Consider the following 144,179-nt stretch of genomic DNA (forward strand, 5'->3'; position numbering starts at 1 on the left):
GGTTTTCCGTTTTGGAAACTGGTGAGGGCATTGATCCCTTAGAGGAGTGCAGTCAGAGCCAAGTGTGTGGTACCACAAGCGGCTCGGCTGTACAAGATGGGAGGGAGAAGAGTGGAAGAGCAATAGTGATACGGGATTTGTTAGTTAGGGGAACAGACAGGAGTTTCTGTGGTTGTAGACGTGACTCCAGGATGGTATGTTGCCTCCCTGGTGCAGGGTCAAGGATGTCATCGAGTGGCTGCAGGACATTCTTCTGGGGGAGGGTGAACAGCCGGAGGTCGTGGTCCACATTGGTACCAATGACTTGGGTAGGAAGGGGGATGTGGTCCTGTGATCAGAATTTAGGGTGCAAGGTTGAAAATTAGTAAGCAGGACCTCAAATGTAGTCATCTCCAGGTTACTCCCAGTGCCACGTGCCAGTGAGTACAGAAATAGAAGGATAAGGCAGATGAATGTGTGGCTGGAAAGATGGTGCAGGAGATTCCTGGGACAGTGGGACTGGCTCTGGGGAAGATGGCACCTGTACAAGCTGAACAGGTTGCACCTGAACAGAGCCAGGACTGAGTTCCTTGTGGGATGTTTTCCTAGTGCTGTTGCGAGGGCTTTAAACTAACTCGCCAGTGGTGTGAGAACCAGGATAGAGTATTAAAGAGGAATACCAAGGTGCACAAAATACTGGGAGAGATAGATAGCACTAGTATAGAGAATAGTAAGTTAATAGTTGGAGTCGGAGTAAGGGAAAAAGCCATGAAGTCTAAATCAGGGTTACTGTGCATGTATGTGAATGCATGGAGTATGGTAAATAAGATTGGAGAGTTACAAGCACAGATTGCCCTGTGGAAATATGGTGTTGTGGCGATAACAGATACCTGGCTCAAGGAAGGGCAGGACTGGGTGTTAAATATTCCTGGGTACAAGGTATTCTGAAAAGATAGGAAGGGAAGAAAAGGGGGAAGGGTGGAGGTATTGGTTAAGGAGAGCATTGCAGTGCTGGGGAAAGAGGATGTCCCAGAGGGTTCAAGGACAGAATCAATTTGGCTAGAGCTAAGGAACAAAAAAAGTGCAATTACATTGCTCGGTGTAGTCTATCGACAGCCAACTAGTGGGAAGGATGTAGAGGAACAAATCTGCAGGGAAATTACAGAGAGATGCAAACATTATACAGCAGTTATAATGGCTGACTTTAATTACCGAATGTATACTTGGACAGTGGTAATGTAAAGGGTGGAGAGGGGCAAGAGTTTCTAAAGTATGTTCAAGAGAATTTCCTACAGCAGTATGTGTTAATCCAACAAGAAAGGATGCACTGTTGGACCTGGTTTTTGGAAATGAGGTGGGCCAGTGGGGAACATTTAGGAGACAGTGATCATTGTATCATAAGGTTTAGGATAGCGGTAGAAAAGGACAATGTGCAATTCCAAGTAAGAATAATTAACTGGGGGAGAGCCGACTTCAATGGGGCAAGAACAGAGCTGGGCCGGATAGACTGGAACCAAAGGTTGGCGGGAAAAACAGTAGCTGAGCAATGGGCTACCTTCAAAGAAGAAATGGTTCAGGTACAGTGAAGGTATATTCCCTCAAAATGTAGGGAAAAATAGGGAAAACAAATCCAGAGCTTCCTGGATGAAAAAGGAGATAGAAAGTAAGATAAAGAAAAAGTGTGCTTATGACAGGTGTTAGGTAGAAAATACAATCGAGAACGAAGCGGAATATAGGAGGTTCAGAGGGGAGGTTAAAAAGCAAATAAGAAAAGCAAAGAGAGATTATGAGAAAAGACTGGCAGCTACCATAAAGGGGAATCCCAAAGTCTTCTATTGGGACATAAATAGTAAGTCAGTGGTAAAAGGAGTAGGGCCGATTAGGGACCAAAAAGGGGATTTACACATGGAGGCAGGAGGCATGTCTGAGGTGTTAAATGAATACTTTGCATCTGTCTTTACCAAGTAAGCAAATGCTACCGAGGCCATGGTGACAGAGGAGGAAACTCTGCCACTAAAACGGTTAAAATTGATAAGGACGGAATGTTGGATAAATTGTCAGTACTTAAGGTTGATAAGGCATGTGACCGGATGAGATGCATCCTCAAAAGTTGAAGGAAGCAAGAGAGGAAATTGCAGGGGCACGGAGCCAGCATGGACTTCTAAAGGGTATAGTGTGTTTAACTAACTTGCTAGACATTTTTGAGGAGGTAACAGGGGGTTGATGAGGTTAATGCTGTTGATGTGGTGTACATGGACTTTCAAAAGACATTCGACACAATGCCACACAGCAGACCTGTGAGAAAAGTTATAGGTCATGGAATAAAAGGGACAGTAGCAACATGGATACAAAATTGCCTGAGTAATGGGAAAGAGGGGGTAATGGTCAATGGATATTTTTCGGGCTGGAAGAAGGTTTGTTAGCAGAGTTTCCGAGGGGTTGGTATTGGGACCCTTGCTTTTCCTAATATACATTAATGACCTAGACCTTGGTGTGCAGTGACAATTTCAAAGTTTGCATATGATACGAAACTTGGAAGCATTATAAACTGTGACTAGGACAGTATTGAACTTCAAAAGGACATAGACAAGTTGGTTGAGTGGGCAGATAGGAGGCAGATGAAGTTCAATGCAGAGAAGTGTGAGGTGATTCATTTTGGTAGTAATAACTTTGAGAGAAAACAGTAAATAAGGGGTACAAATCTTAAGGATGTGCAGGAGCAGAGGAACCTGGATATATATGTGCATAGATCATTGAAGGTGGCAGGACAGGTGGAAAGAGCGGTTAATAAAGCATACATTATCCTGGGCTTTATTAATCAGGGCATAGAATACAAGCGCAGGGAGGTTATGCTGAGTTTATATAAGGCACTAGTTAGACCTCAGCTGGAATACTGTGTACAGTTCTGGGTGCCACACGATAGGAAGGATAGAACCATAGAACACTACAGCACATAAAACAGGCCATTTGGCCCTTCTAGTCTGTGCCGAAATATTATTCCGCTAGTCCCATTGACCTGCACCTAGTCCATAACCCTCCAGACCTCTCCCATCCATGTATCTAATTTATTCTTAAAACTTAAGAGTGAGCCCGCATTTACCACGTCAGATGGTAGCTCGATCCATACTCTCACCACTCTCTGAGTGAAGAAGTTCCCCCTAATGTTCCCCCTAAACCTTTCCCCTTTCACTCTAAGGCCATGTCCTCTCATGTTTATTTCTCCAAATCTAAGTGGAAAGAGCCTACTCGCATTTACTCTGTCTATACCCCTCACAATTTTGTAAACTTCTATCAAATCTCCCCTCATTCTTCTACGCTCCAAGGAATAAAGTCCTAACCTGTTTAATCTTTCCCTGTAACTCAACTCCTTAAGACCCGGCAACATCCTAGTAAATCTTGTCTGCACTCTCTCAATCTTACTGATATCCTTCCTGTAGTTAGGCGACCAGAACTGCACACAATACTCCAAAGTTGGCCTCACCAATGTCTTATACAACCTCACCATAACATCCCAACTCCTATACTCAATACTTTGATTTATGAAGGCCAGTATGCCAAAAGCTTTCTTTACAACCTTGTCTACCTGTGATGCCACTTTCAGGGAATTATGTATCTGAACTCCCAGATCCCTTTGTTCCTCCGCACTCCTCAGTGCCCTACCATTTACTGTGTATGTCCTACCTTGGTTTGACCTTCCAAAATGTAACACCTCACACTTTTCCGCATTAAATTCCATCTGCCATTTTCTGGCCCATTTTTCCAGTTGGTCCAGATCTCTCTGCAAGCTTTGAAAGCCTTCCTCACTGTCCACAACGCCTCCAATCTTAGTGTCATCAGCAAACTTGCTGATCCAATTCACCACATTATCATCCAAATCATTGATATAGACAACAAACAACAATGGTCCCAGCACAGATCCCTGAGGCACACCACTAGTCACAGACCTCCAGTCTGAGAAACAATCATCCACTACCACTCTCTGTCTTCTCCCACACAGCCAATTTCGAATCCAGTTTACAACCTCTCCATGGATACCAAGTATCTGAACCTTCTGAACTAACCTCCCATGGATGAGAGGATTCTCTGCTCCTCCAACAATACCAGCTCATGCAACTCCCTCATACGTGGAATTCCTAGGGATCTTATCCCTCAGTTGTTCTGCTTCAGCTGCTCAAACTGGATGTAGGTTTGTGTGGGTTCCTTACGAACTGTCTGGAATTGCTGCCAATAGGCCTCCAAGACAAACTCATAGGCACTTAGGATGGCAGCCTTGGTCTGCTCATAATTCAGGGACACTTCAGGAGGCAGCATGGAGTAGACCTCTAAGTGCTCTCCGATTGCCTGGTCTCTCTCTCTCTCCCTTTGAGCTTTTAGCTCTATTTCCAATTCTCAGAGCTGAAATTCTCTTTCCCTTTCTCGTTCCCTTGCTCTCGCCTTCTCTCGTTCCCTTTTTCTTTTTCCCCGTTCTGAAATTCGAGCTTTTCCAGCTCAAAATTGGCTTGGGGAGGGGATTCAGAGTCACAGCTGAGCTCTACCTCCAGCTACTCTGCCAGTAACGTGAAATCCAAATGTTCCACCAACAACTGGACCAGTTCACTTCATTCGCTGAGCAATTTTAACTGTACCTCCCTCCCCACAGCTTTCAATTGTTCTGTGTTAAGGGCCGCCAATGTTTCACCATTTAAATGCCCTTGCTGGAACAAACATCTAGGCATCAAAAGTAACCATTTTCTTAGTGTTAGGGGAAAAGGGATTCGCTGTGTTAAGTTAATTGTGTTTTAAAATTTGTTCCAGCCACCGAGTTTTCCCTTTTTTGGCTTCCAAGTGACTCTTTTGTATCTGACGTGGCTGATCTCTTAACTTGGACTCTGGTCAAATTCAAATTGGGTCTTCCCAGACTTGAGCTCCCAATTTCTGTTACTGACAAGACAGGGTTTTAAACAGCCCTGATTTCACCTCTCACCACCCGTAAACAGAAGGGTGTTTTGATTTTGATTATCCTCCCTTACAAGTGGTGGCATATTTCCCAACCCCTTGATTTTAGTGAGAGTGAGAGCCAATTTTGATTAAAAACCCCACAGCAAACTCAAGATAGGATAAAAATCAGAGGGTTAATATATTTGCGCACACTCAAAAATTTGGAGAGGGTGGATGTGCTGTCACTACATAGCCCCTGCTACATTCATACACTAAAAGAGGGATAGAGAAAGAGGTACAAGCCAAAGACCACAGAATAAAGAAATATTATTGTTTCACAACAGTTCAGAGTCCAGAATCAAAAGTCCAATAGTGTATTCTGCCACAGAGTCGGCAGGTTGAAGACTGATGCTGGATAATTTTCCAGTAGTGATCACTTCCACGATGACAATGGGCACATCAAGATGATTTAGTCTTCTAGGCATTGGTACAGAAGTTCTAGTAGAAAAATGTAGATGAGGACCAGGCATTTACCTGGATCACCCTTGTTCTGAGTTGTTGCTTGGTTACTGGAAAGAGGCAGTCTGCTTTGTAGTTCCACAGAGCAGGGTAACTGATTCTCCCAGCTGGGCAGGCAGGGGGGTGTGTGTGTCATGTGATATGTCCCCTTGAGTTTTTGTAGCAATGGCATTTAATCAGGTGGGGTGGTGGTGCAGGAGGGCTTCGCCATCTTTCCACCTCCATCAAGTCTGTGGTAGTAAGCCCTGTGGATGACCTTCTGTCAATTAATGCCCACTAAAGGATCCCATCCCCTGCACTGCTGGTCCTACAGGGAGCACGATAAAGGTGAGGGGGTAGGAAGGTGGTGGTGGAGCCCTCATTCAAAGGCACTTAGGTACCTGATTGAGAGACCTGGCCTCTGAAGAGGAGGGGGGGTGGGGGTGGGGAGAGAGGGGGCTCATAGAGCCACCCCTGGCCCTTGCTGCTGACCCACTCACCTGCAGCCCTCACCCCGTGACCCTCTTCCCACCATCAACCACTTGTACCTGGGTACCCCCACCCCCCGCGATCTAAGGCCTCTTGTCAGCGTAGTACCAGCAGCAGCCACCAGTGACACTGGTGAGTACAGAAGAGTTGCTGGCCTCAGAATGGCTAGCAGCCCTTGACAGGCAGGACTTCTGCCCCTGGCTCCCTGATCCTAGGGGGAAGGTCCTGTTGGCCTGTCAAAGTGCCTGAGTGGCACATGGTGCGGCCGGGATTCCTTAAGAGAAGCAGCATGGTCTCTCCAGCCCTCGGCAAAGACCCTCATCACCTCCACAAGACTCCGGCCATTAGGATAATGGTTAATGTTTCAACCATTAACAATTTCAATAATGACCAAAAGCTCATTCAGAAAGAAGGTTTTAAGAAGTCTCTTTAAAAATTAAGAGGTGGCAGGATAAAGGGAAGAAAGTCCAGAGCTTAGAACTCCAATACAATTTGATTGCTCTATAAGCTAATTAGGATATAATGACAAACATTGTCTAGGTTTTGTTTTGTGTTTTCTCGTCCATGCAAGTTCATGCAACTCAAAAAATTACTGGAGGACAGGACTTCAAAGAAATAGGTTTCCTAGTTTAGATCACTCCGAGTAAGCATAGATTTTTCCTTTTTCAATTTCATCACTGCTCAATTTTCCAGGGGGAGTACATGAATACTAACGTGGTTAAAACCTTCAGTGCCGTGCTCACGATAGCTTCAATGATGCCATTAATTACCAGAATCAACAGGTTTGGGAACAGTTGTGTGTTTCCCCAGAGGACCACAAGTAAATGCGTCAGCAGAGAATGCTTTTCAACAGGGACATATCCTTCTAACGTGTTTTCAGTATGTGCATTCTCCAAGCCCAATTCATCCAAGGGATACGGGGGATAGTGCAGGCAAATGGCGTTGAAGTAGATGATCAGCCTACTCCTGTTACTATATTTTCCATCTTAATAGCATTGTGCTTGCTGGAAAAAAAAACGATTGAGAGGATTTGGCGTGTATGCTTTTCTAAGCCTTGAACTTGGGACATCAACAGGAGGATTATACAGTTTCTTCGTTACAACAATGACAACCATTCCCTAGCTACCGACTCCATTCTTCTCTCTGGCAACCTAGGGGCTGAACCAGAATGTCACAGTCTTGGCGTCATACTTGACTCTGATATGTGGTCGAAAGCTCATATCAATGCAATCACTAGACTTCCTATTTCCACTACCGTAACATCACCTGATTTATACGTAAAATCTGAATTATTGCACAAGAATTTAAAACTAACACATTCAAAAATAAGCACAAGAGCACAGTGGATTAGTTCAATCAAACTCATGTTTATAAAGCTAGAAAATATTTTGCTTTGGGACTTAAGTGAATTCAGGCATCATTTATTCAAAATTAAGATCGCTCACAAAATTAGCAAAAACGGCAGGTCTAGAACGAGTGTAGTGCAATAAAACCAGTTTAATGCTTGATAAACAAAGTACTGAAAAAGGCAACTTTTATTATAAAAACCCAAACCCATTCATGATTCAGCAAATATAGTTTCAAGCAGACTACTGAGACTCCATCAAGGGGAGGGAAAAATAACTATTAAAAAAAAGTTAATTGATTTTACCATTAGTAAGTGGCCAAAGTATCAGTATTGCCAACTAACCACATGGCTGAGAGTAAGGATTAGGCTGGGTAATGATATACAACCGGTTCCATTTCAGTTAAAGTTTAAACTTGGTCAACAAGAAGCGATTGGTCTTATTTTGTCGGAAGCACCCACCCATAGACTTAAGTCAGCTCTCCCCCACACAATTGCCACATTGGTTCAAACCACTAGGGGTTCTCTTCAATTAGAAAGTGCATTTTACTTTATATACGAAAGCACACTAACACACCCTTTCTTCCAAAGGCGCGTCGAATATTAACTTGAAGCTCTTTTCCCCGGTGCGTCTGAAGACTGGATATTATGCAATGTATAATTGCAACTCAAGAGAAAAAGAAAACTTTATTCCCGATACTGAACACAATTCATGCTGTACTAAATTGGAATTGTGCATTCTGACGTTCTGTTTAAACCAGTGGTCTGAGCACTTCACTGTTTCAGTTCGACGTAGTTAGCAGGAAAGAGACCATATCTGCCTCGGCATTCCCCTCGCCACCATCCTTCGTCAATCATTTCGATATTGGTGATGGTGTCATCCGGATCAAATGAAATTTCATCATCGCCATCTGAAAAATGTATTTGCGTGCATTTTACACAAAGATAATACTTTGAGTTATACACAATTTGCATCATAGAAACAGGCCATTCAGCCTCAACCCCCATACGTCATCCATCTCTCTCCTGTTTACATAGCCTCCCCTTAAAAGCATCCAAGTTATTCACCTCAACCAATCCATATGGTAGCAAATTTCACATTCTTACCATTCTCTGGCTAGAGTTTCTTATCAATTCCTATTGGATTTTTTTTTAAGTGACTGTCTTATATTTATGTTCCCTAATTCCCTGCGTATCGAGGCTGCCAAGCACTAATAGTCTCCACCTTCTCTGAGGCACATCTGCCTTATTGCCCTCAGGCAACCTTGACCCGAAGCCAGCGCTGGGAGTACCTCGGATGAGGACCCCGAGGGCAGCACTGTTGAAGGCCCATCACGGCGCTCAGCCACATTCTCCACCAGCGCAGCGACACACACCTCGGTGGGACCTAGATATAGAGCAACCTCAGGATAGTGAGCACAGCACACAATCTGTTCCACAGCAGGTGGAGGCAGGGGCATCGGAGGTCACCAGCACTTGAAGGACTGCTGGAGGCAAGGAATCTGCTGAGTCCGAGTCAGAGTCAGAGCCTCTGGACTCGGTCCTCAATCAGTTGCTGCACCTGCAAAGACAATCACGGAAACATCAGGAAGGGATGTCTGGTGCACTCCTCAGATTGAAAGGCACGATGGGGGAAATCTGTCCATCTTCAGTCTGAGGTGATAGCGCTGGCATGCTGATGCACCGAGGACAACACTTGTAGGATAGCAGCTGCCATGGAGACCCTGGTCCAGGACATTTGTCCTTCACTGCTGCGCAGGCTGATCTCCATCGCTGATGCCATAGTTAGCCTCCAACAGTGTCAATGCAAGAGGAGTGCGGGGCAGCTCAATCTCACTCCAGCTTCCCCTTCTCCTCAAGCAGTCAGCCAGGGGCCCTCGGGCACTCATAGGGAGGACCACCAGCAGTTCTACATCCACCCGGGTGATTCTGGGATTGTCCGGCCGATCCAAATCCCCTCTTCCTGTGACCCCATAATCTCCTGCTCCACAGGCCGAGGAGGGTGCACCTGGCCCACAGCAGGATACCCAAAGTGGGCCAGGGCCCGCTAGAGGATGCCCACCAAAGTCATCATAGACAACAAGGTGTAGCAGTCAGCAGGCTGCCCCCACCTCCTTTGTGGATGTCAGGGGAGCACCAAGATGTAGCGGCAGGGTTAGGAAGGTTAAGAAAATGTAGCTACGTAACCTGTGCACAGGTGTTAATCACTTGTACTTAAGTGTTTACGATTTCAAATAAACTCAAGAATGTCTCCTTGCCAATGGCTCCTTGTTATGATGAGCAGTGTTCGTGTCACTCAGATGTGAAACCTTGGCTTCTGCACCAGATAAAGGCAGGTGTCTCAGTCCAGGGCCTCTTCCTTGTGCAGTGTGTAACCTTCAGACCAAAGCGATGATCTGGCCTCTCAATCCCAGGACACGTTACTGATTCCTGCACCTCAGTGGTGCTTGTCATTGCTGCTAAAATGTCATTGGCAGGTGTCACAGGCTTCCACCATTCTCTCTGTGTGCTCTCAGCACCTTTGAGGTGTGGTTGGCCCTCATCTCTTCAGTATCTGTGACCGGTGATGCTGTGCTCCTGAAGGGGACAGGTGCTGAAGGCTGCCAAAGGATCAGGTGCGTTTAAAGTTTCATGGCTGTGTCTCCATTATATGACCCTAATCACAGAACGCAAGTGAGCTGCCGTCAGTCAGACAGGATTCAAACATTCACAGAGGCTATGTGAAGATCTATGGAGTGTCCTCACTGCATGTCGTCATCATCCTCCTGGAATCTAATGAATATTAGGGCCTCCGCTGTGTCTCCATGACATGAGCCTGAGCACTAAGGGTATGTGCACTGCCATCAGCCACACAGGAGTCAAACATTCAAAAGGTGCAAGGCGAGGATGTCAGGACTGTCCTTGCTGCATCTCGTCATCATCCTCCGTGAATCTGGTGGCTCTTAAGGTCTCCCGTGTGTGCCTGCCTTAACTGGCCAATGCAATGGCCTCATCTCCGGCAACCTCGCCTTCGAGGGCCTCATCATCCTCAGCCTCTTCGACATCCTCATCGGAGGATACATGCAGCTCTTCCATATCCTCAGCCAGGTCCTTCCCCCATTGCAGCGCCAGGTTGTGTAGCGTGCAGCAAGTTACAATGATGTGCGACACCTTCTGGGGACTGTATCGCAGCCTGTGTGTACCCTGGAAGATGTCAGGGACCTGAGACCTGTTAAGGATATAGGAGTCGTGGACGCTCCCTGGGAATCATGCACAGACCTGTAGGATGCATTTGTGGTGGTCACAGACCAGCTGAACATTCAGCAAGCGGCACCCCTTGTGGTTGACGTAGTGACCGTTTGTTGTCACGGAGATCTAAGCGCCATGTGAGTGCAGTCGATGGCACCCTGCACCTGTGCAAAAGCAGAGACTGACACAAATCTCAGCGCTCTTGTTTCCTGGCTTGCCTGATCCCAGTCAAAATTGCACCAAGTTCTGTGCCTTTGTGAAGATGATATCCGTGACCTCCTGGATGCACTTGTGGGCGGAGATTTGCGAGACCCAGCAAGGGTCACCTGCAGAGTTCTGGACTGAGCCACCAGCCTAAAAATTGAGCGCCACTGGTCACTTTCACGGCCACTGGCAGTGGATGCCCTCCATGTCCCCGTGGCTCCAAATCCTACAGCAGGTGGCATATGTGACCGATCAGTTCCCTAGACATGCGCAGTCTTTGGCAACATCAGTTCTTAGTCATCTGCAGGAATGAAAGGTGCTGTCTATAGTCCCTGGGTTTAGTGAGGTGCCTACGAGCAACAGCTTGCTGTGGATCCTCAGCTGCATGCGCAAGAGGCCCTGCCGCCCCTTCATCTTGAGGGCAGCGCCCCTCCCATTGGCAAGCCAGGCACGCTCTTCTCCTCTGCTCTCTGTAAGCCATGAGGTATACCACTAGACTTCATGACCCTGATGTTCTCCTCCTGCAGGATCAAAGAGAGAGATGCGTGGGTTAGCGCATGTGTACTAAAGACCCTCTCTTGGTTAAGTCTCAGACCCCTTCATGCATGGAGAGTGCTGGCCACCACTTGGATGGCCAGTGTGTAGTGTGCTTCATAGCTGTCTGAAACCCCACCCATCCCCACCCCACTCTACTTGACCGATTGGCAGCAGCTCATGCTACTCGACTGTACGCTGTGCTCTCAGCTCCGGCATTCTCCTAACCCGCACTGCAAGGCTGCGCTATTAGCTTGAACCATGATGGATGCTAGTCCACACCTGAATGAAGACATTGCAAGGGGCTGTTAGCGCCTCCACCCCTGACTGCTCCATGGCCACCTTTCGCAAGGGCATTCTACAACTTGCCCAGTTGTTGAATTGTTCTGCTGCTCCTAAAACACACGTTAATTTGCAGTCTGCACCCGAGGGCTGAAAGGCTCTGGAGCATTTGGTGGCACTTTCATGCTTTTGTGTTGCTTGAGTGAGCAGAAAAGCTTCGGAGGCCCGGCTCCAAGCATGTCAATGGAACTGCTGCTGAGCAGTCTCAGCTGTGGAAGAATGCTCACTTTTGACAAGCTTTTTCCAAGCGCATGGCCACTTCCCTCACCCTCACCCCCAGCACGTGCTTGTTACTTCCTTCAGTCTGTGCTGCCTTGCGCCTTCCCTCACCTGCACTGGAGCCCTTGCCCCAGCAACGCACTGAAAGCCAGCTGGGAAAAAGCGACTTGCCTGTGCCAACTCTGCCACCCACCCCCGCCCCAGAACGCGTGGCGCCTCTTCCTTGATGTCCTACGGACGATCCTCACGAGCGCTGCACAAGTCGGGTGCACTCACCTCAGGGTTCCCCTCGAAGTTCAGCTCGCCAGGTGCACGCCTTTTAAAGGCGGTCGTAAATCAGGCCGTTCTGAAGTCACGCCAACGTGGGAGGTAAATTTGAAGTAGGTGGACAATTCCATTAGCGAGATGCAAATCAGGCCAACCTTCAGCAAGATTCGCGATCTGCCACGGCAGACACCATCAGATGACACCGCTGTGATTTCACACCCGCGTGAATCCGATTCCTGCCCTGACACCCACCACCAACAACGGGAGCGGGAGATTCCGGCCCTAGTCTATTCTGATTGTTATAACCTCACTCTTCTGGTATTATTCCTGCAATGCTTTGTGCACCTTCTCCAATGGCCCCTCTCTCCCTCTGGAGACCAGAACTGTGCACACAGCACTGAGGGTTTGCTTAGAAGAATGGCTCCTGTAACACAATTTGGGCTGCATTAAGGGAAGCTGCTGAGATGGGGACCAAAATTTAGAGTAACACTGCACTTACCAGCCTGGTAGTCATACAAAGCCACTGCTGTGATTCCGTACTCATTTCCATATTCTGCATAAGTGGGCTCATCTAGAAAGGAAGACACAGGGCTGCATGGTAAATGGCTTGAATAAAAATATCAAAACAGTTTTAAAAAGGACCTCCTATTAAATAGATTTTCTTCCCTTTTAAAGCACAAAACGTTCCAATATTAAATCATTTACAGTTGGATACCACAAACTTATTGCTTTTTTCGGGTTTATTTTTTTATTACTCTTCGCTCATGGGATGTGGCAGCACTGACTAGGCCAGCATTTAGCCCATCCCCAATGACCCTTGTTCAGAGGGCATCTTTAAGAGTCAACCACATTGCTGTGGGTCTGGAGTCACGTGTAGGCCAGACCAGGTAAGGGCAGCAGATTTCCTTCCCTAAAGGACATTAGTGAACCAGACAATGGTTTCATGGTCATCATCAATATAAAGTGTAACCGATATAATTCCAGATTTTTATTGGATTCAAATTCCACCATCAGCCATGGTGGGATTTGAACCCAGGTCCCCAGAGCATTACCCCGAGTCTCTGGATTACTAGTGACAATACCACTACGCAATCATTTCCCCCCCAAGGTACTTGAAAGGCAATGGTTAAAGCTGCATTTTAGACATTACCTCTTTGATAATCTTGAGTTTCATCAGGCATCTGGTAAACTGCTTCTTGTTCATATGTTGCTTCCTGGTAGTGTGGTTCATCAGGGCTATAGCTGGGCTCTGCTTCGTAGATGCCCGAATATTGGTTCTCCTGGTGATTCTCCACTTCATGCACCGGTGGCTCCTACAAAATTGGGAATATTTGAAACTTGCTTCACCTTGCTTCCCACATTCAATCCTTCCCATTGAATTCACTAACCGCCCTGGAGTCTAAAGGTTTATCATCAGAACACTGCTGCAAGCAACCAGGGAAAAAGATCATCATAGCAATACAAGTCTGTATTTCAATTTTTATGAGTTACAAAATTATTGGTGAAGGATAAAATAAAAAGGCTGCTTTTCCAGGGTAGGTCGGCTGGAGGCCAGGGGTCACATTAGGAAATGTGGCAGGAATACGTCTAACCAGAGCTGGCACCCTAATCTGCTCCAGTCTTTACTCTTTGAATGAAACACACCCTCCATAGTATAGGAGTGACTTGGTAAGTCTCGAGGGAAATCAGGGTCAGAACAATTAGACAAGAACATCATGCTGCTACAGACAGGCAGTGACATGCAAGACAGTTCCACTGCCCAGTTTGTCATTGTTCAGAGACTAGTTCCAAAGTCAGACTTACTATCTATCATTTCAATGGTCTGATGGATATGCTGGACTACTTTTATCGTCTATTTGACTTGAGCTCATTCCCACGCAGATGGAAATCCCATCCATTCAATCTTGAATATACTCAACAACTGAGCATCCACAGCTCTCCAGGGTAAGAGAATTCATAACCCTCTAAATGGTTGACCCCTTATCCCAAGATTAGGATCCTAGTTCTAGACTCTCCAGTCAGGAGAATCACCCTCTCAGCATCTACCCTTTTACACTTGCTGCTATGGAAAAATCTGTTGAAGGGAACTGCTTTGGAAGATGCTATCCTGGGCTGAAGCGTGGTCAATTCTTACTGGTTGGCAAAGAACCATTGGCTGAGCAAGTCTCAGTAAAGTGGTCACATTCTATGGTGGGTACTGGGATTCAAAAAAGATGGCAGGCACCATTAGGCTTAGCATTCTTAAGTGACCTCTTACTGGGATCCATGAACTTTTCACGAAAGGATCTGTTAGATCAGACTAATGTCAACCGGTGAGAAGGCAGAAATAAAAAATCTCTCTTGGATTGAGCAGCATAATGGCCTTTGGAGATATTCACCTCTACTTGAATTGTTGCCGGTCTTCTAATAATTGGACTGTGAATTCTGGTCTTAACACTCTAGCTCCCATGAAAGAAACTAACTGCAGCCACATCCTGTGCTCAGCAGAACTAGTCACTTATAATGATTGACAATCTGATTATACTTTGGCTGTAAAAATTTGTAAACTTAGTGCAACCACGGTGCTTGAAATCTTAAAAGTCTTCCTGCATTATGGATTACCCAACCCATGAGAGGACCTGAAGTAGAACTGAGTCTCAGGGAAAACTGGTTTATTTTAGTGTGTATTTTATAACAGTGGACCAGATTCATCCACAGACTCATGGCAGTGAGGAACCCTGTTAAAACTGGCTGTGGTTTTCATGAAAATTAGAGCGTATATTCCATTTAAGACCCTTAAACCTGGCTCACTGAGGTATTGGTTGAGACTCCTATTAAGTACCTCTATTTGCAGCTCTGATCTGACAAATTCAAAATGTTAACCATCTCCATTCTCATTTCCACACCTCCCTGTTCCTCAAGAGAGTCCTGCTCCCAATCACAAGGGGAAGTTCTGGACTCTGATCCTCCATTGGTCGCAGGTTCCTATTCTGCTCCACAATGAATCACAGTGTGACTCTTAAGAGTGGATGATTGGTTTTATAGCCATGCTAGTAAACTTGGATGCATTTGCCCAGCAGGCTAGGAACATGAGCCAATCTAAGTGTCATTTTCTTGGATTATGGTTTGAGAAGCCTGCCAATATCCCTTATCCATATTCTCACCTTGTCTTGACTGTCCCTGAAGGAAAGCAAACTACAGCAGTGGGTGTTTGATAACAAAAACCTCTAAGTCAACAAAAGTGCGAGTGTACAAAATTGTCATCACCATGCTCCTGTAATGCAGCAAGACCTGAAGTGTGCATCACTGACGCATAAAAGTGCTAGAGAAATTCCATCATCAATACCTCCGCCACATCCAGCAAAGGGCCGCCAAAACATTGATAAAAAGAGAAAAAATAGAATGAGAGTAAACTAGCCCAGAAATATAAAAACAGATTGTAATAGCTTTTATAAAGTACATAAAAAAGGAAGAGAGTAGCTAAAGTAAACATTGGTCCCTTAGAAGCTGAGACAAGAGAAATTATCATAGGGAATAAGGAAAAGCCAGAGGCATTGAACAAATAATTTGTGTTTGTCTCCACAGTAGAAGATGCTAGGTTCATTCGGGAAATATCTAGCGGCTAAACAGAGTGAGGAAATTAATATCAGCAGAGAAAGGGTATTGGAGAAACTTATGGGAGTAAAATCTGATAAATCCCCAAGACCTGATGGCTTACACATTAGGGTTCTAAAAGAGATAGTTGCAGTGATAATGGATGCTCTAGCTAGGATTTTCCAAAATTCCTTAGATTCAAGAACGATCCTATCATATCGGAAGTTGGCAAATGTTACACTGCTTTTCAAGAAAGGAGAGAGAAAAATGAACTACATGCCAGGTAGCCTAGCAACACTCATTGGGAAAACACTGGAATCTATTATTGAACAAGCCTTAACATTGTACTTAGAAAAGTATAGTATCATTAGAACAAGTCAACTTGGTTTTACTAAAGGGAAATCCTGTTTGACAAATTTATTAGAGCTTTTTGAGGATGTAATTAGTAGGGTAGATAGAAGGGAACCAGTAGATGTTTTATATCTGGATTTTCAAGAGGCATTCAATACGGTGCCATACAAAAAGGTCAATAGGCAAGATAAGGGCTCATGGAGTTGAGGGTAACATATTAGCATGGACAGAAGATTGGTTAGTGGACAGAAAGCAGAGGGTGGGCGTTAACAGGGCTTATCAAGTTGGCAGACAGTGGATAATGGAGTGCCACAGGGATCAGGGACTCAGCTATTTACAATCTATATTGCTGACTTAGATGAAGGGACAGAGAGTAATGTATCTAAGTTTGCTGATGATACAAAGCTAGGTGGAAAGGTAAATTGTGGGAGGACACAGAGAGGCTGCAAAGAGATTTAAACAGGTTAAGTGAATGGGTAACAAGATGACAGATGCAGTAAAATGTAGCGAAGTAATTCACTTTGGCTGTAAGAATAGAAAAGCCAAATATTTTTAAAAGGAGTGAAACTTTTCAGTGTTGATGTTCAAAGGGGCTTGTCCAAGGAACGCAGAAAGTTAGCATGCAGGTCCAGCAAGCAATTAAGAAGGCAAATGCCACATTGGCCTTTATTGCAAGGGGATTGGAGTACAGGAATAAAGAAGTCTGGCTGTAACCGTGCAGGGTTTTGGTGAGACCACATCTGGAACACTGTGTGCAATTTTGGTCTCCACATTTAAGAAAGGAAATACTTGCATTGGAGGCAGTACAGCTAGGTTTCACCAAGTTGCCCTCTGGAATGAGGGGGTTGTCCTATGATGAGAGGCTGAGTAAATTGAGCTTATATTCTCTGGAGTTTAGAAGAATGAGAGGACATCTCATTGAAACCTCCAAAATTGTAAAGGGACTTGATAGAGTAGACACCATGACTGTTTCCTCTGGTTGGGGAATCTGAAACATGGGCACAGAGTTTCAGGATAAGGGGCCGATCATTTAGGGCTGAGATGAGGAGAAATTACTTCACTCAAAGGGTTGTGAATCTTTGGAATTCACTGCTTCAGAGGGTTGTAGATGCTCCATCGTTGAGCACATTTAAGGTTGGGCTAGACAGATTTTGGGTCTCTCAGGGAATCAAGAGGTATGAGGAGTAGGCAGGAAAATGGAGTTGAAGCCCAAAATCAGCTATGCTTTTATATCAGCCATGGTCATATTGAATGGTGGGTAAGGCTCGACAGGTCATCTGGGCTTTTCCTGCTCTTATTTCTTGTATCCTCCAGATCCTGTGGGAGGACTGTCGAACAAACACTTGTGCCCTTCTTGAAGCCAGCTCCACAAGCATTCAGGCAAAACTTCTGCAAAATCAACTTTGATTGACTGAACAATGCGCGCAGATGGTCAAAAACTGTCTCCTCTGCCAGATCCTGTCCTTTCAACTCTCCATCTCCAGGGAGAGGACAAAGAAAACACTTCAAAAACACAAACACTCCTTGAAGCATGTTGGCATTGAGCTTAATGACTGGGAGCAGCTTACTGCCAATCATTCAGAATGGTGACAACTTGTCCATCAAGCTGCATCACATGAGACCTAATGTCTTAGTGGTGAGGCAGAGCAGCAGCAGAGGAAGAAAAGGAAATAAATCCTGCACTCCGAATCCCATTACCATATGGGACATCCTGTTCCATGTGCCCAAAGCTCTGCGGGGCGAGTATCGACCCACGGCAGAAACTCGCGACCCTGAGTAGACATCACCCTCGAATGGAGGGACAGCCGATGACAACAATGGCCCAGGGTCACCTGACACCCGCCAGCATCAGAATAGTTTTGAATGTGATTCGAGGTGTTGCCTGGGCTTCTGAGCCGACGTTCCCCCGAGGGGATCCAACGTCAGGAGGTTTTAGTTATCTTCCTGGTGTACTCAGTCAGTAATCATTTCGTTTTTAGGAAACAGAATTCAGAGTCAACTAAGAGCAATGATTATTCATGAATTAGTTTAAAATTAAAAGTTACTGACGTCCTAAATATTAGTCGAATGTTTAGGCACAACTTACCTCATAAACTGGGCTAGGAGATCTCCGTTCGTTAACAGGTGCTGGAGCTGGAGCAGGTTCATGAGCTGGAGCAGGTTCTTGCACTGCGGCAGGGTCGCGAACTGCGGCAGGGTCGCGAACTGCGGCAGGGTCGCGAACTGCGGCAGGGTCGCGAGCCGGAGCAGGGTCACGAGCCGGAGCAGGGTCACGAGCCGGAGCAGGGTCACGAGCCGGAGCAGGGTCACGAGCTGGAGCAGATGCAGCAGCTTGTTTCTTTGCCAATTCTTGCTCCTGTTTCCCCAAAACAAAAAATATTTTGTATTATTGTACTTATCAAGCGTATATAACAGTTTTAGAAATTCACTGCAAAATGAACTTATTCGGCTTACTAACAGCACTAAAATTAAACAAATTCAGGAAATCATCCCAAATATGTTCATGGTTTTTTTTTTGAGATGGCAAAGGTTCTAATGAGTGATTCTCTTTGTTTTTAGCTTTAATACTACAATCCTCCTTCACTTACTAAAGACATTTTCAACTTGATCTAGGTATAGATTATAGCTCGACTCATCAAGAGGTATATGGATTATAACCTCCATTTCACAACTAACCTTCAAATAGTCCAAAGCTAAAATCCCAGCCTGACCCCTTTGGTAACACTCATCGTAGAGTCAGAAGGCTGTAAGCTCAGGTCTCAATGTGCATTTTAACACAAACCCCCAAGAGTAACACTTCAGAGTGCTGCTTCAGCAATACAGGGTTACTGCATAGTCAGAAATACTGTCTTTTGGGTAGGACGTTAAATTGAGAGTGGGTCGCTCTACTCATGGTGTAAAGGATCAGGTGGTGTGATTGGAAGATGAGCAGAGAGCTTGGCAGGTGGCCAACCCCAACATGGCTCCTTCAGCCACACTGGCAAAATAGGTTAGTTGGCCATTCACTGATTTATTTGGGGGATCTACAGCTGCGATGTGCCAATGGTTTTACCTCTAGCAGCATGGGGAGGATTGGGTGAAAAGACCTTGCATTTCTACAGCAACTTTCATCAGCTCTGCATATCCCAAAGTGCTTTCCAACCAATTGGGTATTTTTGAAGTGTAGTTACTGCTGTAACGTAGATGGATCTTGTTAACAAGCCAGGGACCCATAATCGTGGAAAATGTCACCAATGTTCTTTTGACAGGAGAAGTAATCAGTTACTTTCCACAAACGTTTTATGTACACGTTCATTTAAAAATCATGTTGCAGCTGTTCTTATCCTGAAACTTTTCATCGTTTAATCTAACGAGCGCAGTATCCTAGTCCCCCTGTCCCACCCTATGCCTGAAACTAGCTGCCCAGAGTCTTTTCATTCAACTGAATGTATGACAATAAGCAGCTAAACCCAGATGGGAAAAAATGTCTGTAGAAAAAAATGCAGTTTTAAAAAAAAAGCAATGCTAATCAATTTAATACTGACATCAATATTATGTTGCTACTTTTCATGTTCCAAGTGCTTCACACAAAGCAATTTCCCATGAACAGTAATTGGGATGACTAATCAGTTAATAAGAACAGCAGTAGGCCATTCTGACCCTGAATCCCCATCTGTCAGATCCTGGGTGTCAACTCCACCCACCTGCCTTGCCTCCATATCCTTTTACACCCGTGTCTATCAAAAATCCATCCCGGTGAATCATAGTGATTGGAGAGTCATAGAGACATGATACAGAGACCATTCGGCCCATCCGAGCCCATGCCAGCATAAATCTCCAATTTGAAATTATGAGTTAATCTCGTATTTCTTTTGGGGGAGTTCCACACTTTTACCATCCTTTGCGTGATGAAATATTTGCTAACTTCTCTTCTGAATAGCCCGACTCTGAGTTAAGGTCATGTCCCCTTGTCCTTTGCTTCCCGACTAGTGGAAAAAAAATTCTCTATCTAACCCAGGGGTGGGAGACCCCTGGCCCGGAGGCCGGGCCTGACCTGCTGCGCATTTTCACCTGGCCCGCAAGGAGATTTCCAACTCCGGCCCCTGCGTGCCTCCCCGCCCAACCCCACACGCTGCATTCTGGACAAGCCGCTGCCATTGTTCTATGCCTGAGCCTCGGCCGCAGTCACCAGAAGCCCAGGCTGTGGGCACAGAGCAAGGCCTGAGATACAGGCGCAGGGCAGCGTCAGGAAGCTGCCAGTTGCTGAACGGGTGGTGAAGTGCAAGTACCTGGGCAGCCACGGCCACTCAAGAGCCTTAATGGGAAAGATCTGAGGACAGATCTCCAGGTCAACCATGACTAGGCTGGTCAGAATGGTGTGCGCTGTAGGGGAAGTGGAGAGTAAAGGAGGACAGGAAAAATTGCTTCTATGCCATTGAACAGAGAGAAGGCAAACAACTGCTTTCGTATTCTTTATCCACTTCTAATGACTTCCTATTATGCTATCTACTTTTCCAAAGGACAGTCAGTGTACTAAATGCTCAAGTCTCAACTCAGAACTTCATTTCCCAGAAGGATCTGATAACAGGGATACAATCCTTTCCGGGATAGAGGAACTTGTTCGGACAGCGCAGAAATTAGAAGTTCCACACTCTAAACTTTATAGTGAGTAACCCGGAGTGGGGGAGAAAGGGAGCAGGACACCCAGCTGCACTGATGGCTCACCCCCCCACTTCCCCTAATGTCAGAGGACAGGGGCTCAGCCCCTGCAGATCAAGGGAGAGGCCCAGGCTCAGCCTCAGACTGGGAGTTGGCCAGAGCCTTGAGTTGTTCCAGTCACTGTCCTGGGCTGGTTTGGGGGTGAGACAGGGTGTGAATGGAGAGGTGGGGAGAAGAGGAGAGAGAGAAAGAAAAAGAGAGAGAGAAAGAAAAAGAGAGAAAAAGAAAAAAGAAAAAGAAAAAGAGAGGGAGAGAGAAAGAGGGAGAGAAAAAGAGAAAGAGAAAAAGAGAAAGAGAGAATGGGAAAGGAAAGCAAGCAAAAGGTTGAGCTGAATTTCAGGATTGCTGTGATTGGGGCACAGAAGCTGTGCTACTCATTAAGGAAAGCAAACTCAGACATCACATTAAAGCAGTGGGTGAGTTGAAAGTTTCTGTACTCTCTCAAGAACAATAATTAAGTTGGTTTTTGTGTGTGTGTGTGTGTGTGTGTGTGTGGCCTGCGACTGATTTTGTCTATGTGCGAGTGGCCCTGGATAAGAAAAAGGCTCCCCATCCCTGATCTAACCCATCAATTTCTTTCAAAATCCGAGAAACTGCAACCATATCAGCCCTTAACCTCCTATATTCTAGAAAATAATCTGTTACAGATGATATTGGTTGAAGGAATATTGGCTAGAAGACCTCCTTGCCCTTGTTTAAATTGTGCCACAGGATCTTTTCCATTCATCTGAACAAGCAGGTGTCTCAAAGACAAGTTGAGAAGAACAAATGAATGAAAGTAGAAGAAAAACAGCTGGAAAAACTCAGCAGGTCTGACAGCATCTGCGGAGAGGAACACAGTTAACGTTTCAAGTCCGTATGACTCTTCAACAGAACTAAGGAAAAATAGAAATGAGATGAAATATAAGCTGGTTGATGGGGATGGGATAGGTAAAGCTGGATAGAGGGCCAGTGATCGGTGAGATTGCCAAAGATGTCATAGATAAAAAGACAAAGGGGTGTTGACGGTGCTGATATTAGCTATGGATTGTGCTAATGGTGACATTAAGGGTAGAAAGCAGTACGAGCAAGTGACAGATAGCCCTAGGGATCAAAATGGGCTAAAAGGTGGAGATAAAACAATGAATGGAAATACATTTAAAAATACCTCTCTCTCTTTATTAAAAATAAAAAAAGGAGATGCTGTTCTATATCCCATACAACAAATGAGGGGGCTGCACTGTACCAGCTAACACAACAGGCCTGTGAAACTTCCAATCACGCAACCTCCACTGCCCAGAAGGGCAGACGGCACCTGGGGACAGCACCACCTCCAAATTCCTCTCCAAGATACACACAGCATCCTGACTGAGAAGTATATCGCCATTCCACATTGCCCACGGGTCAAAATCCTGGAATCCCCTCCCTAACGTTATTGTGGGCGTATATACATCACATTGATGGCTGTAGTTCAAATGGTGGCTCACCTGTCCCGGGAACAAAGTTTAAAAAAAAACACCTTAGCTTTTGAAGGAAAGTCTCACTGAATAAGATTTCCTGTAAAGCCAGGAGACGATAGGCAGCAGCAGTATATTATCCCATTAAAATATTGTGGCAGTAAATCCATTCAACATCAACTATCTATTTTTCCTTTTAACCACATAAACTACATGACATTTGCTCATCCTACAGCGGGTTAGATTAAACAACACTGTTATGGCCGCAGCCAATGTTACTCGCTGAGCAAGCCAATTCCCAGAGGGAAACTTGCCTTACTGATCATAACCTTGTCTTTTGCATTTTGAAAACAAGGAGAAAACTACTGATCCTAGAAGCATAGAACCCCAGTAACACTTTTAGGGTTTTAAAATTAAAAGATTTATTAACAAGAAAAAAAAAACAAGCACACAAGGTTAAAACAATCTTACAAAACATTCCCCAAAAGACCCAGCTCCCTTACTGGATTTTTATGGTTTAAAAATCTATAATGTTACCAAGGCTAAAACTGCTGCTTCTTTAGCAAAGCATGCCACAGCTTCTCTCTCTCTCCTCCACAATGTTGTGGAAATCCAAAGGAAGTTCAAAAACAGGCTGCTTTTTGAAAACAGACTTTTCTGGTTTGAAACTGGATGGCTGCTTCAAATTCACAACTTTTCTCAGCACAGAGCTGGTCTCAGGACATCTCCCCCACACAGCCAACACAACTCAACTGAGCATCTTCCCTTAAATACCTTTTGTCCCCTTTCATCTTAGACTCCATTGTCCTAAGCACCTCTTTGAACTCAACATTTCCAAAATTTATTTAAAAATCTTTCATGTTTTCTTATTACCTCCACTTTTGGGTTAAATAAGATCTAATAACCTTCCCTTGTTTACTTATAAAACCTTTAAATTGCAAAAGTCCCTTAAACTCCCTTTGAAATTTAACAGCTGAAAAGTCAAATCCCTACCGATCACCTAAGGCAAATTTTAAAATCCAACCTATTGTAATTCCAACTTCACCATAGCCTCCCATTATAAATACATACATCTAGCTTCTTTACCTTTCATTTCTCAGTTCCCATAGACAAGTTGTCTCTTTGAACCTTCCCCCAGACACACAGCCTTCTTTACAGAATACCACCACATTCCCAAAAATAGTTTTTAAAAAATTCATCATCATACCTCCCTCAACAGAAAAATTGAAATGTCATAATTTTTAAGAGATGTTTTCATTATCTCAACCCACTTTGTATTACTTACTATATTTATCTATATACAAAACTATTACACTTTTACATGCATCAACCATGATTATATATACAATTCTTTTGTAAGAATAAAGTTCATTCCCGTTCATTCTCGGTTTCCCAATATCAAAGTCCTTTTGAATTTAAGCTCTTGACAAAGCATCTGTAATTAAATTCTGTTGTTCAGCCACATGCATAATTTTTAAATTGAACTGCTGCATTAACAAACGCCACCCGAACAGTCTGGCATCTTTATCTCAAATCTTTTCTAGAAACTTCAAAGGATTGTGGTCTGTATACACAACTGTCTCTGAAGATTTGTTTGCAACATGCACTTCAAAATGCTGCAAAGCTAAAAACAAACTTAAAGTCTCTCTTTCTATAGAGAAATATTTCTTCTGATGCACACTCAACTTCTGTGAGGAAATACCCCACTGGTTTCTCAAGTCCCAGTTCATCTTCCTGCATAAACACAGCACCAACACCCACATCATTGGCATCAGCAGCCATTTTAAACCACTTTGTATAACCAGGTATTGCTAGAACAGTTGCAGTGGTTAGTACAGCTATCAAGCTGTCAAATGCAGTCTGACACTCCAACGTCCATTGGAATCTCCTGTTCTTTTCCAATAATTCAGTCAGTAGAGCAACTACACTGCTGTAATTCAGCAGGAATTTCCGATAAAATCCATTCATGCACAGAATTCTCAAAACTTCCTGTTTTGTCATAGGCACTGGGAACTCTACAATAGCTTTTACTTTTGCATCTCATGGGGCCACTTGACCATGCCCAGTGTGGCCTAACTATGTAACGTTTGCATTTGCAAATTCACTTTTAGCCAAATTTACAACCAAATTGGCTTCCTGTAGTCGGTCAAACAGTTCCTTTAAATGTTGTAGATGTTCCTCCCAGTATTGACTGAATACCGCTATGTCATCAATACAGACAGCACAATTGCTTAGCCCTTCAATCACTTTGTTGGTTCGGCTCTGAAATGTTGCGGGTGCATTTTTCATACCAAAGGGTATTATTCTGCATTGATATAAATCATCCGGTGTCATAAAAGCCAATATCTCTTTTGCCCTTTCTGATAAGGGTACTTGCCAATATCCTCGCATAAGTCAATTTTTGTGATAAACGCTGATTGTCCCACTCACTCAATACAATCCTCCAATCGTGGAATAGGATAGGAATCAGCCTTAGTTACTGTGTTTACTTTGCGGTAATCAATACATAGTCTTTAGTGATCCATCCAGTTTTGACACCATTATAATGGGTGTACTCCAATTACTGTGACTGGGCTCTAGGATGTCATTTTCAAGCATAAATTAAATTTCTTTCCACACTTGAACAATTTTACTGGATTTAATCTATATGGGCGCTGCTTTATTGAAACTGAATCCCCCATGTCAACATCATACAAAGCCAAATTTGTATATTTCCACTAATTGCTGGGTGTGACTGCAATAGTTCTTGTAAATCAATTCGACAGTTTTCTGGAAGGTAACTTAATACCACATTTAGATGCATAAGTACTTCCTCATTGCCCAATTTAATCAGAGGAAGGTCAATTTCAGAATCTTCAATTTGTATTTCCTCCTCCTTACCTACAACTACCAGTATCTCCTTTTGTTTATCCTCTCTGTTAGAGTACCCTTTTAGCATGTTTACATGGCACACTCGTTGACTCTTTATTCTATCTGGGGTGTTCACTACATAGTTTACGTCACTCGGTCTCTTTCTGATCTGGTGAGGTCCACTAAACCTTGCCTTTAATGGTTCACCTGACACTGGAAACAATACTAACACCTTTACCCCAGCCACAAAACAGCCTTTACCCTTTTATCTGTATTTGCCTTCATCACTTGCTGAGATATCTTTAAATGTTCCCTTGCTAGCGCATATGCCCTACTCAATCTCTCTGAATTTCACCACATAATCCAGGAGAGTTCTTTCAGAACTTTGACTCCTGAATCAGTTTGAGTGGTCCCCTTACTTCATGACCATAAATTAACTCAAAAGGACCAAACCCTGTTAACTCATTAGCAATGCCCCTAATGGCAAACAACAAGAAGGGAATCCCTCACCCCAATCATGTGGGTAGTTTTGACTATACGCTCGAATCATAGTCTTTAAAGTTTGATGCCACCTTTCTAAAGCACCTTGTGGTGATTCAGGGTGATAAGCTGACAACCTAAATTTCTTTATTCCTAGGCTGTTCATTATCTCTTTAAATAGCTGTGACATGATATTTTAACCCTGATCCGACTATTTCTTTCGGTAACCCATATCTTGTAAAGAATTTAGTCAACTCTTCTATAAATCACCTTTGCTTTGATTTTCCTTAAAGGTATTGTTTCTGGAAATCTTGTGGACACATCCATGATTGTCAGTAAACACTGATTTCATATTTTAGTCTTAAGGAGGGTTCCTACACAATCAATCAACACCCTGTCAAAAGGTTCCTCAAATGCTGGAATTGGAATTAAAGGTGCAGGTTTAATTACTGCTCGAGGTTTTCCTATCATTTGACATGTGTGGCATGTTTGACAGAATTTAACTACATCTTTATGTAGTCTAGGCCAACAGAAATGTTTTTGTATTTTAGCTCGAGTTCTTCCAGTTCCTAAATGTGTAGCCATTGGGATTTCATGAGCTACTCGCAAAATTTCATTCTGGTACCCAGATGGTATCACTACTTAGTGCACTAAGTAGTGATACCATTTAGTGCACCAAGTAGTGATACCATTTAGTGCACCAAGTAGTGATACCATTTAGTGCACCATCAGTCACTTTTCATCTGCCAGAACATGAGGCAGTCTCCACTTCCTCATTAACACATTGCTCTTAACGGAATAACACTTTGGAATATATTCTGCTTCTGGTACTGAATAAGCTGTCTGGTATAACGGCTTTAAGTCTGGATCCTGCTGTAACTCCACTAACTTCAAAAAACTAAACACCTCAACCTCATCCTCTCTAATCTTCTCTTCCTGAGTAATCTTTTCAAAGATTGATCCAGCCAACTGAGATTCAGTATCCTCCCCCTGCCTTTTAGATTCTTCCTCTCCCAGTTTAAGTTTGTGTCTCTGTGACCTCGGTACCACAAAATCTGGAAACAATCCAGGATACAGCTTTTTTGTAAAACCTCTGCTGATTGCATCTCAACAGGTTCCTCTACTACAGTAGGCATAGTCAATATTTGCGAACCAGCTATATCATTTTCTAGAATAAATTGAACCCCTGCAATAGGCAATTTCTCCACCACAACAATCACCTCTCCTGTTTTGAAATCACTAAATTTATTTTGTATAACAAAATAGGCTTGAACCCTCAATGAATTCCACTAACTAACACTTTCCCCTGCAATAACCCTTCTGGACAGAAGATGGCACTATCCCATAGCACTAATGGCTTAACAGTCTTTCCTGCTCTTCCCAGAACACATGGATATACTTTCCCTTTGCATATAAAATCTTAAAATGCCTCTAACTTGTCCTTTAGAACTTCCTTGGGTAGGTTGTAAACACATTCCCACCTCTGTGGCTAATACTGACTCTTTTTCACCTGTACAAAGGCTACTGGTCTGTCTTGCATTTGAGTCTCAGAGTCCACCGCACTTTCACTTACAGAATGCTCTCGAGTTCCTATCGCTGCAATCCATTTCTCATTTATCCTCCAACAATCTGATCTTGCATGGGCAGCCTTGTTACAATGGTAACGCACTTCTTTTCTTCCTCCACCTTTGCCTCCTACCTTTCCATCTTAAACAGACTGGTGTCCTTCAACTGGCTCCTTGTTACTAACACTTTTACCATTGCTAGGTTTTCTAAACCTCCAATTCCTTTGCTGACTTCCATAATGGTCCTTTTCCTACACTCAAATGTCTGCATGAAATATCATAAGTAGCGGCTAAATCAGTAGCTTTCCTGATCTTTTTACTTTGTCTTTCACCTAAATATGTCTTGAAGTTACTAGAATACTATTTCTAAATTCTTCCATAATCATAATTTATCTTACATTTTCAAAAGTCTTGTCTAACTTCAATGCCCTAAACCACTGATCCCAGACAGTTTCTTTTTCTCTTGCAAACTCTACAAATGTCTGATTAGGTATCTTTCTTATTCATTTGTTTTACATGAACATACTTCAACTGATAAGCTTCGGGGACAAGCTCTAAAGCATTTAGCTTTGCTGCTTTAACTACCCTGTGGTTTGCAGATTGCTTCTCTGATAAGCTAGCACACACATTCATTGTTGTGCCTGACAAAACACTAACGTTATAGTAGAAGAATCGCTTGGCCAATTCAGTTTTATAGCTTACCTTTTCAAATGAGGTGAAATCTCTTTCAACTTTAAATTTAGGCACTAACCAAAGATTTTTTGTTAAATCAAATTCCTCAAAGGAATCAAAGTCACCATCTGAATCACTATCTCTCCTTTCTTCCTTTATTCTATGCTTCATTTTAGACAATTCATACTGTCTGGCTTCTTTGTCTCCTTGAAGCTCTCTACCTCTTTCCTCAATTGCTAACAGTTGAAGTTCAAGCTTTCGCGTTTCTATTTCTTGCAATCTTTCTTTTCCTTTTCTTGCTCCTCTTTTTCCCCATGCAAGCTTTTTTAAATGTTTTATTTCTTTTAATATGTCCTTTTCTTTTTCAAGTTCTTTTTTCCATTTCTTTATTTTTCTTCCAATTCAAGTTTCTACCTTTCCCCATCTCTTTCTGTATCAAGCTGCTTCACCTGCAACCGAAGTCTTATTACCTTCAGCTGTGACACATAAGTTTCAGGCGTCGCCTCCTCTAACTTTAAATTCTGAGTAAGTACTTTGACCATATCAGCCTTATGAAATTCTGCTTTTATTTCTATCTGCACTTCATCTGCTAACTCTCTCAGCCAAGTTTTAGTCAAAGAATTCAAATACTCCACAGTCACATCTTCCACTCCCAGAAAAGTCTTAGCAACTACCAAGAGCCATTTTACAGACCAACCACTTTAAAAGCCTTCAACACAAAACTCCTGAATTCAGTACTATTATCCTTTAAATTCACAAATCCAAATTTAATCAAGGAATTTTAAATCCTGGACGAGGCCCCAAATTTGTTACAACTGCAGCCGATGTTATTGGCTGAGCAAGTCAAATCCCAGAGGGAAACTTGTCTTACTGAGCAAAACTTTTTTCTGTATTTTGAAAACAGGGAGAAAACTATTGATCCCAGAAGCATAAAACCCTAAAAGTGTTACTGGGATTATAAAATTAAAAGATTTAAGAAAAAACTTAAGCACACAAGATTAAAATTACACAGTGAAAACAAAGAGTCAAAACATTTCCCCCAAAACCAAATCCACTTGGCCAGAACACACGAGTAAACTGCTTGACAACAGCTCCCTATGAACCTTGCGCGCACACACTTCTTTACAGAATACCATCATACGCCCAAAAATATTAAAAAAGGTAATATCCATCTTCACAACGCAGAATACTGACTTAACAGCACCTAAACACAGATTATCTGGTCATTATCACATTGCTGTTTGTGGAAGTTTGCTGTGTGCAAATTGGCCGCTGTGCTTTCTGTAAGTGCTTTGGGATGCCCTGAGGTGCTATAGAACTGCTAGCTTTTCTTCAAGTGTCTACAAAGCTATTGCCACAGAGCAAGGAAACCAAACAAATTCCATAACTGCACCCACTACATCCCATGAAGTTAATAACTTGACTCCTGTCATCACTTTGGCTGCACTCAGTTACCAACTACAAAGCAGGAATGGTCACCTGGTCAATGCTTATTTCTTTGTCCTATTTGAAGAGCAGGGGAGTTCTCCCTGGCCGATATTTGCCCCTCAGCCACCATCACCAAAGTGATCTGGTCATTTGCTCATTGCTGTTTGTGGGAGCTTGCTGTGTGCAAATTGGCTGTGATAGTTCCTACATTGCAGCAATGGCTACACCTCAAAAATACTTCATTTACTGCAAAGCGCTTTGGAACATCCTAAGGTTGTGAAAAGTGTTATATAAATACAAGTCTTTGTTTTAAATACCAGGTGGGTGCTCCAACTGCAACCAAAAGCAACAACAGGACACCAAGTGTGAGACACCAAAACCCAGCCACCAACATGACCCCGTGATGCTTCGCGACCAATCATCTCCCTGAAACTCATACTGTACTCTCAGACACATTTCACCCCCAGCTCCACTGGCAGAGACCCTCCTCTCTGCGGAAGATAGCTGCAGTCAAACAAAGAGTAAATGCATCAGGGCAGAGGAACGCTGCTCATTGCATAGCAAGTTCACATACAGGAAGAGTTGGTCAAACTTTTGAACAGCCCTGGGTTTGTCACGTTTCTGGGTTTTAGAATGCTGGAACATCAGAATCATTGATCAGGTGCCACTCCTGCGACAGCAATAAGACTTGCAATAGTACACCCTAAATCGGAAGTTTATGCTGCATTATAACTTAGAAAGGCATGCCTTTAGCACTGAAGATTCTCCACCAACCTCCAATTTCCTCTTGGCTTCCTCCTGCTCCAGCTTCTCACTGGCGCGACGGCGAGCTCTCTCTTCTTCAGCCTTCTTTCTATCCTCCTCCTCTTTCGCTTTGGCTATGTTCTCAAACTTGGAACGGATGCTGCTCGCACTTGCACTGGCTGCAAAATGAAGAGAATGAACTAAAGTCATGAAGCTGTGGCAACTTCCCTCCCGGAGCACCAAACCACAGTGAGGAATTGTTCCCACTCAGAGTAAGAAGTTCCAAGGATTTAAAAATAAAATTAGTCATTACACTTAAAATCAGTCACCTGCCACACAAGCTGGACAGAGGTAAATGTCTCCATAATCAGTAAAAGAAATTTGGTGATTAGATGGGATTGGGGGAATCATTCACAAGGAAGTCGCGACTTCAGCAACAGACTGCACAAAATGGGTGAACAGAATCATAATTATTCCTTGAAGTTCATACATACCAGCTTCCACTGGCTTGGTCTTCTGATAAGCTGGTGCCAACCGCTCAATATCATCAAAGGACGCTGCACTCTGTAATCAAGAAGTCAGGCGTTGGAAACAGCTTTCCTCAATACTGTTAATGCCCTCATTTGTTATTGCTGCCTTTTCAATGACATTCTCTCTCTAGCTGTGCGTCAACTAGGAGTTTTTAATAATGTCACCAGGCACCTTGTTGGAGGCACTCAGTCGGGAAAAAGCTGGCCTCGTTAATTTATAGCAGACAAAAATAATACGGATTTGGTATAAATATTAGCAGACTCAGATGTATCAAATGGAAAACTGTTGCAGTTTTACAGAGGATAGCATTCATCACAATGCTCAGAACAGTTTCCTGGCAAAAGCTGGAAAGGCTAATCAGACAAGAACACGAAAGCATCTATTAGGTGCCTAGGATTTATTTAGAAGAATCTCTATGGGGATGCTCCCACATCCAAAAGCAAATACATTAAAGCAGTTTCCAAGAGCTCCCATTGGGCGCAAAAGTGTGCTAAGACTATTTCGGTCACTATTTTTCTGAACACTGGTCACTGTTTCAAAGTCTAGACGGTGAGGGGGCAGGGGGAAAAGCAAAAGTGAAATGGAAATGGGAGAGAAAGAAAAATAAAATATAGATAGACGTAAACATTAAATCTACTTTTGATGACTTTCAACTTGGAAACCAAGAAAATGGAGATGTCTTTTTTTTGTTAATCACTTGTGATTATCTCATGCACATTCAGGGAGCATGACAACTTACATTTTTATCGCAACTTTAACATAACAAAGCACCCAAGGCACTTCACAAGGGCATTATAAAACAAACTAAGATATCAAGCCGTATGAGGAGATTTATTTCCAGATTGCTTCCAGAGATGGGGATTTGAATTACAAGGTTAGGTTAGAGAAACTAGGGGGTTGTTCTCCTTGAAGCAAAGAAGATTGAGGGAGGTTTGATAGAGGTGTACAAGATTATGGCAGGTTTGAATAAAGTAGACAAGGAAAATGTATTCCCATTACCTGACAGTACAAGGGCTGGGGGGGTCACAGACTTAAGGTTTTGGGCAAGAAATGAAGGGGAAAAGTGAGCAAGAACTTTTTTTGCACGTTGACTGGTAATGGGCTGGAACTTGGGGGAGGCGGTGTCATGAGGGTGGTGGAAGCAGAGATCAACAATTTCAAAAGGAAATTGGATGGACACCTGAACGAAATAAACTTGCAGGGCCACAGGGTAGAGCGGGGGAAAAGGACTGACTGCATTGCTGTATGGAGAGCCAGCATACTTGACGGGCCAAATGGCCTCATTCTGTGTCATAAATGACTATGAGACACTAGTGCAGATGACTAGAAGCTTGGACAATGGGGTAGGTTTTAAGGAACGTCTTAAAGGAGGGGCGCAAGGTAAGGGGTGGAGAGGCTTTTTATATTTTAATATCAAACTGACAGCCATTGAAAAAAGGTGAATATAGGTTCTCTCGAAAGATACTAGAGATAAGGGATCTGAAAGACTTGCTCAATGCACTGAAACTGGTTATTAGAACTGAAAGCATTAAAAAGAGAGATTATTTCTCAATGGTGGTGACTCAATAACTGGAGATTTAAACTCAGCAATATTAAAGCGATATGGAATTCATTACCACAAATGACTATTGAAGCCAAGGCAGTCGTAACATTTAGAGAGAGATTTTAAAAAGTACTTGAGAAAGCAAACTATTAAAAGGGAATGTAGGGAAAATAGGATTAGAGTTGACAACAGCTGTAGCATTCCTTCTATAGCAGGATACCCTAACGGCCAAAATGCCATCTGCATCTAATTGAATTGAATGCGAGATTGCTTTATGGTATATTTATATTGTTTTAATATTTATCCATATAAAACTGCATTTGGCTCCTATCCCCCCACTCTGAGCCTCGGCACGATGGCCCAAATAGCCTGCTCCAGTGCTTTAAATTTCTATAGTTCTATTAGGGTCACATCTTCAACTCCATACATCTTCAACAAAATCAGAAAATGCTTATAAAACTCAGCAGGTCTAGCAGCATCCATAGAGAGAGAAACAGTTAACATTTCAAGTCCATATGACCCTTCTTCAGAGCTCTGATGAAGGGTCGTGCGGACTCAAAACATTAACTCTGTTTTCCTCTCCACAGATGCTGCTAGACTTGCTGAGTTTTCCCAACATTTTCTGTTTTTGTTTCAGATTTCCAGCATCCGCAGCATTTTGCCTTTATCCACACATCTTCACTTGCATGTTAAAGAATCTTAACGTTTACCATCTGTTCTTATTCTAAAATCACCATCCATCCACAAGTTCAGCTGCAAGATATCACAGATAAACTGTTCCAACATTAAAGAAGTTATATTTTTTTTAAAATATAGATACTGCAAAACAATGGGGCCAAGGTAATCTCCTGCACTAGTTTATATCACAGAGAGGAATTTCCCCAGATGCTTCCACTCCCAAATTGGCCTGTTTTTAAAAAAATCTGGTACAATTCTAAGGGGCTTCAGGAGGAGGGGGATATGTAGGCATATATGTGCATAAGTCATTGAAGATGGCAGATAGAGAGTTAATAAAGCATACAGCATCTTAGGCTTTATTAAAAAGGGCATAGAGTACAAAAGCAAGGTTATGTTAAACTTGTATAAAACACTGGTTTGGCCTCAACTAGGGTATTATGTCCAATTCTGGGCACCACATTTTCGGAAAGATGTGAAGGCATTAGAGTGTAGAAAGGATTCACAAAAATGGTTTCAGGGATGAGGAACTTCAGTTATCTAGATAGATTGGAGAAGTTGGAACCGTTTTCCTTGGAGAAGGTTGACAGATTATTTAATAATAAAATTGATTTAATAATTAATTCAAAACCATGAAGGGTTAGACAGGGCAGATAAGGAGAAACTGTTCCCATCGGTGGAAGAATTGAGAACTAGAGGGCACAGCTTTAAGGTAATTGGTGAAAGCAATAATGGAGATACAAGGAAAACCTTTTTCAGGCAGCGAGTGGTTGGGATCTGAAATGCACCAAGTTAGCGGTGGAGGCAGGTTCAATTGAGGCATTCAAGAGGAAATTGGATTATTACCTGAGAAGGAAGAATGTGCAGGCTACAGAGAGAAGACCAGGGAGTGACATTCGGTAGCCTGTTCCTTTGGATAGCCAGCACAGACATGAGGGGCCAAATGGTTACAGCACAGAGGGAGGCCATTCTGGTTTTTTTTCCCCTTTTCCAGGATATCAGTTTTCAGTGGGATGGAAAGTGTCTATATTACGATGCAAAAGTTATCACAATTTGTTTGGAACAGGACTGATGAACCAGAAGGTCTTGTCCTGTCCATAATTGCTTGTAAGTTTGTGTAAGTAGCTGTGTGGATTATACATATATAAAAAAATAGTTCCTTGCAGTCTTGTGGCTACAAGAGCAGGTCAGAGGCTGGGAATTCTTCAGCGAGTAACTCACCTCCTTACTCCCCAAAGCCTGTCCACCATCTGCAAGGCACAAGCCAGGAGTGTGATGGAATACTCCCCACTTGCCTGGATGAGTGCAGCTCCAACAAAACTCAAGAAGCTCAACACCATCCAGGACAAAGCAGCCCACTTGATTGCCACCTCATCCACCACCTTAAACATTCACTCCAACAGAGTGTGGTGCAGTGCGTACCATTTACACGATGCACTGCAGCAACTCACCAAGGCTCCTTCGACAGCACTGTTCAAACCTGCAGCCTCTACCACCTCGAAAGTTAAGTACGGCAGATGCATGGGAACACCACCACCTGCAGGCTCCCCTCCAAGCCTCACACCATCCTGACTTGGGACGACATTGCTGTTTCTTCACTGTCAAAATCCTGGAATTCCCTCCCTAACAGCACTGTGGGTGTACCTGCAGCAGATGGACTGCAGCAGTTCAAGGCAGCGGCTCACCACCACCTTCTCAAGGGCAATTAGGGATGGGCAACAAATGCTGGCCCAGCCAGCGACACCCAAATCCTGTGAATACAAAAATATATTAAAAAAAACACTCACCTTATCCATTCGGTCTTTTTGAACTCCATATTTGCCACCAAATCCCTTTGAATAGTCTGAAATAGGAGGATGAGAGTGTAAGTTTCAGCTGGGAGAAAGGTATGCAGATGAGAGCAGAATGACCATGCAGCATTCAATGAAGGCAGCCAAACTGAATACAAAAAGCCTGTCATTTTAACTGACAGCCAAGATTGGATTAGGCTCAATTAGATTTGTCAGGAGGAAGAGGAAAATTACACTGACGCAGGTTACTAATTTGGCCTTTTGTTTTTGCGCCTTTGGAAATTGATAAGCAGAGTTTGTAACAAGAAAGTAAATGAGATGCTGGAATGAATGACCTGACTACTTCAGGCATGCTAAAGACAGACTTTCAGGCAAGAGAGATGATCAGCTTGATTGAGGTAAATGTACAAGCAGAAATAAAGTCTACAGATCAGACAGGACAATAACAAATAAATGCACCAGTTTGCAGCACAGACCTTTGACGCACTTAGCTGAAATATTACCCTTATGCCCCATTTGGCCTGAGATCAGGAAATAACTGGATAATCCAGGAAACATCATTCTCCATCTATCCCAGTTCCAGAACACTCTTTTCCAACCTCTTCTCCCCCAAATAAAACTGGGCTTCTTTGGAGTGATGTTGTGTATAACCCCTGATACCATCGCTTCAATTGTAAAGTGAATGCAGTCGAGAGCACTGCTGTAATCTATTTCCCCAGGAGTCAGGTAACCTGTAGACACACACTGCCTAAAGTCTGGACATTTAGATTAGCCATCTTGATAGTTTATTTACTGGCGGTTTGGCTACCTGGAGCATGTAGCTAATATTTCTATAAACCTGATCATGAGGAAGATGTCACTCAATGTTCTTTATGCATAACATTGAATTGGGGATTCAAATCAGAGTATTAATTGGGATAATCTTAAGTGTTTGGCATTTGAGTAAACATTCACAGCTAGCTGAAGATCGGATCTAAAACTGTAACATCTCAGTGTGCTTTACTAGAACATAACAAAAGCAGCCACAAGTCAGACTTCATTTTGAGACTGCAGTCTGAAACTTATATGAAATTTTTGCTGTGGTACGAGATCCCATGTATTGAAAACACCACATTCAATGATGTCAGCTGGGGAAGGCAGAATAGGGCATGGGGGATGGCAGACTGCTTGCTGCTGGGTCGATGTCCATCAAGAGCTGTTGGGAGAACGCTGTATCTAGGCACTGGAGGAGAAAATTGGACAGCTCTCAGAAGCTTGTAGCCAGCCTATGTCTGACACAAAGTGAAGGGGACCATGTGGGGAAAAGGCAACAGGCTTTTTCTGCCACTTACAGACCCCTAAGGACGAGCCACTGTTTCCAGGAGAGAAGGGAAGAAACTTGGGGAGAAAGCCGCTTTTAATACCCATTGCAAAACATTTTTTAAAAAGTAAGCCGCTGAAAGGGTCTGTGCTTAAATTTAATGCATCTTAAGAAACCAGAGTGGGGCCTGGCATCAGACTCTGCCTTGTTGAGACTCGTGCTTGGCCAGCTTTTCCTTGTAATCGAACCCCACCGCAGATTTGTCCTGGTTTTCTGTCTCAACACCATATTTCCCGCCGAAACCTCTCTTATAGTCTGCAAATACACAAGCAACCAAGACAAAGACAACGATAAGAAAAGAAAACAAGCCAAGTTATGTCAAGCATGTAATAAGAAGTTAATAAAACAAAAAAAAGACAAAAAAAGCCAACAGTACGATATCGTACAAACAAACTGTACAAACGAACTACTTCAAAACACAACACAATTTAGTGAGGTTTCTTTTGTTAAGAACAATTGGATTCTTGTTAAACGGTGTTAACTGTAAATACCAGTTAGTTCTAACCAAGCTGTTTTGGACGTAGCTTTAACCCAGTGCCCAAGACAAAGAGTCAACACCAACATGATTAGGTGGTTAAAGATCAGCAACACAAACAAGTTCCTTTTCCCCATTGGATAGAAAGTTGCAGAAACCCTTTCAAATGCCAATGAAACCCAACACCAATAGAAATTGTGTCATGAAAATATTATAGTTTTCATAATATTATTGTGATTTATTGTAAAGGTAGGTTAACAGTGGGGTTTGGATTAGTTTCTGTGTGTGTGGATGTGGGGGGGGCGGGGCGGTTAATTGAATTGCACACAACTAGTCTGGAGCTTTTGAGTTATCAGAAGAGTGGCTAGGTTTGAAATACTAAATACATAAACATGGCTAAGTTTCAGAATGTGAGCTGTGAGGAACATTGGCATTTTTAGATAAACCAGAGTGAATTTCAAAGAGATGGTAACGGTGTTACACCTAGCCAACAGAGGCTAAGCCGAACAGTGCGTTTATTTTTCCAAAGATTACTGATAATATGAATACTATGGAAGATTTATATTATGGAAAAAGTAAAGTTGCAAAGACACACTGAGACAATAAAATTTACATTAAAAAGGAAGGAACCTGCAAAAAGATGATGAGGTGGTGTGTAAGGAGAAGGCATTCTAAGACTTAACAAGTGTGAAAAGCCTTCAGCTTCTATGCATCAAGCTGCTGTCTACAGGAACTGAAGCTACGAAAACTCATTATGAACATTCCTGCCGAGGGTATTGTGTGCTTTGCCTGTGTTTGTTGCAATCTATCTTGTTTTATTGTCACCTTAACAGGGGTGTAACTGGGAGCTAGATTAATTAGGAGATTTGGCAGTTATTATAGTCATAACTTGTGGACCTATGTGTTTAAAATCCTTTTTCTTACATTAATAAATGTTCAATTTAGTTTTGTAAAAACCTTTAAGTCTTGGTGGGCTCATTACTACTGAATTTAAAGGCACACACCTCGAAATAAAGTACAAATTGCAAACAGTTGTGGCAGCTGTTTCAAGTTTCCCTCTGGGATTTGACCAGCTCAGCATTTACCACCCGCTGTGCCATAACAATTATGAGTTAGAAATAACAATTCTTGAGTGGTATCAATACAAATATTAAATTACATATGATTTGCAAACTTGCTTTTTTTCAATAAAAAGAAAAAGGTCATCCTTCTTGTACATATGAGCAAGCTATCATACAAACAAAAAGCAATATTTCAGAACGGTGTCCATTAATCTTTTCATTTCGCACCAGCCTCAGATCAGAAAATTGGTCTTCTACCTAGTTAACTTAAGAGGACTAGACACTGACAAATCCTGATTTAACAGATTGAGACAATTCTTTGGAGTCCACACCAATAGCAATTGTATGGAATTTAGAGAGGTCCTTTACACTATAGGTCACAGGATAGTCACTAACTTGTCTAATGGCCATCTGTTTTTTCATTGGCTAATAAGCACCCCAAACACAATTTATGACCCATTATCCCATAGCTTATTTATAGATAACTAAAAAAAAAAATTATTTAACTAGAGTTTATTTTTAACTTATTTATTCATGGGATCTGGGCGTCACAGAGAACAACAGCATTTATTGTCCATTCCGAGTTGCTCTTAGATGATGCAGGTCACAGGTTTTGGAGGTGCTATCAAAGGAATGTGAATCTAGCACTGAAGAATATGGCAAGTCAAGACTCCACCAGCAAAGTGGCATTTCCTCTCCAACTGAGGCAGTTTTAGGTAGTATCGTTCAACTACCACGCGCAGTAACAATGAGTTAGAGAGAGACACACACACACACACACACACACACACACACACACACACACACAAAATGCAGTTACGGCTGCTTGGTTTAAAAAAAGAAACAATTCTATTCTGATTAATATTGAAGAGACGCGGGTGGAATTTTATGGCCGCATCGTGACAGGAGTGGGGCGTAGACTTCGGCAGGACCGTAAAATCCCGCCAGCATAAAATTTCACCCGTAGTCTAAAAATTAGAGTCAGGCCTTTCAGGAGTGAAATTAGGAAACACTTCGTCATACACAAGGTGGTAGAAGTTTGGGGCTCTCTTCCTCAATTGGCATTGATGCTCGATCAATTGTTGTTGATGCTAGATCAATTGTTGACGTTATATCTGAGATTGAAAGGTTTTTCTTATCCAAACATATTAAAGGGACATGGGGCAAAGGCTGGAGTTAGATTACAGATCAGTCCTGATCACATTGAATGGCCTACTCCTATTCCTATGTTCCTCTTAGGGATAACGTGAAAATAGAACAAAGAATGGAATAGGAATGAGAATGTGGGAAAGTAAACTTAAAGTGCTTAAAATTTTCTTTGACTTAAAATTGTTTAAATGTACATAATTAAACTACAATAACAAAGCAACTGATAATTGAGTCATATGCTTGCTTCAGAATGATAGCACATGTCCATAAACTGAAAACTCGCTATTCAAGCTGAACCTGTTGAAAGTCTTTGAGGTGAGGAGTGAAATTCCATTACATTTTACAGCTCTCTCATTAAGCAAGCTAAATCAAATGATGGTTTATGTTTAGGTATTGACATTACCTGATCCATGACTTTTAAGCATTCACTTCCTCCACCATTAGTGCACGTGGCTGCAGTGTACACCATCCACAAGGTGCACTGAAGCAACTCACCAACACCTTCTTCAAAAACACTTCTCGAACCCATGACCTCTGGCCCCTAGAAGAACAAGGGCAGCAGGCACACAGGAACACCCCCACCTGCAAGTTCCCCTCCAAGTCACAGCATTCTGATTTGGAAATATATCGCTGTTCCTTCAGTCACTGGGTCAAAATCCTGGAACTCCCTCCCTAACAACACTGTGGATGTACCAACACCACATGGACTGCAGTGGTTCAACAAGGTGGTGGTCAAGGGCAATAATGGATGGGTAGTAAATGCTGGCCTTGCCAACAATGCCCACACCTCGAACAAATCAAATAATACTTACAGAACATGCTTTTGCGAAATAGGCCCAAAAGAAAAGAGTTGTGGTAAAGTATGTTGCTAGATTACATTTTTATATAAGGGTTGTTACTGCATGGCATATCCTACCAGACAGGGGAGTGGAAGCGGAGTTTATCATAAAAGGGAGGTGGTTAAATGTTTGAAAAAGAAAAATTGAAGGGAATGGGCAAAAGACAAGGCAACGAGACAGCATATAGCTGAGAGCTGGCACAGGTTTGATCATTTGAATAACCTTTTGTAGTGGACAATTCTATACATCTATTTATCAAATCTAGTGAACGTTTAATAGAATGCTTTTCTAATACTGAGGATCACTGAGTCAGTGTTTTTTTTTTAAAATGCAGATCTTGAGAACAGGACATGTGGGCAGCAACAAGTACACTGATATTCTGAAGAAACCTGGCTTTCCAGGAAGATAGCACAGGTGTATACTAGTGGAAATGCAAAGTGCTTTCAAAATGAAGTTAATGGTGCAACTTGTATAGTTATCTCAGCACAGACAAAGAACCGCCCTCCCCCTCCGCCACCTCACCCCATCACTTTCAGGGGAGTGGGATGGAAGTTGTTCAATTCCATACAATGGCAAACAATTGTGAGAACAGTGGTAGTGGGCTTCTTTTGAAATAAAAGGAGCCTCGTGTAGCCCTGCAGGGTGATTGGAAAGGCACAACTACATGTATGCTTCTGGAACTGCTCAAACAGACTGCAATTGATGCAGTAACACCATACAAAAGATGAGGGGACAGCAGAGTTGTGTGTGTTTTTTCTTTATTGTCCTTAACTAATACCGTTATTGTCAAATCACTGTGGGTTGCATCTCTGCTACCAACTATTGACAACCTACACCAGCTCCTTTGTCATCAGTTGTGCTGACAATCTCTAGCATTGACAATGGGGCAATGTCAGCTGCGAGCTTTATGTGAAGAATCAAATTATGTCAGCATAGCGCAGGAAATCCTGACAATTGATAGAAATCTAAACTTGCTGACTACTCTAACAGTGGGTGCTTTACTAAACAAAAAACAAGTATTCAATTTGATAATACCAAGCTCATTCTCCTGTTGAAAAAACTCCCAACCAGCTCATACTATAATGGGTCGTGTTTGTCAATGGCAATTAATGCCCAAATATTGCACAGAACACGTTCAGAAGAAAACCATTGGGTATCTGCTCATGTATCAGGTGGAGAATTACACTTACAAAGATTCTTATGGAGCCAGTCAGCCATTACAGCATAGGAGGAGGCCATTCAGCCCAAGTCCATGCCTGCTCTCTGTAGAGAAATCCAGTCAGTCCCATTCCCCCACTCTACCCCTGTATCTCTGTACGTTTATTCCCTTTCTGTGCCCATCCAGCTTCCTTTTGAAATCACTCATCATCTCGGCTTCTATCGCCCTTGTATTATAAGTATTTCAATGATCATCTATCATGACTGTATGAGAATTATGTTCCTATCTCCATTTTTAGAAGTAATGCCACGGCAAAGGATCGTAATAACTTCTTTACCCGAAGAGCGGTTAGAATGTGAAACATGTTATCAGAAGGGATAGTTAAGGTGAATAACAGAGAAACATTTAAAGGAAACTAGATCTTTAAGATTATGATGGGGTTTTATAGGGTAGATAGAGATGTTCCCACTTATGGGGAGACCAGAACAAGGGGCCATAGATACAATATACTAAAAGTCAATAAAAAATCCAATAGGGAACTCAAGAGAAACTTCTTTACCTAATGTGAGGTTATTTCGAGGAATTTGTTACCACAAAGCAGTCGGTAATTGAAGTGAATAGCATAGATGCATTTAAGGGGAAGCCAGATAAGTACTGAGGGAGAAAGGAAGAATATAGTGATAGGGTTCAATGAACAAGGGTGGGAGTAGGCTTGTGTGGGATATAAACACCAACACAGACCTGTTGGGCTGAATGGCCTGTTTCTGAGCTGAAGCCGGAATATGATTCTAAATAATTTATATCATCAATATCTAGTGGGTAGTACAATTGGGTGTTCCATCTTAAATTGGAAAAAAAAGTCATTGAATGCTCTTCAAAAAATATAGATTGCTTTGGGACTGAGGACCAGAAGTTGCCAAATAAACACAGATTCTTCCTTAATTCTATTATTAAATTGGATCTGTATTTTTGTTAAATAAGTTGTCTTCCAAATTTTTTTCAATGAAATGTTTGCATTGATAACATCTCTGGAAAACAGGTTATGAAAGTTTGGCCCAACATCAGGGCCACCTGTTGATTGGGAAAGCCGTTTCCATCCAGGCCAATAATGCATGAAGCCCATTTCACTTTCCTTTTCAGCATCCTGAAGCATGTTCATATGACTTGGGGAGACAGTGGGGTAGTGGTAATGTCACTGGACCAGTAACCCAGAGGCCCAGGCTAATGCTCTGGAGGCATGGGTTCAAATCCCACCATGGCAGCTGGTGGAATTTAAATTCAATTAATAAATCTGGAATATAAAGCTAGTCTCAGTAATGGTGGCCATGAAACTTCTACTGATTGTTGTAAAAACCCATCTGGTTCACTCATCCTTACCCAGTCTGACCTACATGTAACTCCAGGCCCACTGCAAGGTTGCCTTTGAAATGGCCCAGCAAGCCAATCAGCTCCAGGGCAAGTAGGGATGGGCAACAAATGCTGGCCTTGCCAGTGACGCCCACATCTCAGGAAAGAAACAAAAAGCACTTCCTATACTGGAAAGAGCCAACCAGAACTATAAATTGGACACTTAACTAACTGTTTGGTGCAGGAACATCCTCTTCGGTGGCCTTCATATATCCTCCAGCAGAAAGCATTCTGCTTCCAGCTATTGGGACAAACTTCTCATTGCCCTTTTGCCTATTCTCTTCTTCCCGAATTAAACCAGTCTGGATCTAGCATGTGTGTGAGCTGCTGAGTCCAGATACTGAAAGATTCCATCAATCAAAGCTTTCCTTAAGCTATTTCCCAACATCAATTTCAACCCTCTTCATCTTTTTACTTCAAACATATGAATGAGCAGGAGGCAGCCATTCAGCCCCTCGAGCCTGCTCTGCCATTTAATAAGATAATGGCTCTTCTGATTGTAACCTCAACTCCACATTCCTAGCTATCCCCAATAACCTTTCAAGAATCCAACTACCCCTACCTTAAAATTACTCAACTCCACTTCCACCATCTTTTGAGGAAGAGTTCCAAAGACTTTCAACCCTCAGAAAAAATTTTTCCTCATCTGTGTCTTAAATGGGCAACTCATTTTTAAACAGTGACCCCTCGTTCTAGATTCTCCCACAAGAGGAACCATCCTCTCCACATCCACCCTGTCAAGACCCCTTAGGATCTTATATGTTTCAACCAAGTCACCTCTTACTCTTCTAAACTCCAGCAGGTACAAGTTTAGCCTTTCTAACCTTTCCACATAAGGCAACCGGTCCATTCCAAGTATTAGTCTAGTAAACATTCTCTGAACTGCTTCCAACATATTTATATCCTCCCTTAAATAAGACGACCAGTACTGTATACAGCACTTGATGTGCTGTCACCAATGCCCTGTATAACTGAAGCATAACCTCCCTACTTTTGTATTCGATTCCACTTGCAATAAACAATAACATTCTATTAGCTTTCCTAATTACTTACTGTACCTGCATACTAACCTTTTGTGATTCATGCACTAGGACACCCAGATCCCTCTGCATCTCAGAGCTCTGCAATCTCTCACCATTTAGATAATATGCTCCGTTTTTATTTTTCCTGCCAAAATGGACAATTTCACATTTGCACACATTATACTCCATTTGCCAGATCTTTGCCCACTCACCTAACCTATCTATATCCCTTTGTAGCCTACTCATGTCCTCTTCACATTTTACTTTCCTACCTACCCTTGTGTCATCAGCAAATTTAGCAACCATACCTTCGGACCCTTCATCCAGGTCATTCATATAAATTGTAAAAAGTTAAGGCCCCAGTACTGATCTCTGGTGACACACCACTCGTCACATCTTGCCAGCTTTACCTCAGTTTTGACCTCAGGCAAATTCTTTCATTCCCCTCCCTCTGCGCTTCGTGAATCACAAATATTTTGTGCTGTTCTAGCCAGCTAGTCCCTGGCTACAGCTATCCCCATTTCCAATGCTCAATAATTCCTACCGATTTGCTGCTTATCTGCAGCCCATCACAAAGTTCCCGACCACTTACCTTTCTGAGATTCATGAAGTTGCGTCGTTTCTTGGTGATCCCAGCCCAAGGCGTTCTTGTCCTGTCGATCTGTCTGGACGCCAAACTTACCACCAAAGCCTTTGACATAGTCTAGTTAAATCAAACACCATCAATTAGTTTGGAAGTGAACAGTGGTATTATCCCAAGGATAAAAACTACTGCAAAAGGAGGAAGACTGTGGGGAATAACGGAAGGGAATCTGGGGTTTTGAATTGATCCGAGACAAATGGAATGAATACACCCTGCACTCGAAGCCTAGTTAAACAAGTTGCCACTTCCATCTCAATTCCAAGTGGGGTTGGGTCCACAATACAAAATATTAATGAGCAATTAATGTAATTCAGAGAATATAGGAGATAGAGTAGGCCATTCAGTCCCTTGAGCTAATTCTGATATTCAATTAAATCATGGCTGATCTGTATCTTAACTCCGTCTGCTATATGTGGTTCCTTAACCTTTAATACACTGGCCTCACCAAAATCTATCAATCTCAGTTCAGAAATTTTCAAGGGTTCATCAGGTTGGGAAACAGATATGTGGCACAGGTTCATTTAAAGCAGGGTGCTGATACAATGTAAAACGAGATATATCCTGCACCCTCTGAACTACATTACACCTCATTTGATGCTACCTGCATGAAACAGGAATCTTTCAGTGATTCATAGAAACATAGAAAATAGGAGGAGTAGGCCATTCGGCCCTTCGAGCCTGCTCCGCCATTCATTATGATCATGGCTGATCATCCAACTCAATAGCCTCCTCCTGCTTTCTCCCCTTATCCTTAAATCCCTTTTGCCCCAAAGCTATAACTAGCTCCTTCTTGAAAACATACAATGTGTTGGCCTCAACTACTTTCTGTGGTAACGAATTCCATAGGCTCACCACTCTCTGGGTGAAGAAATTTCTCCTCATCTCAGTCCTAAATGGTCTACACCATATCCTCAGGCTGTGACCCCTGGTTCTGGACTCCCCCACCATCGGGAACATCCTTCCTGCATCTACCCTGTCTAGTCCTGTTGGAATTTTATAGGTTTCTATGAGATCCCCCCTCAGTCTTCTGAACTCCAGCGAATATAATCCTAACTGACTCAATCTCTCCTCATATGTCAGTACCCCCATCCCAGGAATTAGTCTGGTAAACCTTCGCTGCACTCCCTATATAGCAAGAACATCCTTCCTCAGATGAGACGACCAAAATTGCACACAATATTCCAGGTGTGGTCTCACCAAGGCCCTGTATAATTGTAGCAACACATCCCTGCTCCTGTACTCGAATACTCTTGCTATGAAGGCCAACATACCATTTGCCTTCTTTACCGCCTGCTGCACCTGCATGCTTACCTTCAGCGAGTGGTGTACAAGGACACTCAGGTCTCGTTGCACATACTCCTCTCTCAATTTACAGCCATTCAGATAATAATCTGCCCTCCTGTTTTTGCTAACAAAGTGGATAACCTCACATTTATCCACATTATACTGCATCTGCCATGCATTTGCCCACTCACTCAACTTGTCCAAATCACACTGAAGCATCTCTGCATCCTCCTCACAGCTCACCCTCCCACCCAGCTTTGTGTCATCTGCAAATTTGGAGATATTGCATTTAGGTCCCTCATCTAAATCATCAATATATATTGTGAATAGCTGGGGTCCCAGCACCAATCCCTGCGGTACCCCAATAGTCACTGCCTGCCATTCGGAAAAAGACCCGTTTATTCCTACTTTGTTTCCTGTCTGCCAAACAGTTTTCTATCCATCTCAATAGACTACCCCCAATCCCATGCGCTTTAATTTTACACACTAATCTCTTACGTGGGACTTTGTTGAAAGCCTTCTGAAAGTCCAAATAAACCACATCCACTGGCTCCCCCTCATCAACCCTACTAGTTACATCCTCAAAAAATTCCAGTAGATTTGTCAAGCATGATTTCCCTTTTGTAAATCCATGCTGACTCTGTCTGATTCTGCCACTGTTTTCCAAGTGCTTAGGCTATTAAATCTTTTATAATGGACTCTAGAATTTTCTCTACTTCCAATGTCAGGCTGACCGGTTTATAATTCCCTGTTTTCTCTCTACCTCCCTTTTTAAATAGTGGGGTTACATTAGCTATCCTCCAATCTGTAGGAACTGTTCCAGAGTCTATAGAATCTCGGAAGATGACCACCAATGCATCCACTATTTCTAGGGCCACTTCCTTAAGTACTCTGGGATGTAGATTAACAGGCCCTGGGGATTTATCGGCCTTCAATCCCATCAATTTCCCCAACACCATTTCCCTGCTAATACTGATTTCTTTCAGTTCCTCCCTCTCACTAAACCCTGTGTTCCCCAACATATCTGGTATGTTATTTGTGTCCTCCTTTGTGAAGACAGAACCAAAGTATGTATTTAGTTGGTCAGCCATTTCTTTGTTCCCCGTTATAAATTCCCCTGTTTCTGACTGTAAAGGGACCTACATTTGTCTTTACCAATCTTTTTCTCTTCACATACCGATCGAAACTTTTAGAGTCAGTTTTTGTGTTCCCCGCAAGCTTACTCTTGTACTCTATTTTCCCCTTCTTAATCAATCCCTTGGTCCTCCTTTGCTGAATTCTAAAGTGCTCCCAATCCTCAGGTCTGTTGTTTTTTCTGGCCAATTTGTATGCCTCGTCCTTGGATCTAATATTATCTCTAATTTCCCCTGTAAGCCATGGTTTGGCCACCTTTCCTGTTTTACTTTTGTGCCAGACAGGAATAAACAATTCAGCAGATCTGGCAGCATCTGCGGAGAGGAACACAGTTAACGTTTCGAGTCCGTATGACTCTTCAACAGAACTAAGTAAAAATAGTTTTACTTAGTTCTGTTGAAGAGTCATACGGACTCGAAACGTTAACTGTGCTCCTCTCCGCCGATGCTGCCAGGCCTGCTGAGTTTTTCCAGGTATTTTTATTTTTGTTTTGGATTTCCAGCATCCGCAGTTTTTTGCTTTTATCTTAGGAATAAACAATTGTTGCAGTTCACCCATGCGCTCTTTGAATGTTTGTCATTGCCTATCCACCTTCATCCCTTTGAGTAGCGTCAAAACCAACATATCCCACCTGCATAAGCACAAAAGAATACACCAGACAAAAGCACTCAAGTTTCCCCCTGAACTTCATCTTAAAACATGCTGCTATTAAATGGAAGAGGCAGCCAACTTTCTAAACCAACATCGTAAATCAGTGTACCAGTACCGACATTCTTCAGATTCCTTGCAATCTATGCAGACGGTCAATACACACTTGAAGCAATTCCAATTCAGGTTGCAATAAGCAAGTCACCACATTATCCAAATCAGCAATATTGTTGCATCTTAACGGAAACTTAGGTAACCAACCTTTTTGAGATTCATGCTTTTCAGTTTTTCCTTGGTATTCAAAGCCAACAGCACTTTTGTCCACTTTGTCCTTTTCCACTCCATACTTGCCACCAAATCCTTTGGAATAATCTACATCAAACCAAATTGTACTTTTAAATTAAGGCTGAAGAATTTTACTTAATAGAAAAGACACCTTCCAGTCTGCTGCTAAACAAAAGTTTGTTTATGGTGTACCTGAACGGTATCAATGTTGGTGCATCCACAGCTAAACACAAAAAGTTACCTTACTAATCCCTCAGACCAGGAATGACATTCAATCAACAGCTAAAGACAGTATTATAATGGCTGGCTAATACAAGCCATGTCTCACCTCTGCACTCTTCTCTACAAAATGAATTTAATTCACAAATGCAACATGGCATCAGAAAATAAATCAATCAATCAGAAGCTACCAGAATGCATTAAAAAGGAGTCAACAGGGGGGGAAATAAAGGAGAAGGAATACCAATGAAGAGAATTTTAAATCAGGCAAACAGTTTCCTACAATATGTGCTTTCAGTGAAATAGTCTAAACTTGTAAGATCTAGGTATGTACTGTAATATTTTTGTTTCATTGCACCCTATTCGGAGAGACAGAAATTTGCCACAACATAATTTGAAATAGAAAATTAAAATGGTAAGCACAGTTATTGCTTAATTTTGTCAACATATCTAAAATATAGCATTTTCTGCATAATAAGGCACAGATTATGTAACCAACAACTGGAAAATCTTTGCAAGAACTTGGAACAATGACAAGGTCACATTACAGCAACCAAAAGATGTCAAGAGTGCTACATTTGTAACCATTACAGAAAGAGAGTTGTTGAAAAGCTGCTTGAGGAAAATGAAGACAAATCTGATAGGTGCTGTTCTCAGCAAGATTCAGCAACTTGACAGTGGAGACACCAACTAGGGTTGTGGGGCTGGAGGAAATTGCAAATAAAGATGGGTGAGGCCATGGAGGGATTTGATTACAAGGAAGTAATTTTGCTGAATAAATTTAAGGAGGAGATAGACGAGTTTTTAATTAGTAATGAGTCAAAAGGTTATGGGGAGAGGGCAGGAAATTGGAGTTGAGGCCGAAATGAGATCAGCCATGATCGTAATGAATGGCGGGACAGACTCGAGGGGCTGAATTGCCTACTCCTGCTCCTTGTTCTTATGTTCTAACTATGAATTGCATATACTCAATAATCGAGATAATGGTTCCAGAAGGCAGTCTAATCGGAAACAAAATAAATCACCGGGCAGTTTGCCATAAACACTAAAACGGAAATTGAAAGCTAGAGCTGGTGTATGTAAAACTAGAGAATCATTGACAGAGCAACAGAAATAAACAAACACACAGGAAGAAGTGCAACATACAGTGTGGGTAAAGGAGATATAAAAACCCAGTAGACTCACAACTAAGGTCGGAACATGTGGAGCTAGGGGGCAAGTAACAGAAATGACAGCAGGCTGGCCACAAAACAGAAAATAAACAGTAGGTAGTTACTCTTACGGCAGGTGTTGGGCAGTGGTGTCCTACAAGAAATGGTACTGGGATCACCGTGTTCGCCATTTATATAACCAATTTGAACACAATTTTGCAAGTTCAAAATGTGCTGATGACACCAAATTTAGGGGCTATAGTTAACACAGAGGCAGACAGCAACAAAATACAGGAAGACATGAATAAATTTGCAGAGTGGGCATTAATTTGCAAATTAACTTCAATAAAACTAAGTGCAGGGCAACACATTTCAGTAGGTGAATAGGGATGCTCGGAGATTCACAGCATGGTAACAGCACAGAAGGCCATTTGGCCCATCATGTCTGTGCAGGCTCTCTGCAAGAACAACTCACCTCATCCCACTCCTCCCACCTTTTCCCAATAGCCCTGAAAATTTTCTCTCTTCAGATAATTATCCAATACTCTTAAAAGCCACGATCGAATCTGCCTCCACCACACACTCAGGCAGTGCATTCCAGATCCTAAGCACTCGTTGTATAAAAAAATGCTGCATTTGATTCCTTCATCAATCACTTAAATCTACATCCTCTAGTTGTCGAACCCTCACACCAATGGGAACAGTTTCGCTTTTTCTATTCTGTCCCGATCCCTCATCATTTTGAGCACCTCTATCAATTCTTCCCTCAAACTTCTCTTCTGCAAGAAGAACAGCCCCAGCTTCGCCAATCTAGCAACGTTATTGAAGTCCCTCATCCCTGGAACCATTCTCAAATATTTTTGCACCCTCTGTAAAGCTCTCTAAAGCCCTCAAATTCTTCCATGAGTGTGGTGTGCAGAGTTGGACACAATACTCCAGTAGAGGCCAAACCAGCATTTTACAAAGGTTCATCATAACCTCCTGGCTTTTGTACTCTATGCCTCTATTTATAAAGCCCAGGATCCCATATGCCTTACAACCCACTTGCTCAATTTGCCCTGCCAACTGTTTAATGGGGAAATTCCACAGCTTAGGGTCTAAGTGGCTGAAGGCACAGTCACTAATGGTGGAGTGATTAACCTTGGGGTGGGAAAGAGGACAGGATCAGAGAAGTGCAGAGGTCTGACAGTTGTAGAGCTGAAAACAGTGGCAGAGATGGTGGAGATGGTGAGGCCATGGAGGGATTTGAAATCACGGATGAGTGTTTTAAAATCGAAGCCCAACATCTGCCGCACTAGGCCAGAACGATGTGCATGAACAGGTTTCATCTAAACAAGTCACACAACTTGTCAGGTGTTCAGTGAACGCATGCAGGCAGATCACTGCTGGTGGGGCAGGTGGGTGGTAGTGAGGGAGAAATCGGCAGCTCTTCTGGAGAAGAGCAGAAGTTGGGACCCAAGTGAGCAGCGGCAATCAAGGGGGAGGTGTGGCAGGCAAGGGTACCATTGATTGGTTAGCTTAGGGCTTGAAAATCTGCGTGGAATCCGTTGAACATTTGGTACTAATGTTCACTGGACTGATTCCTGGGGTGAGAGTGTTTTTCAAAAGAGGAGCAATTCAGCAGAATGGGTCTGTTTTCCCTAGCATTTCGAAGGAAGAGGGATTATCTTATTGAAACGTATAAAATTCTTAAGGAGTTTGACAGGATAGAAGCTGAGAAACCGTTTCCCCTGGCTGGGGAATCTAGAACTCGAGGGTCACAATCTCAGGATAAGGGGTCATACTCCTTGGAAAATAAGTGTCCAAATGGGGTAAAAGGAACAGAGGGCTCTTTCGGTGCAGATACACAAATCACTACAAGTTAATAAGGATGTGCATGAACAGATTAATAAAGCCACAAAAAAGAAAACACTGTGGGTGTATTTCTAGAAAGATAGAATTGAAAAGCAGAGAAATTAGGTTAAACTTGTACAGGACCTTGGTTAGACCACAATTGGAGTACTGGTCTCCATTTTATGGGGGGGGGGGGGGGTGGCGGGGGCGGAAAGGCACTGGAAATGTTGCAAATATTTACTAGGTGATACAGGAAATAAGAGGTTTTCCCGATCAGGAAACATTGAATAGGCTGGGGCTCTTTTCCCAGGAAGACCTAATCAAATCTTTTAGATTAGCAGGGGTTTGATAGGGTAGACAAGGATGTTTCCATTTGCAGGGTTGGCCAAAAATAGAGGCCAGAAATAAAAGATATTCATAATACACTGAATACGGATTCAGAAGAAAATTCTTTAATCGGGATTAGTTAGAATGTGGAACTTGCTACCACAGGGAGTAGTTGAGGTGAATAGCTTAGATGCATTCAAGAGGAAGTTAGATAAGTATATCAAGGAGATGGGAATAGAAGGATATGTTGATGGAGTTATATGTAGAGGGGTCAGACTAAACACCCGAAAGGGCCTGGCCTGTTTCTATCCTGTAAATACTTTGTAAGCCCCAAGAAACTTTTGAAAGCTTCCAAAGTAGACTGCAAATACAGTGGAACACATCACCTCATAAAGAAAGAAGCTTGTTTGGCTCAGCCTGAATGGAAATACAATAAAGAAAGTGCAGCATTTCTCAAGCAAGTGTCCCAAGTCCAGAAAAAACTCCAGACAAACAGCATCTACACACAGCAGTAGATACAGCTAACGCTGACTTTGGCAAAGGTCATATTCCCTCATTTGAAATTGTTGGATCCGTAACCAAATAAAATGCCAACATGCTCATCAACAACAAACAAGTCAGGATTCAGCTATTTCTAGTATTCCAGTAAATGTTTTACCTCGGAATAAATACTTGACACTGTTGGATAATCCAAGTGAGTGAGCACTTTGGAATGCTAACAATTCACTCCTCAGGTTTCAAACAAAGTAGAATTTAGCCAATGGAGAAAAGCTATCAGAAATTCCTAAGAACATAATTGAACAGCCTTGAGTTTCAAATGATACTAAGTGGATTTAGCCTGTTATTAAAAGTGGAAATAAACATCCAAATAAACAATTTGAGGGTGACAGAGCATCATCACAGAAGATACATCAAAGTAATGGCCTGTAGCCAAGTACTAGGATAACTTTCAAGGCAGGGTGAAGTTTAACCACCAATTACCCTGGAGCAGATTTGTTTGAAACAGATGGGATAAACTTTCTCAGATAGAATCTTACAAGCAAAGGAGGTGGCCATTCGGGCCATCATGCCTGTACCGCACATCTTGAACTGGGTATCCAATTAATTCCACTCCACCCATTCTTCCCTGCAGCAGCCCCCACCCCCGATCCCACAACAGCCTTGCAACTTTCCTCCTTCAAATATTTATCCAATTTCCTTTGAAAGTTACCAATGAATCTGCTTCCACCATTCTTTCAGGCAGTGCATTCCAGATCACAGTTTTTTTGCTTTTATCAGAATGTTTTAATGGTTGTGCATGTCTAAGAAATTGGAATAATCTGTCCGATTAAAAAGGGAAAAAAATCAGCAGCAACTAAGATCAGAGCATATTTTGCAAGCCAGCGTATTCCAACTGAGCCTATTACAGACAACGAATCATTATTTAACTCAGGTGAGTTCCAATAGCTACACAGCCTTACTCCATTTGTAGGCTGATTAAGATATTCAGAGTCAAATCACAAGGCAGAGAACTCCCGGAAAAAGTACACCCATCTGACACAGATATTTATCTCACTCTTCTTGACTGGAACAATAAACCAATTGAGATACTGGGCAGCTCACCAATTCAGAAATCGTTCATCAAAGCAAGGCACTCATTCCTACAACCAGTTGTGAAACTGAGGCTAGTAAGTAAAGTGGGCGTGTGAAGCTACACCCAAAACATCCACCAGGTCTGGTTCAACAATGAAGAAAATGTATAGCTTGACAACCTCAAAAGGAATGGAATGGCCAGATTCAATTGCCAAGACTGAGATGGAAAGTCAATTAAAAGGGTCCAGAAAGAACTGCAGAAAGCAGAGACATCGTTTGTGCAGCTACCAGGGCGTCTAGTTTTACATAAAAACAAAAAACTGTGGATGCTGGAAATCCAAAACAAAAATAAAAATACCTGGAAAAACTCAGCAGGTCTGGCAGCATCTGCGGAGAGGAACACAGTTAACGTTTCGAGTCCGTATGACTCTTCAACAGAACCAGTTTTACAATTAAAAAAAATACCTGGAAAAACTCAGCAGGTCTGGCAGCATCTGCGGAGAGGAATACAGTTAACGTTTCGAGTCCGTATGACTCTTCAACAGAACCAGTTTTACAATTAAAAAAAATACCTGGAAAAACTCAGCAGGTCTGACAGCATCTGCGGAGAGGAATACAGTTAACGTTTCGAGTCCGAATGACTCTTCAACAGAACTAAGTAAAAATAGAAGAGAGGTGAAATATAAGCTGGTTTAAGAGGGGGGGTGGACAGGTAGAGCTGGATAGAGGGCCAGTGATAGGTGGAGATAATCAAAAGATGTCACAGACAAAAGGACAAAGAGGTGTTGAAGGTGATGATATTATCTAAGGAATGTGCTAATTAAGGGTAGAAAGCAGGACAAGCAATGTACAGATAGCCCTAGTGGGGGTGGGGTGGGGTGAAGGAATCGAAATAGGCTAAACGGCAGAGATAAAACAATGGATGGAAATACATTTAAAAATAATGGAAATAGATGGGAAAAGAAAAATCTATATAATTTATTGGGGAAAAAAAAGCGGGGGATCGGAAAGGGGGTGGGGATGGAGGAGAGAGTTCATGACGTTAATATGGGCAGAGCTACCTAATCACTTCACAGTAAACAAACCATTGTCTCAACAGAAGGCCAATGCTCGTAACCAATAAAACAATGAAACCTCCGATAGATAGGAGCTTCTTCCCATTGCCTAAGGAGTGATAAAAGTCATGTCAAAACTATGAAATAATGATTTTTATCTTTGCCATCGGAACAGGTGAGCTTTATTATTGTTGACCTATTACAGAAACATTTAATTTAATTTGAGAAGGGGGCTGCATCAATATTGGTCTAACTTTATATCAATAGTAATGCAGCAGTAAATAGTAAGTTAAATAGTAAAGTTCCCTGGTTGTTCCCTTTAACCTGGCAATGTTTGTATGATTGGAAGCTGAGATAATGGATGAAAAAGGTCAGTGGATACAAATCATATTTGGAATTTGTTCTTTTCTAGTTTGTTCATTACTGAAACCTGGGAATGGATTAAAAAATAAATGGCTGCAGGATAGGGTAGTCGTTAGAGTCCTGTTAGGCTTGGGTAGGGGTGAAATACTGAGTGGAACCACTGATATTCCTAATATACATCAGTGACATTGAATCAGAAACGCAATGCAGACTGAGCACGGAGGAAAACGAAGAATGCACCTCAGAAGTCAGGTAACGGAGGAGTTGAATAAAACACACGGATAGGCAAAGCAATGATGTGTGAAATGTGATGCACACAAGTGTAAAGTACTGCTCCAAAGTGATGGGAAATTCCATGGATGCAGAGGCAAAAAAAACCTTAAACTTTGGAAATCTGAAATTAAAACAGGAAATGCTGGAGCCACTCAACATGTCAGGTAACACCTGTGGAGAGAAAAACAGAGTTAAAGTCTGAGGTTGATGACTTATCAGAATTATATGGATTGGGACATCCATGGAGTCTTGCTCAACTGCATTCCAGAATTAGATTGGGTTCCAACCCTGGATTTACAAGGCAGACATCTGCCATCGTTGTAACAGGATCCGTTTCTGCACAGGCACCAGCCTGGTCACTGTAAACATTGCCTTGTTTCGCAATATCATTCACCAATTAGAGACAACATAGTCTCGAACCAAAATCTGAACGAAATGCCTCTAGATATTGAAAAGTTTCCAAGAGATTCACAGAAACCAAACTGATAGAGCCAGCTGCCCGGAATTTCAGCAGATTGCGACAGGAAATGTTCAGGGTGCGGAGAGAAAATAAATCAAATTGGAAGCAAATCCCCACCAAGGCGGCCCCCCATCTCACACACACACACAAAACTGCTCCAGCGCACTTGACTGAAAACCACACCCACCGCCTCCTTTACTTCCTGGAGGGAGAAGTGAAACCCAAGAGAAAGCAAAAAATGACACACCTCTCTGGGACTCGTGAACCTCAGTTTTGCTCTGGTAATCGAAGCCTAGGGCGCTCTTGTCCACTCGGTCTGCTTGCACTCCATACTTCCCCCCAAAACCAGTACTGTAGTCTGAATAATTCAAGATAGCAAAAGCATCAACAAACGCAGCATGCAACACCTCTGATAGCGGCAGAAATGCAAAGGCCCTTGATTTAGCAACCGGAAGCAGTCCAGGTATGAAGCAGTACCAGAGAAAACAAGTGCATTTTATTCAGGTATTGTAGTGAAAACACAATAAGCAGGAGGGTGAGCTTTAATGGTCTTAAAACACACCTGAAAAAACCTAGTGGAAGATACCTCTATAGTGGGGCAAACTACCCAGGGTTTGCTGTAAATATGCATTGCTAAAGATTCAAATTTGCTTTAATTTTCACTGCCAAGGGCAAAAGTATATTTCTAGCAAAATCGGGAGATAGGGGTAACAGATCAATCAATATCATTTAATATCAACATCATTTTAAACAGTGTTTAAACTGTTTTCATCCTTTTTCAGTGAAATATGACGTTCATTTTACAACTGATTAAAAATAAAATCAAAGTATTGGGTTCGAGTTGGAAGAGATTAACTAAAATGGGGAGGCAGCTAAGATTCCAGTTCAATAATCTGGTAGTGGCTCACTGGGCATCCCATATAACTCCAGGTGCAGACACACAAGAGTCGACGCAAGGCTTCTGGGGGGGGGGGGAAAGCAGGGGGTTCAAAAGGGATAATCATAGACAGATAAGCACAGAAGGAGGCTGTCCGACCCATTGCCAATAAAGCGAAATACCTATTTTTATAAGAAGACAAAATTCAACCAAGGTTATACAAGTAGAACTCCAATTTGAACATCACATCCACGTCATTATCATCAGTTATTCCCTCTAAAATTCAACTGTTGAAAGCGCTGTACCTTTTTGTGACGCGTGCTTGGCAGTCTTGCCTTCATATTCAAAGCCCACAGCAGACTGTAAGAGTTAGAAAACATTTGTTGATGCAACGTTCACATGGATTGTGCATCTGAAAAAAGTAATCTCTGAGAATTGAGGTTTAGGAGTCAGTGTGACATATTGCTCAGGTTATTGCCCGTGAAATACTTCAGGCTTCTTCTGAAAAGCCGCTGCAATTTGGTCACCAGTGTAACGCTGCGCGGCAGCCAGAGAAATTTAGTCACAATCTTTCAGGAATAAGAAGTGCAAGGGAGCCGAAACCTCAAGGTGGGTAAACATTGTAAATTCTACTGTAGCGCCACTTTGGAAACAAAGTTCAGCGGGAAAAAAAAGGATTTGAGACAATCCCAGAGGACAATAGTGGGAGAAAAAAAACTGGTTGGGGTGGGAGGGGGCTGAGGGAAAGGGGTAAAGGGGTTAAGAGAGAAGAAACAGGGCAGGCGGTGTTCAAACATTGCTAATCAGGATCAATACCACAAACGGCAATAATAATTTGGCCAGAGCAGAAACAAGACCTTCGATCTGCACAGAAAACATCCAATAATTTTACAAATGAGCTTTAGTACAATATTCAGCAAAAGCATAATATTTGACAGTAATAAAATTAGCCGTTTTCAATTAACACCTACATAAAACACAAAGCTCCCAAAGCAAAAGTCACTTTTATCTGAATATGCACCGGAGTTTTATTTCAGCCAACCTCCACCATCTGAACCCAAGGGAAGGATGATGGTTTCACATTTCCTCCTTTCTCTGGTCACACTCAAAATACTTACAGCCAAAGCCAATTCATAAACTAACACTGTGGCAAGTCTCTTTCTGGCTTAGGATTAGAATGCAAAGTTCAAAAAAAAAAGGGCGGGATGAGGTGCAGGTTTTGCGGGGGTGGGGGGGCAGGCAAGGGGGTGACGGAAAGAGGGGTGAAGTTGGAGGGTACGGGCCAAGCCTGAATGAGAGGGGAGCACAACTGAACAAATCAAAAGGAAGCAGTTTTCCCAGTGTTCCGTTCCATTCTCTGGGTTAGGCATCAACTGGGTACCTCAGGGCATTGGTGCCTAGAGAGAACGACAACACACTTTGGGTGCAAACCATTGTAACTAAATAGTCCATTGGGGACTCGGGGAAGGGGAGGGTAAGGTGAAGAGCAAAGTGAGGATTCCGCGTCTTTTTTTTTAAGCTCCCACCCCCATGTTTTTTTTTAAGTGCTGTAAGAATAGAGATCAGCTGCCAGGCTTCTGATTAACAATAATGTAAAGGGTTATGGGTGAAAGACATTGAAGTGTTCGATCAGCCGTGATCGTATTGAATGGCGGAGCAGGCTCGATGGGCTGAATGGACTTCTTCTGTTCCTATGTCCCAATCTGCAGTCCCCAAGAAGCAGCTACTAGTATAGAACATATTGAGCACACTGTTCCTGCAGAGCTTCAGGTTAATAGGCTGGAGGAGGGAAACTCAGGACAATCAATCCTATTTTCCCTCCACTTTACTGATCTTTCTGCTGCTCTTTCCTTCCCATGGCCCCTTGGCCTTGTACTATTTCACTCCTTTCAGAATATCTTACACTGCCAAGGTCAAGCAAATATTTCCACTAAATAAAAATGCAGGCAAGTAATATCTGCGCACAGAGACCAAGATTCGTGAGCCACCTTTACTGAATTTCGCAGCGGAATCTATTTTAAACAGGCTTCTTTCTGCGGAAGAAGCACTATGCTTGCATATTTATTTGAGGAACAAGGTTATCTGAAGTACCAAAAGAAAGATGGTGAACACATCGCCTGTTACAAGCTCCCGCCCAGCCCATTCCCAAAGCCACAATCTTGCTCATTTTCTCCCCTCCTTTTCTGAAAACTTCAACAGTTCCCTGCAGCCTTGCTCAGCTAATGCATTTCCCTCCTGCGCCTTGCTTAACTGGTCATTAGCCACGTGTTAAATCTTGACAGCAAGCACTGGCATAATATTCAGGGGAAAGCAGCAACAGTCAAATTCGTTGCACCATGGTTGGCTCTGTTGCACAGGGGAGGAGTAAAAAGTGTGGGAATGCAACAGGGGGAATAGATAGGCGTTTCTGTGGCCGCAAACGAGACTCCAGGATGGTATGTTGCCTCCCTGGTGCTAGGGTCAAGGATGTCTCGGAGCAGCTGCAGGACATTCTGATGGTGGTTGTGGTACACGTTGGTACAAACGACATAGGTTAAAAAAAAAAAGGATGAGGTCCTAAAAGCAGAATATACGGAGTTAGGAAGTAAGTTGAAAAGTAGGACCTCAAAAGGTAGTGATCTCAGGATTACTGCCACTGCCACATGCTAGTCAGAGTAGAAATAGCACGATGTATCGGATGAATATGTGGCTGAAGAGATGGTGTGAGGGGGAGGGTTTCAGATTCCTGGGACATTGAGACTGGTTCTGGGGGAGGTGGGACCAGTACAAATTGGATTGGTTACACCTGGGCAGGACCAGGACTGATGTCCTAGGGGGAATATTTTCTAGAGCGGTTGAGAAGGGTTTAAACTAGGGGGATGGGAACCTATGCAAGGAGTCAAAGGTGGGGGAATCAAGGGCAAGAACAAAAGACAGAAAAGGGGAGTAAGAAAAAAGTGATAGGCAGAGAAATCAAGGGCAAGAATCAAACAGGGCCTCAGTGAAAAATAGTGGGGACGGGACAAGTAATGTTAAAAAGACAAGCCTTAAGGCTTTGTGCCTTAATGTGAGGAGCATTCGCAATAAAGTGGATGAATTAACTGCGCAAAAAGATGTAAACAATTATGATATAATCTGGATTACGGAGATATGGCTGCAGGGTGACCAGGGATGGGAACTGAACATCCAGGGGTATTCGGTATTTAGAAAGGACAGACAAAAAGGAAAAGGCGGTGGAGTTGCCCTAGAAATAGTGGATGCATTAGTGTCATTTTCCAAGATTCTATAGACTCTGGAACAGTTCCTACAGATTGGAGGATAGCTAATGTAACCCCACTATTTAAAAAGGGAGGTAGAGAGAAAACAGGGAATTATAGACCAGTCAGCCTGACGTCGGTAGTGGAGAAAAATTCTAGAGTCCATTATAAAAGATTTAATAGCTGAGCACTTGGAAAACAGTGGCAGAATTGGACAGAGTCAGGGAAATCATGCTTGACAAATCTACTGGAATTTCTGAGGGTGTAACTAGTAGAGTTGATGAGGGGGAGCCAGTGGATGTGGTTTATTTGGACTTTCAGAAGGCTTTCGACAAAGTCCCACATAAGAGATTAGTGTGTAAAATTAAAGCGCATAGGATTAGGGGTAGTGTATTGAGATGGATAGAAAATTGGTTGGCAGGCAGGAAACAAAGAGTAGGAATAAACGGGTCTTTTTCCGAATGGCAGGCAGTGACTATTGGGGTACCGCAGGGATTGGTGCTGGGACCCCAGCTATTCACAATATATATTAATGATTTAGATGAGGGAACTAAATGCAATATCTCCAAATTTGCAGATGACACAAAGCTGGGTGGGAGGGTGAGCTGTGAGGAGGATGCAGAGATGCTTCAGTGTGATTTGGACAAGTTGAGTAAGTGGGCAGATGCAGTATAATGTGGATAAATGTGAGGTAGCAAAAACAGAAGGCAGATTATTATCCGAATGATTATAAATTGAGAGAGGGGAATGTGCAACGAGACCTGGGTGTCCTCGTACACCACTCGCTGAAGGTTAGCATGCAGGTACAGCAGGCGGTAAAGAAGGCAAATGGTATGTTGGCCTTCATAGCAAGAGGATTCGAGTACAGGAGCAGGGATGTCTTGCTGCAATTACACAGGGCCTTGGTGAGACCACACCTGGAATATTGTGTGCAGTTTTGGTCGTCTCATCTGAGGAAGGATGTTCTTGCTACAGAGGGAGTGCAGCGAAGGTTTACCAGACTGATTCCTGGAATAGCAGGAATGAGGAGAGATTGAGTCGGTTAGGATTATATTCACTGGAGTTCAGAAGAATGAGGGGGGATCTCATAGAAACCTATAAAATTCTAACAGGGCTAGACAGGGTAGATGCAGGAAGGATGTTCCCGATGGTGGGGGAGTCCAGAACCAGGGGTCACAGTCTGAAGGTACAGGGTAGACCACTTAGGACTGAGATGAGGAGAAATTTCTTCACCCAGAGAGTGGTGAGCCTGTGGAATTCACTACCACGGAAAGTAGTTGAGGCCAAAACATTGTATGTTTTCAAGAAGGAGCTAGATATAGCTCTTGGGGCAAAAGGGATCAAAGGATATGGGGAGAAAGCAGGAGGAGGCTATTGAGTTGGATGATCAGCCATGATCATGATGAATGGTGGAGCAGGCTCGAAGGGCCGAATGGCCATCTCCTGCTCCTATTTTCCATGCTTTCTGTGGTTAGTATTCGAAAATAGGGTGTCTTTTTTTATTCATTCATGGGATGTGGGCTTTGCTGGCTGGGCCACCATTTATTGCCCATCCCCAGTTGCCCTTGAGAAGGTGGTGGTGAGCTGCCTTCTTGAACTGCTGCAAACCATGGGCAATTCGGGATGGGCAATAAATGCTGGCCCAGCCAGCGAAGCATACATCCCATGAATGAATTTAAAAAAAGGTAAAAGGGGAAGGGAGGCATGACCTGAAACTTCTTTCAGTTGAAATCCACACACACACACACACACACACACACACACACACACACCACACACCACACACACACACAGAGGCCTGGTCTGTAAGGTTCAGCTGTTCAATCAGTACAGACCGTCTTGAGTCACTGGGGAAGCAAACAAATTTTTTGATCCAAAGAATCCACGAGGTGACTACACATTTACTGCAAATTCAAAGAATGTGAATATATGAACTGGCGGTTTAGCCACTCTGTAACTTTTAACAGAGGTGTATCAAGTGGCCCCATGGGCAGTGTGTAAAGTGAAACGCTGGCACACATGTGCAGTCAACGTGGCTGAATGCCTGCAGCTTCAGTACTTGCCTTATCGACCCTGTCCTTCTGTACACCGAACTTTCCACCAAATCCCTTTACAGAATCAGTTTGAGAGCAGTGTTTGGAGAGTTTAGCAACATATTCATGTCCAACAGCTGACTGGAAAGATGAGAGAATCATGCATTAAAACGATAACATTTCAAAGCCGTAAAAGGTCACGTGTTGCCTTTCAAGAAGAACCAAATTTAAACCAGTCTGTCACTCAGTCACCCTCATTCGGCATTCACCCATTGTCGAGCAAGACATAAATTAATACAGCCTTTTAAAACTATGGCCCTTTTCAGGATTGTCCTATTTCTTCTAGACCACATGCAAATATCCAGATTATTCAGTAAAACCACAAGAAGTTCAACTCTTATCAACAGAATTTCAGAAACATCTTAGTAGCACAGTTTGGCATTATGTCAGAATTGTATCGCCACTCAACCTCAATAGAGGAACAGATCTGTTGGCTTAAAAACAATTGGAAGGGTCAAATAATATATTGATATTGACATTGACACAGAAAACAACTGTACACTACTTTTTATTAATTTGCAGGATGTGGCCTTCACTGGCTAGGCCAGCATATATTGCCCATCCCCAACTGCCCTTGGGGGGGCGGGGGGTGCGGGGTAAGCTTCCTTCTTGAACCCAGTGACAGTGAAGGAACGGCGATATATTTCCAAGTCAGGACGGTCAGTGGCTTGGAGGGGAACTTCCAGGTGGTGGTGTTCCCATGTGTCTGCTGCCCTTTTCCTTCCAGACGGTAGTTTGGAAGGTGCTGTCTAAGGAGCCTTGGTGAGTTTCTGCAGTGCATCTTGTAGATGGTAAACGCTGCTGCCTCTGTGCGTTGGTGAAGGAGGGAGTGAATATTTATGGAAGATGTGCCAATCAAGCGGATTGCTTTATCCTGGATGGGATCAAGCTTCGAGTGTAATTGGAGCTGCACTCATCCAGGAAAGTGGGGAGTATTCCATCACACTCCTGACTTGTGCCTTGTAGATGGTGGACAGGCTTTGGGGAGTCAGGTGGTGAGTTACTTGCCGCAGGATTCCTAGCCTCTGACCTGTCTTTGCAGCCACAGTATATATGTGGCTGGTCCAGTTCAGTTTCTGGTCAATGGTAACACCAAGGATGTTGACACACACACACATTCCAAACATTTAGGCTTCCAACTGTGGGCTTCTGATGAGTTTGGCAGTCAGATTACAGCAGCAAAATACTGAGAGTGCTGCAAATCTGAAACAAAAACAGAAAATGTTGGAAACGCTCAGCAGTTCTGGCAGCATCTGTGGAGAGAGAAATAGAGTTAACGTTTTGGGTTGATCAGAACAATTCTGACAGAGTCATCAACTGAAATGTTAACTCCATTTCTCACTCCACAGATGCTGCCAGACCTGTTGGGCATTTCCAACGTTTTCTGTTTTTATTAGCAATCACATTGGTTTAACTTTTTTTGCAGAACTACTAAAAGGCAATGTGGATAAACCCAACACAACTCTTTGACCCTGCATCTGTTAGCAATTATCATGCATCAGTTTTACAAACAACCGAGTCTTAGTTACCCCAGCTATATTTCAGGGTTAAACTGGTTCAAGTCACTAGCAGGATATGAGCCACATATTACACAGCAGATCGCTGGCTTCAATTTGCACCATTGTTGAGATGAAGTGAGACACTGTACTGTTAAAAACAGGCTACAGTTGCAGTAAAAACTTACTCCAACTTCTAAAAACAGCAGAGGAGGTTAGAAAGTTTCCGTTACTTTGCGATGCTGATTAGAAAATGGAATTAAAGATAAACAAGGCTCCGTTCACTTACTTAAATTCATAACAGACACACTAACACAGAAGCACAGGCTGAATCAGATTTTCAAATATTTTCACAGTTGGAACAATAAGGATCATTCATGAATCACCAGCATGCTGGAATATTTGCTTGGTTACAAAAGGGCAGTGTCAGCGTGTCTGGTCTGCAGTCTTTAAAACTTGCAAGATGAACTGCAATCACATTGAATCTAAAGCACAGGAACAGGCCATTTGGCCCAACTGGTCCATTCTGGCACTTACGCTCCACACTAGCCTCCTCCTAGCCCTAACACCATCAACACATCCTTACCCTTTCTCCCTCATGTGTTTATCTAGTCTGCCCTTAAATATTTACCTCAGCTACTTATTGTGGCAGTTCCATATTCTTACCGCTCTGAGTAAAGAAGTTTCTCCTGAAGGCCCTATTGGGTTTATTACTGACTATCTTACAGTTACAGCCTCTATTTTCGGTTTCCCCTGCAAAAGTAAACATTTTCTCCAAAGCTGCAAACCTCTTCCCAATGGTTCACACCGATTCGTCACTGGCTTCCCCTAGATTCAAGGGGGACGTCTACTTAGGGGTCACGAGTTTCTGCCGTGGGTCCTCATGTGACTGAACAGGCCGATCCTTGACCCACAGATCTTTAGGCACATGGGGGAAGGATGCCCAACAGGGCAGTGAGAACCGGAGTGCAGGATTTGCTTCCTTTCTCTGCCTCATTATTAAGACATTGGGAGTCAAAGCGTGATCTGGCTTGATGGGCAAGTTGTCTCCATTCTGAACAACAGCTTCGAGAGAGCTTCAGAGTGTTTTTGAAGTGTTTTCTTTGTTCTCCCCAGGAACAATGGCCATTTAAGAGGTGAGAGAACAGGACCTGGCATGGGAAGTAGCTTTCAGGCACCCGGAAACAGTGCCCACTCCATCAAAAACGATTCCGTTGGAGTTTTGTAGGATTTTACCGTTTTGAAGAACAGTCATATTGGACTTCAAACATTAACGGTAACATTAACGGTTTCTCTCTTCACAGATGCTGCGTGTTTCCAGCACTTCCTGTTTTCATTTGATTGTGGAGGACTTTTGCCTGAATGCTTGTGGAGCTGGCATCAAGAAGGGCACTAGAGCTTGTTCGACGGTCCTCACGTTGAATCTGGAGGATGCGGCGGAGGCACTGTTGATGGAATTTCTCTAGCGTTTGCCGCCGATACATAGTCCGGGTCTCAACTCCAATTCAGGAGCATGGTGACGATAACTGCGCTGGACTTCTGTTGACAATCCTTCCGTAGTTTGTAGGAGGATCATCTGGGACAGCTGATCCAGTGTTGGATCTCCTCGTCAATGGTGGCCTTTTGCAAGCGGTGGCTGCCAAGGTGTGGGACATGCTCGACAGATTCCAGAGTCTCTCCTTCAACATATACGGGAGGTGACCAGGTGTGGGCTGATATATTTGGCTGAACAGGTGTGGGTTGATAGGAGTTTTGTTCTGACTAAATTCAAGGACTGACCAATTCACAGGCCATCACGTTGTGAGTGGAAAGATGCTGCATCGTGGCGGTTATGCCTATCCAGAAGGGCTGAATTGGCTGGGGTCCTTTATTCTCGAAAAGGGAAAGCTAAGGGGTGACTGAATAGAGGTCCATACATTTATGAAGGGGTTCATAGGTTAGATGTAGAGAAGGTATTTCCACTTGTGGGGGAGACCAGAACTAGAGGCCATAAATATAAGATAGCCACTAATAAATGCAATAGGACATTCAGGAGAAACGTTTGTTACCCAGACTGTGTTGGGAATATGGAACTTGCAAAGCAAAATGAATAGTTGGGCCGAATAACAGATGCATTAAAAAGGGAGCTGAATAAACATGAGGGAGAATGGAATGGAAGGTTATGCTGAGTGAGAAGTAAATGAGGGTGGGAGGAGGCTTGTGTGGAGCATAAACAGCAGCATTGACCAGTTGGGATGAATGGCCGGATTCTGTGCTGTAGGCGATGCTGTTAACGTGAACAATTTGGCCCATGTTCTCGAATAGCACTTTGGCCCCTTCATCTCATTCGCTGTAAAAGGGAGTTTAATCTTCACTTCAAATAAAAACAGAATGCTGAAAACGCTCAGCAGCTCAGGCAGTATTTGTGGAGAGAGAAAAAAAGAGTTTCAGGTCAATGACCTCCCGACAGAACTGCAAAATGTTAGAGGTGAACAGCTTTTAAGCAAATGCAGAGCCTGGAAAAAAAGTGGGCACCCTGGTTGGGAGGGGGGGTGGAAGAGGGGGGTGGAAGAGGGAAATGGCAAAAGAATAAAGCCTGCGATAGGGTGAAGATAGGAGGTGATTAAATGACAAAAAGGCAATGGTAATGAGCATCTTTCCACAAAAACACTGCCTGACCTGCCGAGTGTTTCCAGCACCCTCGGCATTTTCTTTTGTTTTAATCTTCTCTCACTGGTCTTTTTTTTTGGAGTGCCGAGACAAACAATCACCAGCAGCTCCAAGAAACAAAAATTGCGCTTCCGAAATCTCTCGATATCGATTCCGCACGGATAAAGCGCAAGCGCCTCGTCCACGTGCTATTCACAGCAGAAACCCTTTGTGATCTATCCACATAGACTGTTGAAGCTGAAGCAGCTGCTGTACATAAAATTCAATTCATTCATTTGGAGCCCGCTCACCTCCTCACTCCTGATGACCCACAGATCACACTTTAGAAAATCAGTGGAACAATGCTAATCATTGGGAAGTTGCCTCCTGTTCAATCAATCATCTGCTTGGTTCAAGCTCATGTAAACATGTGTTATTTTAGCACGGGCAATTAATCACCTTTCTGCTCCATCAAGTTTAAAAACAGTAATTTCTAACTATGAATCACAGAAACAGAACGTTTACAGTACAGAAGGAGGTCATTCTGGCTATCATGTCCATGTTTCTCCTCTGCAAAAGCAGCTCAGTTAGCCTCACTGCCTTGCCTTTACCCCACAGTCCTGCAAATTGTTTTTCTCTTCAAATAATTATTCAATACCCTTTTGAAAGCCACAATCGAATTTGCCTCTATCATATGAGAAATGAAAGCAAAGGTGATTAAGTAGTTCCCAAATGTCAATGCTTCATTGAAATTCGGCCAAAGCGCTCAACAACAACCTGCATTTATGTAGCACTTTAACAGGTGTTTCACAGGAGCAATTATCAAACAACATTTGGCTCCGAGCTGCTTGAGAAGACATTAGCAGGTAAACAAAAGCTCTATCAACGGGATAGGTTTTAAGATGCATATTGGAGGAGGAGAGAGAGGTAGATATGTTTAGAGGAGAATTTCCATAGCTTGGGGTCTTGGCAGCTGAAGAGACGGCCACCAATGATAGACTGATGAAAATCAGGGATGCACTGTAGGCTAGAATTGGAGGGGCACAGATATCTCAGATGGGTGTAGGGGTGGAGGCGATTACAGGAGGTAGGAGGGGAAGCCATGGAGGGATTTGAAAACAAGGATGAGAATTTTTAAATTGAGGCGTTGCCAAAGTGAAAACCGGTCAGCAAGCACAAAGCATGCTGGATGAATCCAACCAAGTCTGAGAGTTTCCCAAATCGATTTGCCCAGCTGTTTCCTTTTCCTGCTGAAAACCATTAGTCTCAGTTTTGTATCTTCCCTACTGCATAATAAAAAAAACTCAACGACAAACACAAACCTACATTGTGCTACTGTCTGATGCAACAGTGGAGCAACAAGTTTGTGGGGAGCACAAAAATCTGAGGCTGACTCCAGTACAGCACTATATATGCTCTCTGGTGAACGTAAAAGATCCCATCCCATGGCACTATTTCCAAGAGGAAGCAGCGGAGTTATCCCTGGTGACTTGGCCAATATTTATCCCTCAATCAACTTCACTAAAACCAGATTAGTTGGTCATTATCACGTTGCTTGCTGTGTCCAAATTGGCTGCTCCTTTACCCACATTACAACAGTGACTACATTTCAAAAGTACTCCATTGCCTTTAGGACATCCTGTGGGTATGAAGAGCCCTATATAAATGCAAGTCTTTCTTTCAAATTACTAACCTGAAGTCAAGATCTGGCTCCCATGTTAGTTATTGGACCAATATTTGGGTCATTGCATACCATTTGAAAATTAATCCAACATCCTTAGTATACTGCAGATTTTCTACAAAATATATATTAAAAACTATGGACATAGAAACACATTCCTGATGTGCTTTAAACCATACCATACAGTTAGTCTTTGAAAAGTCAGCTATTTAATCTCACAAACTAGCCTCAAGCTAAAAATGTTAACATTTACAAGTAAAACTACACTAAATGTCTATTCTTAGACACCAAAACTGTTTTTAACAGACAAACTCGAGTTTGAAACAGTGGGACATGGACACACACCATCATTTCTACCATGGATGCTCCCTCACTTATGCTTATAGTCACTTACTGAACATAACTCAACATTCAGAAGTACTCAGGCATACTGGCAAAGTGCTAACTTTTATATTGTGATTTATATTTCACAGTGACCTCTCCTGCCCATTTCATTTCTGGCCTGCTTTACACTGCCAGAAGATCTCCTCTCTCCTGCCAATCCTGGCTACCCTCCAAGAGCAACAGGCTTCAACCTGCATGTGTGTCTCATTATTCTTAAAAAAAAAGGTGCTGAAGGGGGTCCAGAAGAACAGCAACATACTGCACTGGACTTATTAAGGAGGAACCAGAATCAAAGCCAGTTCCAGGTAAACCACTGGAGCAGCAACAAGCCAATGTGAATACCAATGCAAGCCCTATCCTTAAAAACTTACACTGGTCAGTTTGGCAAAATCTCCCCTGCCCGTTTTAGCCTTGACCTGGTTTATACCTAGGAGAGATCTGTCCAGTTATAAAGCACACAGGGTGGTGGAGAGAATTGGCAAGGAACAGTGAAACACAGGGGCCGATCCATCACTGATTTATTAAGAAACTACAGGGTGGTTCAGCAGTTTGGCCACAGCACTGAATAGACATGGTCATCCTTACTGTATTTGGTGCACATGTTGAAGAACAGGGAGCAGGCAGGAGTGGGAATAACGACATCACTGCTATCTAGACAAGACAGGATTTCTTCCCACCCAACCCTTTGCCAGTTCGCTACTGAAGAAGTTGTTCAATGCAGTTATCCACATGCAAATTCAGGGCTAACCAGTGCCCAATGTATGAAATTCAGTATTTGTACCAGTTACAGGTTCAACCTTGCTCTTGAATCTTTTAATGTTTTCTGGTAGTTTTTAGAAAACAAGAGGATGACTCATTGCCCACTGGCTGCTGTGTGTCATATTTATTGATACATCAATGACCATAGTAACTAAATATCTGAAGCGAGCGTGAAGTTAAATGTTCTGTTAAATGAGCTGGGAAGCAGTGTTTCAATCCTTGAACTTTTATCCGGGGTCTAAGTCACCGGTGTCTGACCTTCCCTGATATTAATCCATCAATAACAACGCACCATTTTTCCTTCACTATTCGAGAGGCAAGACTTCTGAACATCTTTCCATTGTATTTTCAACCACGACAGAGCTCGAATTTAAAAAGGAAGTCACATAGCACTGAAAAAGGAGCATTTATATAGTGCCTTTCTCCCCCTCTGGTTGTTCCGAAATGCTTTACAACCAATTTCTGAAGCATAACCACAGTCACAATGTTGGGAAACTTGCTCTTGTTCAACAAACTTATAACAGGAGCTACAATGTGGGCAGCTGAGCAAGAGGCTTATGATTAATCGCCTAATTATGTTCGTTGTTAATTGTCGCGTAACTCTAATGGTTTTCTTTGTCAACACAGACAAGTCATAGTAAATATTATTGTGGGAGGCCACCATTTAGACTTCCTCTCCTGCTGCTGCTGTAATACAATGATTGACAGCACTTTACACAAGCAAATCAGATTCACAAAAGAAAGACTTGCATTTATATAGTAATTTTCATGACCACCCGACATCCCAAAATGCTTCACAGCCAATGAAGTACTTCTTAGTTCCTGCTGTAACGTAGAAATGCAGCAGCCAATCGGCACACAGCAAGCTCCCACAAACAGCAATATGTTAACAAAAAGGCAGTCTGTTTTTATGATGTTGTTTGAGGGATAACCACTGGCCAGTAGGTTTCCCTGTTCTTCGACAAAATAATTCCACAGGTTCTTTTACGTCCAACTGAGGGCAAAAAGGGGCCTCGGTTTATCGTATCATCTGTAAGACGGCACACCTACAGGTCAGCACTCCCTCAATACTGCACTGGAGGGCCAGCCGAGATTTGCGTGCTCACATCCTGGAGTGAGACTTGAACCCACAAACTTCTGACTCAGAGGTGAGCGTGCTGGTGACTGAGCCACTGCTGACACATAGTTCACATCACAGCACACGACCACATGCTCCTTATGACAAATATCGAGTGTTTAAACATTTCTTGGCGTGGGTGATGAGAGAAATGAAAGAAAACGGAACAAGGCGCTAACAGCTAATTTTAAGGTTTTTAAAAACACGACGGGAGAAAATTGCAAAAGCAAATAAGGAATTTCAGTGCTGATCCATGGACACGGAGGCTTCTGAACACTGCAATCCACATTCTTAAAGTGGCAGATATGTTAGCTTCTCAAAGGGGGATCGTTAATCATAGATCCATGGGCAAAAGTCAGTGCAGGGGTCGACAACTACAAATTAGAAGGATTAAAATAATCACTACTCGAGTTCTTCAATTAAAAACAATTCAAAGCAATGACGGCTTTTTATACTTGTTTAAAAATGGCATATTTCTTACCTTATCCATACGATCATCTTGGACTCCAAATTTTCCTCCATATCCATGGGATGCCTTTGGACCATCTGCTAATTCTTTCTGTTTCAGAGATTTATGCTCCTGAGACACATTTTCCCTCAGCTCATGCAAGCTGGATGAGAAAAAGAGAGACAGAGATGAAAATAGTTGAGTTATAAATATCACAAAAGATACAGGGGAGCCAGAAAATGTCAAACCTTTCAGCAATTTACACACTAAAACGCCTTGTTCTACTTAAACTGCAGTGGGAAACATATGAAATAACTAGGAATTAGAATTACCTAACCCCAGTGCCATCAAGGGAGTGAGTCAATTTTGTGGACAAATAAAGGTTATCTATCCAATATAACCTTTCTTCCTCCTCTCTCCCACTCCACTGCTTCTTTTCTCAATTCCTCATCAGTCAAATGGATCTTTCCCTGTGGAATATACGAGGGTGATATACAGATCAAAGAGACTCCATTAAGTACTGATCTCACTTTTCATCTCCAGGAGCAGCCAACTGCACAGATGTTGTGCTATTTCCCTTCCACCCCATCACAAAAAGATTGTACAATCATAGAATCTTACAGCTCCAAATGTGTCCATTGTGCCTGCTCTTTGACTTTTTAAAATTAATTTATGGGATGTGGGCATCACTGGCTAGGCTAGCATTTATTGCCTGTTCTTAACTGCCCTTGAGAAGGTGGTGGGGAACAGCCTTCTTGAACTGCTGCAGTCCATGTGGTGTAGAGATACCCACAGTGCTGTTAGGGACAGAGTTCCAAAATTTTGACCCAGTAACAGTGAAGGAACGACGATATATTTCCAGGTCAGGATGGTGAGTGGCTTGGAGGGCAACTTTCAGGTGGTGATGTTCCCATACGCCTGCTGCCCTTGTCCTTTGAGATGGTAGCAGTCATGGGTTTGGAAGGTGCTGTCTAAGGAGCCTTGGTGTATTGCTGCAGTGCATTGTGTAGATGGCACACACTATTTGGGTGGGGGAGGGAGTGAATGTTTGTGGATGGGATGCCAATCAAATGGGCTGCTTTTTCCTGGATGGTGTCAAACTTCGAGTGTTGTTGGAACTGCACTCATCCAGACAAGTGGGAAGTATTCCTTCACATACCTGACTTGCGCCTTGTAGATGGTGGGCAGGTTTTGGGGAGTCAGGAGGTGGGTTACTCACTGCAGGGTTCTTAGCCTCTGACCTGCTGTTGTATATATTTATATGGCTAGTCCAGTTCAGTTTCTGGTCAATGGTAACCCCCAGGATGTTGATAGTGGGGGATTCAGTGATGGCAATGCCATTTAATGTTAAGGATGATGGTTGGATTCCCTCTTGTTGGAGATGGTCATTGCCTGGCACTTGTGTGGCATGAATGTCACTTGCCACTTGGTCACCCTAACCCTGGATATTGGCCAGGTCTTACTGCATTTGGACATGGACTGCTTCGATACCTGAGTCGTCACAAATGGTGCTGCACATTGCGCAATCATCAGTGAACATTCGCACCTCTGACCTTAAGATGGAAAGGTCATTGATGAAGCCGATGATGGTAGGGCCTAGGACACTACCCTGAGGAACTCCCGCAGTGAGGTCCTGGAACTGAGATGATTGACCTCCAACAACCATAACCATCCTTCCTTTGCACTAGGTATGACTCCGACCAGTGGAGAGTTTTGCCCCTGATTCCCATTGATTCCAGTTTTGCTAGGGCTGTTTGATGCCACACTGGGTCAAATGCTGTCTTGATGGCAAGGGCAGCCACTCTCACCTCATCTATATATAATTCGTCCCATATTCCCACCCTTTCCCAGTTCTCCTTCTAGTATTTATTCAATTCTCTTTTGATAGTTACGATTGAATCTACTTCCATCACCCTTTCAGGTAGTTCATTCCAAATCTCAAAAACTCCCTGCACAAAAACACAATTTCACCTCAGCTCTTTTGCCAATTACCATGAATCTTTCTCCTCCGTTACTGATCATTCTGCCAGTGAGAACAGTTTCTCCTTATTTACTCCATCAAAACCCTTCATGATTTTTAATTATTTATGCCCCCTGAATACAACATTGAATATTTTGAAGGGTAGCCATAGTTTGCTGCCACTTCACTCTTGGTATGTGTCAACAGACCTGGGTAACATTCCACATGACCTTTGGTGTTGTTACAATCGTCATAGAGACGAATAACTTTTAAAGGGAAATTCAAACTTCAATTAACAGCCGAAAGGGTGACACATCAAGATTTCACATTTTAAAACATTTACTGTAACAAATGACTTTAAAAGAATCCCACTGTTGACCAAACACTATTTTCTTTTCGTAGACAATTTATATTTTAAAGCTGCAAAAATAAACGGTTCCTTTTTTCTTTTCACACAATGCACTCCACACACAATTGAAGTTTTCATTGCAACAGTTCACAGTTGCCCCCAGCTTCCTTTTCACTTTCCAAACCGGGTAACTGCTAATCCCAGGACCATCTCTCACTGTGAGGGTGACACTGTAGATTTCTTCCTCTAGGTCCAAGTTAGGTAAATCTTCCAGTGTCCTTAACAGCAACTCTGTTTTCAATCCAAGTGCAAGCTCCCAGCCGTGTTGTGTGTGGTGAATGACACAGTATCTTTTGCTCCACCTTTCAGATGGCTGCAGACTACCCAAGACAAAAGTGCTACTGCTGTCTGTGATATGCTTGGGTTTATAGGAAAACCTGTGACCTCATCTCAAAATAGCTTCCTCTACCCTCTTCCCCGTGGCAACAGGAAGATATTAGCTCTGTATCTAACTAGAAAGTCTAATCAGTTCTCTTTGATCCAAACTTCCCTTCATCTTAGAAGTAAAGGGATAGGTTACAGCACAACTGTTTGCAGCTTAATGTTTATAACACCTTTCTGGGACTTTGGGCGACTCAAAATCTACCCCATTGTAGACTTAGAAACTGCTGCAATTGTCCCCAAGTATAAACATCTTGCACCTCCTTCTCAATAAAACAAAATTAGTATTCCTCAGCTCTCTAACAATTAGCCATCCAGGCTTACTGTCAGGCACATGACAGCACTGGTCACATGACTCCTTTCATCTACACTATATTTAAAGCTATAGTCCCAAAATCACTCTCTCTCTTTTCAGGTACCATCCCTCAAAAGGGAGTTGGAGACCATGGACTTCCATATGTTGGCCCATGGTTATGCTTGGCAACATACGGCAGTGGTTTAACCATTGCCTTCTGAGGGTTCTGGCTGACCAGGAGACTCTCCCACTCTTGCCGCCTGCCACAGGCGTATTGGAAGGATTTGCGGACTGATAATCAACCTGTTCAGCCACGTTATGAACATCGCTTCTGTGGCCATCAAGTCCTGGAGTGGGACTTGAAACTGGAGCTTCTGACTCCGAGGTAGGGACATCACCACTCGCCACAAAACCTCCCGTGCCCCCAAAATACAGTAATCTTATAAACCAAAAGATACAACCCTCGAACTCAATCTTATAAGCCTCACAATTGTAACAGTATTCATAAATCAGCTTGTGACTTAACACACTGCAGTTATTTGTCCAGTTTCTGCAGGCTTGAATATGGCAAGAACATTGATGCACTATACAGTTGTACTGTAAAATCCAGAATCTAAATCACTTCATGTAGCTTCTAAATATACAAGAGCAGTTTATAATCCAGGATTCACAGGATATTCACAGCAAACATGTTTACAACTTTAGCTTATACTGACTCAGCTGGAAATTTTAAAATGTCCTGCTCAATATTTATCCCTCAACCAACATCACAAATGGATAATCTGGTCATTTGTCTTATTGCTTTTTGTGGGACCTTCCTATGCACAAATTGGCCGCAGTATTCTCTACAGTGACTATGCTTCAAAAACACTTCATTGGTTATCAAATTTTACGGGCATCCCGAGCTTGTGAAAGGCGCTACAGAAATGCAAGTCTTTGGTTCTATTCTTTCCCTGATGGAAAGTTTTACCTCAACTTATACTGCAGGAGAATTCTAAACAGGGCATAAAGTGTGAGTAATATTGAAAATACAAACTCGGCCTCCCACTCAGTGCACAGAACACTCATCCAGGGAACAGTGATCACAGGATACTTCCTAATCTTAAGGCACGCAGCCACTTCCTGACTGAGATTCCACAAACTTGGCACTGATTGAGGAGACAGCAGTATGATGTGGAATAATGGGAAAACTCATGTGCTGCACCAGAGAGAGAGAGAGAGAGAGAGAGAGGCCAGTCTAATGGGCAGGAGAAACAAGCAGGTACAAAGAAAGAAAGGGCAGACAGTACTTCCAGCGGCCAATTCCACAGCAGTTACTACTAAGGCCTGGAATCAAGGCCGCAGCACATTCTCACAGAAGCAGCATAATTAAACAGCTCCTTTCCCCCCCCACCCCCTCCTGCTGCTTTCAGGGTGGTGACTGTTTTTCTTGCACAGCCATTTAAATGTCAGCACCGCAACACCTTTATAAAAGGCTGTTTTGTGTACCTCAAACATGCTAAATAAACAGCAAACTTGAGCAATCAATAAACACTACTATGCCCAAGGGAAAAAGGAATAGAAAAAAATGTACAGGCTTAAGCAGGACATCTGGAAAGCCACATAACTACTTACTATCACAATATGCCAGGGACAATTGCCTTCCATTGTAGCATTATTAACCACACAAGAGGTCTTCATTATTCAAAATAAATGCATCAAATTGGGGAGGGAAGTTGAGAAGTGAGCTCATTTTAATTTACAACAAAAATCCATGAATCTGCCCAATGTACACTCTGCCATCCTAACCAGACTGAACAACAACAAAGCTATCCCATTTAATATTATCCCATTTAATAAGGACTAAAAGCTCAATGTTTCAAATACGAATGATGAGTAGGAGTGGGAGAGACTGATTGAGGAGATAGCAGTATGATGTGGAATAATGTGAAAACTCATCAAAAACATGTCAGGATCTTACATGTTTCAATCAAGTGGCCTCTTATTCTTCTAAGCTCCAGCGGATACAAGCCTAACCTGTCCAACATTTCCTCATACGACAACTCGCCCATTCCAGGTATTAGTCTGGTAAACCTTCTCTGAACGGCTTCCAACATATTTACATCCTTACTTAAATAAGACAACCAATACTGTACATAGTACTCCAGATGTGGTCTCACCAATGCCCTATATAAATGAAACAACCTCCCTATTTTTGTATTCAATTCCCCTCACAATAAACGATAACATTCTATGAGCTTTCCTAATTACTTGCTGTACCTGCATACTAGTCTTTTGTGATTCCTGCACTGGAACACTCAGATCCCTCTGCATCAAGAACTCTGCAATCTCTCACCATTCAGATAATATGCTTCTTTTTTTAATCCTTCCTGCCAAAATGGACAATTTCACATTTGCCCACATTGTCAGGTCTTTGCCCACTCACTTAACCTAAGTCACCATACCTCCTTACGTCCTCTTCACAATTTACTTTCCTATCTTTGTGTCATTAGCAAATTTGGCAATCATACCTTCAGTCCCTTCATCTAAGTCATTTACATAAACTGGAAAAAGTTGAGGCTCCAGCGCTTATCCCTGGGGCATACCGCTCATTACACCTTGCCAATCAGAAAATGACACATTTATGCCTACTCTCCACTTCCTGTTAGCTAGCCAACCTTCTATCCATGCCAATATGTTACCCTCTACACCATAAGCTTTTAGTTTCCACAATAACCTTTGATGTGGCACCTTATCAAGTGCCTTCTGGAAATCTAAGTACAGTAGAGTACATCCATCAGTTCCCCTTTATCCACAGTGCACGTTACTTCTTCAAAGAACTCCAATAAATTGGTTAAACATGATTTCCTTTTCAGAAAACCTTCTAAGTCTTCTGTGGAGGGGAGGGGTGGACTGTGCATACTGGGCGGAGTGGCAGAGGGCTGAAAGAGCTGGGGGGGTGAAATCAGAGGAGGGGGGCGCGTAACAAAGAGACCTGCACTGTGAGGTACTTTATAAACTGTTGTTTCCAAAACAAATCTGCAAGTTGGTCCTACCTACTTTGGCAGCACTGACAAGCAAACAAGACACACACCAATCAGACTATCCTAGTGTTACCACTGGGAGCTTGTGAAGCAGAAAAATCAAACATCGAGTTCAAATGCAACCAATTACAAGCAATGGCAGCACCTCATGGTATGAACAAATATTGTTAAGGTAAGGAAGTTTACAGAAAGACCACTCAGCGGTCATACAAGGAGAAATTGTTTTACTCCGAGGGTTATGATCTGCAATGTGCTGCCTGAAAGGGCAGCAGATTCAATGGTAGCTTTCAAACGGGAACTGGAAAAACATACTTGACCTCATCCTCACCAACCTGCCTGCCACAGATGCATCTGTCCATGACAGTATCAGTAGGAATGACCACCACACAGTCGTTGTGGAGAAGAAGTCCCACCTTCACATTGAGGATACCCTCCATCGTGTTGTGTGGCACTACCACTGTGTTAAACGGGATAGGTTTCGAACAGATCTAGCAACCCAAGACTGGGCATCCATGAGGCACTGTGGGCCAACAGCAGCAGCAGAATTGTACTCGAACACAATCTGTAACCTCATGGCCCGGCATATCCCCCACTCTACCATTATCATCAAGCCAGGGGATCAACCCTGGTTCAATGAAGAGTGCAGGAGGGCATGCCAGGATCAACACCAGGCATACCTAAAAATGAAGTGTCAACCTGGTGAAGCTATAAACCAGGACAACTTGTGTGCCAAACAGCATAAGTAGCAAGTGATAGACAGATCTAAGTGATCCCACAACCAATGGATCAGATCTAAGCTCTGCAATCCTGCCACATCCAGTCGTGAATGGTGGTGGACATTTAAACAACTCACTGGAGACGGCGGTGCCACAAATATCCCCATCCTCAATGATGGGGGAGCCCAGCACAGCAGCGCAAAAGATAAGGCTGAAGCATTCGCTACAATCTTCAGCCAGAAGTGCCGAGTGGCCTCCTCACAGATGCCAGTCTTCAGCCAATCCAATTCACTCCACTTGATATCAAGAAACGTCTGAAGGCACTGGATACTGCAAAGGCTATGGGCCCTGACAATATTCTAGAAATAGTACTGAAGATATGTGCTCCAGAACTTGCTGCATCCCTAGCCAAGCTGTTCCAGTACAGCTACAACACTGGCATCTACCTGGTTATGTGGAAAATTGCCCAGGTATGTCCTGTACACAAAAAGGACAATTCCAACCCAGCCAATTACCACCCCATCAGTCTACTCTGTAACATTAGTAAAGTAATGGAAGGGGTCATCAACAGTGCTACAAGCGGCACTTGCTTAACAATAACCTGCTCACTGATGCCCATTTTGGGTTCCGCCAGGGCCACTCAGCTCCTGACCTCATTACAGCCTTGGTTCAAACATGGACAAAATAGCTGAACTCCCACGGTGAGGTGAGAGTTACTGCCCTTGACATCAAGGCCACATTTGACTGAGTGTGGCATCAAGAGGCCCGAGCAAAACTGGAGTCAATGGGAATCAGGGGGAAAATTCGCCGCTGGTTGGAGTCATACCTAGCACAACGGAAAATGTTTGTGGTTGTTGGAGATCAATCATCTCAGCTCCAGGACATAACTGCAGGAGTTCCTCAGGGTAGTGTCCTCAGTCCAAACATCTTCAGCTGCTCCATCAATGGCCTTCCTTCAATCGTAAGGTCAGAAGTGCGGATCTTTGCTGATGATTGCACAATGTTCACCATTCGCGACTCCTCAGATACTGAAGTCCTTGCCCAAATGCAGCAAGACCTGGGCAATATCCAGGCTTGGGCTGACAAGTGGCAAGTAACATTCACACCACACAAGTGTCAGGCAATGACCACCTCCAACAAGAGAGAAACCAACCATCGCCCCCTGATGTTCAATGGCATTACCATCACTGAATTCCCCACTAACAACATTCTGGGGGTTACCATTGATCAGAAACTGAACTAGACTAGCCAGATAAATACTGTGGCTTCAAGAGCAGGTCAGAGGCTAGGAAGCCTGCAGCGAGTAATTCACCTCCTGACTCCCTAAAGCCTGTTCAAGGCATAAGTCAGGAGTGTGATGAAATACTTCCCCCTTGCCTGGATGAGTGCAACTCCCACAACACTCAAGAAGCTTGACAAAGCAGCCCACTTGATTGGCACCACATCCACAAACATTCACTCCCTCCACCACCGACACACAGTGGCAGCAGTGTACACCATCTACAAGATGCACTGCAGGAATTCACCAAGGCTCCTTTGACAGCACCTTCCAAACCCACGACCACTACCACCTAGAAGGACAAGGGCAGCAGATAGATGGGAATACCACCACTTGGAAGTTCCCCTCCAAGTCACTCACCATCCTGACTTGGAAATATATCGCAGTTCCTTCACTGCCGCTGGGTCAAAATCCTGGAACTCCCTTCCTAACAGCACTGTGGGTGTACCTACACCACAGGGACTGCAGTGGTTCAAGAAGGCAGCTCACCACCACCTTCTCAAGGGCAACTAGGGATGGGCAATAAATGCTGGGCCAGCCAGCAAAGCCTACATCTCATGAATGAATTTAAAAAAACAGCAAAAATTGCAGGGCTGTGGGGAAAGCGCAGGGGAGTGGAGCGAATTGATAGCACTTTCAGAGAGCTGGTACAGGCACAATGGGCCAAATGGCCTTCTCCTGTGTTGTACAATCTACGATTCTATATCTGGCTGTACCTGGTAATATCATATTAAATTCCAAGAAAAATCCTCAATGTTCTAAGCTCGATTCAGTCATGTTGAGAGGAACAGCCAAACCAATACAGGAACCCTGATGAATCAGAGCATCTACGTATTCCAAGTCTACCATTATTGTATCCTCCCGATTTCTCAGCAGCTCCTTTGATAACACCACCCTTGGCTTCCACACAATCTGCTGATGGGACTTTTTCATTCACATGACAACCAATACAAAGTTAGAAAATATCTAATACATACGAGCTAAAAAGGACAGGAGTTTCTGCCTGGCTCCCACTGATTGTGCAGCACATCTGGGGCGAATGCAGGTAGACACTTGCTCAGAAACACACATACAATTTCACCCCTAAATTCCCCCCTCTTCTCCCGGCAGGCAGTCAGGCACAGGGGCCCAAGCTATGCAGGATGCAAGGTGTGCCAGTTAGGCTTGGGGGCCTTGTAAATATCGGTCAGTGGAAGAATGCAAGGCACTCTTTATAATTGGAGACACAGGTGAGGGGGGCGGGGGGGGCGGTGCCAGAGTGCTACTTTGTACAGAGCATAACATTTGTTGTTTGCACTGTTTTTTTTAACCATTTCTCCCACAACCTTGCTCCCTGCCTCAAGGCTGCCACATCACAACACAACTGATCAATGACAGTGAAGAACCCGCCCCCTTCATGCTAATGATTCCAAGAAGGCTGGAATTCACCCAGGATCACAGCAGCAACTCAGCAGCCATGCCAGAGAGGCCCTCCCACCAGTCAGAAAGTCTAGCTCCAATTGTTTATTTGCATTATTAGTACCACAAAGCCATAATTAACTAAAACACCAATTAATATTCACTGAGCTACTTACTCAACAGTCTAAGTCCTTGACCAGCCTGTTAGCGGTGCCCCAGCTGCTGAAGGCTTTGGATTTGAAATTGCTCTTCTTGCCCCCGCTATTATTCACAAAAAGTCCTTGTGGTGGAAGGATAAGTCCAAAGCTAGTATTTTTGCGCAAGTTTAGTAATTTCTTGGAGCAGGCATTTCTTTTCATAGTACAGTCTGATAGTTGGTGACTTGTGTCAACCCATTGTATCTTAGAGATCTCTCTTCTCTAACATTTCTTTCATGCTGGCTAGGTCTAGTCTTAGCTTCTTTTCAGCAACATTTTTCATCAAATGAACATTATCCCAAAGAGATTGGTTGTCAACATAACATTCTATGGGCAAACTTTTCTCACATTAACCCTTATATAATATTCCTGTCAGTATATTGGACAAGTAAACCCCCATATCTATCGCTTCTATTAATGCCAACGTTTTGGTAGCTAAGGTGCTTTTCACTACCCTTTTTATATTCTTGGCCTCCCAAGCCAGCAGGCAACATTTATCACTCTTTCCTACCAAGAATATGATAAACCCTGTGCCAGAATACTCATCTGGAAGATTAGCAAGTGGAGCGTTGCTCAAAATGACCAACCTCATATCTTCTGGTCCACCCAAGACTGGAAACTTGAATGTGCATCTTTCCAAATTTTATTTCTTTAATGTTTTATTTGCTCTCAGAACTTCCCCAACCATATCGTGTTTCATCATAGTACTCAGCTCCAATACATTATAACCAGCGTCAGGTCTAGTCCAAGTGCACAACCAGTTCAACTGCCCAAACTTCTCCGTTTCTTCCTCGGAGGCAGGATCCTCTTTGTGAGGATAAGGTTGTTGATTCAATGTCGCTCCTGACTTGCTCTTAAAGCTATCTATTCAAAGGCCACTGAAGCCTGACTGCCAACCTGGAATTCCTTCTTTATCTTTTCGATTACCCATTGCTCAAATTCTACAGAGCCTCCCCACAGGAAATCAACACGCATGATAAAGATTCCTGCTGCCGGTGGAGCATCACAGGTCTGCCTTTAACTGAACGCAACCCGTTTTCAACAGGATGGACCTCACGGATAAACATCACACTCCTGAGCATCATTCAATCCATAAACACACTTGTTCAATTTCCACAGCTTTCCTTTCTACATTGCCAACTTCTTTCAGTGGTTTCATATAAAAAAAAACTTCTCTTCGAAACTTCTCCCCCTGCAAAAATGCAGCCTTTACATCAAATCAATTTGCACTCCCTGAATATGATGCTAAAAAAATCTTCAAACTCACTTCTCCCACAGTAGGCGAGTCCACCCTGACATCCTGATCCCCGAGTCTTTCTTCAAAGCCTCAGGCTACTAATCCCGCTTTAGCCTTATATGTGCCATTTGGGAGTACCTTTACTGTACAGTTCCACCTGTGAGATAAGGCTGGCTGTCCCGTCAGGTATTTCAGAATATACCCTAAATTCCTTCCAACCCTTTCTGTTTGGCTTCCTTTATCAGCTTATTTTCCAATTTATTAGCAGCTACTAAAACCTCTCGGTAATAAGGGCTTCTACTTCTATTGACGTTCCTAGCTTGGTTCAACAGTCCTCGTTCTTGTCATGCTATGACCTCTATTCACATTCCTCCCTCTTTCTGGGCTACTACTATATGATTTTTCTCCCATGTGCGCAGGATCCCATTCGCAAGTCCATGATTTTTTTCTGGGGTCATGGCCGCTTTCTGGTAAACTGTTAAAACTCATACTACGCTTTCTGGATTTCCACATCTTTACCTCGGTTTGCCAATCGATAGGTCTTGGCTCCGGTCCTTCATCCTGCACATTTAGCCAATGTTTGTATTTACCAGTGGCCTTTCCTACTCTCTCTAGGATGGTAGCATCTCTCCATACACTGGCCTTTTCTGGCAATGCATGTTACCTTTGTTCCTACTTTGGGTAGTTGCCCTTTTGGATAAATAGTCTTATCCTGTACCTCACCGTCAGGTGTGTGTGCACGTGTATGTGTACATTTATTGTACCCTAATAGTTTGATTGCCGTGTTGCACAATTACTAATTTTCCATCACTCCCTATCACCTTGTCAGGTCCTTTCCACTCTTTCTAGCCTTCCCTTTTATAACATAGTATCTAAACAGCATGCATTCCTGATGGTCTTATGTGGTGCCGTAGGGCTCACTGAATTTTCTCCGAAACCTCAGCTTTAATTAAAGCTTTTTTGCCTATATGCAAAGCATTCAGATGAGCAGAAAAAGTGGAGCTAATGCTGGTCCCTTCTCGAGCCGGGGGAGCATCTGATAACATCGAAGGCAACTTTGGATTTCTTCCGTACACCGACTGGTATAGATTGTACCTCACCCCCTCCAACCATTTGCAGAGAGTTCTTTGCATGCACCGCCCATGCTAGCGCTGCTTGCAACCAATTTGCAATCTGGTTGATCAGCCAATATTTTATGTAACATGTCATTCATTACCACATGGTTTCTCTCGCAAAGACCATTACTAAATGAGCTCTCAGCTGCGGTGTGCATAATGTTCAAATTTTCCACACATCTTGAAATTCCTCATTGGACAATTCCCCACCATTATCAGTCAGGAATTTCATTGATGTTTCCAATCCTATCCCACGCATTTCTCCATGACCTTATCAACAATGGTCTGCTTGACTTACTTTGTATTACAGGAGATAGGTTAAATCTGGTTGCTATATCTATGAAGTGTAGTAAAAAAAATACCCCTATCCTTGTCCGAAGCTTTTAAGTCCATTAAATTTCCTGGCTAGTGGCAAGTTCACAACAGGATGTGGTGGTGTCTTGCAATATTTAAGGTCATCATGTCCTTTATCAGCCACTCCAGCATCTCAAACTAGCGTTTTCAGTTTCTGTGGTGCTGAATGTGCAAACTGTCTATGTATCTTCCACATGATCTCCCTTTTGGTTCACCAAATTCTTATTCCCAGAAGTTAACAAAACTTCATGAACTTTTTGATGAGAAATATCTGGCTTCCTTAGTGGCAAGCAGTAATGGCTTGACCAAGTAAAACGTAGACCCACATTTTTCCCGAACACAACTGCTCTATCATTCTTCATGTCTAGCATCATCTGAGCCTTTTTCATTGCAGATCAACTTAATGCAGTATCTCGCGAGGAACCACATCAATACTGATGAACAGACTGATCCCTGCTATCTTACAAGGGAGGACCACCCTTTTGGAGGATGTTAATGTGTTATCATCTCCAAACCTGAAGCAGGTAGAGCCTTCATACTCCTTGACCTTGCGCCAGTCTGCCTCATCAAGAGACTCCAGGCAGCAGTTAAGCCAATCCATCTCTCTCACTCTGGAAATGCAACCACTGTCTAGAACCGCACAGTTGAAGGAATCAACCATCAAGATACCCATCACTGGATTCAAACTCTGTGACCAACACAGTTCCATCACGGCAGTCACCATCATCGCTTTCAGCCTATTTTGCACCGTCCTTCCACCATTCTGAGGAGACATCCTTGATTTCAACATCGATTTGCAGTCTATGGAAGCTTAGCATTTTTGGCTGCTGTCCCACGGACAAGTTTCTTGAAATGATGGTAACTCCAGACTACAAGTTATTTTGCCAAGGGTAAAGGCAAGGGGAAGAACTAGGGAACATGATATTGAAATCGGAGCTAAGCCTTTTATGAATGGAAACAGGCAGCACCTCTTCACATTGGATCGAGGGGATATCTAGAACTCTCAAACCCAAAAGACAGAGGGTGCTGGGACAATTGAGGTTTCAAGATCGACAGAGGTTTTTGTTAGCCAAGGGATCATGAAACCATATCAGGCTGAGCTAACAGAGCAGCTCGAGGGGTTTAACCCTGATCCTATGATCCTAAGACAATTTGAAAGAAAAAGAATAATTACACAGCCAGACTGGTTGGTCGATTGGACAGGGTTGCAGGAATATAGACCCGAAATCCCCCTCCTCATCACTCTCTTTTTTTCGCACGCAATTCATTAGAAGATGCAACTGATGGCACAGAAAGACTGTTAAATCACAAGTCTCGCAACGAATGCACCACTGCTTCTTACACAGAAGCGGAAAGAGTACTTCAGGAACAGTCTACAGGATTTGAACAGACTGCCAATTTACTGAGTGATTGCCAGTAAAATCATTTCCATTAATTGATCGCATCTGCTTGAATCAAAACCAGAAAATGCCACAGCCCAAGTCAGCTCCTCCAATTACAAATAATGTCCCCCTAAGTTACCTAGAGAATACGAGAGCCAGCCAACCTCCCCAACCAGCAGCACAGAAGGAGAACTTACTTTATGTGTGCCTGATGTCCAGATCCTTGAACTGATTTGGCACCCCATCGCTGCTCCTTTTCAGACAAATCATTCTAGTTAAAGCAAGAACAGAGACGCAAACATTGAAAACACTTATCGAACAATGCATGGACAAGCATGATCAGTAAGTTTGCAGATGACACGAAAATTGGTGGCATCGTAAATAGTGAGGAGGAAAGCCTTAGATTACAGGACAATATAGATGGGCTGGTAAGATGGGTAGAGCGGTGGCGAAGTGTGAGGTGATGCATTTTTGGAGGACTAACATGGCAAGGGAATACACAATGAATGGTAGGACCCTAGGAAGTACAGAGGATCAGAGGGACCTTGGTGTACATGTCAATAGATCCCTGAAGGCAGCAGCACAGGTAGATAAGGTGGTTAAGAAGGCATATGGGATACTTATTAGCCGAGGCATTGAATATAAGAGCAGGGAGGTTATGTTGGAGCTGTACAAAACGCTAGTTAGACCACAGCTGGAGTACTGTGTGCAGTTCTGGTCGCCACACTATAGAAAGGATGTGATTGCACTGGAGGGGGTGCAGAGGAGATTAACCAGTATGTTGCCTGGGCTGAAGCGTTTCTGCTATGAAGAGAGACTGGATAGGCTAGGGGTGTTTTTCTTAGAGCAGAGAAGGCTAAGGGGGGACCTGATAGAGGTATACAAAATTATGAAGGGCATAGATAGGGTAGATAGGAAGAAACCTTTCCCCTTAGCGGAGCTGTCAATAACCAGGGGGCATAGATTTAAGGTAAGGGGCAGGAGGTTTAGAGGGGGTTAGAGGAAAAATGTTTTCACCCAGAGGGTGGTTGGAATCTGGAACACACTGCCTGAGGGGGTGGTAGAAGCAGGTACCCTCATAACATTTAAGAAGTGTTTAGATGAGCACTTGAAACACCATAGCATACAGGGCTACAGGCCAAGTGCTTGAAAATGGGATTAGAATAGATAGGTACTTGATTGCCAGCATGGACAGGATGGGCCTGTTTCTGTGCTGTATAATTCTATGACTAAGTAATAGAAAGAAAACAATAACAATGGGAAACTGGTGTACCATTGCTGCCACTAAATACTATTGCTAACCATAACACAAGACAAGCTAAAACTGATAAGTCACAGAAATTTAATAACCTTTAGTTACTCAGGCCTTTTTTCAATTTAACGACTTGAATGAAGGGTCATAGTATAGGCCGTGAGCCAGTTGTAGCACTCTGGTCTCCCAGTCTGGCACTCATGGGTTTAAATCCCACTCCAGAGGCTTGAGCCGAAAATCTAAGCCGACACTCCAGAGCAGTTCTGAGGAAGCCCTGCAGTGATAGAGATGCCCTCTTACGGATGAGATGCTCTGTCTGCGCTTTTGGGTAGACGTCAAGATCCCATGGCACTAGTTCGAAGAGCAGCAGAGGAGTTCTCTCCCGGTGTCCTGGAGAGAACTCCAATAACTATCCCTCAGCCATGGCTAAAACAGGTGATCTGGTCAGCATTACATCGCTTTTTGTGGCTGCTGCATTTCCTTCCGATATAACACAGAGTACATGGGCGGCAAAGTGCTTTGGGTTCTTCTGGGGTCATGACAGGTGATACAGAAATAATTTTGTTCTTTCCAGCTTTTATAAACATTAAGCTGTCATCCTCTGTCAGACGTTTACTGATCTGCTCTGTACTCCCAGTGATTCCTGCTTTCACTTAAATTGTTTTAAGTGATATATTGGGAGCATTCAACCAAGTTAGATGAATTGATAAAGCCTAGCAGGAGATTTCTTTTAGGCTTGAAATGACTGGGCAATTTTCCTAATGGATAAAAGCCTCTAGTAACAACCATCTGACAAGAGCATTTTTGCATGAACTAGGAAGCTTGTTAAATGGACAAGCCTTTCAATTTCTTGTCGACCATACCAAATATGGTCCAAGCTCCATTATATCTGACATTCTTAAATATTAAGATTCATATAAAGACCAGAGAAAGGAGTAAGCTTTTTTTTAAAAATTTAAAGCACTAAAATGCAAAAATCAAATAACGGAGTTTGTTTCTGAAGCAGAACAGAAACCAAAACAATCCTAATAAACTGTTTCCCTATCACTTTGGCAGTGTTAGCTTCAGCTCAGTCAGAAGGTTGAGGGTTCAAGTGTTGCTCCAAGCTGAGACACTAATGCTGGACTGAGGGCGCCTTGCATTGTTGGAGGTGCCAGCTATCAGGTGTCAGACCGAGGTTCCATCTACTCTCTACAGAAGACGTAAAAGATTCCATGGCACCATTTGAGTAAGAACAGGGGAGCTCTCTGCCGGTGTCCTGGCTGATATTTATCCCGCAGCCAATATCACTGAAGAGCAACAAATTATCTGGTCATTATAACATCACTGTTTACAGAATCATGCTGTTTGCAGATCAGCTGTCTACTTTCCTACTTTACAACAATGACCACACTTCAAAAACTACTTCATTGGCTGTAATGTGCTTTGGCACATCCCAAGGTTGTAGAAGGCGTTACATAAATAAGAGCTCTTTCTTTTTAAGCTGTAAACAAAAACCAAATGCTTACCACAAAGTCAGGGTCTGTGTCCCAATCATCTCCATCATCTGATGCCGTTACCGAAATAGTGCGACCTGCAGCAGCTTTCCACATCTGGAAAAGAAATCCATAATTGATGGCTACTTCGGCATCGGCTAAAGAGCAACCACTTATTGCTCAGTCATTCCAGCACCAGGAACCAACTTAAACCCTACAAGATCACACCATACTAACTTCACTGGAACACTTTGGTGATTTGGCCAGATTTCAAATTGTTCTGTACTGGGTCAGAGACCGTGTAAATATTCACACACAACTGCAAAAAGAAAAAACAACCAAAAACACACTCAAGAAGATTCTCTGCAAATAGTAACACATTCTCAGGGACCCTCTAACTTCATGAAGACAGTCAAGAAAAGTACTACACTGGAGAAAGTATAGTTACTTAAACACAGCAAGAAAAACAATGCACTAATAAATCAAAGGTGATTCTGAATCACCATGATCACAGGAGATACTCGCGGTCCTCGAATGGGCCCCAATTAAAAATCCGTAGTTGTATTGACGTGTGGTGCTAATGACACTAGTTCAGAAAAAAACATAAGCTACAAAATGCTGGAAATCTGAAGTGAGCTGGAAATGCAGAACAGGACAGTCAGTGTCTGTAATGAGAAAAGGCTGTACAATTCATCTTGTCCAATGAGGGTCGACAAATGTCCTGTTACATCTCTTTATTCACTGACCTGCTGTGCACATCCAGTTCGTTCTGTTCTCTAAGTTTCAGGCCAGGATCAATGTCTTCAAAAAGTCATGAATTGAAAACTCGGGCCAGGATTTTACAGCCTCGCCGTGGCATGTCTCTCTCCCCCCCCACCCGCCGGCAGATACGGCAAGCCATTTAAACCTACATTCAGTTCGGCGAAGCCGTAATATCCCACCAGGCTGGAGGGACTGTAAAATCCTGGCCAGAGGGTTGGGAAGAGAATGGAGATCTGAGCACATATCAGTGAGTGTTTCAGGATCCCATCTTCTACTGATCACTCTAATAATCTGTCCTCTGAATACATAAGAGTGTAACAACTAGGAACATCAGCAGGCTATTTGGCCCTTCAAGCCTGTTCCACCATTCAACAAGGATTTGGCTGATCTTCCATATCAACTCCACTTTCCAATCTATCACCATATCCCTTAGCATCCAAAAATCTATCAACTCTTGTCTTCATTATACTCAATGACTAAGGATCTCTATATCTCTGGGGAGGCGATGGCGCAGAGGTATTGTCGCTGGAGTAGTAATCCGGAGACCCAGAGTAATGCTCTGGGGACTCTTGGCAGATGGTGGAATTTGAATTCAATAAAAATCTGGAATTAAAAAGTCCATGAAATCACTGTCGATCGTTGGTAAAACCTAACTGGTTCACTAATGTCCTTTAGGGAAGGAAATCTGCTGTCCTTGCCTGGCCTACATGTGACTCCAGACCCACAGCAATGTGGCTGACTCTTAAATGCCCTCTGAACTAGGGAAATTAGGGATGGGTAATAAATGCCGGCCTAGCCCACATCCCATGAACGAATAATAAAAAAAAAGAAAATTCCAAAGATTCACAACCCTTTGAATAAATATCTCACATCAGTCATAAATGGCCGACCAGTTATTCTGAGACTGTGTTTTAGATTTCCAAGCCAAGGAAGACATTTTCTCAACATTCACCTTGTCAAACCTCATATGTTTCAATGAGATCATCACTCATTCTTCTAACCTTGAGGGAATATAGGCCTAGTTTATTCTCTCTCCCCTTATAGGACAATTCTCCCATTCTCAGGGACCAGTCTAGTGAACCATCATTGCAATCCCTCTGGGGCAAGTATGCCCCTCCTTAGGTAAGGAGACTAAAACTGCACACAATACACTAGGGTTTGGCCTAGTCAGTGCCCTAATGCCCTACTTGTAGTTAAGACTTCTTTACTCATACTCCAAATGCTTTGTAACAAAAGTTAACATATTATTTGCCTTCCTCATTGCTCGTGTACAAGAACATTTAGTTTTAGACCATGCAAATTCTGTGTTTTTTTTAAATTTCTCCTACTAAAACGGATAACTTTACCACACTGTGTTCCATCTGCCACGTTCTTGCCGACCCACTCACCTGTCTATAACCCTCTGCAACCTCTTCACACCTCTTACTTTCCCACCTAACTTTGTATCACCAGCACTCAGCCCGTCAACTAAGTCCCTAATATAGATTGTAATTGGCTGAGGCCCAAGTACTGATTCTTGCAGCACCCTGCTAGTTACAGACCGCCAACAAAAAAATGTTCCCGTCTATTCCTCAATGCGTGCTAATACATAAACCTCAGTCCAACGCGTCCTGATTGTGTAACATCCTTTCTTATGGCACCTTGTCACATACTCTATGAAAATCCAAATACACTACATCCACTGATTCTTCCTTATCCATCTTACCAGTTACATACTCAAAAAACGCTCAACAAATTTGTCAAACACAAGTTTCATAAAACAGCAAATTACCGCAGATGCTGGAAATCCAAAATAAAAACGGAAAACGCGGGAAACACTCAGCGGCCTGGCAGAATCTGTGGAGAGAAAGGCTGAGTTAACATTCCAGGCCTGTTGCTGCCAGACCTGAGTGTTTCCAGAATCTTCTGTTTTTATTTCCTTTCATAAATGTGCGCTGACTCTACTTAATCATATTATGGTTTGCCACATGCCCTGTTACCACATCCCCAAGAGTAAATTCTACCATTTTGCCTACTATAGGCATTCCCCACTTTCTTCCTTCCTTTTTTTAAATAGAAGGGTTAGATTTTCTACCTTCCAATCCTTGGGAACTGTTCTAAGGAATTCTGCAAGATCAAAATCAATGCAGCCATTATCTCTACAGCTACCCCTTTTAAAATCTGAGGCTGCTGGGTATCGGGCCAAGCGGATTTGTCACCAGTTAGTCCCACTAATTTCTCAGTCAATGGGCACTGCACAGCAATCTTAAGTGGTTTCTAGAGCTCCTGTGATTGCCAAACTGATGCAGCCCTGAGTCATTCCATAGGTTCAATTGCTAGCCCATGCTGACCAAGCTGATTTCATCCTTGGCAGTGGTCAGGATACTGCAATGAGATTAAAGACCAGGAGGTAGAAGGGAGCAAAGGAGAGGGGGAGCAGGGGGTGGGCAGCAAGGTGCAAAAAGGAGAACTCATCACCCATTTTTCCTCATTTGTAACCACACAGCGATTGTTGTTAAGGGCCTGTGTGCAATCACGTTCATAAAATCCAAATTGCCCACAGTGATACATGAGGCCCAATTTTCGCTCTATAAGTGGATTGATTGCAATGAGATAAAATCTCACCTACTCTGTCTGGGTTGCACAAATACCAGTGGAGGAAGCTCCATTGCTGCGTACTTTTAAGGCTGACATCAATAGAATTTTGATCTCTTAGGGTATGGGATATGGATAGGAAAGTGGGGTTGATGTAGATGATCAACCCTGATCATACTGAATGGAAGAGCAGGCTTGATGAACCATGTAGTCGCCTTCTGCTCCTATTTCTTTTACATACTTTATATGCTTTTTATACTGGATGGTAGTTGTTGCCCATGGAATTGTATCCCCAAATCAGCAAGCATATCAACCTTAAGAAGGGTGAATGTGGACAGGGAGAAAAGTCAATGGGGGTCTCAAAAAAAAGGGTCCAAAGGAAAACAAAATGTAATTTATAGCATTTCTTTCACACGCTCAGGATATTCCAAAGCACCTGACATGAAGTGCTTTTGAAGTGTATTCACGGTATTATGTAGAAAAATGAGGCAGCCAATTTGCGCACAGCCAGCTCTCGGAAAGAGCAACAGAATAAAATGATCAGATAATCTATATTAGATGTTGATTGAAGGATGTGTGTTGGCCAGGACACAAGGGGAACTCCACTGCTCTTCCTTGAAGCTTCATGGACCTTTTCCAATCCACCCGAGAGGGCAGACAGAGACTCAGTTTAACGTTTCATCCGAAAGACGACACCTCCTACGGTGCAGTGCTCCATCAGTACTGCGCTGGGAGTGTCAGCCTAGATCTTTGTGCTCAGGTCTCGGGAGTGACATTTGAACCCACAACCTTTTAATTCAGAGACAAGAGTACTACCAAGTGACTCATGGCTGACGAATTGGAAATCCACGTCTTAATTATTAACACTGGTCCAAAATTAAAACGCTAACTGGCAATTTAACATTTCATCTCCATGGGATGGTGCTAGCTTAAAGAGGAAGTTTAACATTTACTGGGTGAGCCATTAATTACAGTGATTATCTTCAATCGCCAGATCCGATGGCACACTGCTGGCTGAAATTACCGGTATATCTTGGAGCGTTATATTTCAAACATTGTTCTTTCCTTTCACCAAAGAGATGGCAGCTCAAAACAGCATCGCTTTTTTTTTTGTTCATTCACAGGATGCAGACAGCACTGGCAAGGTCAGCATTTACTTCCCACCCCTAATTGTGAACTTACCAACAAAGGATTTCTCCGAGATTCCCAATTAAAAACACATTGCATCACTTCCTTACAAATTTTAGGCTGGAGTGGAGTGGCTGGCTTCTGGGTAATAACAAGTCTGTCAATAATCGCCCGTCTCAGGGTTAGGGCAGCATTCGATGTGTAGTTTCCTCCCATAACAATGAAAAAAATTATGGAAAATACTAACTGGCAGACTCTTCGGTATGAGATGTCAACTGTAGCTCAGTGCAGCACTCATGCTGGGGAGTCAGAAGTCACAGGTTTCAAGGCCACAGGCTAGAATCCAAAATCTAGGCCAGAACTCTCAGTGCTGTCCTGAGAAAGTGCTGCATTAACACAGAGGTGCCTTTTTTTCCCCCCAGATGGGACATTAAACAAAAGTCCCACCTGCCCTCTCAGGTGAATGTAACAGATCCCATGCACTAATTCAAAGAGCCTGCTGATGTCCTGGCCAATATTTATCACTTTATCATCATCCTGAAAAGCAGGCGATTTGGTTATTTAATTCATGGTTTGTGGGATCTTGCCATGTACAAGCCTGAATGACAACACTTCAAAAAGTACCTCATTGTTTGCAATGGCACCATGTAAATATCATTCGACTTCTATTAATGCTACTGCCTGGAATTGGAATCTCATTTGAGGATAAACCGTAAAGTACAATACAGTAAATTTTAAATAAAACCGAGCCTTATTAACCCTGTCTGCCATTCAGACAGTGAAGCGATGTTGAAGAATCACTTTAAGCATCAAGTAAGTAACCCTATACTCCCGAGACACCACATTGTTCCAAACAGTTTATGCTGACTGAATGCGTCCTGTGTTTATCAATGCTCACAAAATAAAAAATATTGTCTGGGGCGGGGAGTCACATAAACCTAAAAAATGAAATTACGCAGGAAACCCCAGGCTTTTTGTTACCATCAAGAAGGGCCATGTTCAGTGAGCATAGCTGGGACTTTTCCAGATTAAAGTTTTGCGGGTTATGCAGAGAGGGGACTTGCAATCCGGTTTCAGCTGGAAAAATAAAACCACTGCTGGCAACAATCTGACCTTGGCAAGTGCCAGCTTTGCAAAGCAGCCTCCTTCACACCATAGTGTAACAAAGCGCGGTCCAAAGAACATCTTATAGTAAACATGTTGCCCAGAGTGGCCGCCCTTTGCTGGGACCTGTTACTTTTCAAAAGGTCATTCGGTCCAAAATGAAGCAAAATTGCTGTCTTAAAACGCAAGCTTGGTAAGGTAAAGTTAAGCCTCAGGAAAGCCAGAGAGAGTTGGGGGTGGGGGGAGAAAGTGCGCCTTGCTTGGCTGAGTCTGGTCTCTTTGTGGCTGCTCCCCTTCTTGCACTTGGCAGCCGAGCCGATATTCCACACAGATCCAGACGGAGCCGGCAGCAGCCCCACCCCGTCTCCCTGCGATCGGCTGCTGGACAGGAACACCTTAAACCCCCCCCCCCCCCCAACCATTCCAGCCCAGTCTCGGGGAAAAAGGCGAAACCCCTTCCCCCGCAGAACAAGGCTCCGGGACGGCTGCGCTGCCCCGTCCCCACACTGAGCGCAGAGACAAAGCGGGGCTTCAGGAACAACCTCTTTATTAGGGCTGGAGGCTGGGAAAACACACACCTCCCTCTATAAACCCGTCCGCAGTTCCCTTCAATGTAATAACACTGCCATCAGGATTTGGCTCAGAATTCCCTGTTCCTAATTAAAAGAAATCTGGAACATACACACACAAAATATGCACATTTCACCCCCCACCAACTTCCCATCAGCTCCTGACTCAAGGAATGCAGCAATCCCATAGGAAAACTTGTGCCTCCAGGGGATAGTAAATGGAATTTCCCTCCCTCCTCTCTATCTAAAGCACGTAAGTGTACAATCTCTCACCTTGCAACGAAAAGATGAATTCCTCCTATATCTTCTCTCTACCTCTGTTAACTCCCCCCCCTCTCTCTCTCTCTCTCTTTTTGCTGGATCCTTTGGCCGCAGTTTCCGTCTCTGGTTTACACACACTTCCTGCACCGATCACGTGTGAGATCAGCTGCTCCATCCCAACCTTCTTGTTAATATCCCTCAGGCTCCTGAACGGCAGCGGATGGATTTCATGCATGACTTTTTCCAAATACCTTCTTCGATCCAACAGCCCCTTCTACTTTGCAAATTTCAAAAAATATATGACAGAGAGATTTTTAGTCCTGTTCTATTTAAAAACCTGGCACGACGTTTAAAAGCTGCTTCAACTTTTCTTCGCATGGTCCGTTTTCAGACTGGGTTGCGTCCTTTAATTTTGCACCCACTGTTCAATTTAATGTTAAACTGAGACATCCCCGGAAAAATACAGCCAGCGATCATCGTTAATCTAAAATAGATGCATCGTACGAGTACCAGCAATCCCTCGGGTCCAAAAATAATGAATGAAGAGGAGGGGAGAAAATAAAATACCTGGATTGAAAAATAAATGTCAGAGTTGCCTGAGGCAGCAGTTGTACTGTGCTGCTGGTCTGACATTAAGTGTGGAGTGTGATTCACAGACAGTAACAGCCATTGTGCCTGCCTGGAATTGTAACTCCCATTGCATCATATTTAGACAGGTGCACAGATCTCTGCTCCATGCAGATAATTTAATGCTTTAGAATCAGGCTTAGGAGCGTCTGCTTTCTCAACGCGTGAAAAGCGCTCACTTAAGTTTATAAAGGTTCTGAGTGGTCCAACAGCTTGCCCCAAGGACTACTGGAAACATTGCAGAAAACAAAGAGACATGTCTAAGCTTTTCGTCTTGCATTCATCAGGACACCTCACAAGAATACCAATATACTGGTTTCCTTGCAAGGTGTCTTGATGTGTGCAAGATGAAAAGCTTAGGCATGTCTCTTTTTTCGGCAATACTCAAGTTCTCTACTACCAAACGACAACTTCTGTAAACCTTCTAATAAACCACAAACGATATATAAAGAACAGGGTACTGAAATCCCAATAGGTGATGTCAATAAAAGTGTGTCAGACAAATCTCCTCCCATCCTCTTACAAGCACCTGGATTGCTGTTGAACGTTTAATGTAAAAGGGCTTCACTAGATAGAAACTGTGCCAGAAAGGGAGAGGTTGGGAGGACTGTGTCATGATATGGCAGGTGGTACTTGCAGGGCTGACCAAATCCCAAAGGGAAACTTGGCCAAGCTATCACAATGATTTGCAATTTGTATTTTTATTATGAACAGGTATGTGCACTGAAGTCAGAAGTAAAGAATCCACTACTACTTTTGGAGATTTTGTATATTAAGTTAAAACATTTATTAACAAAGGAAAAGAAAACTTAAATACACAGGATTATAGTTGCACAGTTAAATTTATTCTTACAACAGTTCCCAAGAGATTTCTACTTAGCTAGACTCCCAAATAACACCCTTTTCCAGGCAACAGTCCAAACAGATTCTTAATCTACAAAACATCCAGTAATATTACCACAAGGAACCCACTGTTGCTATAAGTAGGTATTTCACAGGCCTACCCTCTCCCTCTCACTCGACAATGGAAATGCAAGGCATTTAACAACACTTTGCTTTCTGGAACAAACAAGCACTTCTCTGGGGTGGCTAGAGGCTGTTTTTCACAAGCCTGTCTTCACACAGCCCACCTTTCAAGATCTCACATGACCTATTGTTTTAAACTTTCTTTGGAAGTTACCTTTCCCAGAATATAAACATCTTTCATGTTGTCATCATGGCCAGCACTTAATAACTTTGCCTTATTTATTCACGATTTTGCCAGTTGTAAACTTCTGGTCGTGCCTCTTTAAAATTCAAACAGCTTCTCAACTTATCTGCAAATGCAAGTGTTAGCTCTCCCATTTCCATTTCAAAATGCCTGCTTTTACAGGCATATAAACCTTGCAGTCTGACCATCTTCAGTTTAATAAAGTAGTCACACACACACACACACACACAGCCCCCACAAGCCTGCTTCAGTATCCCACAGTAATATTTGGAAAAAAAATGAAATTCCCTTTATAACTGACATAAAGTTCAGAAGGTTTTAGAGAAGGGGGAGAAGGTGGAGAGCTGGACTGCAATAGCAGTTGATGATTTCTTGCAAGGTGAAAAATACACTATACATGCCTAACCAAACTAGCTTATTCCCATAATAGGCCATTCACACATGCTCTAATAACCTGTAGTTTGCAGTGCTCAAGCTGGTCATTTGCCTATCATTTTCAGGTAGCTTTCATGATGAGACAGCAGCAAAGAAAAAAAACAAAAGTGCACTGGGAGCTACTTGATCATCATAAGATGGGATTGTCAACAGCTTCAAGTCACAGCATCATGATGAGATGCTTCTATTGCAAAAGTTTAATGGGGGATTTTGAGAGAGTAGGGTCAAGATGGCTGAAGGCTCTGTGACCAATCGTAGGACAAAGAGGAGGGGTAGTGTCAGTGGAGCAATGTTCTGGGGGGAAATGGGGCTGGAGAAGGTTGCAGAATTGGGATGAGGCAAGGCCATGGTGACATTTAAAATGCGGAGCTTACAGTTGCTCCACTGGGGGCAGGGAGCCAATGTGGGTCACTGAAGAAGGAGGTGATGAGCAAGTGGGGGTTAATCTAGGACAAAGCTGTAGGATGAAGTTGAAGCAAAGGTGATAAGTATTGTAGAGGTGGCAGTAAGTAGTCTGTGTGATCAAAAAGTAAATGAGATGTGAAACTAAGCTCAGGACTGAATGGAACAAGATTGCAAATGAGTGGTTGAGCCTGACACAGTGGCTGTGGGGTGGGGGCAGGGGGCGGATTGAACCAGTGGCAAAAGAGCAGCCTTTATGGAGGGCAATGGCCTCAGTATTTTTGATCTTGAGCTGGAGGAAACTGTGAGTCAACCAAGACTAAACATCTGACAACTCAGCAGTTTAGAAGTTGAGGGAATGGACTTGGAATTTACCATTCAGGTCAAGGATTTGTAACATAGCTTTGAATGACTTTGTCTTTCCATAACCCAACCAAAATTATAAGCAAAGCCAAGCACCACAGGACAAGAGTATAATGAAATGCAATTAACTTTAACTGATCAGAAATGTCAAAAACCGAGATGGAGACAGAGAAGCATAACAATGTCATTTAACCACAATTACAAACACATGTCGTGTACACCACATTGTTGATTACAGTAAAGCTCGATTATTTCTCTTAATAATAAAAATACTTAAAACCAGCAAATTAACTGTACATTTTACAATATCCTGAGGGGTCTTGACAGGGTGGATGTGGAGAGGGTCCTTCCTCATGGAAGAATGTAGAACTAGGGGTCACTGTTTAAAAATAAAGGGTCACCCATACAAGAAGAGATGAGGAAAATTTTTTTCTCTCAGATGGTCATGAGTCTTTGGAACGCTCTTCCTCAAAGGGCGGTGGAAGCAGAGTCTTTGAATATTTTTAAGGCAATGGTAGATAGATTCTTGATTAGCAAGGGGGTGAAAGGTTATCGGGGATAGGTCGGAGGTTACAGTCAGATCAGTCATAATCTTATCAAATGGCAGAGCAGGTTCGAGGGGCCGAGTGGCCAACTCCTGCTCCTAATTTATATGTTCATAATATCTCAGCATTAGCTGGTTTCTCTCAACAGCAATATGACAGTTTCACAATCTATATCCACGTATCACTGGTAGACTGCCAGTTTAGAGGCGGTCTCTTGTTGACACAAAAGAACTTGCATTTATATAGGGCCTTTCACAACCTTATTACATCCCAAAACGTTTTACAGCCAATGAATTAGCTTTGAAGTGTAATCAGCATTGTAGTGAGGGAGACACTGCAGTGCATTTGGGAACAGCCAAGATAAGGATAACGACCAGATATGATCTGTCTTTTTTTTTAAAGTGTTGTTGGTTGCAAGATAAGTATTTTCCAGAACAGTTATGATTCATTCAGGGACATTTCAATAATCTTGAAGTGAATCATAAACTGTTAACTGCCCTGTAAATAAAGTGTTTTGAATGAATGTCCTTTGTCATTACAATGAGTGATCAGTTTAGAGGAATGACCTGAATATCTCTTATACTTCAACAAAGCTATGTGCAATGCTGTGCTATTAGGATGCCCAAATCAGAACAAAAAGCCAATAGAAAAGCAGACAAGATTATTTAAATGTACATTGATCCCTTTATTAAAGCTATGCCCAGTGGGCCGATTTACAGTTAATGGGGTCCTGGAGCCCTTTGCTCAACTTCATTTTTGCCCCACTTCCCCACCAGAAACCACTCCCCCCCCCCCCCCCCCACCACACACACACACACACACACACACAGAACCCTAAACTATTGGACATTGGTTATTTCACTGACTTTTTTCAAAGTCACGTAGCTACTTCTGCACACCATCATATAACCTCAGTTCTCGCCACTCAATCCGAAAAAAAAAAGTTTTTGTGCTTCTAACGAGATGATACGACTTCAAACGTGTGTGCAGATCGAGCACCGTGTGCTCTGTGTTAGCTCGTGGTACATTAACTGTGTCCCACATTCACATTTCGCTGCGAGAAAGTCGCCGCGGGACCTTTTAATCTCCCAGTCGCGGGCAGGCCAATTTGGTGGCTTTTAGCTGTTGGTGAAGCCAGTGGAATATGCTGACAGAAGTTGCTTAGCAGCAGGGCAGCGACAAACAATAATGCTCCTTCCTCCCCATCACCTTCCACTCAAGTAGAACGGGGCGATTACAGTGTTTGCTGTACTGTCGTATTCATACAAGATATGGGGGGGGTGGTGGGAGGGTTAAGAAACTTGCAGAAATGGTTGCATTTTGACAGAAGGGCCAAGCCACGGGGCCTGAAAGACTCAACATTCCCCGATTTTATCAAATCTGCCACGCAGCCCCACATCTGTAATCTGAGATGACGTCGAATCCAGAGATGTCCCCATTCATTTAGCGCACAGCTGGAGCTACCCTCAAGGTCAGAAGGGTATGCCCTCACCTCTCTCAAAAGGTGGCAAAAAACCCTTATTTTAACGAAACCCTGCTTAATTTTGACAACATCGATGTCCTTGTCTTCAACTGCCCTCGATATTGACGAGTCCTATCTGTCTGAACGAGTACACCTCATGTCAAAGCACCGCGATTTGTGCAGTTGTTTTGAATCCTAACCCGGGCTCTGAACGGTTACACGATTTTACTAAATTGGAACTCAAGTTTATCAGTCTGAATATGGGATTGTTGATTTAGCTGCAAAGGTCATGACATTAACTGCCCTGCACTATTATATAATCACTCTTACGTAATTTTAAACTTGCCATTTTGGTACTTTATGTTGCTATAATTGAAACGCCAAATATCATAAGCGACAGAGGTCGATGCTGATTTATAAGAGCGGAAGGCAGACAGGGGCACTGTGAAAACCTTTCTACTCAAAATCGTATTTGAAGTTAACATTTTAAATTGTTTTGATTCGAACTACATCTTATTTTCGTTCAGATCGAATCAAAGCAACGATGTTGATTCTAAAAGTTAAATTAGGTATCTGATGAGATCAAAAGCTTCCCCTCATTACATTTAAGCTGATTAATCAGATGTTCTGTTTAAAGTTGATGAGAAACTTCAGCTATGAGGATAGATGGGAGAGGTTGGGACTGTTCTCCTTGGCGAGGAGAAGGTGAAGAGGAGATTTGATACAAGTGTTCAAAATCATGAGGGGGCTGGATAGAATGGATAAGGAGAAACTGTTGCCACTTGTAAAAGGATCGAGAACGAGAGGGCACAGTTTTAAAGCCATTTGCAAAAGAAGCAAATATGATGTGAGAAAAATCTTTTTCACACAGCGAGTGGTTCGAGTCTGGAATGCACTGCCTGGAAGTGTGGTGGAGACAGGTTCAGTCGAGACATTCAGGAGGGCATTAGATGATTATTTGAATAGAAACAGTGTGCAGGGTTATGGAGAAAAGGCAGGAGAATGGCACTGAGTCATAATGCTCATTCGGAGAGCTAGCGTGGACACGATGGGTCGAATGGCCTCCTTCTGCACCAGAGCAATTCTGTGTGAGTTGTAGAGGTATTTTGTCCACAAAGTATTTGAATTGAAAATGGAATTGTACATTGATTTAAAAATCTAGTTTGCATTTAATAATATATTCTGTGCATTAGAGAGAAACGTGAAAATATGAATCAAATCAAACCACCATCCCTATTAATTGAGTAATTAACTCGGGCCTGCTACAAATTTGGAATTGGTAACACTCGGTCTTGCCTGATGGGTACACTTCCAAGTCCCCAATAAGCTTTCTCTTTTTATTTCATTTCAAAACAGACCTAGAAACATATTCAATGTTAATATGCTGGAATCTAAAAACACATGTCACAATTGATCTTTTTAAGACAGTATATTACTTCCATAAGAAAGATAAGAAAAGCATGTTAATGTCACTGATCAGTGTTGGCAGTGCGCACTGTATCTTTGTTTTATAAATTGTCTGTTCTACTTTCTTCAACAACTAAGGTCGATTTCTCTTTTGAATTTAAAATGTTTTGCGAACCTGCTATGAAACAGAGGTGAGCGTTTGTTTAAATATCTCAACCATGGTCCTCAAACCAATATATGGTCCTCAAAAAGCTGAAAATCACACAAAACCAGTGCCCAACAAATGTAAAATGAAGGGAACTTCTTTAAGTCAGCTTTTAGATAGTACTTTTGTATTCCAGAAACACTAAGTTGGATGTTAATTGGATGCACCATGGATATATCACCAATCTTATTCAATATTACAGTGTTGTGTGTGTGCATACGTGGGGATGGGGAGATTATACAAAGCAAAAATGAAAAGCCTTATGTGAGAAGGCCACATTTTTCAGCACTGAAAAACTGGTATGATTTCCTATCATGTAGCTAAGGCTTTTGGCCGAAGTAATGCACTAAATTTGACCTCTTAATTTACATCGCTTGATGAGGAGTCATGTGTAAAGTGTAAATAATATTTATGTAAATAATATTAGATTACAAATTACAAATGTGTGAGAGAGTCTTTCTTCCAGGTCCTGTTGCATACACACAAGTTTTTTGTTTATTTTTAATAGACTGGTTTCATTTGGGATCTTGTTTTGCCTTAAAATGAATGGCTTGTCATATGCTTGGATCACAGAACAGTAGCAAAAAGAAATCCTATTTTATTGCGATCATATGTCATAAGATATAACATTGACGGAAAGCGTGAATCATCCTATATTCCTCGACTCCTTTGAATGAATACTGGTGAAAGCATCATTAAAATGAATATATTTGTTCATTTGACTTAGCTCAAGAAAATATTCAAGAACAACATTTTCAAATCTATTTTTGTTAATTTGTAAAGTGTGCTGTCTGTGTACCAGTCAATTTTCAATCAAGTTGTTACTTTTCTTTTAAACAGTCATTTGGTAGCACAGAACTCGAGTATTGCTCAAAAAAGAGACACATCAAAGCTTTTTGTCCTGCACTCAACAGGACACTTCACAATAATACCAATATAAGGGGAAAACAACAATTTATACTTCATGTGAAGAGAGTGCTGATTGGTTGGCAAGGGGACTCTGATTCGTAGAGGTATTACCATGGAGAATGTACTAGTGATGGTGACTGACAGTTAACTGTCAAGCATTGTTTGATGCATTTGTGTGTACTGGAAGCTATATGCATTAATACACAAGGCCCTGTTCATTTCAGACAGAAAGAACATGTACACACATTGCGCCAGTTTCAACTAAACAAAATAAGTGACATGCACTGATGAGGCATGGACTTCTTCCATGCATTGACCATTCAGGCTCAAGCTGCCTGGTTTAAATTTCAAACAACGCTTGACAGTTAACTGTTATTATCATCACTGGTGCATTCTCCATGACAATGCCTCTACCAATCGGAGTCCACTTGCCAATCAGTACTCTCTTCACATACAGTATAAATTGTTGTTTTCCATTTATATTGGTATTCTTGCAAAGTGTCCTGATGAGTCCAAGACAAAAAGCTTAGACATGTCTCTTTTTTTTCAGCAATTCTTTTCTTTTAAGGATATTGAATTGTTCCTTGGCAAATTGATGTGGAAGTGTTTCAAGACAGTGGAAGAACTTCACCAATAATAACTAAATCTCTCATTATTAACAAATCTTTAACATCAATAACATCTCACGGCACAATAAAGGGGTGAGGGTGGGGTTGATGATGGGGAAGGAATAAATGAAGGGGAAGCCAAATAGGTTGAGGAATTCAGACAAGAGCTGAAAATTTGAATTATGAGAAGATTTTGAAATATAGAAAACAAAATGAGGATGTGAAGGGACTCAGGGAATAAATCCAAAAGAGTGAGGCTGAGGCACTGAAACATTTGTTGCTGACGCTGGGTTGAAGGATACAGACAATAAGGGCATTGTTTCAGTGGAGGGGCAATGTTGCAGAAGAGAACATAAAGATGGCAGTATTGCAATGGTAGGAAGATAGAGGCCATACTACAAACTGAAAACTAGGCTGAAGAACTTCAATTCAATGGATTGGGTTCATGAGGATGACAGTGATGTGCAGGCGAGCCTTAGTTTGGCTAACCGGTGATCAAGTTTTGCACCTAGGAGTAACCCCCTATGACTTCACCAGTAGTGAGATAAGAATGGAGATTGACAGTGCTGTGCAGGTGGAAGTGAATAGTCTTGGAAATGGATAGATTGTGGGTTTTAAACCTGGCTCAGGATGGAACAACAAGTGGTCGTGGTGGTGAAATGTGTTGGGGGTGAATCGGTGCAAAGGACAGGAGTTTTAGGTGAGATGTCGATAAACATTGGCTTCCATTCTCCCCAGGTTCAATTTGAGAAGGTTTTGATCATCCAGGTCTAAATTCAGGTGGGCAGTCCAGCCATACAGAACTGATTGTGTGATTACTTGAGAAGAATTAATTACAGTAATAGGTAGCTATTAATATTAATGATAGTTAGCGAATATTGTTAACTATGCCTGGTTAGGTTATTTAAAATAAGGACAGGAAAAAGCTGGAAATACTCAGCAGGTCAGGCAGCATTTGTGGACAAACATGTTTTGCTTTCCAAATTTCCATAGGTTTGTGTTACTGGATTAGCTTTTCCAAATCACTTTGATGCTTGATTGGAAGGTAACTCAATATTTCATGTACATTTTCAAGCACCCCCTCATTATCCAATTCGATTAGAGGAAAATCAATTTCAGAGTCTTGCACTTCTACCTCTTTCTCATCGTCCACCATCACTAATACCTCTTTTTATTCCTCTTCCCTGTCAAAGTACTTTCTAAGCATATTTACCTGACAAACCCCCTGCTTCCTTCTTCTATCTGGGGTATTTATTAAATAATTTACTTCACTCATTTTCTTTTCAACCCTGTAAGGTCCACAAAACCTTGCATTTCATGAATCACATAGTACTAGTAACAGAAATAGTACTTTCTCTCCAGAAACAAAACTGCGAGCTATCACTTTCTCATCTGCCTTAACTTTCCTTACTTGCTGTGACATCTTTAAATGTTCCTAGTCAACTCACATGCTCTGTTCAATCTTTCCCCGAGATTTGATACGTAATCCAGGAGATTAGTTTCTGGATTTTGACCCACCAATTTTTCATACATCAATTTCAGTGATGTATTTACCTCATGACCATAAACTAGTTCAAAAGGATTAAAACCAGTTGATGCATTAGAAGTGTCTCTAACAGCAAATAACAAGAATGGAATTCCTCTATCCCAATCCTGTGCATAATCCTGACAGTATGCTCTCATCATAGTTTTTAAAGTTTGATGCCTTCTTTCCAAAGCCCCTTGCAACTCCTGATGGTAAGCTGTGACTTAAATTGTTTTATCTCCAAACTGTTCATTACTTCCTTGAACAGCTGTGACATGAAATTTGACACTTGGTCAGATTGTATTTCCTTAGGTAGACTATACCTTGTAAAAAATTTAGTTAACTCCTCCACAATCTTCTTGGTTGTAATATTTCTTGAAGGTGTCGCTTCAGGAAACCTGGTAAACACATCCATTATTGTCAGTAAGTACTGATTTCCACTTTTAGTCTTAGGGAGGGGTCCTACACCACCAATCATGACCCTGGTAAAAGGTTCTTCAAATCTTAGTATTGGGATTAAAGGTGCCAGTTTAATCACTGCTTGTGGTTTTCCTATCACCTGACATGTATAACATGTTCTACAGAATATGACTACATCCCTATGCAGTCCTGGCCAATAAAAATGTTTCTGTACTTTTGCCTGTATCTTTGTAATTCCTAAATGTCCTCCCATTGGAATTTCATGAACAACCCTCAGAATCTCATTTCTATACTCTAGAGGGATAGCAATCTGATGTGCCTCACTCCAGCTTTCATTTGCTGAAACATGACCTGGCCTCCATTTTCTCATTAAAATATCACCTTTAAGGTAATAACACACTGGAGTACATTTTGCTTCTGTTTCTGAGTAAGCTGCCTGATATAATGTTTTAATCGCAAATTATTTTTTCTGTAACTCCACTAACCTCCTTGAGTTAAACACTTCAACTGAATTGTCCTGTAGTCTTTCCTCTTGAACAATGTTATCAAACACAGTGTCAGCTAATTGGATTTCAACACCTTCTTCTTCCCTCTGAACTGCCTGCCATTCTTGTTTTTCTTGTTTCAACCTGTGTGCCTATGACACATTCTGGAAACAATCCAGGATGTTGCCTCTGTAACACCTTTGTTGAAAACACTTCTACAGGCTGCTCAACTACCCTAGGCATGACTCACATTTGTGATTCAGCTATATCATTACCCAGAATAAATTGAACAACTGCAATGGGCAATTTTTCCTCTACTCCAAAATAACTTCACCTGTCCTCCATTTGCTCTTTAAATTTGCCTTCCACATTGGAATAGATTTAGCATCTTCATGAACCCCATCCATTATCACCTGCTCCTGCAACAACAAATATTACTATCTCACAACATTAAAGATTGACTAGCCCCTGTGTCTCTTAAAATTTTAACGTCTTTACCACTCCATCCTATACACATGGAAAGACTTTCCCTTAAAGCCTTTAAACATTTCTGCAACCTGCTCTTCAGAATTCTCTTGTAAATTGTGAACACATTCCCATTTCTTTACCTATCACTGATTTTCCCTGTTTTACCTGTACACAAATCATTGTTTTTTCCTGTGCCTGAACCTCAGAACCCACATTACTTTTACTTTCAGAACTTTTCTGTACCCCAATAATTCCAACAGATTTTCTCAGTAACTTCCAACACACTGACTTCTTGTGCCCCACTTTATCGCAATGAAAACACCTCAATTTTCGAATGTTAGTCCTATCCTCAGCACCTTACTTTTTATTCTGAGAAGAAAATTTCCTGGGAATTCCCAGCCTCTCCTTCTCTTCCCTGACTGCCCACCTTCCTTTCACCTTCCCACTTTCTATCCTTTTCCAATTTGAAAGGGTGACAGAAACAAGGTTTAGCTCTATGAACTAACTCATAATCATCAGCTATCTCTGCTATAATAAAAGCAAAAAACTGCAGATGCTGTAAATCTGAAGCAAAAGCAAAAATACTTGGAAAAACTCAGCAGCTCTGGCAGCATCTGCAGAGAGGAATACAGTTAACATTTTGAGTCCGTATGACTTCTCACCAGAACTAAGGAAAAATAAAAAAGAGGTGAAATATAAGGTGGTTTAAGGGAGGGTGGGACAGGTAGAGCTGGATAGAGGGCTAGTGATAGGCGGAGATTGCCAAAAGATGTCATAGACAAAAGGGCAAAGAGGTGCTGACGGTGGTGATATTAGCTAAGAAATGTGCTAATGGTGACATTAAGGGTAGAAAACAGGACGAGCAAGGTACAGATAGCCCTAGTGGGGGTGGGGTGGGGGTAAGGAAATGAAATAGGCTAAAAGGTAGAGATAAAACAATGGATGGAAATACATTTAAAAATAATGGAAATAGGTGGGAAAAGAAAAATATATATAAATTATTGGAAAAGGGGGATCGGAAAGGGGGTGGGGATGAAGGAGAGAGTTCATGATCTAAAGTTGTAGAACTTAATATTCAGTCCAGAAGGCTGTAAAGTGCCTAGTCGGAAGATGAGGTGCTGTTACTCCAGTTTGCGTTGAGCTTCACTGGAACATTGCAGCAGGCCAAGGACGGACATGTGGGCATGAGAACAGGGTGGTGTGTTGAAAGGGCAAGCGACAGGGGGGTCTGGGTCATGCTTGCGGACAGACCGAAGGTGTTCCGCAAAGCGGTCACCCAGTCTGCATTTGGTCTCTCCAATGTAGAGGAAACCGTATTGGGAGCAGCGAATGCAGTAGACTAAATTGAGGGAAGTGCAAGTGAAATGCTGCTTCACTTGAAAGGAGTGTTTGGGCCCTTGGACGGTGAGGAGGGGGGAAGTAAAAGGGCAGGTGTTGCACCTTCTGCGGTTGCATGGGAAGGTGCTGTGGGAGGGGGTTGAGGTGTAGGGGGTGATGGAGGAGTGGACCAGGGTGTCCCAGAGGGAACAATCCCTGCGGAATACCGCCGGGGGGGGTGAAGGGAATATGTGTTTGGTGGTGGCATCATGCTGGAGTTGGCATAAATGGCGGAGGATGATCCTTTGAATGCGGAGGCTGGTGGGGTGATAAGTGAGGACAAGGGGGACCCTATCATGGTTCTGGGAGGGAGAGGAAGGTGTGAGGGCGGATGTGCGGGAGATGGGCCGGACACGGTTGAGGGCCCTGTCAACGACCGTGGGTGGAACACTTCAGTTAAGGAAGAAGGAAGACATGTCAGCGGAACTGTTTTTGAAAGTGGCATCATCAGAACAGATGCGACAGAGGCGAAGGAACTGAGAAAATGAGATGGAGTCCTTACAGGAAGGGGGGTGTAAGGAGCTGTAGTCAAGGTAGCTGTGGGAGTCGGTAGGCTTAGACCATAAGACCATAAGACATAGGAGCAGAAATTAGGTCATTCGGCCCATCGAGTCTGCTCCGCCATTCAATCATGGCTGATAAGTTTCTCAACCCCATTCTCCCGCCTTCTCCACGTAACCTTTGCTCCCCTTACCAATCAAGAACCTATCTATCTCAGTCTTAAATACACTCAATGACCTGGCCTCCACAGCCTTCTGTGGCAATGAATTCCATAGATTCACCACTCTCTGGCTAAAGAAGTTTCTCCTCATCTCTGTTCTAAAAGGTCTTCCCTTTACTCTGAGGCTGTGCCCTCGGGTCCTAGTCTCTCCTACAAATGGAAACATCTTCCCCACGTCCACTCTGTCCAGGCCTTTCAGTATTCTGTAAGTTTCAATCAGATCCCCCCTCATCCTTCTAAACTCCATCAAGTATAGACCCAGAGTCCTCAAACATTCCTCATATGTTAAGCCTTTCATTCCTGGGATCGTTCTCGTGAACCTCCTCTGGACCCTCTCCAGGGCCAGAACATCCTTCCTGAGATACGGGGCCCAAAATTGCTCACAATATTCTAAATGTGGTCTGACCAGAGCCTTATAAAGCCTCTGCAGCACATCCCTGCTTTTATATTCTAGTCCTCTCGAAATAAATGTCAACATTGCATTTGCTTTCCTAACTACCGACTCAACCTGCAAGTTAACCTTAAGAGAATCCTGGACTAGGACTCCCAAGTCCCTTTGCACTCCAGATTTCTGAATTCTCTCCCCATTTAGAAAATAGTCTATGCCTCTATTCTTCCTACCAAAGTGCATGACCTCACACTTCCCCACATTGTATTCCATCTGCCACTTCTTTGCCTATTCTCCTAACCTGTCCAAATCCTTCTGCAGCCTCCCCGCCTCCTCAATACTACCTGTCCCTCCACCTATCTTTGTGTCATCTGCAAACTTAGCGAGGATGCCCTCAGTTCCTTCATCTAGATCATTAATGTATAAAGTGAAAAGTTGTGGTCCCAACACTGACCCTTGCGGAACTCCACTAGTCACCGGCTGCCATCCTGAGAAGGACCCCCTTTTCCCCACTCTCTGCCTCCTGCCAGACAGCCAATCTTCTATCCATGCTAGTACCTTGCCTCTAACACCATGGGCTCTTATCTTACTGAGCAGCCTCCTGTGCGGCACCTTGTCAAAGGCCTTCTGGAAGTCCAAGTAGATAACATCCATTGGCTCTCCTTTGTCTAACCTACTCGTTACCTCCTCAAAGAATTCTAGCAGATTTGTCAGGCATGACCTCCCCTTGATGAAACCATGCTGACTTTGCCCTATTTTACCATGCACTTCCAAGTATTCTGAAATCTCATCCTTAATAATGGACTCTAAAATTTTACCAACGACCGAGGTCAGGCTAATCGGCCTGTGATGAATATTGATGGACAGACAGAAATTGAGACAGGGAGGTCAAGGAAGGGAAGGGAAGTGTCAGAGATGAACCATGTGAAAATGATGGAAGGGTGGAAATTGGAAGCAAAATTAATAAATTTTTCTAGGTCCAGACGAGAACATGAATCAGCACCAAAGCAGTCATCGATGTACCGGAGAAAGAGTGGGAGGGGGCCGGAGTAGGACTGGAACAAGTTATGTTCCACATACCCCATAAAGAGACTGGCATAACTGGGGCCCATGTGGGTACCCATAGCCACACCTTTTATTTGCTATCTCTGCTGCTTGTCTTACAACCCTCTGTTCCTCCATGAGTTCTCACTACCAAAGGAATTGAGTCTTCAAATTCTTCCAGAAGAATTACTTCCCTGTGAGCTGCATATGTTGTCGCTATTTTTAATGCCTATATCCACTGGTCAAAATTACTTTATTTTATTCTCTCAAACTCAATACAAGTTTGCCCAGCCTGTTTTCTCATGTTCCTAAATTTCTGCTTGTATGTGTTAGGAACCAACTCATATCCACTCAAAATAGCCTTTTTTACCACATCATAATTCACCGATAACTCTGCAGACAGTGAAGCATGTAGCTCATATAGCTATCTTCTCAAATAAAATAAAGAATGCTTCAAATTCTCTTCCTCAAACTTTGGAAGAGTTTGTACAAATCTAAACATCCCCCCAGTAGGTTTTAGGTTAAAGGCTTTTTCATCATCAGAACTCCCCTCAGAATCTGAGATCTCTTTGTTAACTTGCAGCATTTTCAGTTGGAGTTCTGTCTTTCTTTTTCTCTTTCCTCCTTCCCTATCTTCAAGATTTCTAACTCCCTTTCCTGTTTTCTTTCGCTGTCCTGCCTTTCTGCTTGTTCCCTTTGGAATACCCTGTCTCTTTCCTTTGCTTCTAATTCAAGTTTTTTCAGTACCTTTGCTTGTTCAAGTTCAAGTGTCTTCATTTGTAACTGAAGCCTCACCACCTCCAGCTGTGACTCACTTGTGTCAAGTAACACTTCCAATTGTAGATGCTGTGCTATACCTTTAATTATATCTACTTTCTTCACCCCTATAATAACCCTAATTTTAACTTATCTATCAACTCTGTTAACTTATTCTTGGATACGTTTTGTAACCCAATCAGAGTTATATCTTCTGCTCCCAGGCAAGTCTTAGCAGTTGCCAAAGCCATCTTGCAGTCTCACCATTTACAAAAAACCTCACCAACTCCTGAACTCATAACCTTACGATTCACCAATTCCAAACCAATCAAGGAATTACAAATATAATCCCGCCAAGAGCCCACAAATGTTATGACACAGCAGTTGGTAAAGGCTGAGTTGTTTAAATCCCAGAGGGAAACTTGAACAACTGTCATAACATATACTTTCAATTGGTATGGTTGACATGCAGCTCTGAATTCAGGAATAAGGCCACTGAGCCTCGAGATGTTTTTTTATATAAAACTAAATTAAACACTTATTAATTTAACAACACATTAAACACATACACATGTCTACAAATTACTACCATAATAACTTTTAAACAAATCCCCAAATTAATCACTCCCAGATAAATCTCCACCAAGGCAACAGTAACCCATAGGCTTTAAACAGACATCAGGCAAAGCACATTTGACCTTCCAAATTCAAAATGAGGTTCCTTGCAATTTATCTTCTTTGCAGACACAGTTGTTGGCTTACAGGCTAGTTAGATCTTAAATGCCTCTGACTTACACACACAAACTCCTTTCTATTTATACCTAGCTTTTCCTTTGAATGTAAATTTTCCATGGTATCCTGGGCTTTTAATGTCATATCTAACAATAAAATTTCCAACCCACTAATTGTATTAGTAATATAAACACATTGCTTGGGGTCTCCCAGCTAGGTGCAAGATTTTACTCCCACTCTTGAATGCTTTGTTCAACAAATGCAAATTTACACTTTACTTTCTATCCTCCTTACTGTTTACCCAATTAACACCTCAAAATTACTATACATCAAAGCACCCAGACTAGCTGGCTTTAATCAAATTAAGATACACAAACAGACACACACATAGACACCAATAAACTCTATTTACAAAATTATTTCCAATAACATTATAAACATTAATCTCTTCATGACACAGCACCAATGTCTTTTGAGCCAAAAGGTGCAGGAAATAGTCAAAATAATGGCATACTCCATGAGATGTCCTACTCTAGCAAGATGTGGCCCAGAAATGCAACAGAAGATTAAATATTTGAGATCCTCAAAGTAACAGTAATGAAGGAGTGTCCTACTACTGGAAACACTCAACAGATCATTCAGCATCTGGGGAGAGAACAGGTGAGCTTACATTTCTGATGTAAAGTAAGATTGCTCTTTACGCACTAAAGATTACTGGAACAAAAACAGAATTACCTGGAAAAACTCAGCAGGTCTGGCAGCATCGGCGGAGAAGAAATCAGTTAACGTTTCGAGCCTTCATGGCCCTTCGGCAGAACTGAAGCATAGTTAGGAGAAGGGAGAAATATAAACTGGTTTAAGGTTGGTGGGGGGGAGGGGGGGCGGGGGGGGGGGAGAGAGACGTTGAGGGTGTGGTGATTGTGGAGATGAGCAGATAATCAAAAGATGTCACAGACAAAAGGGTCAAAGAGGTGTTGAAGGAGGTGTGACCTTCAACACCTCTTTGACCATTTTGTCTGTGACATCTTTTGATTATCTGCTCATCTCCACAATCACCACACCCTCAACGTCTCTCTTCCCACCCCCACCCCCCACCTTAAACCAGTTTATATTTCTCCCTTCTCCTAACTATGCTTCAGTTCTGCCGAAGGGCCATGAAGGCTCGAAACGTTAACTGATTTCTTCTCCGCCGATGCTGCCAGACCTGCTGAGTTTTTCCAGGTAATTCTGTTTTTGTTTTGGATTTCCAGCATCCGCAGTAGCTTTTAGCTTTTTGTTTTTATCAAAGATTACTGGAACTTTAGTGAGGAGTTAACACTAATTAACATGCACAAAATGAGTAAAATAGGAAATACCAAAACACTGTATAAACACTACAAAAACCTGATGGATATATGAGCAGGGAAATTTTAAAAAACAGATTGCGGACACGTGTAGGTATTGGTCTGGAATAAATGAAGGCGCTACTCACCCAGCAAACTGTTAGGGTGAAAAGCAAACTAAACCAATATGCAAACCACATCATTTTTTAAAAGTTTAATTCATGGGATATGGGCAACACTGGCTAGACCTGCATTTATTGCTGATCCCTAATTGCCCTTGAGAAGGTGGTGGTGAGCCGCCTTCTTGAACCGCTGCAGTCCATGTGGTGTAGGAACACCCACAGTGCTGTTAGGAAGGGAATATTAGGATATCATATCAGAACAGAAAGCCAATACTGACTTGTTCATGGGACAGGGCAAGGGTAGTTGCTGACTTACTAAGCTTACCCAGAGGTGTGCACAAAAAGAGCAAAACAGTGATAAGTTGAACAAAAATTTCCTCCACACACTGAATGAACTTTTAGTGGTGATATGCCAGTTTGCAAGTGCTAATTTTGGGCAACTTTGCAAAGATTGAGAGTTCGGCCACAAAACTTCAAGTTTCCATTACCTATTGTGAAATGGACCCCTGGAGAAGTTGGTATAGACTATGAAGAATCTGATGAAGAAGTCAGGGATAATGGGAATGTGAATGGTGTACACCAGGGACTCCAAATTTACAGCTGTAAATTACAGTAGTGAAGGTTAAGAGGAGATTTAATACATTAGAGTAGAGAAGGTTGAGAGGAGATTTGATAGTTCAATGTCGTAAGAGATCTAGACAGAGTAGACAGGGTAGACAAGGAGAAACTGTTTCTGTAGGTGTAAGAATACAGAACCAGGTCACAGATTTGAGGTGATTGGCTGTTGTGACACAGCCGATGGTAAATACTGAGTTATTCAAATCCCAGTGGGAAAATTTAAACAACTGTCACAACTAATTTTCAATTTGTATAAATTTTGAGATGCATGCCTTGAATTCAGTAGTAATAAGATCACCAAGTCTTAAAAGCTATTATAAAGCTAAATTAAACATTTAGTAATAAGAGAAATGATTTAAGTACATACATAGATCTACACATTACTAGTATGATAACTTCTAAATCTCTTAATGAATCTAACTCCCAGTTATACTTTCATTAAGGCAACAGTAAGACACATAGATTTTAAAAAGCCCACGCAAAGAAACATGATACCCTGAACAAGTTGAATTCAAAGTGAGTTCTTTTCTCTTCAGTCCCTGGAAACAGCAGCTTGAGGCATAGATGCTAAAGGCTTTGCACACACTTATAAGATCTTAAAAATGCCTTCCCTTACCAACAGCTTTCTCTTCCTCTATGAATGCAAATACCCATTGTTTCACTATGTCTTTGGACTTTATCTCCCTGACAATAAAACCCTCTCATGGCACTAAGGTTTACCAGTAATCTTTGGGAAAAATAAACATACTGTTTCTAAACTTAACCTGGCTAGGTGACACATTTCACCCCTCCTTTGAAAACAATCTAGTCGGGTTTATTTAAAAATGCAAATGTTCCCTTGACACCTATGTTTCTAAACATCCCCATGTTTACCTCAGTAGCATTTCAAACCTAACCCCTCTTCCTAGATCAAAGCACCCAGACTAATTCAATTAAGTAACACACACACACATACATATAGACACATAGGCACATTCCACTATTACTCTATTTTGCAATAAATTCCAATAACATTGTTGGAATTATTATAACTTCTTGACATTGGCATAAGAACCAAAGGTGACATGAGGAAAAGCTTTTTTGCGCAGCAAGTGGATATGACCTGGAATGCACTGCCAGATTCAACCATAGCTTTCAAAAGGGAATTGGCAAGTACTTGGAGAAGAAGGGATCGCAGATCTACGGGGAAAGGTGGGGGTGTGGGGCTAGCTGGATTGCTCTTGCAGGGAGCCAGCATGACCTCGAGAGGTCGAATGGTCCGGTAACCATGCTATGATACTGTGATTCCCCCATTAGAGAGTGAGTGCCACTTATGGGAAAGTGAATAGAAGACAACCTACCCATTAAGGAAGAATCACCAAAGGCTGTAAATTCAGAGATTCTGAGACAGTAAAGCAAAACCAAGCAATGTTCCTTTTGATAACAAAATAAGCAGGCTTTTAGTACTAAAATCAAAGGTCAAACTTGGGAGGAAATAGTTGTGTTAGATGTATATAAACAATAGAAAGTCACAGAAATAAACTGATGCTTTAAGAACCTGAGAGTCTGAATCAAGACTTTATCATCTAACAGATCAAAGAGTAATAGCAAAGGGGATGCAAGATGAAATCTATTGCCAGGAGACATTCCTGCAGTAAGATCTAAACATGAGATTGAACCCAGATTTTCTGAAACATGTTAAAAGGCCACACTTTCCAGTTAAAGTTCCTCTGCATGTATAATTAGCTTCAGTAATCATGAATACCTAGCAGCTGTTTAACTTCCAACACATTGGAAACAATTTACTTACAATTTTTCCAAAAAAATTAACAAAATAGACACAGAGAAAATGCACGGAAATCTTGATTGGTCAGGGGATCAAAGGCTACGGGAAGAAGGTGGGAGAATGGGGTTGAGAAACTTATCAGCCATGACTGAATGGCAGAGCAGACTCGATGGGCCGAATGGCTTAATTTCTGCTCCTATGTCTTATGGTCTTATGGCCTAAATCAATCACACATCCATACTGTCTAAAATAATGGATGTTGTGTGTTACGGTTAAATGTGAGGACTAACTGTATGACAACCTAGTAAAAAGTAGCCAGTGTGGCTTCAGGAAGGGTCCATCTTCATCTTTTCATTGTAATGTGTCATCATAAAACACAAAGAACAGCCCGGCCCTTAGAAGCAAACAGAAGTGAAATGTCATGGGATTTCATTTCGAGCAACTCATTAGCGTAACTGTTTACAAGATGTGATGCTCTCAAGAGACTGCAGTTGAGATTACTTTATAAATCTTTTCCCTCCCTGCTGGTGTTCAGTCTATTGCAGTAAAGAAAAATGATTTAAGAGTTTTGAGTTAAGTACTATGGTTGTGAACTAGCAACACTACAACACAGGTACTTCAATACATTCAATCAGCCCACAATCTTGTTAAAATGTTCCTCCTAGTTAACACATTAAAACACATTTAGCATGCTCTAAAAAAAGAAACCTTTACTTCCAATAAACATGAAGCCAAGTGCGTAGCCTTATTTTCCACACGGATCATTGATTTTACAAAGAACAATCATATACATAGATATACACACATACACACACATCAGATAAAATGTTAAAGAAAAGAAAATTCCCCCTGATCATCACTTACTGCTTATAGTACAATTAGTTCTGCAGATGTAGGGGATGGTGGGTGAGTGCTGAAGAGAAATATTAAGATGGCTGGATGGGTTGGACAATATAAATGGGAAAAAATCCAAGCATGTCAGGAAGCTGGCATACAGCATATGGACTGCAGCGGTTTAAGAAGGCAGCTCACCACTACCTTCTCAAGGGCAATTAAGGGATGGGCAATAACTGCTGCCCTTGCCAGCGACGCCCACATCCCATGAACAAATAGGGGGGGAAAGTGCCATAGGGGGGTGCATTTCCAAGTTGAGACAGACAGCAGGCAACCAACCCGCTCCTTGAAAGTGGACTGGCATTTTAAATATTTTAATGATGCTGGAAGCCTCAGTTTTAACCAAAATTGCAGGTCTCTGGCCTGCCAAATTTCCTGGGAAACCTGGCAACCACAGGAAGGCCTCATGGTAAAGGAGCCTTTAGGTCATAACATGAATTTGGCATTCAGTTTGAGGAAGAGAAGAGCGGGCCTAAGACTAGTGTTTTAAACTTAAATAAAGGCAATTACAAGGGTATGAAGACAAAGCTAGCTAAAGCAAACTGGGCAAATAGTTTAAGGCATAGATCATTAGAAATGCAGTGGCAGCCATTTAAGGAGATTTCATAATGTTCAGCAAAGACACATTCCAGTGAGAAAGAAAGACTTTAGGAGAAGGATGCACAATCCGTGGCTAACTAAGGAAATTAAAGGTAGTACAAATTTGAAATATAAAACGTACAATTCTGCAAAGATTAATGTTAGGTCAGAAGATTGGGCAAAATTTAAAAACCAGCAAAGAATTACTAAAAAATGTAATAAGGAGGAAGAAGTTTAAGTATGAGAGGAAACTAGCTAGAAATATAGCAAGAGTTTCTACATGTATTTAGAAAGGAAAAGAGTAAGTAAAGTGAGCATACGTCCCCTAGAGAGAGAGTCTGGGGAATTAGTAATGGGAAATAAAGAAACGATGGATGCATTGATCAGATATTTTGTGTCTGAATTCACTGTAGAAGACACAAATAACGTCCTATAAGCACTTCTAAATCAAAAGGTGAAAGGGAGGGAGGAACTTAAAACAATTTCAATCACCAGGGAAAGGGTACTGAGAAAACTATTCGAACTAAAGGCTGACAAGTCACCAGGGCCTGATGGACTACATCCTAAAAGAAGTGACGGCAGAGATAGTACATGCATTGTTTTCAATTTTCCAAAACTCCCTTGATACTGGAAAGGTCCCATTCGATTGGAAAGTAGTAAATATAGCTCCTCTATTCAAGAAAGGAGGGAGACAGAAAGCAGGTAACTACAGGCTAGTTAGCCTAACATCTGTCATAGGGAAAATGCTATAATCTATTATTAAGGAATTTATCGCACAGCACTAGAAAATCTTAATGCAACTCAGCAGAGTCAACAAGATTTTGTGGAAGGAAAATCATGTTTGACTAATTTATTAGAGATATTTGAGGAAGTAACAAGTAACATGGATAAAGGGGAACCTGTGAATGTGGTGTACTTAGATTTCCAAAAGGCCTTCGATAAGGTGCCACATCGAAGGTGACCACACAAAATAAGAGCAAAATAAGAGTGCAGGGGGTAACAAATAATAGGAACATAGGAGCAGAGCTAGACCATTTAGCCCCTCAAGCCTGCTCTGCCATTCAACAAGATCATGTTCTACCTCAATGCCCTTTTCCTGCACTATCTGCATATCCCTTGATATCTATAATATGTAGAAATATATCGATCTCTGTCTTGAATACACTCATGTATGAGCTTCCACAGCCCTCGGGGGTAGAGAATTCCACAGATTCACCACCCTCTGAGTGAAGAAATTCCTCCTCATCTCAGTCCTAAATTGTCCATCCCTTACTCTGAGTCTGTGTCCCATGGTTCTAGACTCCCCGCCACCTCCCCCCACCCCCAAACCCCAGCCAGAGGAAACATCCTTCCTGCATCACCCTGTCGAGCCCTGTAAGATATTTTGTATACTTCAATGAGATCACTTCACATTCTTCTAAATGCTTGAGAATACAGGCCCAGTCTCCTCAATCTCTCCTCATAGGTCAATCCCGCCATCCCAGGGGTTAGCCTGGTGAACCCTCATTACAGGCCCTCTATGGCAATCATGGATAGAGGATTGATTGGCTAATAGGAAGCAGAGAGTAGCAATAAATAGGTCATTTTTGGGTCAGCAAGCTGTAACCAGTGGAGTGCCAGCCACAGGGATCAGTGCTGGGGCCTCAACTATTTACAACCTATATTAATGACTTAGATGAAAGGACCGAATGTATGGTAGCTAAATTTGCTGATGATACATAGATAGGTAGGAAAGTAAATTGTGAGGAAGGCATAAAGAGTCTACAAAAGGATCCAGGTAGGTTAAGTATGTGGGAAAAGATTTAACAGATGGAGTGTAAGGGAGGAAAATTTGAACTTGTCCACATTGACAGGAAGAATAGAAAAGCAGTACATCATTCAAAACTCTGTGGTACAGAGGGATCTGCGTGTCCTGGTATATGAATCACAAAAAGTATGTAGGTGCGGCAAGTGATTAGGAAGGCAAATGGAATGTTGTCATTTCTTGCAAGGGGAATGGAATATAAAAGTACCTGTAGGGAAGTTTTGCTACAATTGTATAGGGCCTTGGTAAGACTACATCTGGAATACTGTGTAGAGTTTTAGTCTCCATACATAGGAAAGGTTATAATTGCATTGGAAGTAGTTCAGAGGAGGTTCACTCGACTGATTCCTGGGATGAAGGGGTTATCTTAAGAGCAAAGGTTGGACAGGCTGGGCCTGTAACAGTTGGAGTTTAGAAGAATGTGAGGGTATCTTATTGAAACATATAAGATCCTGAGGGGACTTGACAGAGAGGATGTTTCCCCATGTGGGAGCGACTAGAACTTGGGGACACAGTCTAAAAATAAAGTCTCTTCCATTTAAGAAGGAGATGAGGAGAAATGGTTTCTCTCAACTGGTCTGTTGGACTGTGGAATTCTCTACCCCAGAGAGCAGTGAAGATAGGGTCATTGAATATTTTTAAGGCTGAATTAAACAGATTCTTCATTGACAAGGGAGTCAAAGGGTAGAGGATAGACAGGAAAGTGGACGTGAGGCCATAATCAGATCAGCCTTGATCTTATCAAGTGGTAGAGCAAGCTCGAGGGGCCGAATGGTCTACTCTTGTTCCTAATTCATATGTTCGTATGTTTAAACTATTTTTCCTTAAATGACTTTTCTTCAAGGAAATATAATGTAGGCCTGCTGCACCTGTAGCACTGGACTTCTGCCAAGTCCTGATCTCTGTGGCTGCAGCATGAGCTTTCAGCCTCTGCATGGGGAGACTTCGCCCACAGAGTGGTTTTTGGCAGGGAAACTCATGATGGTTAATGGCATTGCAGACTTGCAGCCCCGATTCTAATCTACAATTTTAGAACCCGATTACGCCAGAACACTGCTTTTCTGGTCGACTACTGTTCCAATTTAATTTCCCTTTCAATTACTCACTCTGTAGGAGTACCGATTCTCAGGGGTGACTACTGAACCTGGCCCTAAGACTCGCTATCACTATTTTTTACTGCTGTTTTCAGTGTTGCCTCAGCCTTTTCTGGCTTCTCACATTGTCCATGATGCTGCACTTGTGATTGCTGTCATTAGGTTGAAAACTGCTGCTAATATGCTATGCAAATCCACATTGCTGCCACCATGTTGTGCACCTCTGCCACTATATTGTGTTATTGACTTCTAACACGGACTAAAGACTGAAACAATAATTAAACTAAATGAAGGGTTCTTTATTAAAGGGTAACAAAATTCAGGATTCAAGATTCAGGCTCTGCTATACATGTGCTACCTGCTAACACCACTCCATTAACTGTTTCACTTCCTGTGATAATGTATACTAAACTATCTACATATTCAGGAGTATGTTAATCAGTATTAAAGCAATTAAAGTAATATCACAATAGTACACACTGCTGCCACTGTGTGTTAGCGATGGAGAGAATGAATGTTTAAGGTGATGGCAGGAGTGCTGATGAAGTGATCTGCTTTGTCCTGGATGGAGGCAAGCTGCTTGAATATTGTTGGAGCTACATTAATCCAGTCAAGTGGAGAGTACACCATCACATTCCTGACTTGTACCTTGTAAATGGTGGACACAGCTTTGGGGAGTCAGGAGTGAGGTATTCACTGCAAAATACCCAGTCTCTGACATGCTTTTGTAGCCACAGTAATTATATGGCTTGTCCAGTGAAGCGACTGGTCAATGGTAACCTTCAGGATGTTGATAGTGAACAAATTCAACAATGGTAATGCCGTTGAACGTCAAGGGGAGATGGTTAGTTAAGCACAGAGGGGCAGGGAGACAATGAACCATATTCACAATCACACAAAATGTCATCTATGACTTTGAGTAAGGCATCTTGAAGCTCTGAGCAGGTTGAAAACAGGAGTAGGGGTACTTAAACAGGGCATGTTGTGTGATTATGATTAGTGTTTCGTGATCTTAGATAAAAAAAAAGGCAGAATGCAGATAGGGCAGTAGTTTGACAAGGGTAGGGGGGTTGAAGTTGGGATAAGGTGATGGCACCATCTTCTAAAAACGTTGACAAGTACAGTGTGAAGAAAGATGATTAGGTAGTCCAGAGTTGTGTAAGGAGGGTTTGATGGAAGAACCAGATGACTTTATGGAGGAAATGAGGCTGTGGGGAAATTGCAAAGCCAGCTACCAGGAGCAAGGGTTAATAAAGGGGAGAAAGAAGGCAGAAGATGCCATATTATAGAATGGCTAGAGCACAGGAGGCCATTCCACCTGCCATGTCTGTGCTGGCACTCTGAAGGAGTAATTCACTTAGTGCCACTTCCCTGCCTTTTCCCCATGGCCCAGCAATTTTTTCCTTTTCAGATCAATTCCCTTTTGAAAACCTTATTTATCCTGCCTCCATCACACTACCAAGCAATACATTTCAGATCCTAATCACTCGCTGCATGAAAAAGTTTTTCCTCATGACATTGCTTCTTTTGCCAGTTACTTTAAATCTGTGCCTTCTGGTTCTGAATCCTTCTACCAATGGGAACTGCCTTTCTACTCAGTTCAGACCCCTCATGATTTTGAACACTTCTATCAAATTTCCTCTCAACTTTCTTTTCGCCAAGGAGAACAGTCCCAACTTCTCCAATCTTTCTATGTAACTAACATTCCTCATCTCTGGAACCATTCTCGTGAATCCTTTCTGCACCTTTTCTAATGACTTCATATCCTTCCCAAAATGTGGCGACTAGAATTGGACGCAATTCTCCACTTAAGGCCAAACCAAGTACAGGTTTAACATAACTTAATTTCTTTTATAGGCTATGCCCCTCTTGATAAAGCCCAGGATGATGTATGCTTTATTAACTGCGCTCTCAACCAGTCCTGCCAATGGCTTATGCACATATACACCCAGGTCCCTCTGCTCTTGCACTCCCTTTAGAACTGTACCCTTTATTTTATATTGTCTGCCTGCAGTCTTCTTACCAAAATGAATAGCTTCATACTTCACTGCATTAAATTTTATCCGCCATTTGTCCTCCCATTCCACCAGCCTGTCTATGTCCTTTTAAAGGTCTACACTATCCTCCTCATTGTTCACAGTACTTCCAAGTTTTGAATCATTAGCAAATTATGAAATTGCGCCCTGTATATCAAGGTCTAGGTCATTAATAGATATCAAGAAGAGCAGGGGTCCTGACACCGATCCTTGGGGAACTCCACTGTAAACCTTCCTCCAGTCCATTAAACAACCATTCACCACTACTCTTTGTTTCCTGTCACTCAGTGAATCTTGTATCCGTGCTACTGCTGTCCCTTTTATTCCATGAGCTATAACTTTGCTCCCAAGCCTATTGTGCAGCACTCTATCAAATGCCTTTTGGAATTCCATGTACACCACTGTTACCTCATCAAAAAACTCGAGCAAGTCAGTTAAATATGATTTTTCCTTAACAGGTCTATTCTGACTTTCCTTAATCACCTGAAGTGACCATAAATTTTGGCCTGAATTGTCATTTCTAAATGCTTCCCAAACTGACTGGCCTGTAGTTGCTGGTCATATATTTACACAATTTTTTTGAACAAAGGTGTAACATTTGCGAATGTCCTGTCAATTGACACCGCCCCTGTGTCTAAGGAAGATTGGAAAATTATGGCTGGTGCTTCCGCAATTTCCACTCTCATTTCCTTGAGTATCCTTGGAAGCATCACATCCGGTCCTGGTTCCTTATCCATGTTAAATACAGACAGCCTTTCCAATACCTCCTCCTTATCAATTTTAAACCCTTCAAGTGTCTGAACTACTTCCTCTTTCACCATGACCAGGGAAGTAACTTCTTCCTTGATAAAGACAGATGCAAAGTATTCATTTAGTACCTCAGCTATACCCTCTGCATCCATGCATAAAGCCCCATTTTGGTCCCTACTTGGCTGCGCTTTACCACCTTTTTACTATTTATATGCCACGCTCCCAAGTTAGTTTAAACCCTCCTTAATAGCACTGGCAAATTGCCCTGCCAGGAAATTGGCCCCAGTCTGTTTAGGTGCAACCCATCCAGGCTGATCGAGTTTCATCTCCCACAGAACTGATTCCAATGACCCAAGAAACTAAAGCCCTCTCTCCTGCACCATCTCTCCAGCCATGCACGCATCTGCTTTATCCCCCTATTTCTATACTCAGTTGTACGTAGCACTAGGAGTAATCCGGAGATTACCACTTTTGAGTTTATGCTTGCTAATTTCTGCCTAGTTCCCTAAATTCTCACTGCAGGACCACATCCCTCTTCCTACCTATGTCATTAGTATTGATGTAGATCACAAACACTGGTTATTCATCTTCCCTGCCCACTAACCCCTCAGTGACATCCTTGACTTTGGCACCAGGGAGGCAACATATCATTCTGGATTTACACCTGCGGCCACAAAAACATCTGTTTCGTCCCTAAACTATTGAATGTCCTATCACTACTGCTCCTCCAATCTTTGTGCCCCAGCCCCAACTCCCCCATACAGCTGAGTCATCAATACTGGTTGGAGGACTCAGGGAACTCTTGCACTACCTGCCTATTTCTTCTTGGCTGGTGGTCACCCATTCCCCCTCCCTGCATAATCTTAAACTGCGGGGTGACTGTATCCCCTACTATAAATGTGCTATCCACAAAAATTCTCAATCTAATGTACTTTTGACATTTAATATCAGAGAAGATGAGAGTTGTAGGACAGATTGAAGGTGGTTTAGCAGTCATTCTCACCTTCCTCATCATTCTTGAAGGGATGGACTTCAGTTTAGATGCACCAAGGAAAACTTTCTCCTCCAACAGCTTTTATAATGAAAGTGTATATCTGTATAGTTTGTACTGCTTTCTTTATTGGCTGTTATGCTGAGTTATCTGGCCAAATTGAAGAGAGCCTTAGCAGGAATTAAGTAATATGTGAATAAAATTTAACCAGTACTCATTACAGAGCAGGCTTACCTGAAAGCAGCTTAATTCTATCTGCCGTCCCAGTGATGGCCAACCACCGTTTTAGATCAATGTGGGAATGAGGGAGCAGCTGGGCTATGAATGTGGCAAATGACTCTAAGCTGAGCAATAAACATTCGAAAATGTTTACCATACATGGAAGTTTGATTTTAATGTTACATAACCATCAGTGGAGTTTGATTCCCTGTAATCTACATAAAACATATTTTGGAAGAACCAGTACATGAATGATATTACTATGTGTGGAAAACTGTGGGAATGATGATGCATCAAGATTTTATATTTTCTATTCTGTTGTTCAAGGTGATGGTTCTCGGTACCAGTGAAACTACATATTTTGGACTTTTTAAGTCCAATACCAGTATTAAACATTCTGTTTAGGATAGGTACAAGCCAGATTAAAAATGCTCAATGCTGCAAAGATATACCTTAATTTGAAAAGAAGATCATAGGAACACAGGAACAGGCATAGGGCATTTAGCTCCTTGAGGCTATTCTGCCACTAACTTCATATACCACCCTTTGTCCCATATCCCTTAATGTCCTTGGATAACACAAATCAATCAATTCTTGGTTTGAAATTAATGACTAATCTAGCATCAGTTGCCATTTAAGGAAGAGAGTTCCAAACTACCAACATGTGGTGAGTAGGTGCTTCTGACTTTCACTCTCGAAAGGTCTGGCTCTAATTTTTAACACTATGCGGCCCCCACCCTCATCACATACCCCCCCCACCCCCACTTAATCCTAGACACCCCAAACAGCAGAAATAGTTTCGCTGTACTCTGATATTTCCCCGTAATATCTTGAAAACTTCAATCAAATCACCCCATAATCTTCTAAAGTCCAGAGAATATATTGCTAGTTTGTATAATCTCTCATTGTTATTTAATCCTCGGGATCCGGGTATTATTCTGGTAAACCTACGCTGCATTCCCTTAAAGGCCAGGTTATTGTTCCTAAGGCCTGGTAGGGTCTAAGCAGGATTTTACAGAGCTGAAGCATGATTTCTAACTCCCATATATTGTAGTCTTCCAGACATATAGGCCAGCATTCCTTTAGCCTTTTTGATTATTTTCTGTACTTGCTCATGACATTTTAATGATCCATATACCTGGACGCCCAAGTATCTTTAAATCGCAACTGTTATTAGCTCTTCATTTGGAAAGTGTTTTTACGTCCAAAGATGATGACATCACACTTGTGTAAGTTGAAATCCGCCTGCCACAATTTTGCCCATTCACTTTTTTTTTATGCATTCATGGGATGTGAGCATCATAGTAAGGACAGCCAAAACAAAAACAGAATTACCTGGAAAAACTCAGCAGGTCTGGCAGCATCAGTGGGGAAGAAAAGAGTCGACATTTCGAGTCCTCACGACCCTTCAACAGAACTGAGTATAGTTAGGAGAGGGGTGAAATATAAGCTGGTTTAAGGTGGGCGGGGGGAGAGAGAAGTTGAGGGGGGGGGGTGGTTGTAGGGACAAGAAAGCAGTGATAGGAGCAGATAATCAAAAGATGTCACAGACAAAAGGATCAAAGAGGTGTTGAAGGTGGTGATATTATCTAAGAAAATGTGCTAATTAAGAATGGATGGCAGGACACTCAAGGTACAGCTCTAGTGGGGGTGGGGTGGAAAGACTGACAAGGTATTAGTTGTAGATTTTAAAATAATGGAAATAGGTGGGAAAAGAAAAATCTATATAAATTATTGAAAAAAACAAAAGGGAGGGGGAAGAAACAGGGTGGGGATAGGGGGAGGGAGTTTAAGATCTAAAGTTGTTGAATTCAATATTCAGCCCGGAAGGCTGTAAGGTGCCTAGTTGGAAGATGAGGTGCTGTTCCTCCAGTTTGCGTTGGGCTTCACTGGAACAATGCAGCAAGCCAAGGACAGACATGTGGGCAAGAGAGCAGGGTGGAGTGTTAAAATGGCAAGCGACAGGGAGGTTTGGGTCTTTCTTGCGGACAGACTGCAGGTGTTCTGCAAAGCGGTCGCCCAGTTTGCGTTTGGTCTCTCCAATGTAGAGGAGACCGCATTGGGAGCAACGAATGCAGTAGACTAAGTTAGGGGAAATGCAAGTGAAATGCTGCTTCACTTGAAAGGAGTGTTTGGGCCCTTGGACGGTGAGGAGAGAGGAAGTGAAGGGGCAGGTGTTGCATCTTCTGCGTGGGCATGGGGAGGTGCCATAGGTGGGGGTTGAGGAGTAGGGGGTGATGGAGGAGTGGACCAGGGTGTCCCGGAGGGAACGATCCCTACGGAACGGGGTGAAGGGAAGATGTGTTTGGTGGTGGCATCATGCTGGAGTTGGCGGAAATGGTGGAGGATGATCCTTTGAATGCGGAGGCTGGTGGGGTGATAAGTGAGGACAAGGGGGACCCTATCATGTTTCTGGGAGGGAGAAGGCGTGAGGGCGGGAGATGGGCCGGACACGGTTGAGGGCACTGTCAACGACCGTGGGTGGAAAACCTCGGTTAAGGAAGAAGGGGGACATGTCAGAGGAACTGTTTTTGAAGGTAGCGTCATCAGAACAGATGCGACGGAGGCGAAGGAACTGAGAGAATGAGATGGAGTCCTTACAGGAAGCGGGGTGTGAGGAGCTGTAGTCGAGGTAGCTGTGGGAGTCGGTAGGCTTGTAATGGATATTGGTGGACAGTCTATCATCAGAAATTGAGACAGAGAGGTCAAGGAAGGGAAGGGAAGTGTCAGAGATGGACCATGTGAAAATGATGGAGGGGTGGAGATTGGAAGCAAAATTAATAAATTTTTCCAGGTCCCGACGAGAGCATGAAGCAGCACCGAAGTAATCATCGATGTACCAGAAAAAGAGTTGTGGGAGGGGGCTGGAGTAGGACTGGAACAACAATATAGTAAGGACAGCATTTGCTGCCAATGCCTAATTACCCTTGAGAAGGTGGTGGCGGACCACTTTCTTAAACTGCAGAAATCCACAATGCTGTTGGTGGGGAGTTCCCAGATTTTGATCCAGCAACTATGAAGGAGCAGCGATAGTTTCAAGTCAGGATGGTGTGACTTGGAGGGAACTTAGTGGTGGTATATTTATACATTTGCTGACCTTGTTCTTCCAGATTATAGAGGTTACCAGTTCAAAAGATGCTTTGGAAGGAGCCTTGGTGAGTTGCTGTAGAGCATCTTGTGTATGGTACACAGTGTGCATGCAGGAACAGACTGCTTCAGTATCTGAAGAGTTGTTAATGGTACCAAATATTGCATTGTAAACATTCCTACTTCTGACTTTATGAAGGAGGGAAGGTCATTGATGAAACAGCTGAAGACGTTTTGGTTTAGGACACTAGCCAAAGAAACTCCTGTAGTGATGTCCTGGGGCTGACATGACTGACCTCCAACAACCACAACCATCTTCCTTTGTGCTGGATATGACTCCAACCAGTGGACCTTTCCCCCTGATTTCCACTGACTTCATCTTTTCTAGGGCTCCCTGATACCACACTTGGTCAAATAATGTCAAGGGTTGTAATTATCTTCCCTCGAGCTCAGCTCTTTTGACTATATTTGGACCAAGGCTGTAAGAGTCCTGGAGCCACTTGGCTCTGGTGGAATCCAAAATGAGTATTGTTGAGTTATTGCTAAGTGGTAGCACTGTCACCAACACCATCAATCACTTTGCTGATGATCGAGAGTAGACAGATGGGATGGTAATTGGCCTGATTAGATTTGTCCTGCCTTCTATCAATATCACTTTATAATTTTATGCTTCCATCCATACTGCTTCCAATACCTCCAGTCTTTGTCATCGGCAAATTTGGATATCTTACATGAAAACCCATGATCCATCTCCAAGTATGACTTGCTAATTTACTGGCAAATTGAGAGATGAGAGGATTGGGACTTTACAAATCAATTCAACAGCTTCTTACAAAGAATTGTTATCTATCCTATCGAGTAGGTTCAATTTAAACTTAGGTCTCAAATGACCGTTGTGTGAATATGCACTAGTCCTCTTCTTCAAATCCATATATGGCTTCGCCCCCTCCCCATCTCTGTAACCTCCTCCAGCCCTAGAAGACTCCGAGATTTGTATTCCACCAATCCTGCCATGGTACTTGTCCCTGGCTTTTATTATATCACCATTGGCAGGGATGGTTTCAGTTGCCTTGGCCCCAAGCCATGTCAGCTCTTGCACAGTTGGTAGCACTCTCATTTCAGAGTCATGTCTTTGCAGATTGAAGTCCCATTCTGGAGAATTTAAAATTTACCCCGACACTTCAGTGCAGTACTGAGGGAATGCCGCACTGTCCAAGGTACAGTCTTTCACCTGAGCATTAAACTGAGGCTCCATCTGCTTGCTCAGGTCAACGTGGAAGATCAGATGGCACTATTTTGAACAGCAACAGTGAAGTTGTTCCTGGTTAATATCTATCCATCAATCAACATCAACACAGGCAGGTTTTCTGATTTAAAAACAAAAAACTGCGGATGCTGGAAATCCAAAACAAAAACAGAATTACCTGGAAAAACTCAGCAGGTCTGGCAGCATCGGCGGAGAAGAAAAGAGTTGACATTTCGAGTCCTCATGACCCTTCAACAGAACTGAGTAATATTAGGAGAGGGATGAAATATAAACTGGTTTAAGGTGGGGGGGTGGCGGAGAGACCAAACGTAAACTGGGCGACCACTTTGCAGAACACCTGCGGTCTGTCCACAAGACCCAAACCTCCCTGTCGCTTGCCATTTTAACACTCCACCCTGCTCTCTTGCCCACGTCTGCCCTTGGCTTGCTGCATTGTTCCAGTGAAGCCCAACGCAAGCTGGAGGAACAGCACCTCATCTTGCGACTAGGCACTTTACAGCCTTCTGGACTGAATATTAAATTCAACAACTTTAGATCTTGAACTTCCTCCTCCATCCCCACCCCCTTTCCGTTTCTTCCCCCTCCCTTTTATTTTTTCCAATAATTTATATAGATTTTTCTTTTCCCACCTATTTCCATTATTTTTAAATCTATACCTTTAATGCCGTTAGTCTTTCCACCCCACCCCCACTGGAGCTGTACCTTGAGTGTCCTGCCATCCATTCTTAATTAGCACATTCGTTTAGATATCACCACCTCCAACACCTCTTTGTTCCTTTGTCTGTGACATCTTTTGATTATCTGCTCCTATCTCTGCTTGCTTCTCCCTACAACTACCCCCCCCCCCCCCGCCCTCTCCTTAAACCAACTTATATTTCACCCCTCTCCTAATATTACTCAGTTCTGTTGAAGGGTCATGAGGACACGAAACGTCAACTCTTTTCTCTGCCGATGCTGCCAGACCTGCTGAGTTTTTCCAGGTAATTGTTTTTGTTTCAGGCTTTCTGATTTATCTGTGGGAGCTTACTGTGGTCGAACTGTTTGCGCCGTTTCCGACATGATAACAGTGACTACACTTCAAAAGAATTTCTTTGACTGTAAAGTGCTTTGGAATGTCTGGAAATTGTCAAAGGTGCTATATAAATTAGTCTTTTTTTTCAACCCCTGGAATTCCCTCTCTAAACCTCTCTGCTTCTCCAGCTCTTCTTCAGTCTTTAAGATGCTCCTTAAGACATACTACTTTGGCCATCTGTTTTGATTTTTTCTTCTTTCATTTGCAAGGCTAGCCAGCATTTGTTGTCCTTAACGTTTTTTTTCAACCTTACAAAAGCCTTTGACTGTGTCAATTGTGAAGACCTATGGAGTATCCTCCTCAAATTTGGCTGCCCCCAGAAATTTATCACCATCATGCATGATGACATGCAAGCTGTGATCTTCGCCAATGGAAACAGAAGACCTTCACAGTGGAGACGGGTATTAAACAAGGCTGTGTCACGACACCAACCCTCTTCTCCATCTCCCTCTCTGTAATTCTATACCTTACCTCCAGCAAACTACCCAAAGGTTTGGAAATAATTTACTGAACAGAAGGAAAACTGTTCAACCTTCCATTCAAAACCAAAATCTCTCTGACTTCAGTCATTGATCTTCAGTATGCAGGCGACAATTGTGTGCATGCTTACTTAGAAACAGAACTCATGGACACTGTCAACTCCTCTTCTGAAGCATATGAGAAAATGGGCTTTTCATTAATCATCCAAAAACTAAGGTCCTCTTCCAACAAGCTCCAACAGCACAACACCACTTTGCATCAATATAGATCAATAGCGAGATTCTGGTGAACGTGGACTATTTTCCATGTCTTTTGAACCTCCTCTAAAAAGTGTCTCAAACCTAAGAATAAAGTAATGGTTTACCAAGCAGCAGAGATCCCCATGCTCCTATCTGCTTTGGGGGCTTGGGACAACCCACAGCAGGTGCATCAAAACACTGGAGAAGTACCATCAAACAGTGCCTTCACAAGATCCTCAAATCCAGTGGTGAGAAGGGAAGCCCAAAATCAACATCCTCTCAAGCCAACATGCCCAGCATCAAGGCACTAATCACTCAAAACCAGCTCTGCTGGGCAGGACACGTCATTTGTATACCTGATATCATGCTCCCGAAGCAACTGCTCTACTTGGAACTCAGTCATGGCAGGAAACTCCGGAGGAAGACAGTCGAAATGCCTTAGGGGTGTCTTCAAAGGATCCTTGAAGAGGTCAAACATCCACCAATTCACCTGTGACTGATCAAAATGGAGGTGGTTCATTTGGGAAGGGGCCTGTCATGTCCATAAGACATGAAAGAGATCATAAACTATTTAAATAAAGCCTTACTTTGTTTCTTTAAAAATGGACTTTGCTGGACTAAAAACATGGCTGCTACAGGTCACGTGATTTGCAAGTTAGCTAGAGTTCTGGAAACTTCCAACAGTAACTACAGGTCAAAGTTTAATCCTCATCCTTTTGGAATCTCACACCTATCATTGTGTGGACCCATTAGAATCAATGAAACAAGGGAGCACCAAATGGTCTGTCTCCCCAGACTGAACTTGCAACAGAGGGAGCCATTGAAATTCAATATACGTGTGGAGGCGCTAATAACCACTATCCATCTCCTCGGGTGAATGGATTTTGACCAAGGCATAGAAACTGTTACCCTGAAATTGATTAATTGATGGGCAACCCCACATGACCCAAGCTCCTTTGGCTTTTGGAAAATTTTATTGGACTCCAGGACAGTCTGCTGTTAACATCTAGCCTGTTAACACCAGGCTAGACAACAAAGCCTGCCTCAAGCCTAAGCCTCCTCAAAGCCTGGTTCTCTGGAAGATTCCTGCCATCACCTGTAGAGTGGGCCAAGTCTCCGCCTACCAACCTCATCTTGTTGTGTCATCAACAACTTTAAAGGAATTCTGCCATTCCTGCTTTCAGCTAGCTGAACCTTAACTCCTACATGAAGGAACCCGCACTGGGCTCCGACATTCACATGAATCAATATCCATAATTTTGGTCTCTTGTTGGTTTAAGTTAGTCATAGTTGTAAAACACTTCTTTCCTACTTCCTCCTTGTGCGTGTACACACAGTTGCCATGACCATCCCCTGGGTTTTGATGAATGAATAAACAATACTTCCAATTTAACCATGGGGGAGTTTGCTACAAGTCACTTTAAAATTGACTTCGCAAACAGAGGGTCTAGGGAAACATGCCACAGCCTATTTCAAAAATTAAAACACCTCTGCTTCTGGACAGACGACGAGAAAAATCAAGGAGTTCAGTTTGCGCCTCTCCCCATCTGTAACAGGCGTAACGGAAGAGACTGCACCAGGAACATGCAAGGGTGAAGTTGAGGTGTCAGAGAGGGTTCACAAGCTTCTAAGCAGCTCGACCCTTCAAGCACTATCTGCCTCACATGTGACAGTCTTCAGATTGTGCACTGGACCTATCAGCCATCTTAGAACCCATTGAACTGGAGTAGACACAAGTCATGCTCGATCCAAAGGGACTGCCTAAGGTGGTGGTGGTGATATCTCTGTCAGATAAATTTTGACTGAATTTTGTGGCTTGGGATGTTTTGCTATCTTAAAGGTGCTATATAAACACAATTTGCTGTTGGTGCTCTATTCAGTTCCATTTTCAAAAGTAATGAAATAAACCGAGTACTTTGTATTGCAAAAGCCATACACATTGAATAACTTTAGTTTTCTTCTTTGTTTATTGGCAGTGGAAAATAAAAGTTTAAGTATTTTATTGAAAGAAAGCAATAAATACTGTGATAAAAATAGTTCAAAGTACTGTATAGACTGTACATAATTTGTTACAAGAAGGCAGAGAAAAACTCAGAACAGCAAAATATTGGACAAATAACAGTACATGATTCAGGCCAACGTACATTAAAAATTGACCACTCGGAACAGCTTTCGGACAGATTTACAACGTGTTGGTACACAATACATAACTCACCATGATACCAACAAAACTGCAGCTGACATGTTGATGGGTTACTCAAAAATACTGAACACTCTTATTGATGAAGCCAAGACAACATTTTCCCAATCTCCTATTTATCGGTCACCTTTTAAAAAGTAGTATGCACACTATCTATAGATTAGGAAAGGGTCGCAAAAAACAGCAAACCATATTTCATGAAAAATAAATAAGGCTTTCATTTTATTTTTAAAAGTACCCCGCTTCTTATACTTTTCAAGTTGAATAGTCCTAATCGACACCACAGTCATTGATATTGGTCCATTGAAAAGTTAAACCAGCCTTTTCTTGAGAGTAAAGTAAGGGAGGAAATAACATTTGAATTATTGAGGTGGTCTTCTCCTTGCACTCTTTCCACCTCTTCCTCAGCAGTCCTATATATATGGCTTTATCTCTTCTTATATCCATCTATTCATTATTAACCATTTGAAAAAATGGACAAGCATTTACAGTTTTAAAAATGAGAATAGATGGTTTAAAAAGGATATAATTACAGACTTCAGACTAACTACAACATTAACACACTTAGTGCTGTCAGCATGCAGTTTCTTTTGGGAAAACAGCATGAACATGCCATTTATACCCACTTTTTTTGTCCTCAACTTTATAAAAAAAAATCTGAATATCTGTAGTAATTACACAACAATTTACAAAACCCCCACAATTTTCATAGGGATGAATACATACAGACATATGATACATTTCCTTGAAAAAATAACATGATTAAGAGTAAAGAAAATTGATTTAAGAAAGAATTGTACATAATTATGTGTTCTAAGCAAGAGTACACAATTAAAGCTAGATGCCAGATCTACAATAAATCAATATCGAAACAAGTTTACATAAATATAAGAAACATTTATTCTAAAATTTAATATCTAGGGTACTCATGAGTCATGGTTCAACTAATTAAAATCTCTGTAGTAAAATATTAAGTCCAAGTTAGAAATATTGCTACATCACAGATCTCCCGGCTTTCTCAGCAATTCACGTGATGTACAGTTACTGCATGAAGGCTTTGAATGCTGTGCAGTCATCTGTTGAAATAGTGTGAGTGAACTGAAAAAAATTAAAGAACATGATTAAATACCAAAACTAGACAACGTTAAATACTACAACCACATTAACAGATACTACTACTGCATGGTTACTTCATTGCTAAGACCAGCTAGATAGAAGGACAAGAGGCATAAAAAAATCTGGTTTGTACAAATCTTAGACAGATAATTTGGTGGAACACAAGAATTTGGTATCAAGGCCATCATAAAAATACCATCTTGAATACAGTTTAGGAAAATGACGCAGACAAACTTAACTCGTCCCACTTCCCCAAAGTACTAGAGTAGATTTTATACCATGGTTGCACTAGTTGCTTTGGGTTGGTGTAAAACTAAGTGCACAATTGTAATTTAAGCACATTATTCCATATATTTAAAAAGTCTCCAACTTCACTTGTACAACAAAACCATCATAAGCAAAACATCCATTATTTCATCTCTGTTCAATTTTGTAATGTTTTATTCATTATTGATGACAACACAAATAAGTGTAGCAGAATGATTCAGCGTACAGCTGAAAAAATATTTGAACAATTCACTTATTTGAAATAGTTCTCTTGAAAGACTGTAATCAAGCAGAGATGCCTCTTAGTTGTTATCGTATTTGTCTTTCCATCATCAAAACCACAGTACTACCTACTCTTAACTCTAGAAGTTAAATCATCTATTCATTTGTTTTGCACTTCATCCCTTAGTGATTTCATTTATACAGTTTTTGTGAATTAAAACTTCAAAAGTTTAATAGGCAAGAACTGTAGTATGTTTTGTAACACTAGCAATCCCATTCCAAACTAATTTTACTGCACTACAATTTGTAAATTGCTCAGATTCCAACAGTGCCAAAATATAAACCTCCTAATTATGTCTAACTTTTTTTTTAAAGAAAATTCCTGAATTCAGATCATAATCCAAATCAGCCAGAGCAAATGCAGTTAAATGGGCCAAAACAATCATGGAAAAAATGTGAAAATCAAATAAATTTAATTGGCAAAATAAGTTAGCAAGGGACGCACTGAAAAGACCCTAACAAACTTGCATTTATTTGGTGCCTTTCACACTCTCAAAGGTTATCTCAAAGCACTCCACATCCAATTAATTACTTTTGATGTGTAGTCACTGTGGTTATGTAGAACAATTTGTACACAGCAAACTCCAGTGTTAAATAAATAAATAAAACTATTTGTGTGGTGTTAATGAGACATGTTTGTTGGCTAAGGATATTGGATTAACGTCCTCCTCTTCAAATAGTGCTCAAACATGCTCACTTTAATGCTTTTATGCACAAAGCACAATAATAATAGGAGTTTGCATGCAGCATTTGTTGCACTCTCACTTCTTAATGAAACTTAATTAAATTGGCTGCCTGAAAGCACATGCCATTGTGGTGCTGTCGGTACAGCAAGTAGAAATAAAAGTGTAAAAAACAGGGAAAGAGACTGTGTCACACCATGACTGCAGCTGGTTATGCTCATATTTTGAGCTCTATTGGGTTGCACCCTCATTTTGAAATTCATCTCTTGAGGGTGGTACTATTTAACCCTACAAGCAGAAACCCTACAGTCTACTGCATTCGTTGCTCCCAATGCGGTCTCCTCTACATTGGAGAGGCCAAACGCAGACTGGGTGACCACTTTGCGGAACATCTTCAGTCTGTCCGCAAGCATGACCCAGACCTTCTGTTGCTTGCCATTTCAACACACCACCCTGCTCTCATGCCCACATGTCCATCCTTGGCCTGCTGCAATGTTCCAGTGAAGCTCAACGCAAACTGGAGGAACAGCACCTCGTCTTCCAATTAGGCACTTTACAGCCATCCGGACTTAACATTGAGTTCAACAACTTCAGGCCATGAACTCTCTCCTCCATCTTCACCCCTTTTTTCTAATATTTATTTTTTAATTTATATTATATATATATATATATATATATATATATATATATATATTATATATATAAATATATAAATATATTTCTTTCCCAGCTATTTCTATTATTATTTTAAAAATTTATTCCCATTCATTGTTTTATCCCCACCTTTCATCTTATTTCGATCTTTTCTCCCACACCGTCCCCTCCCCCCACTCCACCCCGACTAGGGCCGTCTATCACTTGCTCATTCTGCTTTCTACTCTTAATGTCATCATTAGCCCCTCCTTTAGCCAGTATCACCACCATCAACATCCCTTCGACCTTTTGTTTATGACATAATTTGCAATCTCTCCACCTATCACTGGCCTTCTATCCAGCTTCACCTATCCCACCCCCCTTAAATAGTATATATATTTCACCACATTTTTACTTCTCTTTAGTTCTTAAAAGTCACACAGACTCGAAACATTAACTGTCTTTCTCTCCACAGATGCTGTCAGACCTGCTCTGTTTGTCCAGCGGTTTTTGTTGTTATTTCAGGTTTCTAGCATCCGCACTATTTTGCTTTTATTTATGCAGAAACCCTAATTTTTTTTTTTAAGTTGTCAATCTTTGACTATAAAGATTTATACACGCTAATTGGCACAATTTGAAATGGTGAAACCCTGTTGAACCTCATCTGTGTCAATCAGGATTTCACTGGAGAGTTTAGGCTCATGTGTATGGCATCACAACCAAACTGAACAAGCTGATCTACAGCTCTCCTTGATTCAGGTCAAAAGCAGGTAGTTTTCAGGCATCCAAGTACTAAGATTATAAAGCAGTGGTTCGATGAGTTATGCTCACAACTTAAAATGCTTAAGAGACAGCAATATATTGGGACATCTCAGCACACACAAATTGCCATTGAGATTTAAAAGCAAAGAAAAATCTGCAGGTAAAGTTTTCTGGACCCTTTTGGATAAACCAGTTACCAAAAGTCTCATTGGGCAGGCTCTCTTTGGGTGAAACTAAGTCAGAAAATGCTGGAAAAACTCAGCAGGTCTGACAGCATCTGTGGAGAGAAACAGTTAACATTTCGTGTCCGTATGAGCCTTCTTCAGAGCCCTTTGGGTGGGTAATTACAATCAAAAACACAACATTTCATGACAAGTGATGTTCTCTCTCTCACACAAGATGTCGAGTTAATTTAACAGTAGTCCTGAGATTGAGAGTAGGTCACCCACCTGCCCTGTTGGCCTGAGAATAGTGTGTGGTTTAGAAATCAGGAAAAAGTAAAACTCTTTGAAACATAGGAACAGGAGTAGGACATTTAGTCCTGAGCATGTTCAACCATTCAATGAGCCCATGGCTGAGATGACACTTAACATCCCACGTCCCTTAATACCTTTGATAGATTTCTATTAACCAATCTCAGATTTAAAATTGTTTTAGCATCAACTGACATTTGCAGAAGATAGTTCCAAACTTTTACCATCCTTTGTATGGAGAAGTTTCCCCAAGTTCACTCCTGAAAGGTCTGGCTCCAATATCCCCCTATTTCCTAGACTTCCCAGCTAGCAGATGTAGTTTCTCTCTATTCACCCTTTCTGTTCTCCTTCAATCTTTGAAAACTTCAATCAAATCATCCTCTCAACATTATAAATTCCGGGGAATAGTTTGCTTAATCTCACCATTTTTTTTTAAACTTGGGAGTCCAGGTACCATTCTGATAAATAAAAACAGAAAATGCAGGAAATACTCAGGTCAGACAGCATCTGTGGAGAGATACAGAGTTAACGTTTCAGGTCGATAATCTTTCATCAGTTTCAACTTGAAACATTAACTCTCGTTTCTCCCACAGATGATGCCTGACTTACTGAGTATTTCTGCCATTTTCTGTTTTTATTTCAGGTCTGCAACATCTGGAGTATTTGCTTTTGTATCATTCTGGTAGATCTATGCTGCACTCCCTCCAAGGCCAATATGTCTTTCCCAAAATGCTGTGCCCAGAACTGCTCACAGTATTCCAGGTGTAGTCTAATAGGAATATAAAATAGGAACAGGAGTAAGCCATTTAGCCATCATTCAATGAGATCATGGCAGATCTTGAGCCTGCAATGACTAAAATACTAAAAAGAACTTCTATTGCTCAAATCAGGAGTCTTCTATCTTGCACAAACATCCTCTCAAAACTTTTCTTGATCTTTTCAAGAAAGTTAAGCATCAGTACTCAAAAGTGCAAACAGCAAGATTCATCTCCAAACACACCATCATCTCTACAGCCAAGGCTTTTAATGGGTGGAAAGTGTATTCGATAATTTGGTCATGACAATAACACGCTCGTAAATCCTGAATGTACCAGACAGGCAACAATTTGGTAGTAAATAAACAAGAGGCACCACAGCCAAATTTCACTTTTTTTTTTAAAAAAACAACTCACTGTAGTCCCCCACTTTTCCTGCTACTAAGCCATTTGGCCTGTTATCTTGCCTGAATTTCTTCAGCTCAGTGCATGCAGCAGAAGGAATCTCTGTTTTAAAATAAACAGAAAAACATTGTGAAGATGCACTGTATTTCCTTCTGAATCTTTAAAGAAAGGTACCTTCTGCCTGTGATCATGCAAAGATCATGTCAGGGAGATACTGTTGTGTGAATACTTACCCAACATTAACATGAATAGGTTCGTACAGTAGTAGAATCCATTCTTTGCTCTCCAGAAATATTGCCTGCGGTTTGCATAGAGAGAAATAGCATGCAAAAACATGCAGTTAGTTACAAATTAGTCACTTCACAAACGCGCAAAATGAAACTGTTTAATTGCTTTCGAGGATCAAAACCCATGGAGATTTAAATTTCACAATGCAAAACAGATTTCTAAGAGCAAATGCTCTCCCTTTGGTTAAGGGCAGCAAATGTTATAATGCTGCAGATTCTTGAATTTTTTAAAACTTCATTCACGGGACGTGGGCTTCGCTGATATAGGCTGCACCTGAACAAATATTAGAGTGTAAATTTTGCAAGCTCATGCATTATTGGTGGGGCCTGCATGCAGCCAGCATGTAACGCCTGATGAGCTGCCTTTAAATTTCCTGCCCAGGGCAGGGCGTCACAAAATGCAATTTCATTTTTAACTAAGGCCACTGAACCTGCAACTTTTAAAAATGAAGGCATCAAATCACCTCTTTAGGGACCACAATCCCTTTGATATTTTTGATCTAAGTATTAGTGAATATAGCAGAGGATAGATGAACAACTTCTCCTGCGTAAAGGGTCGTTAGTACATGTAACATCACAATGCTTTGGAGGGGTGCAGTCAAATAAACACAAACAGGGAAAATATTTAAAGAGCAAGGGGAAAGGACAGATAAAGAGGAACACAGTAGATAGATAGTAGTGGAGCTTGTCGTCGCACTGGAGAGAGGCCGAAATGGCCTCTTTCTGTTTACATTTCTGTGATTAAAAACAAAGCTTACAAAATAGGCAACTTTCAAAAAGTGAGGCAACATTTCATTTCCATGCACTTGATTCAACAGGTTTATAGTACTATGACCCTTTTAACTTCCTAGTCTGACCATTGCTCAAATTCATTATTCCCATTTATACATACGCATGCAACAACTGGTGCAATTTTTCCAAGCACTGTTTGAAAGATTCAGAGTTGCCCAATTTATATAATTAATTCAGTTGCTGAGATGACTGATGAAAACCACATGCAAGCATCGCAATGTTTTATCTGCCTTGAGGCAAATATGATCTTGTTAAGTAGTACTGCACTGGGGCTATAGATGATTTTGGTGTTACCCCGTTAATGGTGTTTACTGTACGTTAGTGGTTTAAAAGTATGGTGAATTTCTAAATCAATCTTTATATCAAGAATTTATTGTGGGATAAACCCAATAGAAAATGTAACGCCTCTAAATTATAAACCAGGTTATGTCCCTGTCTCTTCCCTCCTCCTAGAAAGTCACTACTTCATGCTAGGGTACTTTTACTGGGAATGGTCATCCTCCAGTCCATTATCCAATTGGTCATTTTTCATAAGCCCAGACAGTGAATGCTGGCTTTAAAGAGAGAAAGAATTTGTATTTATGCAGTGGCTTTGATGACATGAGGACATCCCAAAGCACTTTAAAGCCATTTAAGTATTTCTGAAGTATAGCTACTGTTGTAATATAGGAAACAAGGCAGCCAATTTGAACACACTAAACTTCCACAAATAGCAATGTGACAATGACCAGATTTTTAGGGTTTGTGTAAGGGATAAATATTGACCAGACACCAAGGATAACTCCTCTACTCTTCTATTTTTCTCTTTATTCATTCATGGGATAGGACATCATTGGCGAGGCCAACATTTATTGCCCATTCCTAATTGCCCTTGAGAAGATAGTGGTGAGCTGCCTTCTTGAACCATTGCAGTCCATAGAGCCATAGGATCTTTTGCATTCATCTGAGCAGGATGACAGGGTCTTGATTTCATATCTCATCTGAAAGACAGCATGGCTTCAATATTGCACTGATAGGTCAGCCTGGATTGTGCCCAAGTCTCCGGAATCAGACTTGAATCCACAACCTACTGACTCAGATGTGAAATGGCTACCAACGGAGCCACAGTAAGGAGCATCACAGTCAAGTTTAATCCTGTGCATATCCAGTTGGGAGTCACCTGGTTGAGATTAGCAACAGGGGCTGCGGTTGATTTTACCCTTTCCTTAGTCAAGAGCTCTTAGGTTTTTTGTAATACAACTAGTTATGCTCCAGCTTGTATCAACTAATTCAGCTGCAGACCTGGATAGAAAAGATTCTAGTTGCATTCCAGTGATAAAGCTTTGATTGCCTCAGCTGTGGCTTTTATTTTGAAGTTCTATATTACACTTAGGCTGTAATTAAAATAATTCCAAAGAAAACAGAATGTAAATATCCCATCATGTCATTTGTTTTGCAGACTACATCAACAACATTTTCCAAGTTAGGTGGTGCCCTGCATTATAAGCCTTGAACAATGACTTAAAGTTCTAAGTTAAAAATGTAATATTGAAATTGTGCATCATAAAAGGTAGTTACAAGGTCAAGCAGCACAAAATGGAAGAAAGGAAAACAAATTCTTCTCAAAGGCACGTTGAGACATTTTTTCGAACATCAATAATGCTATAATGCCATCATTTTGAGTTGTTTCACTACAAAGCACAAAACTATTTTTAACAGACTACAGTTGTGACACAGATATGTTTTAATGAGTTAAGACAGCATTTTGATCTCAGTAGCCTAGCATTTACTGACAATGTGTGCAGTAAACTGGTTTTAAATTTTATTTCACAACCCAAGCCTCATTGAACCAAACTAAACCGTACTTGCTAAAACCCATTTAAAACTCATGCACAAAATGCCATTCAAAACATTTCACTGTTTATCATAGGGTCATATCCAGCAACAATTTGAAATAGTAATATATATTATATGAGTGTCAATTAATATCACCTAATAGGAAATCAATACATACCATCTGCTTGCATCTTCTTTGGCTGCATGGAGGGTGAAGACGTTGTTGAGGTAACTCTAAAATTAGCAGGCAACGTCTCTGCTGATCCAGGTGTCATACCCCTTACATCTTTTGGTCGGAACTTCTTTCTCCAAGAAGGTGCTCGTCTGAAACCCTTTTCATCCTCCTTTTACAGTTAAGGAAATAAAATATTTATGTTAGTTATTTAGTGAGCTATTCTTAAATACAGTTTCCCGTACCAATGTACTTGAGACATACAGATGTCCTAACCATAATCAAAACCTAAAATAACTGTTTAAAGTTTCTTTGAAGAGAACTGTCACTAACTTCCTATTTGTACATGGAAGTTAAGTAAATGGAGAAAGATCTGGAGATCACAAGAATCCGTGAAGGTTAAGTTTGAATCTTACATCATCTAGTCTCCGGTCCGTTCCTAGGGCCAAGAGGTTGTTAAATTCTCTCTCCAATGACTGGCGAGCCTGTAAACATAAATGCCATTATTACTACTTAAAGTAAACTGAAAAGCCTTTAGGTGTAATCAGTCAACACAGATTGCAGTGCTACCCCAAATAAAGAAAACGATAACAAAGTGCTCTGAGCAATTCAAGGCAGTGTGATGGGAGTAGATTAAGTCAGAGATGCAACAAATTCTAACTGGATGCATGATTATCCTTTAACGTTGGTTTGAATTGAACTCGTCATCTTATAAACATGCCTGTTCTTGTGCAATACGCTTTACTTTCATCATAAGCCTGCTACTTAGCAACAACATCAGCATAGCCAACTAGCATCACTTTAACATCTTTCAAACAAAACCTAATAGAAATGTGTCCTCAAAACAGATCAAGATCCAAAAGAGAGGAGGGGGAAGAGAAAAATAGACATGCGAGGCAAACGCCAATTTAAATTGAAAAATATTTGCCTATTTTACACAGTTAAACCCCTTAAAATCCTCTATTAGATCAATTCTAAGTAGTGTCCTTTCAAGTCTGAGATGCCCAAATTTTTGTCTTTCATCATAATTCTGACACAAGGTAGAACCTTTGCACTTCTTCTTTGCAATGATTCCCATAGAATTAACAGAGCTCTAATCATGAATTTATGATAAGGTTCCAAGTATAGTTCCAATAATAACTATTAAATTGAAGACAATTACAACAAGAATTAAAGGGGAGGTCAAAGAAATTACTTAAACAGAGGATGATTAAAATTTGGGAGTCTGTCCCATAAATCACCATTAGACACAATAAAATTATTGAAAAGGCAATTAGATTGCAATGAGCATCTCCAATAAGTGAGAAGCTCTAGGTACCACACTTTCGGAAGAATATAATGACCATGGAGGGAACGTAGAGCAGATTTATTAGAATGATAGCTTAAACCTACAAGTCAAAGTATGAGGAGAGATTAAACAAACCCAGGTTGTATTCTCTGGAATTTAGAAGGTTAAGGGGTGATTTTATCAAATTTTCAAGATATTAAGGGGAGCAGATGAGGTAGATGGGGAAAATCTAGTTTGGAGAGTCTAGGACTAGGGCACATAGACTAAAAACTAAAGCTAGACCTTTCAGGAGTGAAATTAGGAAACACTTTTTCACAAAGGCTGCTGGAAGTTTGGAACTTGCTTCCCCAAACGTTAATAAGTGCTGGATCAATCATCAATTTTAATCCGAGGTTGATCTTGTTATCCAAAAGGTATCAAGGAATATGGAGCAAAAGCTGTTATGTGGGGTTAGGTTGCCAATCAGCCATGATCTCATTGAATGTGGGAAGAGGCTTGAGGGGCTAAACTTGTTTCAATGCTTCTAAACTAACTCCTGTTGAATAATGGCATTGCCATCACTGAATCCACCAGTACCACCCTGGGTATCACAATTGGCTAGGAGCTTAACTGAATCAGCCACATAAATACTGTGGCTACAAAAGCAGGTCAGAGGCTTGGAATTTTGTGGTGACTAACTCACCTCCCGACTCCTCGAAGCCTCTCTACCAGCGACAAGTCAGGATTACGACACAATGCTCTCTACTTGCCTGGATGAGTGCAGCACCAACAACACTCGAGAAGCTCAACACCATCCAGGACAAAGCGGCCCACTTGACCGGCATCCATCAACCACCTTAAACATTTACTCCTTCCACTAATGGCACCTCGTTGTTGCAGTTACACCACCTACATGGTGCACTGCAGCAACTTGCAAAGGTTTCTTCAACAGTACCTTCCAAACTTGCAACTTCTATCACCTAGAAGAAAAATGGTAGCAGGCACATGAGAACATCATCACTGCAATTTACCCACCACCTCGACATGGAGCTACATCACCATTCCTTCATCATGGTGGGATCAAAATCCTGAAATGCCCTTCCCAACAGCACTGTGGGTGCACCTACGCCACGCTGACTGTAGTGGTTCAAGAAAGCATCTCTCACCACCACCGTCTCAAGGGTAATTAGAGATGCCAATATTCGCTGGCCTTGCCAACGATGCCTGCATCCTATGAATGAATAAAAAAAAACCTGAAAAAGGAGGAATATTAAAGGGCATAAGAAACGAGGACAGTGGGAATAGATGAGCTGGGTCAAGTGGCTAATATCAACACAGGCTTAAGCTGAATGACCCAACTGTGTGCTATATCATTCTATCATAGCTTATGCCAAAGAAGAAAGATTGGACCATCAATACACCACAGCCACTAGAATCCAAATCAGGGGGCATTAATCGCCTTAAAAACCATTATGAACAAGATACATCACTGATATGAAAACTATGATCACCTGTCAAGGATATTCTTTTTCTTTCTCAAACAGAGCACATGAAACAATACAGCTCAGGAGACTTTTCATTAAAGGTATAAGTAAATATCTGGAGGCTGGTGAATATTTCTGGCCCAACGTCACGTTCTACTTTAAACTGACTTCCTGCATACCTCAATTATTGTGCTCACAATGTAGTTCATGGGCAATTAACTTATTTTACTCACTAACCACATTCTTTGGACATTGAAAAGCACGGCTGCCAGAAAGAAACTGCTGCCTTCAAATCGCCCTTAGAGAGGAAGAGATTGATGATCAATGCTTTAGTCAACTCATTTTGGGTTTACAATCTCTTCAAATAGACTGACAAACAAGATATAATTCACTTGGTTGTTGCCAAAGAGTTTGCCAGAAAATACCTAAAACATACTTCATTAAATGTTTTGAGAAATAAGTTCACTGGGGCAATGTTTAGAATCTTTTTATCAAAATTTGTATATTCCTGTTTAAGACATAATACTTTACATATGCATGCATTTGATTTGAATGTGAGTGTTCAGCATATAAATCACCCAGAGCAACCAGGGGTTTTGCTTTTGATAGTCAATGATCATTTGAAGCCCAGTTAAAGACAAACTGTACAAAAGAACAGGGGGACAAATATGAAAGGAGATGATGCCATTTTAAAAACTCTTAAGAACCCAACATTAGCAGAAATTCTAGAAAATCTTTTCCGCTGCTCTGGTGGGTTTTTGAACTATCATCTGTTAAAATTGTCTCTCAGGCACAGAGACTAATCTCCAACCCTCCTATTGTGGATTTGAATCCAAATCTGTAAAGGTAGGATAATGTCTTCCTGTATCACAAGAGTTCCAATTGTAATTTGAATATTGCTAGCTTGAATATACAAAACAAGCTGAAAAGAGGAATTGCCAAGTGCAAAATCTCTTTGGGTTGATTTTTGGAACATTTTGAATATGACAAGTGCTGAATTTATACAGCCAGTATTATTCACTTTTACAACACTTTAAGCAAAGGCTTTTTAAATTTAACTTGATTTATTTGCTGCAATTTACTTGAGCTGTTGCAGTTGTAATAATGATAACAGGATGTGAAGAGTCAGGGCAAAGCTTGAGGGCATTTCTTCATTATGGTTAATTCACACTGGTTGCTTATGCTGTGGCGTCATCTGATTAAATGCACAGGAAATTTCAAGTTAAAGTGACAAAAATTGACAAAGCAACGGTACAAAATCGATTACGCTGCTACAGGAAACTCTAAGGTCACATCTCTGGCTAGTTCTCCTAATTTCCTGAGAAAATGCTTTTGATAACCACTCAATAGATAGTTTTATCTATAGAACACATATCAGTGACCTAGCAGCAAAAGAGAAAATTAACCCTCAAAAAGTTGTATGTCCATTATTTTTAATGGAAATAGCTGGCTTTGAGTGCCTTTTGTCAGAGCAACTTATTACAAATCTAGTCCTGTAACACTTCCCCTCTGCCAGCAGATGGTACTCTCCCCTCAAGCAGCACTTCTCAAGTTAATTTCACACAGTGCAGCACCATCAGCTGCGAGTGCAGTACTTAGTACAGGTATTGGAAAAAAGCTGTTTTAGTGGCCAAGGAAGCAAATCATTACCATTTCTTCCTGTAAAAATTTACTTTTGTTGACAAAGACTTGGAGCAAACTGAGCACAGAAAACTCCAAGCCAATCAAAAATAAATCTACCATCTGAATGCGAAATGACTGATCCATCAAATAATGAAGGATTTATACTCAAACACAGACACATAGATGCATGTAACTAAGAAGTGCATCATCAGATGTTCCATTTTAGTACTGATTACTGAAAATTCTGTTTTAAATAAATATGCAAAATATAAAATGGACTACATGGAAACCATCAACTTCCACTGGAGACTGCTGGGAATGTAGAGGTTTGACAAAGGCTGTAGACATATTTAGATCTTCAAACTACAGCAACCCACTTATGCAGTGCAATTTTATTTTCTACAGCACAGAAAAAGGCCCTTCGGACTATCGAGTCTACACCGGTCAAACAAGTACCTAGCTATTCTAATCCCATTTTCCAGCACTAGGCCCATAGCCTTGTATGCCATGGCATTGCAAGTGCACATCCAAATACTTCTTAAATGTTATGAGAGTTTCTGCCTCTACCACCCTTTCAGGCAGAGAGTTCCAGATTCCCACCACCCTCTGGTTGATAAGGTTCTTCCTCACATCCTCTCTAAACCTCCTGGCCCCTCACCTTAAATCTATGCCCCCTGATTATTGATCCTTCCACCAAGGGGAAAAGTTTCTTCCTGTCTACCCTATCTATGCCCCTCAATTTTATACACCACAGTCATGTCCCCCTTAATCTTCTCTGCTCTAAGGAAAATAACTCCAATCTCTCCTCATAACTAAAACTCTCCAACCCAGGCAACATCCTGGTAAATCTCCTCTGCATTCTCTCTAGTGCAATCACATCCTTCCTATAATGCGGGTTCCAGAACCGCACGCAATACTCTAGTTGTGGCCTAACCAGCGTTTTATACAGTTCCAGCATAACCTCCCTGCTCTTATATTCTATGCCTCGATTAATAAAGGCAAGTATCCCATATGCCTTTTTAACCAACTTATCTACCTGTCCCACTACCTTAAGGAACGGTTGGACAGGTACACCAAGGTCTCCCGATCCTCGGTACTTCCCAGGGTCCTACCATTCATTGTGTATTCCCGTGCCTTGTTTGTCCTGCCCAAGTGCATCAACTCACACTTATCCGGATTAAGTTCCATTTGCCACTCACTGATCAGCCCGTAATTTAAGACTATCCTCCTCATTATTTACCACCCCACCAATTTTCGTGTCATCCGCAAACTTACTGATCAACCCTCCTACATTCAAGCCTAAATCGTTTATATATACCACAAACAGCAAGGGACCCAACATCGATCCCTGTGGAACCCCACTGGACACAGGCACCCAGTCACAAAAACACCCCTCGACCATCACCTTCTGCTTCCTGCCACTCAGCTAATTCTGCATCCAATTTGCCAAATTGCCTTGGATCCCAGGGTTCTTACCTTCGTTATCAGTCTCCCATGCGGGACCTTATCAAAAGCCTTGCTGAAGTCCAAGTAGACTACGTCAAATTCATTGCCTTCATCTACATGCCTGGTCACCTCTTCAAAAAATTCAAATTGGTCAGACATGACCTCCCCTTAACAAAACCATGCTGCCTGTCCTTGATTAATCTCTGCCTCTCCAAGTGTAGGTTAATTCTGTCCCTCAGAATTGCTTCCAATAGTTTCCCTACCACTGACGTTAGACTGACTGGCCTGTAGTTCCCTGGTTTATCCCTTCCTCGCTTCTTGAATAATGGTACCACATTGGCTATCCTCCAGTCCTCTGGCACCTCTCAAGTGGCCAGAGGTATTGGAAATTATTGCCAGCACCCCTGCTATCTCCTCCCTTGCCTCACACAACAGCCTGGGATTCATTTCATCCGGGCCTGGAGATTTATCTACTTTTAAGCCTGCTAGGCCACTTAGAACCTCCTCCCTTTCTATGTTAATTTCTTTAATTATATCACAGTCCTTCTGCCTGATTTCCATACCCACGTCGTCCCTCTCAGTTGTGAACACCGACACAAAGTATTCATTTAGAACCCTACCTACGTCTTCCGGCTCCATAAACAAATTACCACTATGGTCCTTAATGGGCCCTACTCTTTCCGTAGTTATCCTCTTACTCAATGTACTTGTAAAATAACTTTAGATTTTCCTTTATTTTACCTGCCGATGTTTATTCATGCCCTCTTTTTGCTCTCCTAATTTCCATTTTAAGTTCCTCCCTACACTGCTCCTCTAGAGTTTTGAGCCTTCGGTGTTTGCCATAAGCCTCCCCTTTTCTCTTTATCCAATCCAATTATTGTTCTAAAAGAAAAACAACTGAGGGCGGCCTGAGATATGCTGCCATAACAGTGGTGGAGGCATCACAACAAGAACCTGGATTTATATATTAGAAAAATGTCCCAAGGCACTTCACAGGAATGCAATCAGACAAAGCTGAGAGCCCCCCCAAGAAGCAGACATCAGGAAGGGTGACTAAACGTTTGGTCAAAAAACTAAATTTTAAGGAGGTTCTTAAAGGAGGCCATAAGACATAGGAGCAGAAATTAGGTCATTCGGCCCATCGAGTCTGCTCCGCCATTCAATCATGGCTGATAAGTTTCTCAACCCCATTCTCCCACCTTCTCCCTGTAATCTTTGATCCCCTTACCAATCAAGAACCTATCTATCTCGGTCTTAAATACACTCAATGACCTGGCCTCCACAGCCTTCTGTGGCAATGAATTCCATAGATTCACCACTCTCCAGCTAAAGAAGTTTCTCCTCATCTCTGTTCTAAAAGGTCTTCCCTTTACTCTGAGGCTGTGCCCTCGGGTCCTAGTCTCTCCTACTAATGGGAAACATCTTCCCCATGTCCACTCTATCCAGGCCTTTCAGTATTCTGTAAGTTTCAATCAGATCCCCCCTCATCCTTCTAAACTCCATCGAGTATAGACCCAGAGTCCTCAAACATTCCTCATATGTTAAGCCTTTCATTCCTGGGATTGTTCTCGTGAACCTCCTCTGGACCCTCTCCAGGGCCAGCACATCCTTCCTGAGATACG

The 144,179-nt window shown here is 42.2% G+C and overlaps 2 protein-coding genes and 1 non-coding gene across 9 annotated transcripts in view; all 3 read right to left on the reverse strand.

The window, feature by feature from the left end:
• Positions 1–7,230: 7,230 nt before the first annotated feature.
• Positions 7,231–91,825, reverse strand: LOC144684987 (src substrate cortactin-like). Of its 7 annotated transcripts, none has more exons than XM_078549485.1 (17): positions 91,680–91,815; positions 85,303–85,386; positions 82,740–82,813; positions 68,830–68,959; positions 60,254–60,364; positions 55,260–55,314; positions 54,325–54,435; positions 46,801–46,911; positions 43,423–43,533; positions 35,863–35,973; positions 34,356–34,411; positions 30,314–30,383; positions 29,850–29,998; positions 18,033–18,302; positions 13,173–13,335; positions 12,522–12,593; positions 7,231–8,139 (listed from the first exon to the last, which is right to left on the reverse strand). In XM_078549485.1, the coding sequence occupies exons 2-17, from the start codon at positions 85,384–85,386 to the stop codon at positions 8,003–8,005; spliced, it is 1,815 nt and encodes a 604-aa protein (XP_078405611.1). In that variant the 5' UTR covers positions 91,680–91,815; the 3' UTR covers positions 7,231–8,002. The 7 variants fall into 7 exon arrangements, with proteins under 7 accessions (XP_078405611.1, XP_078405610.1, XP_078405614.1 ...); XM_078549484.1 differs by having other exon boundaries at positions 18,033–18,305; XM_078549488.1 differs by lacking the exon at positions 54,325–54,435 and having other exon boundaries at positions 91,680–91,825.
• LOC144685111 (U11 spliceosomal RNA) lies at positions 64,506–64,640 on the reverse strand. The gene has a single exon (XR_013577630.1). It is a non-coding gene; the product is annotated as a U11 spliceosomal RNA (small nuclear RNA).
• A 36,255-nt stretch (positions 91,826–128,080) lies between the features above and the next one.
• LOC144684986 (liprin-alpha-1-like) overlaps positions 128,081–144,179 on the reverse strand; it is a 163,319-nt gene continuing 147,220 nt past the window's right edge. Inside the window, exons 27-29 of the mRNA XM_078549482.1 lie at positions 137,154–137,222; positions 136,744–136,909; positions 128,081–129,393 (exon numbers count right to left, since the gene is read on the reverse strand). Of these exons, the coding sequence (XP_078405608.1) occupies positions 129,368–129,393; positions 136,744–136,909; positions 137,154–137,222 (261 nt within the window). The 3' untranslated portion in view covers positions 128,081–129,367. The remainder of the gene's footprint in view (positions 129,394–136,743; positions 136,910–137,153; positions 137,223–144,179) is intronic.

This window comes from Cetorhinus maximus, chromosome 9 (assembly GCF_964194155.1).
Source record: "Cetorhinus maximus chromosome 9, sCetMax3.hap1.1, whole genome shotgun sequence".
Classification (NCBI taxonomy): domain Eukaryota; kingdom Metazoa; phylum Chordata; class Chondrichthyes; order Lamniformes; family Cetorhinidae; genus Cetorhinus; species Cetorhinus maximus.

What these genes read in the sequence shown, in the direction of transcription:
- LOC144684987 (XM_078549484.1), bottom strand. Translation starts at nt 85,386, where the DNA reads ATGTGGAAAGCTGCTGCAGGTCGCACTATTTCGGTAACGGCATCAGAT. An exon ending in AAAGCATGAATCTCAAAAAG is followed by an intron (nt 43,534 to 46,800) that starts GTTGGTTACCTA and finishes TGATTTAACTAG; the next exon opens with ACTATGTCAAAGGCTTTGGT. An exon ending in AAAAAGACCGAATGGATAAG is followed by an intron (nt 30,384 to 34,355) that starts GTGAGTGTTTTT and finishes TCTTGATTACAG; the next exon opens with AGTGCAGCGTCCTTTGATGA.